General features: G+C 38.2%; 1 protein-coding gene across 2 annotated transcripts; it reads left to right on the forward strand.

The window, feature by feature from the left end:
* Positions 1 to 19,606: 19,606 nt before the first annotated feature.
* Positions 19,607 to 107,780, forward strand: LOC125813515 (uncharacterized). Of its 2 annotated transcripts, XM_049493005.1 has the most exons (27): positions 19,607 to 19,705; positions 19,846 to 20,079; positions 21,745 to 21,804; positions 21,887 to 21,979; positions 22,610 to 22,838; positions 23,865 to 23,971; positions 28,022 to 28,084; positions 32,030 to 32,130; positions 40,632 to 40,726; positions 46,199 to 46,219; positions 46,294 to 46,389; positions 46,497 to 46,617; positions 46,719 to 46,898; positions 47,016 to 47,212; positions 67,562 to 67,833; positions 68,848 to 68,949; positions 79,024 to 79,200; positions 79,311 to 79,499; positions 84,991 to 85,232; positions 85,313 to 85,459; positions 88,366 to 88,579; positions 88,985 to 89,113; positions 89,193 to 89,324; positions 104,150 to 104,221; positions 104,297 to 104,476; positions 104,702 to 104,761; positions 107,107 to 107,780. In XM_049493005.1, exons 1-27 carry the CDS (start codon positions 19,700 to 19,702, stop codon positions 107,179 to 107,181), a joined length of 3,594 nt encoding a protein of 1,197 aa, XP_049348962.1. In that variant the 5' UTR covers positions 19,607 to 19,699; the 3' UTR covers positions 107,182 to 107,780. The 2 variants fall into 2 exon arrangements, with proteins under 2 accessions (XP_049348962.1, XP_049348963.1); XM_049493006.1 differs by lacking the exon at positions 19,607 to 19,705 and having other exon boundaries at positions 19,840 to 20,079.
* The last annotated feature ends 36,399 nt before the right edge of the window (positions 107,781 to 144,179 follow it).

Here is a 144,179-nt window from a genome sequence, read left to right on the forward strand (position 1 = left end):
GATCATTTGTCGATGATTTAGTTTGCTTATAGTAATAGTGTCATTCAAGCATTGGTATGGCTCCATTTGAGGCTCTTTATGATAGGAGGTGCAGATCTCCTATAGGTTGATTTGAAGTTGGTGAAGTTGGCTTAATAAGTCCTGAGTTGGTACATGAGGCTATGGAGAAAGATCAACTTATTAGAGAAAAGTTGAAAAAAACTCAAAGTCAAAAAAAGTCTTATGCCGATGTTAGAAAGAGAGACCTTGAGTTTCATGTAGATGATTGGGTCTATTTGAAAATTTCACCCATAAAAGGTGTGATGAGGTTTGGAAAGAAAGGGAAGCTTAGTCCCCTCTATGTGGGCCCATATCATATTTTGATGTGTTTTGGTAAAGTTTCTTATGAACTTAATTTGCCTAATGACTTGGCATCAGTGCTTCTCGTTTTCCATGTCTCCTTGTTAAAAAAATGTGTTGGAGATCCGACATCCATAGTTTCCTTAGGAGGCTTGGGAGTTAAGGAGAATCTTTCTTACAAAGAGGTTCCGGTTGAGATTTTGCACCGGCAAGTTCAGAAGTTGAGCAATAAAGAAGTTGTTTCTGTGAAAGTTCTTTAGAGGAATCAATTGGTTTAGGGTGCTACTTGGGAGGCAGAGGGAGATATAAAGTTCTGTTATCCTCATCCCATTCCCTTCGATCTCATTCTAGCTTAAGGTAGTTAGTTCCTCATTGTCCATCCTTATGTCTTAGTCATTCTCATATTTTCTCATGCATATGCGCTCATGAAAACATGAATTTTTTGAGAAAAAGAGTTTACTTGATTGATTTCTCCATGTTTACATACATTTTGAGTATGAGTTGCATATAGTCCTTATGAAATGATGTTTTGAATATGCTTTAGCTTAGAGTTGATTTTTCCTCCTCGGATATGTGCATTTATGTGGTTGCATTCATATTGAGTTGTTAGATCTAGTTCCTACCCTCCTTATGATGCCTTGAGTCTCATTCGAGGACGAATATTTCCAAGGGGAAGATATTGTAAAACCTCGGATTTGAAAGGAAGGAAAAGTGCAAAACTTTCTTAGCCGGTGTATGTGTCTACGGTCCCAACCAACGGGTCGTATGTGCTCTTACGAGCCAAGTTTAGAACCGTAAGTGAACGGGTGAATAAATTTTGATGGTCAAGCTTCAGTACCCTTTTTACGGCTCACCAAGATGGTTTGTCATTCTATGTACTAGTCGTAGGTAGGTCTTGTAGGTGAGCCCAGACTTAGTAAAATTTTGTGGGTCAAAGTTAGGACCTACAGTTGGTATGTACGGTCCGTAAGTGGACCGATGGATCGTACATGGGTTTCATCTTTTGAAGGTCCAAATTCAAGTCCCTGAACCCCACCTACGGTCGACTATGATGGTCCGTAGTCGAACCTACGAACCATAAATTTGATTCGTCTGTGAGGGCTCGACAGTTATTTTTAAGGGCTTTTTGGTCTTTTTTCTAATTGATTAGTCTCTAAACTATGTTATTTTAATCCTAATCCTAGACCCTATATAAGTCTTTTAAGTTTAAAATCTAACTAATTTAAATAATTCTTCAAACTTCCCCAAATCCCTCCAAATTATTCCCCAATAATTCTCTCACTAAAGCTTGAAGAAGAAAAAGGCAAGGGTTTCAAAATCAAGTCTCCAAATTCACCATTAATTGTGAGCTTTTGGCATCAAGGTATAATAGTATTCACCTATGGAGTCCTTTCCTCCGTAGGGTTCCTAAATTCCCCAATTTTACAAGTTAGAATCTCCAATTGAAATTAGGGTTTTGTTCAATCTCATGGTTCCTTCCAATTATGATCTAATTGATTGTTTTATGTCTAACATACATGAATTGAGATAATTACATGTTTTTAAGTTGAATTAGACTTTAACCCATGCATAATCCATGATTTCTAGACTTTGATCATATGATGAAGTTTTTTATTTATGAAGATATGTCTGTTTCTTTATGAAGATGAAGTAAATGATTTAAGGTTGCTTGAGAGTAAAGCATCAATGTTGTTATTGTTGTTAAAGGATTTTCTCACATAAAGGATTCATAAGGTTTAAAGGCTTTCTCACGTATGTTGAATCAAGATTAAGGAGCTATTCTAATGAACTCTATCTTGGATTGGCTACTTGATGTGCCCTTCTATGGAGGATAACACAAGCGGTGATTACCCATGTCTCATAATGATAAAGATAAGTTAAGATTAATGACTATTCCGTGGAATTTATGCTTCACACCGAGTGGACAAATGGTGATTACCCATACCCCATAACTATGTGCCACCATAGGTTTGTGTAGATAGACATTAGCTAGTGTATCCACCTAAGTTAGAATTATATGGTTCTTACCTTAGCAGGTAAGGGCATCTCTTTTCGGTGTGGATAGACATTAAATTCCATGTTATAGCTCACATGGTTTATATGTCAGTTAAAGGTAAATCTCCCACAATAATGAACTAAGGTTACTTTCTAAAAAGTATCTCGAACATGTTTTAAAGATGTTTAGCTTGCATTGACCATGATTATGACTTATGTTTTCAAACATGTTATTTTATGATTTAGCTTGGTCATTGCATGTCATACAAAGTCTTTTTTGCATGATTTCATAACTTTGATACCATACTTGGTACATTCCATATACTAACGCATATTTTTGCCTGAATTGTTTCACTAATGTAGAGTCCAACACTCCTACTTCTCATACTCATGGCTAATGATCTCATATAGACATTGAAGATTGGTGAGTCCTCATGTTCTGAGGACCGAGACTCATTTTATTGCTTTCATGTCTTTTCTTTTCAGATGGTGTATGTGATGTATGAGTTACGTCTCAATCACTCCTTTGATGTAATAGATGGCTTTGAGACTTATGTTAGACTTCCGCTATTTTTGTCAACTTTTTGATATAAAATTATATTTTTAAACTCTTTTGGTTTTCTATTATATTGTATGATGTATGCTAAGTGGCTTGTGTAAGGCCTCTCAGGATCTTATACGTCATGCCAGGTCTAGGGTGTATTTGGGGTCTTGACAGTATACTTAATTTAAATAGCATGAATATTAGCAATTTGATTTTAAAAATAGAGGTTTCCGAATTTTGACAAAGTTAATAATTGAGATCAAATTCAATATTTCTAAGATTTAGTAGTTTTTACACATACTTATATTACTCTAATATGTTTGAACAATATTGATATTAACTTATGACATTAAGAACACAAGTAGCATATATCAATTCTATTAATTACTTCCATCACATGATAACAATATATGATTTAATCTAGCATGCTAACACCATACTAAGGACTAATTATTATCACAAGATAAGTAGACTCGACATAAATAAAGTAATTAACACATAAGTTCCCTCCTCCCATAAAAAATCCCCAAATTATTGCAATATATATAGAGGACAGATAGAACTTACGAATTCTTACAAAATCCAAATAATACGAAAAGAGATACAAAAATACAAGACTAAATAAGACTAGGATCTATCTGATAACTCCCATGGCAGATTATCCATGTCTTGAACCTATGTACAAAATCCTATTAAACAAAAGGAGACAGTGTAACATGATGTATAATACTAAGAATAAATAACAATATTTATTTTATATATAGGTAGAATAGGTACACATGCAGATTAATTCATGCATTAAACATTCAAAACTTGAACAAATAATGAGAAACAATGAACATAACATCACAGAGAGGGAGAAAGAGAGCTAACTCGAACGTTTTCTTTCAACTTTAAAGATTATATTAAATTAAATAACACATTAATGCAAGACAGAAAATAACTTAAGAAGGAACACTAACCAATTAAGCAGAAACTTTGATCAGCAAAATAACTTGATCCAATATCCAAACAGCAAATAAAACTGAGAAAAATTTCGAAAATAGTTTGAAAAAATTCTTCTTTTCTTTTGAGAGTAGAGAGTACTTTTATGTTTTTTGAAGTGTAGAGAATATTTTTCTTGCTTGTTAAGGTGTATCCGTAATAATGAGTTAAGAACCTTATTTATATAGAGAGAAAAAGTGCACAACCGAAAAGGGAATAGAATTAATTTAAGAGCAAAGTCTGAGATTATTTCTGTAAACAGAGAAGAGCCAAATCACTAAAATTCTTTTTACCTTAACTGAATAAAGTTTTACCAAAATAAACATGTAAGAATATGCCTAGATTAAAGTAAAAGTAATCAATTAAGGGTAACAATAAATCTCTATCTCTCTCTCTCTATATATATATATAAAGGAGGAACATAGACAAGGTGATATGACACCTCTCTATGGCCTCCATTCATATTTATCTTTTTTCTCCTTTTTTTTGACCACTTTTCTTCATTTAATTATTTCTTTTATGTCTCACAAAGTCTTTATATTCAAGTACTCAACTTTTCACCTCCCACTATAATATATCTTCTTTATTAGATATAATGTCCATATATTCATAACTCTCACAATTATTAACTTTTCATATTCATAACCTTTAAATATTAAATATATCTTATGATATTCCTCCATTATTTTCTATATAAATTCATATTATTTGTTTCAGGATATTTTATCTAAAGTTATCCTTTATTTTCACCATTGTATTATATTCATGCTTTTATTTGACTTGAAAAAAGAAGAAGAAGAAGAAGAAGAAGAAGAAGAAGAAGAAGAAGAAGGAGGCTCTTGAATAGTGATAGGCTTGTGAATGGATATTGACAAGAGTTTAGATAATTATGTATTGATTTTTTTTCTTCTATCTTTTTGATGATATGTGTATTGTACTATTTCTTTTTTTCTCTCTTTTTGTTCTTATATATCTCTATGATGCCTCTTGAATTTAATTTTTACACGAAGAAAGCTTTTGAATGATGATAGATTTGTGAAGTATTAAATATCAACAAGAATGATGCCTCTCTACCTTTGTTTGACTTGAAAAAGAATAAGAAAGCTTTGAATATTGATAGGCTTGTGAAGTGGTATGACAATATCTTAGACAATTATGCGTTGATTTTGTTTTTCCTTCTACTTTTAATTTTAATGACTAAAGTCGCAATAATATGTGTATTGTATTATTATTTTTCTTTCTTTAATTCTCTCTTTTTTATGTATTTTATGATGCCTCTTAAGTATATTTTGTATACGAACTTAAAATTTAATTTGAAGCACGAGTAATTGAATTTTAGAAGTATGAGAGTTATTTGTTGTATAATTTCTATTTATATAATTTGGTCTCTTATTTTCCTCATAAAAATGTCAATAAAAAAGTAAAAAAATAAAAGATATAATAATATTATACCAAACAACACGAAATAACCTTTTAATATATATATATATATATATTAAAAGGTTATTTCGTGTTGTTTGGTATAACATTATTATATCTTTTATTTTATTACTTTTTTATTGACATAAATTATAATTACTAATATAGATATATGCACACCGTTTAAATAAGCACAAAAGGCTGAAAGGCTTATGCTACTCTTATTTTCTTGGAAATAAATATTAACTTTTGTTCTTCAATTGACAAATTTTCCAACATGTTGTTGTAAAAAATCTATAAAAAGGTATATGATTCTTTTCATATTTAATTTTTTATAGCTGTTTTTTATATCGAAATACTGGTATTATAATATTTTTATTTCTTTATCCTTACTATAATATTTTTATTATATATAATTATGAAATTGCAACTTTAACTAAAACATATTTATGAGTCTTAATATGAGGAAGAGATTAGTTTTTATTGAGCAATAAACCTCAATACTTAGCATTTAAATCAATAACGAGTTTCTTTCATTTCTTCAATTGTTAAAAGAAATTATTAGGAAACTTCAATTTAATGAAGTTGAATCACTACTACTTTGTAGTTTGTATACAATTCTTTTACCTTCTTTGTTTTTATATGTCACGATCCAAAAATGAATGTGATGACACTCGTCTTATCCCACCAAGAGTCCAAGACAAGTCATCCTAAAATCCAACTAATACGATAAATGCGGAAGTAAAATGAGAATACAAGTTTATACTATAAAATAGTGCGAAAATTTATAATCAACTTAAATATACCCCAAAACCTGGTTGTCACGTGTACAAGCCACTAAAGTATTACCGTTGATTCAAAATAAAAACACAAGTCTCAAATGACATTGTTTCTAGAATAAAACAAGATCATAAATAGGAGTTAGAAGGTTCGCTGAAATGACAAACAACTACCTCACAAATCTTCAGGAAGCCTCGGAAAAGAAGAGCATAGAAAGTATCACGAAAATCCGGGCTCATAATCTACAAAAATGTAGAAGCAATGGGTGAGTACCAAACCACACGGTACTCAGCAAATAAACTTCTAAACACAAGCTAAGATAATAGAAAACGGGTACTCCTTACACCCCATCTGAACCTCCACAACTACAACTTGCATAAAAATCAGTCCAACCTAACAGTTCACAGTTTACATAGCACACAATTCAACAACAACACTCTAACAATTACATATCCTCAACAACAAACTCAATATTCATAAATCACAACTTCCACAGAAGGGCACTCACAAGATCAACAACACACAAGATCAACAACACACAAGATCAAGTTCATCAATAATAAAGATGTGCAATGCAATAAAATGAAATGTACAGTATAGTGATACATGTATGACCTAACGATACACACCCGATGTCTCTCAGTTCGGGACCCATGGGGGATATATCTGTCCATGCATATGTCACTGCGTGCGACACTGTCACGACCCGAGCCTACAACCCGAACGTAACACGGCGTACAAGACTTCGAAGAGCCTCATACAAGTCTCATAGCATTCATAACATAAGACATAAGAAAATGGTGTGGCATTAAAACATTTTACAATCGAAGTCTTTTCATAAAACCAAAGGAAGTCTAGACATTGTCTCAATAAAACCATCTAATACCGTCGAATATCAGTAAGGGACACAACCCTTTTTAACATAGTCTCATAAGAAAAAGTAGGAGAAACTAGAAATGAACAACTTCCGTCCTCAAACCATGAGAACTCACCAAAAGCGTGGAGAGAATCAATCAAAGCTTTACTCAAAGGGAGAAGTACACCTTAATGACCGGAACCTACACTTATAGAAAATGTAGAAAATATGGGTTAGCACAAAAAGTACTAAGTATGGTAGTTATGCACAAAAATCCTTAAAGCATGTTCAAAAGGGACATTTAGTTGAAACCATTTATTTATCCAGTTTAAAAGTCATCATGCACATTTGTGAAGAACATAAGTCAAACCATCTCATAAGCATATGATACAAGCATAATTATCATGTAAGCCATTATAACACATTAGAACCATCATATTAAGTAACTCTAAGTTATACTTGTGCAATGTAAGAATGGCATCCCATAATATCATTCATACTAAGTACCACTTTGAGGCCACCATAGACATACTTACCATTCTTCATTCTCATCTTTAGTCAATACTCATAAATAAGGTTCCTTCACATTTAATAAGTCATGACAAGGAAAGTAACTCATAATAACATTCCAAGTTAAGCATTCACCTTTACATTAAGCCTTTAAGTCAACATTCTCATTAGCATCATTATGAGCACATTCATTTCATTAGACATTATGACATTAGAGAAATACTCCATAGCCCTCTCAAAGCCTACTCGTGCAATGCATGAATGGCATCACATACCACCACCCACACTTCATAGAACTTCTTGAGTAACCATAGCACATAACTCACATGATGGGAATAAGCCCTAATCGACATAGACCATGTGAGCTTACCATGGAATCCGGTGTCATGTCCCACACCAAAAAGAGTTGGTCTACTTGCCTAAGGTAGAACCGGTAACATTTTAGCTTAGGTGGATCCATTAGCTATAACCTACGAGGGCACATAGTTATGGGATAAGGAAGGTGTTCATAGAAACCCGGCCTAACATGGGGAGAGCTTCCACCTTACAATATCCACTCGGTGCTAAGCTTTAAATTCTCATAGAGTAGTTCATTCTCTTTTAACATTATTACACATGACAGGAATGCCATCGGCCTATAGACCCAAGGTACATTATTACATATATGAAAGGAATGTCATTGGCCTATCTATTCATGGTACATTACTACACACTTGAAAGGAATGCCATTGGCCTATCGATTCATGGTGCATTATTAGGATAACTCATTGAATCCTTATGAAAGGAATGTCATTGGCCTATCGATTCAAGATTCATCATTGCAATAGTTCATTGACTCATTATGAAAGGAATGTCATTGGCCTATCGATTCAAGACAAAGTCTTAGAATACTTCATTAGTCATTTATGAAAAGAATGTCATTGGCCTATCGATTCAAGACAAAGACTTAGAATACTTCATTAGTCATTTAAGGAATGTCATTGGCCTATCGATTCATGGTTCATTATTAAATACATGAAAGGGCTACCACTATTAGGTCTACCGATTCAATGTTCATTAAGTCAAGATACTTTAGTTACACAAGAAGAGGATGCCCTAGGCCTACTAATTCAAGGTATATCATTACATTCGAGAAACCTTTCACAACATGTAATCATCATTCACAAGTGTATAATTGAGAATAATCTTTCAACAATATCATAATTGCATTATAGTCATAGTCACATTACTTTCATTGAAATCACAAAGCATGTACATAGGCATCATGATTATACAACAATCTTAACAATTTGCCCTTCAAGGATCATGAATCATAATTCACCAACACACCTAGAATTACTACAATTTAGGCATGAATAATGACATAATTCAATTAATCTAAACAAAACCCATTTACATGGCCTTTCAATCAACACAACAAGATCATCATAGTCATAATTAATTCATGTATAATAATCTGTAAGGATATAGGAGAGAATGACCTTTCAATCAATACCACAATTACACCATAGTTATGCAATCTTCATTCTAAACATAAACCTTGAAGGACATGCATAATTCTCATATTCATGTACAATTCTCATAATTTACCCATCAAGAATCATGAATCACAGTCAACCCAACATCTAGAATTTCTACAATAGATATGGGTAATAACACAATTAAATAAATTCCAATTAATTCATACAAGACCCATTTACATGCTTCTAAAATCAATTAACCCACATTATAATCAAAATTTAGCAATAGAGGGGATTCATGGGTTCTTGGGAGAATTTCACCAAAATTCAACCATAAATCATCAATTCAATCATAACCCAACATAATTAAACCATTGAAATCATTTTTAAAGAGAACCCATGAATTTCGAACAAAACCCTTGAAATTGGGAAAAATTGGAAGTTTAGAAATCAAGTTTTGAAGGGGCTCTTTGGGTGGAATCTACCCAAAGATGAAAACTAACATACCTTGATGATGAATCCTTGAAGAATTTGATGAAAAACCCTTGATTTCTTGCAGCCCAAGCTTCAATTTTACTCTTCTTCTTCTTGGGTTTTTAGAGAGAGAAATATTATGAGGAAGATGAACTTTTAATTTTGTTTTGGGTCTTTGTGAAAATGATTTTTATTGGGTGTTTAATGACTAAAAATACCTTATATATTTATTAAAAACTAATATAAAATATACTCATTTTATTTGGACTTAAAAATAATAAAATTACAAAATTGCCCCTTGCCCACGTGGACTTGCCAAAAAAAAACTAAGGCAAAGTCCAAGGGAGCTTCTAAGGGCCTTGGAGTGGTCTACCAGCCATGGACCCTCCCTTGGGCTTGTGCCTTGAGCTTTTTAAGGCTAAGGCATGTCCACGAGGGTCTACACGGGCAGTGGACCCTCACTTGAAGACACCTACTGCCCATGCGCCTAAGGCAGCCCCCACGTGAGGCGCTCCACGTGCAGCGGGGTCCTCCAATTTCCTTGGACCCTTGCGTGGACTAACCTCTTGCCAACGGACTTGTATGGGCAGTGGAGGATTTTCACGGGCCTTAAAGCCTCACGTGAACTTCCCTCCTTGCATATATGACTAAGGCATTGGTTCAAGGAGGCTTCTAAGGTTAGTGAAGGCTTTCACCTTCCTTGAAGCCTCTCTTGAACAATGTCTTTTCCCCACACAGCTAAGGCAAAGTTCAAGAGTGCTTTTAAGGGTAGTGAAGCCTTTCGCCTTCCTTGAACCCTCTCTTGAACTTATACTTGGTCAAATTTTTGGACTATTTTATAACTCCAAATTATGCATAAAATTTTAAGACTCAAACGTTAGGCTCTAGTTTCACCTATTAATTTTTCGGGTGTTACAAACACGACCCTCGATATATAGTATCTGTCGTGGGGAGAACACGTCCCTCGATATATAGTATCTGTCGTGGCGTGCAACACATCTCTCGAAATATAGTATCTATCGCGGCACACGACACGTCCTTCGAAATGGTACATCCTCTTTAATTCCTTACTCTTCCTCACATAACACTTATCACAGCAATGTCTCAAAATCAATGCAAATGACATGCTCACACAAATAATGAGGAGATGACTATTTTCATAACAATGCACATTTCACAACAACACATTCGTGATACAACATCAACAATTAATCAATAAGTCTTTCAAACCATTCTCAACACATCATACACCAATAATTAATCACATTGTCTTTCATTACCCATTATTCATCATTAGAATTATTCAAAATGGCCAAGTCAACCCATCACCAAGTCTCATTACTCCCCAACACATACCACAAGTAAATACATGATTCTCTACACTTAACAAGGGTTTAGAAATCCACTTGTCTCAAATAATGGAACGATCACTTCGGGACTTGAGTCTTCCCCTTTCATTGGGCTTCCAAATCAATACAATCTATTCAAATAAATAGTCACAATAAGGATTTTAAAACTAACAACATCTATACTACTATATATCTAGCTTAGACCCAAAAACTCACTCAAATTTATAATCAATTTCCTTATCGTGCTAACATGTCAACTCTCATATTTTTCAAATTTCAAGTCTAGGACCTAGTCTCAGTATCTCCAAATAACATAATTTTAATGATCCTTAGAAATCAAAATACGCTCACTATTTAATTACGTATCTCAATATATCAAAACTTGAATTATAATGTGATAAGTAAATGAAAATAATTAAAGTCGAAACTAACTGCTCAGCACACCAGTGGCGCACTACAAAACTACATGCTGAAACAACCTATTTTCAATGTTTCAATCCATATTCCTTGTCCCACTACTAATAATCCTAATCATGGTCCAATGATTAGGAGTAATCATTATCCAATGATTGGACCATGAATACTTATACACATATTTACCACCCCAAGTTCAGAACGTCAAACCTATATACCAGTTTTCAATTTTTTTATTTTTTCGCTATTTAATTTCGATTTCTTCTCTTTTACCACCAACATAGTAGTAGTAATAATAATAATAATATAACCAATACAAATATACACTATACCAGATTTAAGTGTGATTAGATGATTTACCTGATGAAGAAGGACGCCTTTTGTTATCGCCACACCGTAGTCTTCTTTTTCGAAATTTACTTTTGTTCCTCACTAATTTATGATTTAAAAATATTTTTAAAAAATTATTTAAATTCAGGTTTTATACAATATCCAAGTGGTATAGCGTATTAAATAAATTATGGACTTAGCCCATTAGTCACGAACTAAAATTAATTACTTAAAATCACCCGTCAACTAAAATAATTAAATTAATTAATAAATACCCGTTAATTAAATAAATATAGTTATTGAATAGTTAAAAATTTTCAAACCAACTTCACCGAATGATCAGAAATAACTCGGGGCACACTAACGCGAGAGGTAAAACGGTAATTTTATAAAAATTTCCAAATTGACCTTCCGGGTCATTACATTATCCACCACTAAAAATCATGTTCGTCCTCAAACATAAGGAAGTTATAGAAACAATAATCGGCGTTACCAGAAGCCTGAAGTATGATCTTTCCGAGCGGTGTTCATCTCTGCAAGTGAGCTCTTCCGTAAAACCATTTTATCAAGATCAACTATTAAGAAATCAACTTTCTAATCAAAATTTGACAGATCTACTAATCAGGAGGGATTATCAAGCCACAGACTAACTCATGAACCCAATCTAAACTGAAATCCACTGGACATTAACATAACCATCATGACGAATCTTTTCTCACATAACCAAGATAATATTTTGAATCGATACCCGCTACAACTAGAAGCGAACTTGAACCAACCACCACACACTTATAATGCATAAACCATCATAGATCTTATCAAGATTTTCTTTTCAAAACACAATCTTTTCACGATTAAAGTTATAAAAATCTGATCTTTAGACATCGGGTACTCATCAAAGTAGAATTAAACTTATCTAACTCAAAGATGAAAATGATCAAGTAAACACCAATAAGCGATACATTTCAAAATACAAAACCTATAACAACACTCTTAGACAATTGTAAATCTTCATATATAGTAGTGGTAACACCCCGACTTTTTAAAACGTTTAAATTAACTCGTATCTTCGTGGAAAGACAAGGAGGGTGGGTAATAAATTAAGAATGATGTGGTATGTCATATTTTAAATTTTCAAGGGTTGTATCTCAAGTTTTGAAGTTAGGTAAGTGGCAAAATAAAAGTTGGTGAAAGTTATCGTAAGTTCCTTTTTAAAGATTTCTCTAAAATTTGGGTCAAATGTCTTGAAAGTTTTCTCCAAATATATGAAGAGTTAGAAGGCCTATTACCCATTAAATAGAAGGCCTACGAGTGTAGACGCACAAAACTCCATATCCAACCGACATCGTAGTAAAACATTATGAGGGTTTTACTACGAACTGTCAGGGCAGAATCCGGCTCGGGTAAAAAATGTGGTATGTTGGCTTACTCAACGTTTTAAGTCATGAAAACATTTATTTTCACTTCCAAACCAAAAAGAAAGCTTAAGAGAGGGTTCCTATGGAGTTCTTGCATGATGAAGGTTAGTTTTTGACGATTTCTACCATTAAAGGTTGCCCCCGTGCCTAGAAACGTGATCTCTACACGTGGCAATCACTTTTCCCTTCTATTAGCTGCGTTTGGAGCTGGTTTTTGAAGATATAAATTTGTAGTTATTGTTGTTACTTCAAGGTTTAAACTTGGTTAACTAAGGTAATCATCTCGTAAATCTTTTATGCTTGTTTTTATGAATTTCTACGGACATTTCGATAAGTTGGGGCAATATGACAAATCTGCCAATTTAAGACTAATTATAAACTGTTTATAGGTGCATACCAGTTGTGTATATATAGTGTTTGTGAAGCTTAGGACATAAGGAACAACTTTCGTGAAGGAACTACGGTCTTTTGAGCGTTCATTGAAAAAGTATGTTAAGGCTATTCCCTTCGTTAAACATGTTTCCTTAGAGCTTGGAAGTGATATAATAGGGTAGTTAATGTTGGTGATCTTGTAGATGTAATTATGAGTGGTTGGTTGATTGAGTGGTTATAAACCCTCATTTTAGGGACTCATAATCTGTTAAGAATACCCTAACTTAGGAACGACTTGGATATTATTCATATATATTGTTTATTGCTAAATAGCTCGCCTTTAGCCTATTCAATTGTTTGTTGTCGCCCTTGGGGATATTGTGGTAATCTGTGTTTGGCAAATTCATTTGAAAAAATACTTTTGATAAGCAATTTGTGTTTGGCTATTTTTAAAAAAAAAATGCTTTTGAGAGTCAAATTACGAAAAAGGGCAAGTATCAATGAGATTTTAAGATTATTTAAACTATGAAAAGGAATTTTTTTTATGTATTACCTTTTTAGGGGAGTTGAATTTCTTTAATTATTATTTTTTAAAATCTAGCAAAAGTATTGTTGAAAAATATTGAGAAGAATCTTTTTGTTTTTTGTTACCTAACTTTTTGGATTCAATCTTTAGCTGTTATTTTTTTTTTGTCATAATCCTCTAAAGTTAATATATATATATATAATTAATTAAAATAAAACAATACGTAAATTAAGAAAAAAAATTTTAATTTTTGGGAGGACTGAAATCTTTAATTGTTACTTTTTTCTCTTTTTTAATCCTAAAAAGTATTATTATTACCTATTTCTAATAATACGTTAAATAATAAATAAAATATAAATAATAATATATAAACATAAATAAAATAAAAAGTTTATCATATAAAAATAAAAAATAAAATTCTTGAAGGAAACTTAATAAATCTTATGAAATATGTTAATTAATTAATAAGAGATATATTGGTAAATATGTAAATATGTAAATATGTAAGGGATATTTTAATCTTTAAAAAAATAATTTTCTACTTCTGCTTTTTTTAAGAAGCATAAATTTTTAGCTTATTCCTAACAACAGAAAAATTGATTCTGCATCTATTTAAAAGCACTCTTGAGGGTTTGCCAAACACAAGATATTTTTTTAAAAAAATGCACTTTTGGCCTCCCAACAATAATGCCTAACATGCTCTAATAATTAACTCAATAAAAAGTCAAAAAGTCCACTTGTCACGACCTAATTTCTCAGGTCATGATGGCACCTACCCCACCTCACCAGTAGGTAAGCCTAGCCCTTATCCCAGAGCCATAAGCAATGGACTACCAAGCGAAAGACAACAACATGAAGTAAGAGCTTAGAACAAAGCAGATAAATGATAATCAACAAAAACAATGTAGAAATCATCCCAAGACCTAACATTAGTCAATAGTTGAGAATCTAATCCAAAATAGGAGTACAAGACTTTCATAAATACAAGACAAGTATAGGCTATATCTGAATACAATATGAGGACTAAGCCTAGCCAAAACAGACGGAAACTAGTAGCTCCAAACATCAGAACCTCACCCTAATCTCCAAAATTCCAAGTTGCTCCGCACGACTCCAAATCAACAACAATAACTCAACTGTAATCTATAGGGAACAGAAGTGTAGTATGAGTACCAAAATCAGTATATAGTAGACAACAAACAACTGAGCTCAAAAGTAACACAAGCATAAATAACAAGTAATGAGGAAAGCATCGCACAAGTAACTAAACAATAGAAACTAACATAGATAAGGAAAAATGAATAGAAACAGGAAACAATGGGTAAGAATCTGAGTCAAGAACGTACCTGGAACGCAAGCCAACAACCTAATCAGAAGCAACTAAGATACCAAGTCAACTACCCAGGATCAAGAGGACCCGCAACCACAATTCTACAGTCCAAGACTATCAGCTAACAGTAAAACAATAACAGAGAACATAATATAACAAAACAATAACCTAACCAAAACCCATAAGTCCAGAAGTTACAAAAACAAACATAACCCAAATGGACCCCATAAATCGGAGGGTAAAATCAGCAAACAAGTATACTGGTGATAGACAAGGCATATGAATGCAGGGTGAGCAGAACCATCAGTAACCATCCAAACCTTTAACCAGAGGTAACAATCTCAAACTGTAAGTATCAGCCTCGAATCGAAAGTAACAACCTCGAACCGTGAGCATCAGCCTCAAACCAGAAGTAAGAGCCTCGCCATGAGTAACCACTAATGGGGCTGCCTATCAAGCCAATAAACTTCCCAGGGCGCCAACAACACTAAAAGCATGCAAGAAAGGGTGTCGACGCGCCGACTAGTCAAGTAAAAACTGAGCACATCCCAAATGCCTCTAATATCCCAAGTAGAAAAAGGAGCATGTCCCTAATGCCTCGTAATCTAAAAAATTAGTAAGTCAGGTGACCCAGGTGGTACGAATCCCTTTAAAACAATTTAGAATAAAATAGAGTAAAATAGTATCTCATCATGAATGATAAATATGTCAATGCATGGTCGGGATCATACCACAAAATCTGTGAGAATAAGAAAACAATGCAATATATTCCATCACCAACATTCAAGCAAGACACTCAAAATCAAATAATTATACAGCCAACCGAACCACGCTACCAAAGTGGAGAGTACTAACCTGGGATCCAACTGGTCCTTGCATACAACCTCGGGCCCAACAATATAACCAAGATCAATAAGAGTATAACATGTCTACCGCTAAATGACAAGCGAAGAAACCAAAGAAGCGGTCTCAAATCAATAAAAACTGAAACCAACCCACGGTTACGACGAGCCACCAAGGTCACAAGTACCAACACCAAGAGAACAACCTAATACAAGCCTTATAAGGAGCAAATAATAACTATGAGAGCGGTAAAATACAATCTAAAGCATTTAAGATCCAACCCACTCTAAGGCAACAAAGTACCATGGGTAAACAAGATCATCTACACCACAAGTGAAGCTGCAGGCCTAAACTAAGGATCCCAATACCCACAATGAACCCAAGGCTCATATGCAATCAAGAAAAGATGGAATAATAAGGGGAAATGTAAATACCCAGTAATAACAATCCAAAAATACATGAAATCTATATTAGGCATTATCTAAGAAACTAAATCAAGAAAGTAGATCGAAGTCTACCTCAAAGTCGACGAGTATTCCAAATCCACCACACATGAGCTATCCCCTCCCGAAACGCCTCTAAACACTGCCAAACTATCAAATTATCAATCATGATGTCATTATAGACGTTTAGGCACTAAATTCACAATAATCGGAAATGGACCCAAAAATCAGGTCAAAACGGAAATATGTGACCCATGCCAGGAATCCTAAAATTGTCTGTTTAAAGGTCCTAATCGACTAACCGAACTTGTGTCCCGAAACAAGGCTTAATTCCATGCCTGAATAAATAGCCCAAACCACAATATGCAATAAAACACAAATTGAAAAAACCAAAAAGGAGTTACCAACCCTTTTAGGGTGGAATATACCTTGAATGGAGAGCCCTCGACACCTCCCAAAAACTCCAATGCATAGCCACAATAAACACGGACCTCCATAAATTTGACTCTCCTCAATCAGAGCTCTCGAGCTCAAGAAATCACATTTTAAAGAATGAGGGCTAAAGCTGAATTTTGGGGATTTTAATACCCAAAACTAGTCGCTAAAAGTCAATTCTGGTCGCTAAAGGCCTAAATTCTGGTTGCTAAAAGCCTGCACTAGATATCAGTATTTCAGGTGGTTTGCTCAAACTCTGAATTCTCTAACCGGGTGTCCAAGATTCGTTTGGAACCCCATGAGTGCAAACAAAATATTCTACCCCATCGAATTCAACATTCTAGACTTAACGAAACCATTGAAACTTCCATCCGAGGTCGTTTCGATGAAAAGTGGGTCCCACACCCAAGTTTTGTCTTAATCTTAAAACCACAAGAAGGCTCAAAATGAGATCGGATGCCTAGGAAACCACATGAAAGGTCGTTCTAGACAAAACTCGATATTCTAGAGCTAACCGCGTTGGCATAGTTCTCATCTGAGCACGTTTACCAAGAATATTGACCAAAGCCAACCCTTGGCTTAATTTTCAAAGTTAAAACGCCTAATGACACAAACTCAAACCAAAAGTCTCGGAGCCCAAACCAACCTTTCCCTTACCCTAAAATGGCCCTTCCAGCGCTGATGAAACCGTCAAAATTGCATTCTGAGGCCGACTTCCTACAATTTTTACTGAAGGCAACTGTTAAGTTTCAAAGGCCCCAAAATACAGAAACTTGCACATAATCTAAATGAATGACCTAGCAACCAAACTGTCTATCCCAGCAAGTGATAAATGACTTAGGTCACTATAGAAAAGCTCTAAACGCTAAAAAGATTGGAAAACAAAGAAAATGACTTGGAGGGTCATTACAATATCCGCTACTAAAAGGACTTTGGTTCGCGAAAGTAGAAAGATAGACACAACCTAAAGGCACAAAAGACGAGGATACTGAGTCTAATTCTCCGCTAGACCCTTAGACACCCCTTTAGATCGAAAAACGTCATCACATAACTTGAGCTAAGCAGAAAATCCTCAAATTCAATTGAAAACTCTAAAACTCCTCCAAATCCATTTTGGGCTCCAACTCTAACCCAACTGAAAGCACCTGATTCATCTTAGTAGACCAGCATCACACCAAAACCACATAATAGAGCAATCATAGGACCATGGCAGGTGCAACCCAACTCCCAAATAAAAATAACTAACCTTATGGTCCACATCTAACACTTTCTAATCATTAAGAGCTTTCTATTGGTCCTTAGTCGTCCTAAACATCACCTGCACCTCCCGAATCCCCTCTACAAACCCACACAACTCAACCCTCGGAAGGAAAATAAGCTCCATAAGAACATCGAGAAAACAACCGTCAAAACAAGGAACTCCGCCCAAAATCCACCTTTGGCTCTCAAAGACCAACAAATCCAGCTGAAACACAACTTTCTGAAGCCAACTACGCTGATTCAAAGGATACCCATCCTGCGAACGGAATTTTTGCACTGAGCCTAGCTCTAAGGACCTACTCCAATTAAATGAACTTTTGAAATATCGACACCACTAGTCCACAAGCTACTCTGCCATAAAGGATCTCAACCGACCATCCTAATCTAAGGAAAACCAGGCCATTAGGCGGCATATCAACTGGATAGTAGTGGCCCAAGGATACCAACTCATGTCGCGAACCACACAAGCTACAAAGCATGATAAAAGTCAATCACACATCCTGAACTATAACCAACTCATAGATCGCACGAATTACTTTGACCCCGTCTTGAAGATGAACCTTCAAAGAAAATTTCCATTTTCCAACAAAGCTTAGGCCTGAAGCCACCGACGAATACTGCATTTCTAACTCTAAATCATACACTGCCTTGAGAGTTATCAACACAACATCAAATAACCAACAACAAGGAACAACCAGGGATCACACCACTAGATTTTGGCTAGCCATAACCAAACTCTCGAACCCAAGAAGTTGACAAATCCAAAAAGATCGAACGAGCAAAAACACAACTCTGCAATCGAGGAAAGACTAAGGAAAAGGGAGAAAGCAACCAAAAAGGACTACCACAATATTGCCTTGAAACGTTAGTCTGCTTGCAAGCCTGTGGACGAGCACCACAATTAACTCTTTCATAAAATGTACACAACTTTTTCTATAAAGCTCAGATTGACGAACGGTATGATGCTATGAAAATTAAGATGGAAGAACTTCAATTGTGTATATAATTTACCACTACATACTTTATAATTCCAGACTGGTGTTTGTTTGAAGTTTACCCTAGTATGCACTTGTACAAAAACTTAATTGGAAGAAGCTTTTATCTTAACTTTATGCTAGACTTTCCTTGTGAACTTATTTTACATCAATTACACTTTCCACACTGAAATTTGACCTTTACATTTAACACAATAATGTTCATTAGTTTTAGATCTAATTTCATATGTGAAACGATTCAAATTATAGTCCAAAAATTTGAAGTGTTATACTATCTCCCCCCTAAAAATCATTCGTGCTTGAATAACAATAATAAACCAAAAAAGAAAAAGAAAATAGAATTTGACTTTTGGGATTTATCAATTAAAAATGGATTTTTGCAATACTCTAGATGAAAACAAAGCTTTACCTTTTTTCTAATTATTATTAATCTTTTTAAAAAAATAAAATAAAGCATCTAAGAGGGATTTGGGTGTATTTTCCAATTAAAGAGCTTGGCGAGTGACCTTCTCCAAAGAACAAGAAAGAATTTAGAGAGTTTTCTCTTCTTCATCAAATCAACGTGCATCTTCATAGTTTTTAGTGTCTGCGTCTGCTTCATTCACTTCAATCAAAACCCAGTCATGGCAGTACTGATCTCACTCTTCGATTTCACATTTCATCTTCTCCAATCCAAAGCTGATCACAAATTTTTTCATGTATGATATATATGTGCTCTTTCCAACTCTAAATTTTGCTTCTCTTTTTTCTCGTTTTGTAAATGATGCAGGATTCGTCGGGGACGACACTAATGGATCTGATAACATCAGACCCATCATCCACCTCAACTTCATCACAGTCGACGACTGCTCCACCGCCGATAATGCCTCAACAGACGCCGCCGCCGCCTTCCGCATCCACAGATCGGAAGAAGAAGGGAACATTGATGCAGATCCAAAGTGATACTATTTCTGCTGCTAAGGCTGTTCGTGCCAACATTATGCCTCAGAAGCAAAAGAAAAAGGTAAATTTTTACATATTGTTTTATGGCTCTAAATGCTATACTATTATTTCGAATCACAAAATTGTCTGTCTCTGACACTGGCTAATTTGAAATCAAGCTATGAACTTTTGTTGTCAATTTTTTACATCTTTTACTGTTGCACTTTCAGTTCAATTGGTATCCCATTACCAATCTTTAAATTCCTTTATATACATTTCTAACACAAGCCAGATGTTTGAGAAAGTGTTTGTGAGAAGGCAAAGACTTATTTGCATTATTGAGCTGGAAAATCTCGATTTGACTTCCAATGTCTAGTTAGTTGTTATTACGTGGAAAATCATATTAGATTAGTTAACTTGAACGTGGTATCAATTGAGATCAGTTAGATTCATTATACTTCTTCGGTACCCAACTTGATCAGTTGTGTCTAAACCTTAGTTCAAGATGGTCGGCCTATGCTTGATTGGTTTGTGAATTAAGATAAGTAGTTTTTATTAGTCTGTACATTGGGTTCATTGGTATGTGTTTTTTATTTCCTACTCAGCAATTCCCACAATCTTCATAGTCACAAGCTCACAGAGAGACAGCTTAGCTCCAATTATTGAAAATATTTGGCCCTTACCGTCAATTTACTCTTGTCCATTACCAAAGAGGCCTACAGCATTTGTCAATGTGTTAGTCTGTGAATTCATTGCAACATTAACAATGTTAACTCCTGCCCACGGTTTGTGTAAAAGGGCATTTAACAGTAACAAGTTAAAGAAGAGGATAAGCATGGATTTATCACCCAACGTAATGCATACATAAGCCACCAGATAGCTTATCAAAATGGTAACGGTATCTGCAATGCCCCTTTCAGTCCATTCTTCTTCAGCATAAATTCCTGATGAAAGGGAAAGAACCACTGTGTCGGCTTGCACCAGTGGAAACGGTTCCCAAGCGAGACCTGTCTTGGTCACAGTAGATTCATGTCCTTCTCCATCAAAGTTGATATTCACATTATAGGCTAGAATATAGGAAATAACCTCGGAAAATTGGATGCCAAGAAATCCATCAAGAGTACTACCAGGAGAAAAAGAGCTCCGGAAGCACTTGAAATATAATACAAAGAGCTTCAGAAGCACTTGAAATATAATATAAACAACAATCCCTAACATGCTCAGACTCTTCGAGGCTAGAGTTATCTACCTCGAAGGACTGATGAACAGTTTTAGAAGCTCGCCTTCCACAAATGTTTCCGGTGCACTTACTCTCACCAATTTATAACCTTGATCTTTTTGATCTATAGTATAACTCTTCAGCATTATCAAATTGAGTGCAGTTATAACCTGCTTGCAACTGCACATTTGTTCAAGAGGATAATATAAATGAATATTTCTACTTTCTAGCATACTTCATCCTCGTTCATAATTTTTCTTGTATACCTCCATTGCGCACAATGCACAATCTTATTGCGGCTATACTCATGTAATAGTTCTACCCCTTCGTTGGTGTTATAGAAGGAAAAATGTCCCTTCCAGCTTTTGGGAATTTATATTATAGGACTAGACCTAGCTAACCTAAATGGTGTATATTTTTAAGGTAATGGGACATATTGTCTTTGACCAAAAGTTGTTTGAATATCTCTGATCTTTTGTGTGCCTTTCTAGTGTACCTGATTCAATTTGCTTGGCTTTTTTTGTACAGCCAGTTTCTTATGCACAACTTGCAAGGAGCATCCACGAGCTAGCAGCCACATCTGATCAAGTACATTAGCTTTCTCACTTTGTACTTTCCTCTGGAAAATTCTTTCTTTAATTTTTCTCTTTTTGTTTGTGATTAATTGCAGAAAAGTTCTCAGAGGCAATTGGTTCATCATGTTTTCCCCAAACTGGCAGTATACAATTCTGTTGATCCTTCTCTAGCACCGTCTCTTCTTATGGTATTGCTTATGACCTTTTTAATCCCATTTCTGCAATTCATTTGCTATTTCTTACCAGATAAAGAAAAACTAGAAAGAACTTTTGAGTTTGCAAAACTAGAGAATAATACCAGAAGAGGGCATACATGGAGTATTTCTGACTTTTATTTACATGAAATGGTTGAATAGTCGAGCTGTGATAAGTATTTAGAGCTTGAATGCTTAATGTGTCTTGAAAACTTTGACTATCTGATGTAAATGTGCATTTTGACTACTTATTTGTCTTGTTTCGTCTTTAGCATTGCCTTTGATTCAAGAAGGTATGCATAAATTTAACCCTAAAATTTGTCTGTCGTCTGTTCTTCAAAAAACAATTTGTCTGTGGTGAAGGATTTGGTAGTTGTAGGAGTTTACCACTCTGAAAATGTTCTTTTCCTTTTATTTGGAGAAGATTGTAGATTATTCTACTTTAAGAAAGAAGTGATTTATTTTTAAAAATATCTTAGAGCTTCCTTAAGCAGACTCTGGATCAGTATTCATATCTTAGAGCTTCCTTATGTTATTCTTATGCTGGACAGAATGTGTTTTTATATATCTGTTAAGCTTAATGAAAAATTTACCCACTCTTCTCTTTCTTTCATTACATCACAGCTTGATCAACAGTGCGAGGATCGAACTGTTCTACGTTATGTCTATTATTACTTGGCCCGAATTCTCTCAGATAGTGGTTCGCAAGGTGTAAGCTCAGGTGGTGGGATTCCTACGCCAAACTGGGATGCTTTAGCTGATATTGATGCAGTTGGAGGGGTGACAAGAGCTGATGTGGTACCTAGAATAGTAGATCGGTTAACATCAGAGGCCTTAAATGAAGATGTTGAGTGTAAAGTCTACTACTATTATTCACTTATTCTGAGTTGCAATTTCTATGTTTTATAGTTGTTCTTTCTAAAACAATCATCATATCACTATTTCTTAATTTTTTTTCATGAAGTAATACAATTTAATGAATGAAGGGTGCTAAACCATCTGTAAACAGTAGTATACCAAAAAGTAGAATAACTTATAAAATGATATGGTGTTCTACAGAAGTCACCCAATATTATCTACAAATAAGAATTACGTGGTGTACAAAAAGGCGTTAAGGGATAAGATTCTGCTCATCAATTGTGCAAATCATTCTCTGCTCCTTCTAAAGCTCTCATATTTCTCTCCCTTCAAACAGTTCACATAAGTGCTAGAGGAGCCACATCCTCTCTCTTCTAACAATCTTCCCCATCCAATCCAAAGGTGGAGTTGATAACCACCCTATTTCTTGATGTTTGACCTACTGATTTTTAGGGCCACATAAATAGGATGCAACAACCTGAGATGTAAGAAGCAACATTTTTTCTCGATGTTTGACCTACTGATTCTTTTAGTTTGTTGCATTGCTTGAATGCAACCTTTTGAATCCTCCTCAAAATTATTTAAAGGTGAAGAGTGAATTCTTGTAAACCGAATATGCTCCCTCCAGAAATATAGTTGCTGTGCTGTCAACTTAATTGTCAAAATTTTTGCCGTGCACTTCCATTTGTACATGCCATTATTTGCTTTGAGTCTTGCTGCTACTAAAGCAGATCTATAAGTTATGAACCAACTCATTCTCTAAGATCTGTTGGGTTGACAGGAATTTCTCACACTTGGTGTCAACTTCTATATATCATTCTTAGGGCCATTACAAGCAGAGCTTTAGTAATTAGATAAATTTTTTTCATATGGTTGTCTTTTCTCACACATGAAGTTAACTTCTATATATCATTCTTAGGGACATTACAAGCAGAACTTTATTAATTAGATAAATTGTTTCATATGGTTGTCTTTTTGTTTAACTGGATGAAGTTGGTGATGCTCCTTTGTCCTTTTGAAGTTCATGCACGACGTCTTCAAGCACTAAAGGCTCTTACATACGCACCTTCTAGCAGCCCTGAGATATCACAGAAGTTGTATGAAATCATGTTTGGCATTCTAGATAAGGTTTGTCCACAAATCTATCTTATTGTCTGCTCCTTTATACATTTTCATTGAACACCCCCCCCCCCCCCCCCCCCCCCGGACAAACATCATTTTACATTTGGATTGAAAGAACCCCTTCCTTTGTATATCTAGCTTCTCCTTTTTGATGAATACTGATTGCTTCTCTTAAACAACCTATTTCATATGATTTCACATTTTCATCTTTTTCCTGATAAGCCAGTCCAATTTATTGTTCCCTGTTGTCTCTTTCCTTCTCGTAAAGGAGTAGGGGGGATGGTTCACTGTTCTGTGCTGGAAGTAATTGAGATGTTTTACATATTTAAATTAAACACATCAAAATCAGATTATACGATATTCAGCTGTATTTTTGTTATTTACCTGAAGGGATAAAGGCATGCTGCGAAATGCAATTTGAAGTAACAATTTAGTTTCTGCAGGAGGCAAAGGACAGAGTTTGTCCGAAGAAAATTATTGAAAATATTCACTCACTCTAAAGAGATGTTAATCATTACACAATAGTTTTTGAGTCATCAAATAGAGATGATTTCGTATAAACGACTGATTACTGTTAACTCACAGATCATTACTTCCTCTGTCTCATTTTATATGATGACATTAAACGGGACACATAGTTTAAAATGGTAATTTAACTTGTATATATGCAACATAATAAAATATTAATGTAATGGCTGAAAATAGGTCTAATAGAGATAACATCACATCAATGTTCAAAATTTGAAGAGTTCCAAAATGGGATAGGTGTCGTATAAATTGGGACGAATAGTAGTTGAACTTCTATTACGTTTTGAAGTTCAAATGCTAATTCTTATGGTAGTATTTGGGGAACTGGTGAATTGGATTTGCTAAAGGTAGGTCTTACCCATTTTTCGGTCCTAGTTTGCCAATACAATCCAGACTCTTCATAGTGAAGCTACACCAATTTTTAGCGTAAATTTCCTGCTTTCATCTACGTACACCTTTGTTTTTAGACTCAGATGCTCATGAGAATCTGGGGTTTTCCCTCTTTCGGCAAATTCTGTTGACCATAAATATTTGAATATCCTTCCCCTCAATATTCTTATCTTCTCTAGTGATGGTAATAATTTGACCTCCTGTGTCAACCAAGCACTTTGGAACTCATTACACTTTTTAATAATTCAAAGTTCCAAATGCTTTTTTTGCCCAATCATTCCTAATTTTCTATGTTTTTGACTCTATGAATATGATTTGCTTGTTGGTGAAGTATAACTGAATGCTTTTGGTCAATTCAAAAAAGAGTTAAAGAGATGTTCATTATGATTTACTTTTGGTCAAAGTGAATTAGAGTCCTAATGGAGAGATACTAACAACTAAGAGGCCTTGGAAGTACATGTTACCTTCTCTAAAAAAAAACCATTGTCAACTACTTGTTACCTTATAAAAAAAACCATTGTCATTTACTTAGGCCCAGTCAGTAGTATATTGTATTTGTATCAAGGATGAGGAGGCAAGGTGTTAGTGAAGGACGCTGCCATTAAGCAAAGATGGCAAACATACTTCCACAAACTCTTAAACGAAGTAGGGGACCGAGACATTGTGTTGGGTGATTTGGCGCACTCCGAAAGACATCAGGTATCGTAGGTGTTTTAAGGTCGAGGAGGTCAAACGTGCTATTAGTAGGTTGAACAGTGGAAGAGCAACTGGACCTGATGAGATTCCGGTGGATTTTTGGAAGAACTTAAACAAGGAAGGTATGAAGTGGTTGACTGGGTTGTTTAATGTTATTCTTAGAAAAGAAATGCCAGACGAAGGGAGATGGGAGTACAATGGCTCCACTGTACAAAAACAAGGGTGATATCCAAAATTGTAACAACTACAAGGGTATCAAATTGCTAAGCCACACTATGAAGGTTTGAGAGAGAGTAGTGGAGATGAGGGTGAGGAGAGGGGTGTTCATTTCTGAGAATCAATTTGGACTTATGCTGGGACGATCGACCACTGAAGCCATCCATCTTGTGCGGAGATTGGTGGAGAAATATGGAGAAAGAAAGAGGGGTCTACATATGATGTTCATAGACCTTGAAAATTGACAAAGTCCTGAGGAATGTCCTCTGGAGGTGCTTGGAGGCTAGAGGTGTCCCGATGGCTTATATTAAGGCGATAATTATAAAGAACACGTATGAAGGAGCCAAGACTCCTGTAGAATGGTGTGAGGAGACTTAAAGCACTTTCCAGTTGAGATGGGGCAGCACCATGGATCAATTCTTAGCGCTTTCTTATTTACCTTGGTGATGGATGAGTGGACGCGGTCTATTTAGGAGGAGGTTCCATGGTGTATGTTATTTGCGGACGACATAGTACTGATTGATGAGACTCGGGACAGAGTTAATGCTAGATTGGAGGTTCGGAGACAAACTCTGGAGTCCAAAGGGTTAAAGTTGAGCAGGACCAAAACTAAATATTTGGAGTGTAAATTCAGTGTGATGGTGGATGAAGTGGACGTGTAAGTAAGGTTTGCCACTCAACATATCCTTAAGAGGGAAAATTTTCAAGTATCTTGGGTCTATAATCCAGGGTAGTGGAGACACTGACAATGATGTCACACATCGCATTAGAGCGACATGGATGAAATGGAGGCTTGCGTTTGGTGTCTTGTGTGATAAGATGGTATCACCTAAACTTGGTAAGTTCTATAGAGTGGTGGTTAGACCTTCATTGTTGTATGGAGTGGAGTTGGCCAGTTAAGAACTCACATGTTGAGAAGATGCATGTTGCATAGATGAGGATGTTGAGAGGGATGTGTGGACATACTAGGAGAGATAAAATTAGGGATGCAATTATGCGAAAGAAAGTGGGAGTGATCTCTTTGGTGGACAAGATGAGGTAAGCCAGATTGAGATGGTCTAGGCATGTGAAGATGAGGTGTGCTGCTGCCCTAATGAGGAGGTGGGAGAGGTGGGTGGTAGGGGGTACGCGGAGGGGTAGAGGTAGGCCGAAAAAGTATTGGGGAGAGGTGATTAGACAGGACATGGTGCAACTTTGGATTACCGAGGACATGACTCTAGATAGTGGAAGTTGCGTATTAGGGTAAAATACTAGTACGGGTATAGTGTTGTCTTGCCTTGCGAAAGTTCCTTGTAGTTATTGCCATATGTTGTTTATTGTGTTTCGATTATCACACTATTTGCTCATGTTTCTGTTCTTTCTTGTACACTTTACTCTGCTTTCCTTATTAATTGCCATGTTTCTTCATCTTTATCTTCTTCTTGTACTTGAGTTTGATGCACTTGAGCCGAGGGTCTATCAGAAATAGCCTCTCTACCTCTTCAAGGTAGTGGTAAGGTCTACGTACTCTCTACCATCCCCAGACCCCACCTCATGGGATTTCGCTGGGTATGTTGTTTTTGTATCACTTCCAAATAAAAATACTCTTTTTCTCAACTCTTTACCTTTCACAAAAAAACAAAAACAATTGTTTTTGCCAGATAGAGTGCATTTTATTTCGTGGTTGCGACTTATTAAGAATATTTCTATTTTCTATTATGAGTACAAATAGTACCTCTGTACCACAAGTATAAGTAATAGGTACATTTCCTGAAGAGGTCTTTCAAATATTTGAAACTATGTTAGTTAATTATGCTAGAGAGTTCATGAGTACAATTTCTTTTTGCCTCAAATAAATTCTACTCCATCCGTCTCATTCTATGTGACACTCTTTCCTCTTTAGTCAGTCCCAAAAAGAATTGACACCTTTCTATATTTAGTAACAATTTAACTTTAACTTCCCATTTTACCCTTAATGAGATGATTTATATCCACAAAAATATCTATGGCTTATTTTAGACCACAAGTTTCAAAAGTCTTTATTTCATTCTTAAACTCCATGCCCAATCAAACACCATCACATAAATTGGGACGGAGGGAGTATTTATTAGATGAACAACTGTAAATGTTTCTCTTAAGTAGCTTTCTTTTTGGATGATGTTCTTTAATAACTTTCTTTACTTAATCATTGAAAAAAAATCAGCTTACTGAACTGCAAGTTGTTTGTTTATGTCTTGCAATTGTTAGGTTGCTGATACACCACAAAAACGCAAGAAGGGCATCCTTGGGACCAAAGGAGGTGATAAGGAGGTACTTTTGTCAAATCACAGATATCTTTGTCTGCAAGTTATTGTATTCTTTCATCGGGTATTGATTTACTATATTACAAACCGCGTGATGAAGGGGAATTTTCTAACACACAGAAACATAAGGTTAGCTTGAGGACGTGTGTGCTTCCTCTCTTAAGATATTTCTATTGTAACCAGCTGTGCAATCTTTGTTTGATATAGTATTTTCACATAATATCCAGTAAGAGTTGGTAATTTGTCTTTCATGGTCTTTTCATTAGACTTGGAATTCTAAAGTATTGATAATTGAAAAATACATCTTTACTTAGCCATATGCTAGGATATGATAGTTCCGAAGTATCTAGACCAATGGATGTATCTGTAGGAGGCGGTAAAGAAATAACAATTCTATATTTCTTACAGATCACAAAAATAAAATGAAATTCTACATTGCTTTGCCTAAAAGATTAGGATCTATATATATATATATATATATGAGAGAGAGAGGGGTCAAAAACACATCTAAACTATCTTTTTTTTTTGAGTTTCATACCTAAACTATTGAAAGTGTGAGTTTCATAATAAAACTATCACTTATTAGTTTGAGAAACTGATATGCTCATATTACACCTCCCTAAAGAAGCATAAGCGATCGTTATCAAGTAAAGAATCCAACTTGTAGGTTGGGGTCGATCCCACGAGGAAAAATGGTTTAAACTTTACTTTAACCAACACTTGTATTCAATTAGTCAAATTACTTCCAGAAACAGGTAATTAAAAGGGGGGGATTTTGTAAAACAAATTGTAAGAATTCAGTAAACAAAAGTTAATTATGGTTGTTGTCAAGATAAGAGAATTAACTAGGGTATATGTGTTCCCCACAAGCTCATAACGCAGTAATCCTAGTAATAACAATCCTTTCCTAGTATATCACATGCAAAGTGGTAAGTTATGTATCTCTAAATCCTTGGTCCGACATCTAGAGAATTTCACCTCGCACCTTGGTCACGTAATCTATGTTGATGATTCTTTTCTTGTTAATTACCTCCTTGGTCCGGCAAGTAGTAACAAGGCGAGTTCTAACGTTGGCCACCGTTAAAAAGACTTCTAAACGAAAGAATTATCAATGCATGCAAAATACTAGTCAAGAATTGCTTACTTACTATTCATACTTTGTTAATCGCTCATGGTTCCCACAACCCTAGTTGTGGATTTAGTTACCCATATTAGCAAGAACACAATTCATAGTTTTAGATGAAGAAATCATGAACTTACGTAAAGGGAATAATAAACCCAGAAATTCTACTTGAATTGCAAAGCCAAAATCTTCAAAACGAACTTAGGAAATCAATAATTGCTAGGTTTGCAAATTAATCTCCAAAGTCACAAAGTAAAACTAGAATAATAATGTCTCACCCCCAAAAACGAGGTTTACATGCCCTATTTATAGAAAACAAATCCTAAGTTAAAAGGGAAACAAATTAAGGAAAGTTTGTTCAGGCACGCGTCTTCATTCCACGAGACTGACTCACGGACCGTCAATGGATCCACGGTCCTTGAGTCCCTTCCGTCAGCCAGGACTTAGAAAATATTTCGGCTTCCAAAAATCAGCTTCTCGAAAGCAAACAACGGAACTGCAGTACGGACCATATATCGATCTACGGTCCGTCAATCCCCCTCCGTAGCTCCACACTTGGAATCTTTAAAAATCAGGTATTGGAACCCTCGCAGTATCAATCTACGGATCAACAGTATGGCCCGTAGATCAATCTACGGACCGTCAATGGCCACCGTGGTTCCACACTTGGTCAGATTTCCCTGATTTGCCTTCCACGCCGTGCCTGCTGATCTACGGTCATCACCTACGGACCGTCAATGGGTAGGTCCGTAGATCACCTTCGTGAATACCCTTTTTCTGCATTTCTTTCAGCTGTCTCTATACTTCCGCACCTGAACATCTTTCCTGCAAAATATGATAAAAACACATAAATACCAATACAAAAATGCCCTAGACACACACAACTTGTAAGTGAAATGTATTAGAAATACCGTAAACTCACGTTATATCAGAAACACACCTCTCTTTTATTACACTCTCATCATGGTGTGTATAATACACTCTTTTATTTAAAAAAATTGGCACATCACACTCCACATGGACAAAACATTCCACCTTGACAAAAATTAAATAAATTATTAGTTAAAGTTAAAGATTAAAGTATTACTATCCCCCACCTCCCCACCCCAAAAAAAAATTAAAAATTATAAAATTAAATGTAAATATTTTTCTTACCCCACTCCACCATTTCCTCTCACCGTACTCTTCCCCACCCCTATTTTTTAGTTTTTTTTAAAAAAATAATTCTTACTTCATCCCCCCCCCCCCCCCCCCCACCCCCAGCCCTTCAAATAATAATTTAGATATTATTTTAATTATTTTAAAAACATAAATTCCACCCCACCCCACATAACCCTTTGCTTCCAATTTTTTTCCTGTTTTGTATTAGATATATATATTTTTTAGAAAAGTATTTTTTTACTTGCCGCAAGACTTTTTTTAAAATTTTTTTATTTCTGTTATATTCCGTACGTAAGTAGAAAATTTTTTCCTAAAAATATATATACACATCTAACACAAAACGAGAAAAATAAACTAGGAGTCGAGGGTTAGATGGGGTGGGGTAGATTTTTTTTTTTTTGTAAAGTAAAATCAAAAATGTTTTTATGAAGGAGTGGGGGAGGGGGTGAGGTCTGAATTTTAAAAAAATATTTCATGAATGAATTTTAAGGAATAAAAGAACGGGGGGATTATGGGGGGGGGGAGGAGATGATAGAGTGGGGTGAGAATTTTTTTTTAAGCATTTGTTTTTTTAATTTTCAATTTTTTTGGGATAGTAATAATTTTTTCTTTAGTTTTTAACTAATATTAATAGTTTATTTAATTTTTGTCAAGGTGAAATATTATCCATGTGAATTGCCATGTGGCAAGAATTTTGCAAATAAAAGAGAGTGTATTACACACACCATTGAGTGTGTTTATCAAACTAATAAGTGATAGTTAAGGTATGGAACTTACACTCTCAATAGTTAAGGTATGAAATAAAAAAAAAAGGGAATAGTTTATGTGTATTTTTGACACTTATCTCTCTCTCTATATATGTATAGCTTCAACTAATTGCAATTTCTCAAAAAATTTAGAATGTACTTCACAATGGTTCACCAAACACTTCATCCACAAGATCATATGCTCTGTGTTTACTTTTAATATCGTAGCTACTGCCATCTAAGTTGCTCGGACTCTTCACTTTAGGTACCGCACCCGTGTCGACACGACATGGCCGTGGGTGTGGGATTCGTGTCTGATTTGGTCAACCGATTTTGGATACTTTGACCAAAATCGATGGGGAAACTCTGGACAATGTTCATGATTTTTGTAATCTATACACAAGTTAAGGCGAAATTGAAGAAAATGGAATACCTTTTATATAAAAATTTATGTGTCACTCATTTTCCTTTAATCTCCTTCCTGAATTCTCCTCAAGTTCTCCACATAATATCTCATAATTTAGATTTTATAACTCTATTTTTAGATATTTTAATTATTTTTAGGCAAATCCCCGCGCCTGTATCCATACATGGATCCATATCCCCGAATCTTAAGAATTAGATCATGAAGGATCCGACCTCTAGATCCGCACCCGTATCAGACACTCGCAAACGAGTCCGAGCCACTTAGACTGCTATTACAGTTGTTCAATGTGTTTGTTATGTAAAGCTTTTAGGACAAACGTGAGGTCAATGTTGTGTTTGAAGAATGTATGCAATTATTCTCTTTTTATTGGTAGTACGGGTGTGTAAGGGCTGTTGGACAAATAGATATCGTATGGTGGTGTACCTCAAGTTTTCTCCATTATCATGGTTCTGCTTGGTAGATGTGAACTTACGTTTTCTCTCCTTCATGTTTCAGTCTACGATTCGGAGTAATTTGCAATATGCTGCATTGAGTGCGTTGAGAAGACTTCCCTTGGATCCAGGGAATCCATCTTTCCTTCATCGTGCTGTGCAAGGGTTTGTTTGCTTCCTACTGTTGATGTCTTTTGTAATCAATTGATAAAAAAAAATGAGTTTTCTCATTTTACTGTTTATTGTGGTATACCCTATTTCAGTAGTGGTCCATTGTGATAATTAGATCCTTCTTTCCCCTTCCTGTTGGCATCTTCCTTGGGGGAATCCTAGTAGCTGTTGGTGAGGGTTCGATTCCCCACCTTGTAATCCCCTCCCCCATGTTAAAAAATAAATAAAAAAGACACATCTCCACTAATATCCATTGAAGCAAACATTTCATCGTCTTCTTTGTCCACGTACCTTTTCTGCATAAGTAATCAATGCTAGTGTGACTATTTTACCATTTTGAGTGCAACTCCAGCCATGTTCTTTTGGCATTCATGGAGGATATTTTAAAGTGATCGCAATAAGCATTGCTATCATGTGTCTTCCAGGGCTTTCTCTAGTAGTAAGAGCGCTATTAATGATTGTGGGTTAGGTGCACATTACGGGTTTGAACTCTGCCGCAAACGAAAACCTAGTATTAATTGGAGAAGGGTAGAGGGGTGGGTCTATTATCCACCGAGTTTCAAACCGTGTGCCACTTGCCCTCGGGGAGTTCTCAATCATAGTTTTTTTTTGCTATCAGGCGTTTAGGCTGCACATTTAAAGCTAAGGAGAAGAATAGGAAGTGGAACTGCACATCAAATGTGTAATATCAATACAGTAATCAATAAAGGAAAATTCATAATCATATGCGTAGTGGGAAGTATTCAGTTTGAGTCGTCCAATTGTCTAGTGGAAAAAAGGCTTGCTACTGTTGAAGTTTGCGCCAGCCATTTAGGTTGCTGATTCCAATGGCTATTTGCTTGAATCTTACTTGTGAAAAAAGCTACTTGTCAGAATCTTCCTTTTGTTGCGATATTGGGAAATGAGTGCAGGTGCTTGTTACATCCCTAAAGTCCCCTGTCAGTGAAAAGGAATATGAATGACTTTATAAGCTTGGGCAAGTGGTTTTAGGCCCAAGGAAAATATTGTAAGTCCCGAATTCTTTTTTTTGAAAATGGTAACGTTGTATTATATCATAAAAGTACATGGGCTGTACTCAAACCTTATATACAAATGCACTCTAGACACTCCTACTCTATTTCTATATTGAGTCTAAAACATCAACTATAGAGGCAGTGTCATTTGAGTATAATTGATTACACCAAAAACATAACAACAAAATGCAGTTTAGTTTAACATCCTGCACACTATTTTCTATGCCTTCAAAACATCTGGAATTCCTTTCTTTCCAGATTGCCCACCATATTGAAGTAGGGATAATTCTCCATCTAGTTCTGTCTTTTGCAAGGGCACCTGCCTCCTCCCAGCTGTACAAGGTCTCAGTAACTCTCCTAGGCATGGTCCAGGATATGCCTTTAAGGCTCATGAAAATCCTCCAAAGCTGCTGAGTGTATTTGCAGTGTAGAAATAGATGGTTTACAGTTTCTAAGGTTTCCCCACATAGGAAACACCTAGAGCATAAGGTTATCCCCCTTTTCATTACATTATCCTGAGTCAGGGCAGCTTCCTTAGCTAGCAGCCAAATAAAGCATGAGACTTTGTGTGGGATTCTACACTTCCATATTTGTTTCCAAGGCCAGATGGGACTCTCCTGGCTTGATTGATCCATCAGCCTATAAGCTGAATGCACTTTGAACTCTCCTCTATTGTTGCCTTTCCACCAAAGCATATCCTCATATGCCTGAAGTCCAGTAAAGTGTCCAACCATGTTGAGGAATTCTGCCAACGCCATCACTTCCCAGTCATTTGGTTCTCTCCTGAAGATGAAATTCCACCCTTGTGGTGTCCATAGTTCTGCAATAGTTCTTTGTTGGAACATTGCCAGATTGTAAATATCAGGGAAAAGAGTTTCCATGCCATTCATCCTTCCAGAATTTGATCTTGTTCCCATTCCCCACTTTCATCTTGAATTTGGGTTTAACTTCCTCCCATAAGGCTCTTATGGATCTCCATAAACTGGTCCCATAAGGTGTGGTCACAATCTTAGTCATCCAACTATCTTCATTCTCATATTTGGCACCTATCACTCTTCTCCAAAGTGTTTGGTTTTCATGTGAGTATTTCCACAACCACTTCATTAAGAGTGCTTTGCCATGTAGCTCCATATTCTTTATTCCCGAGACCACCATTCTTCTTTCCAGTTGTCACTGAATTCCATTTAACTAGATGAAAGCCTCTATTCTCTTTGTTTCCTTGCCACAAGAACTTCCTTCTTATGCTGTCTAGTCTTTTAGTGATCCCTGGTGGGATGGGAAATAGAGACGGCATGTAAGTTGGGAGAGCATCCAGGACTGAGTTAATGAGGGTCAGTCTTTCCCCTCTTGACAAGTACTGAGTTTTCCATCTGGCCAACTTCTTCTCACACTTCTCTATCACACCATTCCAAATTTCTAAGGACTTGGATTTTGCTCCCAATGGCATACCCAAATATGTTGTAGGTAGAGTACCTACTTCACCCCTTAGGATTGAAGCTAACAAGTCTATGTTGTTGACCTCATTGATAGTATACATAGAACTTTTTATCTAGTTAATGTGCAACCCGGATACCCCTTCAAACAGCACCAGGATCACCCTTAAGTATTTCAGTTGGTCTTCCTCAGCTCCACAAAAAATCAGTGTATCATCTGCATACTGAAGATGTGTCACTTCCAAGCTTTCTGTATTTTCTCTAGCAACATCAAAACCTTTTACCCATCCTCTCATATTTGCTGTCTTGAGCATATTATTCAGCCCCTCCATAGTAATTAAGAACAAGAAAGGGGACAATGGATCACCCTGCCCGAGTCCTCTTTGAATTTGAAAAAACCCTGCAGGGGACCCATTAATCAGAACAAAGAAGCTAACTGTAGAACTGCAGAAGCTAATCCAGTTCAACCATTTTTGTCCAAATCCCATCATCTCTAAAATCTTCAGAAGGTACTTCCAATTCACATGATCATATGCTTTTTCTGTGTCCAGCTTGCATAGAATGCCAGGTTTCTTCTGCTTAATCCTGGAATCTACAGCTTCATTAGCAATCAACATTGCATCCATAATTTGTCTCCCTTTTATAAAAGCCATTTGCTGTGAGTCTACCAGTCTATCTATCACAACTTTCAACCTTTCTGTGAGAACTTTGGAGAGTATTTTGTAAAATCTCCCTATGAGGCTAATTGGTCAGTAATCCCTTAACTCATTGGCTCCTTTTTTCTTTGGAATGAGTGCAATGAAAGTAGCGTTGAAACTCTTCTCGAAGACTTCTTGCTCATAAAAGATTTGAAATGTGTCCATGATGTCTTTCTTTAGTACATCCCTACACTTGATGAAGAAACCCATTGTGTACCCATCTGGACCAGGAGCCTTATCGGCTGCACATAGCTTTAGGCAATTTAGAACTTCATTCTCCTCAAATCTGCCTTGCAGGGACATTTTCTCCTCTTCAGTGAACATTGGACATTCAGCATTATTATAAGGTCTCCATTGATGTGTTTCTCTATATAGGTTCTTATAATATGCTATTATCTCCCCTTCAATTCTGCTTTTCTCTTGAGTAACCTCTCCTTGTATCATGAGTTGATCTATATTGTTATATCTCCTGTGAGCATTTGCCATTTTGTGGAAAACCATAGTACTCTTGATTTCTGTCTCCATGAAACTTCATCTTTCTTGACTAGCTCTTCACACTCAAGTAAGACTGCAACCTTTTTTGTTGTTTCCTCCACAGTGAGAGTTCTTTTTACCCTTTCTGTATCTAATTCTGCTAACTGCTCTAACAATCTCCTTCTTTGACTGCCCAGATTTCCACCCTCCTCTTGTTTCCATTCCTTTAGCTTAAGTTTCAGTGCTTTAAGTTTGCATGCCAAAACATAATCAGGTCTTCCTGTGTAGCTGAAGGAGCTCCACCACTCTCTAACTCTATCCACAAATCCTTCTGACTGCAGCCACCAATTTTCAAACTTGAAGTAGCTTTTATTCCTCTCCCAGCAGCCAGTAATCAAAGGTATTGGTATATGATCTGAGCCCAGCCTTTGAAGAGGAATCTGTTTCAAATTGTTGAAGGTGTCATCCCATTCTTTAGAAATCACGATTCTATCAATTCTGGAGGCTGCTTCCTGTTGGCCTCCTTTAAACCATGTGTATGCAGCATCTTCTAATTGCATGTCAACTAATTCCATGTCCTCTTTGAAATCAGAAAACTCTCTCATTCCCTTAGTTCTTCTGTTGCAGTTCTTCTTCTCAGATATGTACCTAGATACATTGAAGTCCCCGCACATTGCCCAGGGTCCCTCCATCAGCCCCCTTACTGAGCTCAGTTCTTCCCGTACAACTCTCCTTTCCTTGTAACAGTTTGGAGCATACACTCCAGATATATGGCAGCTAAAATTCTGGGTTTGTGATTCAAATTTACAAGTAATGGTGTAGGAACCAATTTCCAAGACCTCCCCCATCCATGCCCTCGCATCCCACATCAGTAAGATACCTCCTCTTGTTCCACTTGCTTCTAGACAGGCATATCTAATCCACCTGCCTTCCCAAATCTGCTTTACCATCTCTGAGATATCCCCTTCAATTTTTGTTTCTTGGAGACAAATTATATCTGCTCTCCATCCAGACAACAAATTATGTACGACCCTTCTCTTCTCCCTATCATTTAATCCCCTAACATTCCATGATATTAGCTTAAACTTCATCATGTGTTGAAGATTGTGTTCCTCCCCTTATTCCTACTCCCAGAACTTTTAAATTTTACATCAAAGGCTACAAGACTTTTAAGCTCTTGTGCACCCTTGATCTTGAGTTTCTTGACTTCTGTATCCTGCTCCATTCTCCTGACTTGTCTGCAACTGTCCATTTGTAGCAGTAACTCTGTTGCCTCCTCTTCATGCCCTTGGAAATCGATCCCAAAGATTTTCCCCAGTTTTATCAAGTTCTGTTGTACCCATGTTGAATTCGCTTTATCTACATCTTGAACCCTTTGTTGTTGTTGCACCATAATTGGTACAGGTTCCTTCACCTCCCAATTAACTATCTCTGTGTTTGAGCTCTGTATTGCTAGCCCAATCTCCCCTGACTTTGTAATTTTTCCATCATCTCCCCTATCTATGGAGTTAGGTTCTTCCTCTCCCGGTATCATCAAATCTCCTCTGATTTCTTCCTCCAGCAGCTCTGTCACGACTTTTGTGTTCATGTTCTGCTTTGCTTCGCCTGAATTGGACACATGCAAGGCTGTTATGTCACCAACCAATATATGGTCCTTCTGGGTTTCTGTGCAGCCGAGCTTTGTCCCTTGTAAATCATTAAAGATGACATGTGCTGCAAAATCAGGGCCATTGGGCCATTTAGAATTGTTATTCTTCTTGGGCTTTCCTAATGGGCCCAGTTCAGCCCTCTCATTTAAAAAACTCACATGCCTCTCACGTGCTCCTTTCCCAATTGTCTTTCCAGCTGTCGAAGTACAGCCCACGTGCTTCGACGTACTAAAATCCCTAAAAGGATGGGATTTTGGTACTATGTCGCATATGTTTACGCCATCAGACCTCGGGATAAAACTATTCCTTCGGCAAAGGACCTCATCTTCCTCGGTGACTATGCCTCCACTTTCCGACCTTATTTTGAATCTGGGTTTGCTTTCTGCCCAAATTGGAAAAAAATATGTAATTCCATCACAAGCGACAGAGACCTCTCTCGGTAGGTTTCTCCCGTTGTTTTTCACCAGAATCCTTGCCCACTTCAGGTGGTTTTTTAGCTCAGTTTCTTCTTCTGTCTCAATCCAACCTCCACACAGATCCCCAATTTCTTGGAAGACCTTCCTAGACCACAAATGCAATGGAATCCCCACTACTCTAATCCAAGTTTCACGCACAGTTGAGGGGCTAGGAGTGCACCCTGTTGTTGGCCTCCACCAATCTAGATGAAATATGCTACTCTTCCACCTCCATTGGCCTTGGATGATCAATTCCGCCATGTATCTGTTGGGGAATTCGAAAAGGAACATTTCGCTGTTCAATTCATATATGTTGACTCCAAAGACCTTTTTCCAGTTTGTTGAGGACCAGCTCCTGATATCCACCAGCGTTGGTTTCTCCTTCTTGCCTGCAATGCAATATCCTATAAGGCATCTCTTGAGGAGATCTTCCTCCTGAATATTCACTGGCTTAGTAATCAGAATGCTTCCTTTCTTGGTGTTTATCTCGGCCCTTCTTAAATTGCTGCTCCCCTATTTACTCTGTTGGACAGCCTCAGCATAAGAGTATTCATCCTCCGTCACCTTTGAGAAAGAATGTTCCTTCTCTCTTTGCTGACATTTAATGAATCTCTCAATCTTTAATGCAATATCCACCCAGCCTGCATTTAATGCAAGTTCCGGTATGATTAAGCCCGACCTTCCACCACTATTTAAGGTTATCAAGCTCATAAATTTCCCATATTCAGTTTGCTTCTTAGTACAAAAAAGCTCTGCCTCTCTTTCTGCTAGTTTCCATCTTCTCGTCTCCTTTTTGTGCTCCTTTGAAGCCTCTTTCAGGCAGAAACATATCCATTCCATAGCTTTCTTGCTCATAACTGATCTCGTCATCATCTTTCTGCTTCTTTCAAGCCATTCATACCATTCATACTTGCTCGAGTTCCATCTAGTGATGTCGAATGACTTAAACCCAGCATTAAAATAAATTCTATTCTCTTCCATCCTAGGCTAAAGTGTGTAGAAATTATCACAGTGGGTGATAATTGTTGGCTTAGAAAGAAAAGGCTAAGATTCCGGTGGTTGCTGGCGGAAAAATGGTCTTCTACTGCCCTAGAAAGTAGGACAGAGAAAGTGCATTGGTATTCGTGCCTGGGAGTAAATACTTAGCTTGTAATTTGCAGGGATTAGAACATTTAAGTCCCGAATTCTGAAACTTATTGAGAGTATCGTATTGGGTCTTGTAGAACCAGGGCGTTAAAAATGATATGAAAATGTGCTAGGAGTGTTTGAATTAACTGATGCAAAGGGTCCCCTATAAATACGCTGCATCACTTTGCTGCATATTAATAACAGACCTTTATCAATCAAAAGAGTAGGTGTTGCAAGGGGCCAAATGCTGCATTCAAAGGTAGGCAGTGGGACAACAACAACAACAACATACCGAGTAAAATTCCATCAAGTGGGGTCTGGGAAGGGTAGAATGACCTTACCGCTACCTCATGGAGGTAGAGAGGTTGTTTCTGAAAGACGCTCGGCTCAACTGCATCAAACCTAAGCAGAAGAAGAAGCAATGAATAAAGCATAACAAAATAAGATAAGCATTGTAAGGTCTACAAGAGAGAAACAATAATAACAACAAATAGTGTGTAACCGAAAACACAATAATAAACAACATATGGCACGACTAGTACTATGATGGGAACTAACAAGCCTAGGCCTTCGCAAGGCAAGGCAACACTCTATCCCTACTAACCTTCTACCCTTATACGTGACCTCCACTCTTTTCTATCTAGAGTCACGTCCTCAGTAATATGAAGTTGCGCCATGTCCTGTTTAATCACCTCTCCCTAGTACTTTTTTGGTCTACCTCTACCTCTGCGTGCACTCCCAACAACCAACCTCTCACATCTCCTCACTGGGGCATCAACTCACCTTCTCTTTACATGCCCAAACCATTTGAGTCTCGCTTCCTTCATCTTGTCCGCCACAGAGCTCACTCCCACCTTCTCCCGGATTACTTCATTCTTAATCTTGTCTCTCCTAGTATGCCACACATTCATCTCAACATCCTCATCTTCGCAACATGCATCTCTGAACATGTGAGTTCTTGGCTGGACAACAGTCCACCCTATACAACAAGGACGGTCTAACCACCACTCTGCAGAACTTACCTTTAAATTTAGGTGATATCTTCTTATCACACAAGACTATAGAGGCAACCCTCCATTTCATCCATGCTGCCCCAATGAGCCACCTATAATTCCAGCATCACTTGGTGTGTATATACTCTCAACAAGGGTGTCGCTTCTTGAGGAAGAGTGGTTATTACATTACATTTCAACCTTTGACATTTCTGACAAAAGGTATAGCGAAAGGATCTGTATGTTCGGTGCTAACCAACTTGGGGAGATCTCATATGTTTGCTACCCAAGTGGCTTAATACATCCTGGAGGTGTCTGCTGCCAAGTGGTTTGGGGTCCAAGAGGTGAAAATCAAGCTTCTGGATCTCAAGTTTACCAGGAGCCTTCTCTTAGGCATACCAGGCCTGGGTTGTTAAATATGCCTTTACCTTTCAGAAACTTAGCACGAGTTGCAAAGCCATTACCTGATCCCTGTTATTTACTTCGAAGAAATTCAAGAAAAATCATACTATTCTGCTCTGCAACAGCTTCTAAAATTTTACTTGTCCACAGTAACTTGGTCTTCCATTTTTAGTATAAATATATTTATGATTATGTAAATTTTTTTACATCGTCGAACAGCAAAACGTAAGACATTTTTTATGTTGATACAGAATCTCGTTTGCTGATCCAGTTGCTGTGAGGCATTCTTTAGAAATTCTCTCCGATTTAGCGACAAGTGATCCGTATGCAGTTGCAATGGCATTAGGTAATTTCCTGAACAAGGTGTTTTAGCTTTTGACAATCCTTTCTTTTGCTTTAATAGTATGAAGAACTTTAATTTCTGAACTCCAAATTCTATTATTGGTAACTTACAATACTGTGCACTGCTATGCTGATTCTCATTTTATTTTAATGAACATGGACAACATATTTTACCTACATTGGAGCTCCAGGAGCATGTATGCAGAAGCACTTGCTGTCCTCCCTAAAGAAAAAGTTACTAAAAAAGAGTGGTATAAAAGAGTGTAATACCACAAAAGTTCACCAAAAGGTTCGAATTAAAAATGTGGAGGATAGAGATGACTGGCAAAGGGTAAAACCTGTCAAATGAGAAAAGGTCTAAGCTAAAGTACCATAGATGCCTTGAGGACATATTCTTTATTTACTTGTTCCCAAAAGACTAAAATGGATGTCATTTTCATGTCCTGTTTCTGTTCTTATCCTTTTTTTTTGATGAAGTAAGTAGATTCATTTCAAGGCATCAAGAAGATGCAAGCTTTACAAGGATAGATCAGTTAAGCACACACAAAAAAAGGATTTGTAGCCTCTTTCTAAGCTATAAAGCTAACAAAATCCAAGAAGAGTTCTAAATTATTTACAGGGGTTAGTTTGGACCAACTAAAAAGGCTAACTAGACATCTGCCTCGCAAAAGATTTCTAGAAGTTGAAATTCCATCAAAACATCTTTTGTTCCTCTCTGTCCATAAACACCAAAAGATAACACCAGGGATCATCATCGACATACTCTTGATGGCTTTCTCAACATCCCGTGAACTCCAACTTTCAAGAGCATCCCTAACAGAGAAAGGCATGACCCAGGAAAGACCAAAAAAGCAACAAAACATATTCCAGAGGTCTGAGGCAGCTGGGCAGTGCAGTAGCAAGTGGTTGACATTTTCTGTGTGCTTGTGGCAGAAATAGCATCGGTTAGCAAGCTGGAGTTTCCTTTTGGAAAGATTATCCTGTGTGAGGCATGAGTTATGCAGTGCAGTCCAACAGAAACAAATCACTTCTGTTCTTATCCTCACTTTATGTAATTAATTTGTTTGTGATATTTAATTCTCCATGAGGCTTAGTGAGTCCAATCATTGAGGTTTTATTCTTTGCTTCAAGAATCATCAGAAGAGAGAGACAGAAATAAATAAACAAGCAAACTAAAGTGCCTACAAAGGTAAAGTGCTTCACCTGACTGGCTCTCAAAGGGGCCTTTCTCACCCAAGACGACTTAATCAAGAGGAATAAATTTTCTTTTCTTTTAAATTGTTAAGTTGTATTGATTAGCATTAAGGGTATGCTGGCCACCTCCAAAAGAGATCAATTGCAAGCTTCCTATCAAATCTACAATCTAGTCTACATCTTCAATACAAAGTTGTTTACACCAAAAAATGTGAAGATACAATACAATTCCATTTTACTTTATGTATGGAATTGGAAAGCATCTCTTATTTCTTTCCTTCCATATTGACCACCATATATATGATATGATGGTATTAATCTCCACCATCCCTTTTGACTTTTATTTCCTCCCCTCCTAATCCAGCAACTCAAAAGATCTGATGTGTGCTCTGGCATTATCTAGCTAGTGCTTGTAATGTTGAGGAAAATGTTCTGGTGAACTTGCAATGTAAGACTTCTTGAGTAAGGCAAGCTCTCTTAATCTTTAACGTAGTAAACCATTTCACTTTGGTGGGCAAGACACTCTTCCAGAAGTACCTTCAAGGATATTGTGTTCCCCCAATCATCTCATGTAGACCACTCTTATATTCACTTTTGACTGAGAAAGCCCCATCCTTGCTGAGTTTCCACAAGACCCTGTCTGTATAATCAAGAGCAATATTATACTAGTTAACAGATGCTACATGTGTCAGCAAAGCTCAGAAGTGTCAGCTATCTCTTCCTTCACTGCCCAATTGTAAAACTGTAGAAGATCTATTTTTGGTCTGAAATGGGTTATGCCAGAGAAAATAATGCAAGCCTATGAAAGTTATTATTCCCCTAGTATTCATAAAACCTTCAAGAAAATCGGGAAAATGGCTCCAGCAGTAATTTCTTGGTGTCTGAATAGATAAAAACCAAAGATAGTTTGATGGCATCTCAAATCCAACCTACTTCGTCAAGGCTGCTTGTTTAGTTAGAGCCTGTTTGGATTGGCTGATTTTAGGTTCTTTCTAGCCAAAATAAATTGTAAGAACTTTTGTGGTGTTTGGGTAAAATAAAAAGTGCTTTTAAGCCCAAAATAACAAAAATAAGCCAAAAACCATAAGTTAGAATTCCTAACTTATGCCTTGTGGACTATAATTTTTGTTTTGAAATAGGTAACTTTGTATTATATCACAAAACAGTACATGGGTTGTACTGAAACCATTATATACAAATGTCTCCTTTCCACTTGTTTCAGTCTATATTGACTCTAAAACATCAATTACTGATACAGTGTCATTGGAGTATACTTGATTGCACCAAAAACATAACAATAAAATGTAGTTTAACTTGACTTTCTGGACATCATTCTCTATGCTCTCAAAACACCTAGAATTCCTTTCTTTCCAAATAGTCCACCATATACTAGCAGGGATAATTCTCCATCTGTTTCTGTCCTTTGCATTCACCCCTGCTGCCTCCCAACTCTTCAAAGCCTCTGAGACCTTCCTGGGCATGGTCCAGGAGATGCCTTTGAGATTCAAAAAAATCCTCCATAGTTGTTGGGTATACTTGCAGTGTAGGAACAGATGGTTCACTGTCTCTAATGCCTCCCCACAGAGAAAGCAACTAGAGCATTAGGTTATCCCTCTTTTCTTCAAGTTATCTTGAGTCAGAGCAGCTTCTTTGGCCAATAACCATATGAAGCATGAGATTTTATGAGGTATTTTGCTTCTCCATAGTTGCTTCCATGGCCAACTGTATGTTTGTCAGTTTGTCTGATCCATCAACTTGTAGGCTGAGTTAACTTTGAATTCCCCTCTGCTATTTCCCTTCCACCACATAACATCTTCCCCTGTTTGTAGCCCATTAAAAGCTTCCACAGTGTTGAGAAATTCTGCCACTCTTGCTATTTCCCAGTCATTGAATTGTCTTCTGAAATTGAAGCTCCACCCCTGATTTGTCCATAACTCTGCTATAGTATTGTGTTGTCCCAAAACTATATTGTATATGTCAGGGAAAAGAACTTCCAGGTTTCCCTTTTCATGCCACTCATCTTTCCAAAATCTTGTCTTGCTTCCATCTACAACTTTGATCCTTGCATTACTCTTAACTTCATCCCACATGTCTCTTATTGATCTCCACAAACTCACTCCATAAGGTGTAGTCACTTCTTTGGTCATCCACATATCTTCGCCTTCATATTTTGCACTTATTACCCTTTTCCTTAGCATCTGATTTTCATTGGCAAACTTCCACAACCATTTCATACTCTGTACCTTCAAGTTCTTTATCCCCATATCCCCTACCTTCTTGTCAGTTATAACTACCTTCCACTTCACCAAATTGAAGCCTTTCCTCTCCTTGTTGCTATGCCATAGGAATCTTCTCCTGATACTGTCCAATCTCTTGATGACTCTTGCTGGTGTTGGGAACAAGGTCATCATGTAAGTTGGCAAGGAATCTAAGACTGAATTGATGAGAGTCAGTCTACCTCAGAAGGACAGATACTGAGTTTTCCATCTAGCCAATTTCTTTTCACACTTCTCCAGCACACCATTCCATATATCAACAGAGTTGGAGTTTCCGCCTAGAGGCATAACCAAGTAAGTTGTTGGCAGAGTACCAATTTCCCCACTAAGGATTACCGCTAGGCAGTTCATATTTGTGACTTCATTGACTGGATACACTAAGCTCTTCCTCCAGTTGATATGTAATCCAGACATCCCTCCAAACTCTCACCACCCTCTCTTGCAACATCAAAGCCTTTCAATGAGGCTCTGTTGTTTGCTGTTTTGATCATACTATTCAGCCCCTCCATAGTGATTAAAACAAAAATGGTGACAAAGGATCACCTTGCCTGAGACCTCTCTGAGTATTGAAAAATCCTGTAGGAGCTCCGTTCATAAGCACGGAAAACTTAACAGTTGAGATACAATACTTTATCCATCTCAACCAATTTTGTCCGAAGCCCATTCTTTCCAGTATCTTCAGTAAATACCTCCAGTTGACATGATTATAGGGGTCGTTTGGGTGGGAACAAGTTATACTGGGATTTTTTTTTTTTTTTTTTTTTTTTTTAAAATAAGTTATTTCACCATGTATATGGTATAACTTATCCCAACACTCTAGCAAAAATGGTGGGATAAATAATCCAATGACTACCTAATACCTCCAACCAAACGTGGGATTAGATAATCCTACATTTTATCCTGGGACTATTATACCTCATACCTCACACCACACAACTCCTAAGTTATAAGCCCATCCAATCAGGCCCTTCATCATTTCGCTGGAATTATCTCACCCCTGGTAATAGTACATATCTTTTTGTGGATTTTATTAGCTCCCTGATAGTAGCATAGACTCACCAACAGTACTTTTGTCAAAAAAAGAAGAAGATAGTAGCATAGACTCACTTGTATTGGAGCAATTTAATCCTTCCTGTTTTGTAAGTTATGCATCTTTTTGATGCTTTTTAATGAAATCCCTTTTACATGAAGAGAAAAAGATACAAGCAACTATGATTATAGCCAGTTGTTAGACATGTTGGAGGGAGCACTTTGAATTCATTGTGGTTTAAAGATATAGTGCTGTATCTTGAACAAATACGTAAAAGACAATGAGATCAGGGGAAGTGGTATTAAATAAATCTCCCAGTTGTGTTAAGTAAATAGGATGTTTGGAAGGTATGAGGGTTTCATATTTTTGGTTTTTCTCCATTGATAAGTTCGAATTCTGTCAAGGTCCTCACATTCCCTAAACATGAAAAAGAAATATATTTCTTAATAAATTTCTGAAGTGTTCCTTCATGAATGGGAGGAGAAACTTGAAAATCCTTGCTTCATCAGTTGAAAGGAAGAGAAGGAACTCATTGAATAGAATGAATGATGTGTCGTGCAAACAGACCACCGTTCAATTAGTAAGAAGTGAAATAAGATGAGGAAAGGGCCTACAAGTTGCAACGTTCTGGGCTTCTGGGATATCTTCGAACTTTCATGAGTTAATATTGATTAGTATGTGGACTCTTTAAGGATGACTGCTTTTTCTGTCTGTATTGATATTCCTTTTTGATTAATACCTCTGTATTTGTTTACTTGTGTGTTCTCACTTGACAAGTAGCATTGCTTTAATGTTTTGTTGTTGTGGTGTCTTATGCTAAGACCCATGTAAAAGGGCATCCTTATGGTAATTTTCATGAAATAAATCGAGTTTCTTGGTGGATGTCCTTATTGGTAAAAGGGGAATTTCTTGGCGTATGTATCTGATTAATGATTTGAGTTGGTTTTTTGACTATAGCTTTTTTGTCTTTTTGTAGGGAGGCTTGTGCAGCCCGGTGGTAAGTTAATTTATTATCTCTGATTTCATAGTCATTTATTATCCATTAATACTATCAGAATTTGTTTGAATCAGGGGCTCTACAAGATGTACTCCATATGCATGATGTTCTTGCTAGAGTTGCACTTGCCAGGTTGTGCCACAGTATATCCCGAGCTCGGTCATTAGATGGTATGTCTGTTTGAAATGTATTCTGAGCAAGCATGTTCCTTTTCTGTTTGGAGACTGGGAGTAGATAGTAAGACTGATTGCTGGCGAACTCCGTATTGTGTGTGCAGAAAGGCCAGACATTAAGACTCAGTTCAATTCGGTGCTGTATCAGCTACTACTTGATCCTAATGAAAGAGTTTGTTTTGAGGCTATCCTTTGTGTGCTGGGTAAAGTTGATAATGCTGAGAGGTAGCTATATCTTTGAAACTTCTCTTACCATAATGTCAGAGATAACTGCCTAATTTGTAAGATTAAGCACGTAATTTTCTGTGGAGTTATGGACTCTGCAGGTCTGAGGAACGAGCTGCTGGATGGTACAGACTGACCAGAGAAATTCTCAAGCTTCCAGAAGCACCTTCAGCTAAAGACTCAAATTTTGAATCAAAGGATGGAGCTCCTTCAAAGTCCTCCAAAGACAAGTCTTCAAAGACAAGGCGTCCTCAACCTTTGATCAAACTTGTGATGAGGAGGTCTTCAAGCTTGTCTTTTTGCTCTCCTGACCCCCCAAACCAAACCAAACCAAAACCTTTTACGCTCCAACTATTTTGTGATGAATTGTTCAGCTAACACCCCCATCACTTTGACAGGTTAGAGAGTTCTTTCCGCAGTTTCTCTCGGCCTGTACTTCATTCAGCCGCACGGGTGGTGCAAGAAATGGGCAAAAGTCGTGCAGCAGCTTTTGCTTTGGGCTTACAAGATATTGATGAAGGAGCTTATGTTAAAACAGTTCCAGAAAATAATGACTCATATGATCAGGATCATAATGAAACCTCTCACCCTGAAGGTACTGAAAATGAATTAGCTTTTTAACCATAACTCATAGTCTCTCTCTCTCTCTCTTTAATGTTCATGGAAGGTTCAATTTATGATACTAAATGTTTGTAAAAGACATACCCAATGAAAGATTAAAAATTACTTGTATGTAGTGCAAATGATCTTTGTCAAGGTCTTAAACTATAGTAGACATAATCATATCACTTATGGGTTGATATATAAATTTGCATTTCGGGTCAAATGGAGAGAAAATAAGTGTGAGATCTAGAGACTTTCCGGTTTATCAGAACACCTAAAATATGTATGTAGGAATCGTCATAAATGTGAGGAGTGAGGACCGTGGGATTTAAATGAATTCCCCATAACCAGGGTGCACAACAAGGATTTGTCTTGAGCCTATACTTATTTACTCTAGTCTTAGTTGCACAAACTCTTCATTTTTGATGCCGCACCCGTGTCGGATTCTCCAAGAATACACTACTTTTGGTGAATTCGACACGCACCCCTTGACATTTTTGAAGAGTCCAAGCAACATAAACTCTAGTTATATATGAGTTAACAAAATTATACAAGATAGAATTCCATGGTGCATGTTATTTGCAAACGATATTTTGTTAATTGATGAAATTAGCAATGGAGTCGACTAAGAGCTTGAACTATGCAGAGCACTCTAGATGGTAAGCGTTTAGGATAAGTTGAACTATGCAAAATCATTCTAGAGAGTAAGAGTTTAAGATAAGGTAATAGATGGATGGGGGGAATCTGGATGGAGGCATTAGGTAGAAAAGGGGGTATAGTTATTATGTGGGATAAAAGATCTTGGAAGGGGGAGATGGTGGAGAGTGGAAATCAGATGATCACTTGCAAGTTGAGTGGCATTAATGTAGATTTCACTTGGTTTCTTACAGCAGTATATGCTTCATGTGATAGAAATGAAAGGAATGAGTTATGGGAAGAATTAGGTGCAATGAAGAGCTTTTGTGAAGGACCTTGGGTGGTTTGTGGCGATTTCAACACTACCAGATTTCCTTCAGAAAAAACAAATTGTACCAGACTTTCAGGTTCAATGACAGACTTCTCTAGCTGTATCAATGAACTAGAGCTAGTAGACCCCCCTTTATTTGGGGGATCTTACACTTGGAGAGGAGGGTCAAATCATAGAAATGCATCAAGGATTGACAGATTCATGTATTCATTTCCTTGGGACGAATTGTTTAATCAAATCAGACAGAGTTCCTTGCCTAGTCTGGGTTCTGACCATAATCCAATTTTTTTGTCATGTGGGGATGAGGTCTTCAAGAGATCATATTTCAAGTTTGAAAAATGGTGGCTGAATGTGGAGGGGTTCAAATCCAAAGTACAAGACTGGTGGAATTCTTTTAATGTGACAGGAAGAGCAGACTTTAAGTTAGCAACAAAATTGAGTCTTTTGAAAGTAAAACTCAAAGAACGGAGCAAGGAGAATAAAGGTAACTGGAGGGATAGACAGGATCAACTTCTGGAGCAAATTGGAAGTTTGGAAATCATACAAGAGGCCAGACCTCTTACTGATGATGAGTTAATGATGAAAGCACAATGGGCCATGGAGTATGAAGAAACGGCTAGAAATGAAGAAATCCATTGGAGACAGAGATCCAGAATTCAGTGGATCAAAGAGGGTGACAAGAACACAAAGTATTTCCACAGAATGGCCACTGCGCCTAAGGGAATCAACACTAAAGATTCTTTGATGATCGATGGGGTAATGTCCTCTGATTCTATGGAGATTAAGAGGTCCATTGAGGATTTCTATCAAAATCTTTACAAAGAACCTGAAAGTTGGCACCCAGATTTGAATATTTTTGATGTTCAAATTATTACTATGGAGGAGCAACAATGGCTTACAAGAAGGTTTGAAGAGGAAGAGGTGTTAGAAGGGATCAAAATGTGTGCAACAGACAAGGCACCTGGTCCGGATGGTTACACAATGATTTTTTTCAAACTTTCTGGGAAACTATAAAGGAGGACTTAATGTTAACCTTCCACAATTTCCACTCATCAGAAATTTGAAAAAAGTTTTAATGCTACATTTGTAGCTTTGATTCCAAAGAAGGTGGGGGCAAATGATCTGAGAGATTTTAGACCAATTAGTTTGATCACAGGGGTGTACAAAATCATAGCCAAGGTTCAAGCAGAAAGATTAAAGAGGGTGATAAGCAAGCTTGTGAACAAACACCAGATGGCCTTCATTAAAGGCAGACAGATAATGGATGCCGCTTTAATTGCTAGTGAGTGTATTGACACTAGAATTAGAGGAGATGTACCGGGGGTTATGTGCAAGTTGGATATTGAGAAAGCCTATGACCATTTAAATTGGAAGTTCCTGATCAACACTCTTAAGACAAATGGGGTTTGGAAATAGATGGCTCGGTTGGATAGACTTTTGTATTAAAACCACCAGGTTCTCCATCCTTGTTAATGGAGAACCCGTAGGTTTTTTTCCAGCAGAAAGAGGACTTAGACAGGGGGACCCTCTATCTCCATTCCTTTTTATTATAGCTATGGAGGGATTTGACAGTTTAATGAGAAAAGCATTGCAAAATAATTGGATCAGAGGCTTCAATATAAGAAACAGGGAAAATGAGAGTGTGGAGTTGACACATTTATTGTATGCTGATGATACAATAGTGTTTTGTGAAGCAAACCAGGAACAATTATGCTATTTAAGAGTGATTCTGGTAGTTTTTGAGGCTTGTTCTGGACTCAAGGTTAACTGGAGAAAAAGCAATATCCTTCCTGTAAAAGAAGTTCAACAGATTCAAACACTAGCAAACATCTTGAGGTGCAAGGCAAGGTAGAGAAGCTACCAACAGTTTATCTAGGCATGCCATTAGGGGTAAACCATAAAGCCATTACTATTTGGGATGGAATTATTGAGAAGACTGAGAGGAAGTTGGCACTTTGGAAGTCTCAATACCTTTCATTGGGAGGCAGAGTCACTTTAATAAACTCTGTGCTAGATTCCTTAGCAACTTATGTGATGTCCCTTTTCCCTATACCTGGTGAGGTGGTCAAAATTCTAGATGCTTTGAGAAGGAATTTCCTCTGGCAAGGAAATAAAATTGAGAGCAGTTTCAATTTAGTAAAATGGGCAGAAGTTCAACAAGGGAGGAATTATGGGGGTCAGGGAGTAAGGAAGCTCATGTTACATAACAAAAGTCTGCTAAGCAAGTGGCTATGGAGGTACAACCAAGAGGAGCATGCACTATGGAAAGAGGTTATACAACACAAATTCGGCCAAGAAGGGGAATGGTGTTCAGATGAAGTAACAACCACTTATGGAGTGGGAGTTTGGAGGACTATCAGAAGCTTTTGGCCGACTCTAGAAGTTAATACAAAAGTTAAAGTTGGGAGGGGGGGATAAGGTTTTATTCTGGAAAGAAAACTGGATTGGTCAAGGATCTCTTCAAAGTTTGTTTCCTGGACTTTATTCTATCAGTATGCATCCGGATAGCAAAATCAGTGAGATGTGGTCTCAACAAGGGTGGAATTTGGTATTTAGAAGGTTGTTAAATGACTGGGAGATAGAAGGGGTAATTGAACTACTGAATATGATTGAAGGCTTTCCAGGCACTAATTTGGAAACAGACAGTCTATTATGGAGACAACACCCAGATGGAAGATTCTCTGTCAACAGATTGTACAAATGGGGTCTATCAGTAACTGGAGGAAGGAAAACAGGGCCATGGAGTGCTGTTTGGAAGAGTGGCTCCCACTAAAGTGTAGTGTTTTGTCTGGCTGGTAGCTAGGAGAGCCTGTTTGACGCATGAAGCATTACAGAAAAGGGGCATCAACATAGCCTCTAGATGCTTACTATGCAAAGAGGCACTGGAAACCAACAAACACTTATTTTTGCATTGCAAAGTAACAACACAAGTATGGGCTTTATTCTTCAATTTAGCTAGCCTAAACTGGTGTCTGCCAGAACACACAACAGATTTATTGAGTTGTTGGATCAGAAGGGGGGGCAGCAAGAGTCAAAAGAAGTGGTGGAGGACAGTACCTGCTTGTATTTGGTGGAATATTTGGAAGGAAAGGAATTAGAGGATTTTCGAAGGAAAAGAATGCTCAATACAAAAGATTAAATGGAAAGTAATTACTTCCTTAGGTTTTTGGTGTAAAGAACAAAATATAGAAGAAGAAATCCAATTAGTTGATTTCGTAGGTTCTTTGTAAGTATTTCTATTTCTTTTTTCTTCTTTTTTTCTCTCTCTTTGTTAATACTTTTTGGAGGTGGCCAGCATAGCCCTTAATGCTGAGGAATACAAGTTACCTGTTTCAAAAAAAAGAAGTAAAAGTAAGACATTACATACACGACTAGTTTAACTACAATCAAAGAATGAATTTGAGGCGATTACACCGATTTGCGGTGATTGGTCAAGTACCAACAATATAGATATCTAGGTTCAATGTTTCAATAGAATGACATGATATGTGAATATTTAACACACTTAACTAAAACAATATGAGAAAAATGGAGGAGTATTACATGAGTATTATGCAATAGTAGCATAATTATCAAAGTAATGGGATTTTGAGATTTAGGAGTAATTTCCAAGATTGGGAGGTGACCGAGCTTCAATGGTTGCTAGATTTACTCCAAAAGCAAGGTGAGTATATTGATAGATTTGATGCTTGTTGGGAGTTGGGAACAACAATTCATTCTTAGTTAAGTCTTGTGAGAAGCTTCTGGTCAGTGTTTTGGGAAGCGAGAAGCGGAAAAAAGCAACGAGGGCTCGCTTCACAGAAGCGAGAAGCGAGAAGCGAAGCGCGCGCTTTTTTTAAGTAAAGCGATATTTAGTATAAAAATAAAAAAATATTAAATAACTGAATAGAGGTAATATATTCTTAGATTAAAAGTAAATAGATAGTCAATAATACTCATAAGTCATAACATATAAAGCAAAAAATCAAAAACATAATTAAATCACAAAAGAATCAAACTCCTATTCTTCAACAAGATCCTCAAACTCTTCAAGTGCCATAACCAAGGGTTCTACTTGGTCATCATCTTCTTCATCATCAGAAGGCTCATCAACAAGGTTTCGACTTGAACTGAAACCTCTAGCTCCTCTTTCATTGCCCCTTAAAGTACTCCCCCTAAAACTATAAATATTCTCCTCAACACCACTTGCCATAGAAACATCACCATAAGTGAGACTTTCTCCTTCATACACTTCTTCATCTTGGTGATCTTGGGGTGCTCCGATTAACCATTCATTTGCCTCATCAATACTATCCAACAAAATTGGATCAATGGTATTACGAGCATTGTAACGACTCGCCAATGTTCTATTATATTTGATGAACACTAGATCATTGAGGCGTGTCAACTCAAGCCTATTTCTCTTTTTACTATGAATCTGCACATAGTAGAAAGGAATTAATAGGAGGACTTAGGATGATTAAGATACCTATTAATTTAGTAATAATGTAATGTAGTTTCTCACATGTTCATACACGCTCCAATTTCTCTCACAACCGGATGCGCTACAAGTTAAAGTTTGCACTCTAATAGCAAACTGTTGCAAGTTTGGGACATTATGACCATATTGCATCCACCATTCAACTGTAGAAGAGTTATTTTAAAAGATGTGTAATAACTTAAAAGTTGAAGCTTTAAACACAATTAAAAGATGAAATTCTCACCTGGTGACCTTAAGGTTCTAGCTCTAATGGCTGATTCAATTCCAAGTAGGCCATCCGCTTTCATGTACACACCAAGCTCCTCCCCTATTTTGTCTTGCAAATTTTTATCTGGGATCATCCTCTCAACACATTTATGATATCCCTGCCACACATCTTCAGTTAAAGTCTTCATGTCATTATTTTTATAATAGAGCCCTGGGTTCAAAATGTGTCCCACTGCATGCAAAGGTTGATGAAGTTGATCTGTCCACCTTGCATCAATGATTTCAAAACACTCTTATATTTCCTTGTATCATAATTGAATGCCTTTTCAATACTTTCTTTGGCCCTGTCCATGGCTTCATAAATGTAACCCATTGGTGGTTTTTTCTCCCCATCCACCATACGAAGTACATGAATTAAAGGACCACCAACTCTAAGTGCTTGAACAACGTCATTCCAAAAAAATGGACTAATGATGTGTCTTGCAACTTCTTTACCAAGAGTTTCCTTTGAATAGATACTCTCATTCCATTTAGTTGACATAAACAAAGTTCTCAAATTTTTCTTTTGCTTATAAAAACTATACAAAGTCAAAAAAGCTGTTGCGAATCTTGTCTTGGCGGGTTTTACCAAATTTCTTTGCTTTGTGTATCTCCTCATCATATTCAACAACAATGCCCTTTGATTGATATAAGCATGTACCTTAACTGCCTTACCAAAAACTGTTTAAAAAAATGGTAGTTAAAATGTAAAGAAACTAACATAAAGTTTAAAAAAGAAAATTAAATATCAAGACTCAAGTTCACCTGTAGAATACGGGGCTTCTTTGAAAATGTCACCAAACATCAAGTTGATACAGTGAGCAGCACAAGGAGTCCAGAAAATATGTGGGAACACTCCCTTCAACATGTTACCCGCTTTTTTGTTCTCACTTGCATTATCAGTCACAACTTGTACCACATTTTCCTTGCCTATCTTCATGATAGTCTTCTCAAACAAGTTAAACATCTTATTAGAATTGGTAGAAGAGTCACTAGCATCATAAGATTCAAGAAACACACTCCCTCTTGGAGAATTCACCAAAACATTAATGACCATTTTTCCATTCCTTGCTGTCCATTTATCCATCATAATGGAACAACCATATGTTTTCCATTGAACCTTATGTTCTTCTACTATCTTGTTTGTCTTTTCCACCTCCTTTTTTAGAAAAGGAACTCTTACCTCATGATAGGTGGGGGGCTTCATTCCAGGGCCATATTGGCCAACTGCCTCAATGAATTCACCAAAACTCTCTGTGTAATTAACACAATTGAAAGGAAGCCCTGCATCATACATCCACCTAGCAAAAGCAGATACAGCACGATCCCTCAAAATCTTTCTAGAAGATTCTAAGTCAATAGGTCCACCTTTTCTCTTTTCGTTTGGTTTTTGCGAGAAATAGAGATTCATAGGACCCTTGATAGTGCTATTGATGGAAGACCCACTCCCACTACTTGAAGGCATCCTTTGATGCTTTGAGGGAGGCCCCATTGGCATATTCACTTCAGCTTCATCATCATCCATTTCATTATTATCAACAAGATTAACCATGGATGCTTCATGGTTCATTTGAATTTTAAACTCATTTTTCTTCAACAAATATTCTTTGATATCTTCCTTCACTTTATCCGGGGCGTTCGGGCATACTTTTACATCTCTATAGCCACCGATAAGATGCTTTTTGTGACGAAATATTCCGCCATTGTATGTCACATCACAAAAGCTACATTTAACTTTTGTGTTACTACCCATAGGAGTTCCATACGCCCAAGCCGGATCCCTTTTTTGTGACATTTTGAATAAGAAAATACAACTTCACTAGTTACTACAAGCAAAAAAGAAGTGTCACTTAGTAACAAAACAACAAATTTACTAAGTAAGAAAAATAAAGACTATTAAGATTTAAGAGCAGCAACCAGAGCAGTCACACTGTATTGAAATTAAAAAAAAAATAGAGCAGCAAGCACACACTGATCACAGTCACTATATAGAAATAAAAAAGAAAACAGAGCAGCAAAAGAATTGGAAAAAACAGAGCAGTAATATTAATTGAAAAAAAGCAGGTCAGTAATAGAGATTGAAAAACAGAGCAGCAAACAGAAATTGGAAAACAAAAATGCAGCAATAAAAATATAGATAACACCCAACAGCAACCAAAAAAAAAAACCAGTAGCAGCAGCCTCGAAGAGAAGAAGAGAAGGAGGAGAAGAAGAAGAAGAAGAAGAAGAAGAAGAGAACTTACATCAGTGGCAACCTGGCAGCAACCAAAAATAGAAAAAAAATCGCAGATCAGTTGCAAAGAAGAAGAGAAGAAGAAGAAACTTACAGCAGCAGAGAAGAAGAAGAGAACTTACGCAGCAGAGAAGAAGAAGGAGAAGAGCAGTCGCAGCAGAGAAGAAGAAGGAGAAGAGCAGTCCAAAAAAGAATTTGAAGTCACGAAAGAGTATATTAAGTCGCATAAGGATTTCAGCAATAAAAAAAAAAAAAAACTTACAATTTTAAAAAAAGAAACCCTAAACTATTACCTTGTCAAAAAAAAAAAAAAAAAAAGCCTAATTAGCGCTTTTTCAAATTAAGCGCGCTTTTTTTACGCTTTTGCTTTTCTGCGCTTCTTGCTTCTATAGTAGAAGCAAGCGCCTTTTCAATGTCGCCTCGCTTCACGAAATAAAAGCGCAAGGGCCTCGCCTCGCCTCGCTTCACGAAATAAAAGCGCAAGGGCCTCGCCTCGCCTCGCTTCTCGCTTTAAGCACGCTTTTCTGCGCTTTTTACAACACTGCTTCTGGTTAGGGCACATAGTTTTTTACACGCCTCAGTTTGAATTCCTAAGGTGTCGAGAAAGTTATGCATCTTCGTGTGGCTAGCTACTACAACAACAACATACCTAGTGAAATGGAGGGTAGAATGTACGGATATCTTACCACTACCTTGTGGAGGTAGATAGACTGTTTTCGAAAGACCCTCGACTCAAGTAAAGAAGAAGACGATAAAGAAAATATAGTAAGTAACATGGTAATGGTCCAAAGTCTATCAGAAGGGAGCAAAGATAACAACGAAATACTGTGATAATCAATAAACAACATACTAGAACAGACTATTGAAAACATGAATACAACGTGCAATATATCAAAAACAAGAAATACAATAAAACAACTAATACAATGGCAAACACCAACCACCCTAAGCAAGACAACCCTACACTACCTACTAACCTGCTATCCTAATACGTGGCCTCCACACCTTCCTCGGTAACCTGAAGCTGCGTCATATCCTGTTTTATCACATCTACCCAATAATTCTTCATCTTACCTCTGCCTCTCTTCGGTACCCTTTATAACTAACCTCTCGCACCTCTTCACTCTATGCATCTCCTCTTCACATGTCCAAACCTTCTCAGTCGCGCTTCCCTCATCTTATCCACCACAGAGGGCACTCCCACCTAAGTTGCTCGGACTCGGGTGCGGGTGTCCTATAAGTGTGTGGATCTAGAGGTCAGATCCTTAATGATCTAATTTTTAAGATTCGGGGATATGGATCCATGTATGGATACGGTAATCCCTAAATATAATAAAATTATCTAAAAATAGAGTTATTAAACCTAAATTATGAGATATTATGTGGAGAATTTGAGGCGAATCCTAGAAAGAGATTAAAGGAAAATGAGTGAGATAGCTAATGAATATAACATGTTACCAATTTAAAAGAAAAAAGGAAAATGAGTGAGATAGTATTCCATTTTCTTCAATTTCACCTTAGCTTTTGTATTGACTATATAATCATTTAAATTGTCCATACTTTTCCCATTGATTTTGGTCAGAGTACCCAAAATCGGTTGATTATATCCCACACCCACACCCACACCCATACGCATACCCATGTCTTGTCGACATGGGTGCGACACCAAAAGTGTTGAGTCCGAGCAACTTAGACTCCCACTATATCCTGAATATCCTCATTTCTAATCTTATTGCTCTTAATATGGCCACACATCCAACTTAACATCCTCTTCTTCACAACATCCATCTTTTGGACATGGGAGTTTTTGAGCGCCCAACACTGTGCTCCATACAACAATGTCAGTCTAACCACCACTCTATAGAACTTACCTTTGAGTTTTGGTGGTACCTTTTTAGGAAATGCTGCATGAGCTGGTGTTCTCTTTGTAAAGAGGCGGGTAAGGATGTGGACATACTCTGATACATTGCAAATTAGCCTCGAGGTTCAAGCAATGCTACATGTGAGTGAATGTTGGGCATCTAAGGCCAATAAATATAGTAAAAATGTGAATATTAAGCTGATTATCGGGTCATACAAGATTCTTTTGAGAGTGCTAACTGTATATTCAAGAGCACACAAAACTATGATGGCATCTAGATTTTCAAAAGATCTAGTGAGTCCTAATGAACTTAATTATAGTTGAGAAATATTGAAAGAGAATATTGTTGAATTGTGTGTCTACATTATTACATTGTGGACTTATTTATAGATACTACATTAGACTCCTTTAATTCCTATTCTTATTCTAAATAAGATTGTACATACTATTGCTATTCCTACTAGGATTCTAACACTCTCCCTCAGGATGGTGCATTCAAGTCATATATACCTAGCTTTCTATAGATGTAATTAATACGAGGACCGGCGAGGGACTTGGTGAAGATATTTGCAAGTTGATCACATGACTTCACAAATTTGTAATAATATATCCTGAGAGTATCTTTTCCTTGACAAAGTGACAATCAATCTCAATGTGCTTAGTCCTCTCATGAAATACTGGATTTGATGTGATATGAAGGGCCACTTTATTATCACACGCAAGAGGGCCACTTGATTATCACACGCAAGTTCTATTTGATCGATTTCTCCAAATTTTAGTTCTCCCAGCAACTGTTTGATCCAAACCATCTCACAAGTTGCTATATCCATTGCTCAATATTCTTCTTCTGCACTATCGAGCAACCACTTTATTTCTTACTTTTCCAGGACACTAAATTGCCTCCTACTAAAACACAATATTCAGATGTAGAACGTCTATCAGAGGGTGATCCTGCCCAATCAACGTCTGTATATCCAATGATATGCTCATTGCCTTGATCCTCGAAGAGTAGTCCTTTACCTGGAGCTGGCTTTCTATATTGCAGAATGCGGACAACTGCATCGCAATGACTATCACATGGGGAAGTCATAAACTGACTTATATGTCTAGTCTAGTCAGTGTGAGATAATTTAACTTTCTAACCAACCGCATTTACCTTTCAGAATAATTGTGTGGCTCCCTTTGTCCTGACAAGAGTTTAGCATTTAGATCCAGGTTTCTTCTGCTTAATCCTGGAATCTACAGCTTCATTAGCAATCAACATTGCATCCATAATTTGTCTCCCTTTTATAAAAGCCATTTGCCGTGAGTCTACCAGTCTATCTATCACAGCTTTCAACCTTTCTGTGAGAACTTTGGAGAGTATTTTGTAAAATCTCCCTATGAGGCTAATTGGTCAGTAATCCCTTAACTCATTGGCTCCTTTTTTTCTTTGGAATGAGTGCAATGAAAGTAGCGTTGAAACTCTTCTCGAAGACTTCTTGCTCATAAAAGATTTGAAATGTGTCCATGATGTCTTTCTTTAGTACATCCCTACACTTGATGAAGAAACCCATTGTGTACCCATCTGGACCAGGAGCCTTATCGGCTGCACATAGCTTTAGGCAATTTAGAACTTCATTCTCCTCAAATCTGCCTTGCAGGGACATTTTCTCCTCTTCAGTGAACATTGGACATTCAGCATTATTATAAGGTCTCCATTGATGTGTTTCTCTATATAGGTTCTTATAATATGCTATTATCTCCCCTTCAATTCTGCTTTTCTCTTGAGTAACCTCTCCTTGTATCATGAGTTGATCTATATTGTTATATCTCCTGTGAGCATTTGCCATTTTGTGGAAAACCATAGTACTCTTGATTTCTGTCTCCATGAAACTTCATCTTTCTTGACTAGCTCTTCACACTCAAGTAAGACTGCAACCTTTTTTGTTGTTTCCTCCACAGTGAGAGTTCTTTTTACCCTTTCTGTATCTAATTCTGCTAACTGCTCTAACAATCTCCTTCTTTGACTGCCCAGATTTCCACCCTCCTCTTGTTTCCATTCCTTTAGCTTAAGTTTCAGTGCTTTAAGTTTGCATGCCAAAACATAATCAGGTCTTCCTGTGTAGCTGAAGGAGCTCCACCACTCTCTAACTCTATCCACAAATCCTTCTGACTGCAGCCACCAATTTTCAAACTTGAAGTAGCTTTTATTCCTCTCCCAGCAGCCAGTAATCAAAGGTATTGGTATATGATCTGAGCCCAGCCTTTGAAGAGGAATCTGTTTCAAATTGTTGAAGGTGTCATCCCATTCTTTAGAAATCACGATTCTATCAATTCTGGAGGCTGCTTCCTGTTGGCCTCCTTTAAACCATGTGTATGCAGCATCTTCTAATTGCATGTCAACTAATTCCATGTCCTCTTTGAAATCAGAAAACTCTCTCATTCCCTTAGTTCTTCTGTTGCAGTTCTTCTTCTCAGATATGTACCTAGATACATTGAAGTCCCCGCACATTGCCCAGGGTCCCTCCATCAGCCCCCTTACTGAGCTCAGTTCTTCCCGTACAACTCTCCTTTCCTTGTAACAGTTTGGAGCATACACTCCAGATATATGGCAGCTAAAATTCTGGGTTTGTGATTCAAATTTACAAGTAATGGTGTAGGAACCAATTTCCAAGACCTCCCCCATCCATGCCCTCGCATCCCACATCAGTAAGATACCTCCTCTTGTTCCACTTGCTTCTAGACAGGCATATCTAATCCACCTGCCTTCCCAAATCTGCTTTACCATCTCTGAGATATCCCCTTCAATTTTTGTTTCTTGGAGACAAATTATATCTGCTCTCCATCCAGACAACAAATTATGTACGACCCTTCTCTTCTCCCTATCATTTAATCCCCTAACATTCCATGATATTAGCTTAAACTTCATCATGTGTTGAAGATTGTGTTCCTCCCCTTATTCCTACTCCCAGAACTTTTAAATTTTACATCAAAGGCTACAAGACTTTTAAGCTCTTGTGCACCCTTGATCTTGAGTTTCTTGACTTCTGTATCCTGCTCCATTCTCCTGACTTGTCTGCAACTGTCCATTTGTAGCAGTAACTCTGTTGCCTCCTCTTCATGCCCTTGGAAATCGATCCCAAAGATTTTCCCCAGTTTTATCAAGTTCTGTTGTACCCATGTTGAATTCGCTTTATCTACATCTTGAACCCTTTGTTGTTGTTGCACCATAATTGGTACAGGTTCCTTCACCTCCCAATTAACTATCTCTGTGTTTGAGCTCTGTATTGCTAGCCCAATCTCCCCTGACTTTGTAATTTTTCCATCATCTCCCCTATCTATGGAGTTAGGTTCTTCCTCTCCCGGTATCATCAAATCTCCTCTGATTTCTTCCTCCAGCAGCTCTGTCACGACTTTTGTGTTCATGTTCTGCTTTGCTTCGCCTGAATTGGACACATGCAAGGCTGTTATGTCACCAACCAATATATGGTCCTTCTGGGTTTCTGTGCAGCCGAGCTTTGTCCCTTGTAAATCATTAAAGATGACATGTGCTGCAAAATCAGGGCCATTGGGCCATTTAGAATTGTTATTCTTCTTGGGCTTTCCTAATGGGCCCAGTTCAGCCCTCTCATTTAAAAAACTCACATGCCTCTCACGTGCTCCTTTCCCAATTGTCTTTCCAGCTGTCGAAGTACAGCCCACGTGCTTCGACGTACTAAAATCCCTAAAAGGATGGGATTTTGGTACTATGTCGCATATGTTTACGCCATCAGACCTCGGGATAAAACTATTCCTTCGGCAAAGGACCTCATCTTCCTCGGTGACTATGCCTCCACTTTCCGACCTTATTTTGAATCTGGGTTTGCTTTCTGCCCAAATTGGAAAAAAATATGTAATTCCATCACAAGCGACAGAGACCTCTCTCGGTAGGTTTCTCCCGTTGTTTTTCACCAGAATCCTTGCCCACTTCAGGTGGTTTTTTAGCTCAGTTTCTTCTTCTGTCTCAATCCAACCTCCACACAGATCCCCAATTTCTTGGAAGACCTTCCTAGACCACAAATGCAATGGAATCCCCACTACTCTAATCCAAGTTTCACGCACAGTTGAGGGGCTAGGAGTGCACCCTGTTGTTGGCCTCCACCAATCTAGATGAAATATGCTACTCTTCCACCTCCATTGGCCTTGGATGATCAATTCCGCCATGTATCTGTTGGGGAATTCGAAAAGGAACATTTCGCTGTTCAATTCATATATGTTGACTCCAAAGACCTTTTTCCAGTTTGTTGAGGACCAGCTCCTGATATCCACCAGCGTTGGTTTCTCCTTCTTGCCTGCAATGCAATATCCTATAAGGCATCTCTTGAGGAGATCTTCCTCCTGAATATTCACTGGCTTAGTAATCAGAATGCTTCCTTTCTTGGTGTTTATCTCGGCCCTTCTTAAATTGCTGCTCCCCTATTTACTCTGTTGGACAGCCTCAGCATAAGAGTATTCATCCTCCGTCACCTTTGAGAAAGAATGTTCCTTCTCTCTTTGCTGACATTTAATGAATCTCTCAATCTTTAATGCAATATCCACCCAGCCTGCATTTAATGCAAGTTCCGGTATGATTAAGCCCGACCTTCCACCACTATTTAAGGTTATCAAGCTCATAAATTTCCCATATTCAGTTTGCTTCTTAGTACAAAAAAGCTCTGCCTCTCTTTCTGCTAGTTTCCATCTTCTCGTCTCCTTTTTGTGCTCCTTTGAAGCCTCTTTCAGGCAGAAACATATCCATTCCATAGCTTTCTTGCTCATAACTGATCTCGTCATCATCTTTCTGCTTCTTTCAAGCCATTCATACCATTCATACTTGCTCGAGTTCCATCTAGTGATGTCGAATGACTTAAACCCAGCATTAAAATAAATTCTATTCTCTTCCATCCTAGGCTAAAGTGTGTAGAAATTATCACAGTGGGTGATAATTGTTGGCTTAGAAAGAAAAGGCTAAGATTCCGGTGGTTGCTGGCGGAAAAATGGTCTTCTACTGCCCTAGAAAGTAGGACAGAGAAAGTGCATTGGTATTCGTGCCTGGGAGTAAATACTTAGCTTGTAATTTGCAGGGATTAGAACATTTAAGTCCCGAATTCTGAAACTTATTGAGAGTATCGTATTGGGTCTTGTAGAACCAGGGCGTTAAAAATGATATGAAAATGTGCTAGGAGTGTTTGAATTAACTGATGCAAAGGGTCCCCTATAAATACGCTGCATCACTTTGCTGCATATTAATAACAGACCTTTATCAATCAAAAGAGTAGGTGTTGCAAGGGGCCAAATGCTGCATTCAAAGGTAGGCAGTGGGACAACAACAACAACAACATACCGAGTAAAATTCCATCAAGTGGGGTCTGGGAAGGGTAGAATGACCTTACCGCTACCTCATGGAGGTAGAGAGGTTGTTTCTGAAAGACGCTCGGCTCAACTGCATCAAACCTAAGCAGAAGAAGAAGCAATGAATAAAGCATAACAAAATAAGATAAGCATTGTAAGGTCTACAAGAGAGAAACAATAATAACAACAAATAGTGTGTAACCGAAAACACAATAATAAACAACATATGGCACGACTAGTACTATGATGGGAACTAACAAGCCTAGGCCTTCGCAAGGCAAGGCAACACTCTATCCCTACTAACCTTCTACCCTTATACGTGACCTCCACTCTTTTCTATCTAGAGTCACGTCCTCAGTAATATGAAGTTGCGCCATGTCCTGTTTAATCACCTCTCCCTAGTACTTTTTTGGTCTACCTCTACCTCTGCGTGCACTCCCAACAACCAACCTCTCACATCTCCTCACTGGGGCATCAACTCACCTTCTCTTTACATGCCCAAACCATTTGAGTCTCGCTTCCTTCATCTTGTCCGCCACAGAGCTCACTCCCACCTTCTCCCGGATTACTTCATTCTTAATCTTGTCTCTCCTAGTATGCCACACATTCATCTCAACATCCTCATCTTCGCAACATGCATCTCTGAACATGTGAGTTCTTGGCTGGACAACAGTCCACCCTATACAACAAGGACGGTCTAACCACCACTCTGCAGAACTTACCTTTAAATTTAGGTGATATCTTCTTATCACACAAGACTATAGAGGCAACCCTCCATTTCATCCATGCTGCCCCAATGAGCCACCTATAATTCCAGCATCACTTGGTGTGTATATACTCTCAACAAGGGTGTCGCTTCTTGAGGAAGAGTGGTTATTACATTACATTTCAACCTTTGACATTTCTGACAAAAGGTATAGCGAAAGGATCTGTATGTTCGGTGCTAACCAACTTGGGGAGATCTCATATGTTTGCTACCCAAGTGGCTTAATACATCCTGGAGGTGTCTGCTGCCAAGTGGTTTGGGGTCCAAGAGGTGAAAATCAAGCTTCTGGATCTCAAGTTTACCAGGAGCCTTCTCTTAGGCATACCAGGCCTGGGTTGTTAAATATGCCTTTACCTTTCAGAAACTTAGCACGAGTTGCAAAGCCATTACCTGATCCCTGTTATTTACTTCGAAGAAATTCAAGAAAAATCATACTATTCTGCTCTGCAACAGCTTCTAAAATTTTACTTGTCCACAGTAACTTGGTCTTCCATTTTTAGTATAAATATATTTATGATTATGTAAATTTTTTTACATCGTCGAACAGCAAACTCTTCCACCTCCATTGGCCTGTTGTTGGCCTCCACTAATCTAGATGAAATATGCTACTCTTCCACCTCCATTGGCCTTGGATGATCAATTCCGCCATGTATCTGTTGGGGAATTCGAAAAGGAACATTTCGCTGTTCAATTCATATATGTTGACTCCAAAGACCTTTTTCCAGTTTGTTGAGGTCCAGCTCCTTATTATCCGCCAGCGTTGGTTTCTCCTTTTTGCCTGCAGTGCAATATCCTATAAGGCATCTCTTGAGGAGATCTTCCTCCTGAATATTCACTTTCTTAGTAATCAGAATGCTTCCTTTCTTGGTGTTTTTCTCGGCTCTTCTTAAATTACTGCTCCCCCATTTACTCTGTTGGACAACCTCAGCATAAGAGTATTCATCCTCCGTCACCTTTGAGAAAGAATGTTCCTTCTCTCTTTGCTGACATTTAATGAATCTCTCAATCTTTAATGCAATATCCACCCAGCCTGCATTTAATGCAAGTTCCGGTATGATTAAGCCCGACCTTCCACCACTATTTAAGGTTATCAAGCTCATAAATTTCCCATAATCATTTTGCTTCTTAGTATAAAAAAGCTTTGTCTCTCTTTCTGCTAGTTTCCATCTTCTCGTCTCCTTTTTGTGCTCCTTTGCAGCCTCTCTCAGGCAGAAACATATCCATTCCATAGCTTTCTTGCTCATAACTGACCTCGTCATCATCTTTCTGCTTCTTTCAACCCATTTATACCATTTAGACTTGCTGGAGTTCCATCTAGTGATGTCGAATGACTTAAACCCAGCATTAAAATAAATTCTATTCTCTTCCATCCTAGGCTAAAGTGTGTAGCAATTATCACAGTGGGTGATAACTGTTGGCTTAGAAAGAAAAGGCTAGGATTCCGGTGGTTGCTGCCGGAAAAATGGTCTTCTACTCCCTAGATAGTAGGACAGAGAAAGTGCATTGGTATTCGTGCTTGGGAGTAAAAAAATTGAAAATTTGAGTAATGGATGCATTGGATAAACAAGACAAACTAGGCACCATCTTTTGTAGCTTGAACAAATAAGGATGTTCGAAATGTTTGTGAATTATTTGTGGAGAATCTGTAGTTGGACATGCTATTGAGGAGTTAGGAGAGGTAAGGTAGTAAAGACCTTGTGATTCATATCCTACACCAATTGTTTGTCCCGTACTACGGTCATGCATGACAATGGGTCCTCAAGAAATAGTATGCCACAATTTAGGGCACGAGTCAAATGACTGACAGATGCAAGATTAAAAGGAAAACTAGGGAAATAAAGAACAGAGTTTAAAGTGATAGAGGATAGGGAATTAGCTTGTCCAACTCCTTTTGCTTTGGTTTGGTTACCATTGGCTAAAGTGACAGCTGGAAGAGACTGTGAGTAAACAATATTTGACAAAAGTGAGTTATCACCAGGAATATGATCGGAGGCGCCAGAGTCCACAATGCATGATTCAAAAGTAGGAGACGGTGCAATTGAGGCTACTGGTAGAGGTATCTCCTTACTTGCTTGATATTGAAGATACTCATTATATTCCTCTTCAGATAAATAAACCCATTTATTACCTATGGCGTTAGATTGAACAACATGCACATTTTTTGGGTGGTTGACCATTCAAAGAATAACATGATTCATGAGTTTGTCCAAGCCTATCACAATAAGTATACTTAGGTCGAGAATAACATACGTCACGAGTGTGTCCAAGCCTCTTACAATAACTACACCTAAGTCGAGATCTTCCAAAGCGACCTCCCCCTTGTCGATTCTTCATGGACAGTGATGTTTGATTGTCTGTTCTCCTCATTAAGGGTTCCGACTTAATCATAGGACTGAATTGAGATCAGAAATGAACGTAAGCAAATTTTGTATTGAACTGCTAAAAAATGATTGAAAGGGGTCTTAACAGATTTTGCCGGAAAACTGACAAGGGTCGTAGGATTGACGACTGAAAAGTGGTCAAAATCTGAGAAGAATTTTTTTTTTATTAGGGTAGGGTTGGAATGATGACATGACCCTACTGGAAAAGAGAAGCACAACACTGACAGAAATAGACTGACGCAAATCAGCCCTGACAGTCACAGGAAATTGATGCACGATGACCAGTCTGATTGAGTTTCTCACCAATGGTCTGATATCATATGAGAAATACTGAAAAAACAATATTATTGAATTGTGTGTTTACATTATTATATTGAGGCCCCTATTTTAGAGATACTACATTAGACTCCTTATGCAATTAGGATTCCTATTCCTATTCTAAATAGGATTGTATATACTATTCCTATTCCTACTAGGATTCTAACAACAATGATTCTAAAATCTCTAGTATTGATTTAGACTCCACTACAATATATTCTTTATGCCAGAAATGTAAAAACAAAATGCAATCAAGCTTTGAAATGAAGGGGACTAAACAGGAACAAGAGGGATCCACTGAAGAAGATCCTTATCCTTCTCCTTCCCTTTTATCAAAAGAAGGGTGAGATCTGGACAAAATCTATGGATGCAATTCTGATTGCAACTTCATGATAGAAAAAATAAAAATAAAGACCGCTTCTGGTTTGAAAAACCTCTTTTGAGTCTTTTCGATTATAATCAATGGATTCTCTACATAAAGAATAATCGATTTGAACAAGCTGTAAGAACTGAAATGTCACAGTGTTTGTTTGACACATGCAATAGTGATGGAAAACAAAGAACATCTTTTACATACCTGCCAACTTTATCAACTTTTTTGGAAAATGATAAAAAGAAGGATACCCTAATTGTCACTCCAAAATATGATCCCTAATGATTAATCCTCAAAAAAAATATATGATCCCTAATGAACTTCAGTGGGTTTCTATAACAAAGAAAAGATCTTCTATAGAGAGTTAAAATTTCCCTCAAAACACATTGCATTCCTTTCTCTCCAAACTGTCCACCAGATTGCAGCTTGTTCGGGTCTTACAAGATTTGACGACATTATGAATGATCAAATCCGATAGGTGAAAATAGCACATCAAAAATGAGAGTTGACAGCCTGATATGGTTCGGTCATGTGGTAGACCTCCAAATACACATGCATGTTTGTGTGGCACCATGATGATTGAATGCACTAAATGGGATAAAGTGGACTTAAATTCAAATGGAGGAAAAGTTGTGTTAGAAGACTTACAATATCTTAGAATCTGATAAAGTGTGTGACCATCTCATTTAAAAGCTTGAGCTGAGAGAGCACACTTTGATGTCTTTGCCACACTCTCTCACGTGCTGGCCAGATTCTTTCACTGGCAAGACACGTGGAAATTCTTTTTGATAATAGGTGGCGGCGAATCTAGGACCTTTGCCAGCTCTGGCACGATGTTGAAATGTGATCGTCCCATCAAAAAGCTTAAGCTATCATAGAGATCACACTGTTATTTATTTAGGTATCTTCAACAGAATCCACACAATATTAGCCAAGTGTGCATTTGTTTATGAAGATGCTTGGTTTTGGTTGCATTTTCAACTCCTTTAAGTGTGCATTGGTCCTTTAATATTGGTCATTGTCCTTTTCCTTGATCTTTACTATCTTCCATTGACAAGTTCAATTATCTTTTTTATACCTTCATTAATTATTTCTGTTTTCCGCTGTATTATTTTACTTATAGATTTTGCTTTTCTGGAGGTGATTTTCTTTGTGGATGACCTGCTGCTGTTAATTTTATTAGTCCTGTAAAGACTAGCTTTTACTTGTTGGCTTTATTTAGTCGGAATTGTCAGTATTCTCTTGTATTACGGTTGGTGTCTAGCCTCAATTCTTCTATGACCTTCGTGTTCTCTTTGTTGGATCCAGAATTGTCACCTCACTGATTCTTCCAAATTTTTGATTTTCTTGTCCTTTTTGGTTAGGTATACGTCGAGTTTCCTCATTATCTAATACCAATGCTGCCAAGGACACAATTGCAAGTTTATTGGCCTCCTTAATGGAGGTGGTGCGGACAACTGTTGCATGTGAATGTGTTTATGTTCGCGCAATGGTAATAAAAGCACTAATATGGATGCAAAGCCCTCATGAGTCCTTTGATGAATTAGAATCCATCATCGCATCAGAACTTACAGATCCAGCTTGGCCAGCACCATTAGTGAATGATATATTGCTAACACTTCATGCTCGTTTCAAGGTACGTAAGGCCGGGGAAAAGCATATTCTTTGGATTGTTGTCTAGTTTTCTGGTAAACAGGTTAGGTGACCATTCTCTATATATCATGTCTTTAAGTTGTGTTAGTCTGTAGTTCACTATGGAGCCTTGTATGTTCTAGTTTCTTCTTGTGGTATTAGATATGTCAACATTCTTAAAAGTTTCTGGTTGTACCACCCCTTTCTTTTCCATCATAATGTTATTCTTTTTCACCAGCATGAGAAAAGATAAAGAGTAAAGACATCTTGATGTAAGAACTAGAATGATGCTTAAGCGAATATTTGTTCTACACTGGAGTTTCGTATATTGAGGTGTTCATTGTTCTTTTATGGAAGCGTGAGATCATTTTCTCGTATAATGTGTTCCTATGCTATTGTGGATGGTAGAGAGGTGCTGTTTTTTCCAGCCATTTGTTGAGAGGGGTTTAAGTTATTCGAGTTCTACTGTAGTTAAGTAGGCCTTAATGTAAGTTATTTTAGCGTGAGGTTTTCTTATGCTTACCTTATCAAGATACATTTCTTTTGATCATAAACTCGGTATATATAAAATCGTCTTGGCATCTATGTCCATGCTACCAATAAAAGAAATGAAGGTATGGGTCAATGAAAGTTTAAGCTCATACCCTTCGGGGTGGCCCAGTGGTTTGGGATTGGGACTTCCATGTTGGAGGTCTCAAGTTCGAAACCCCTTGCTAGCGAAAGAAAGGGGTTTGCCTTCTGGGTCGAGCTCGTCGCACCGGGCTTGCCTAGTGCGGGTTACCTCTCCTATGTGGTTTGCGAGCTATTGCATAGGAGCGGGGGTTTTACCCTGTGCGCACACCAAAGGGTAGCAGCTGCGGGTTTCCCTTGTCATAAAAAAAAAATGAAAGTTTAAGCACATGCATTTTCCATGCTATAGTTAATAGACGTGTAAATATTCCGTATTTTTGGTATCTTTGTTAATTATCAGTCCCCAGAGCTCACATATCCTACTTTCTTTTTGCTGTGTGATTGTTAGGCTACTCCTGATATGGCAGTAACTCTTCTAGAGATCGCCAGAATTTTTGCCACCAAAGTTCCCGGAAAGATAGATGCAGATGTGCTACAACTACTATGGAAAGTAAGCTCACTGTCATAACAAAATGTAGAGTTGATTTGTTTTCTTAATTAACACCTTTGTTCTTTTTTCCCCAAAGTCTCATTTATTTTTGGCGATTGTTTTGTTGGTCATGGATATGCTTATAGTTTCTTTGTAGTTATTGCTTCCAATTAGATTATACTGCTAAGCATTAAATAGTATATAACTGATGGGTCAAAGTTGTATGTAGCAGATTGCTGTTACCCTAATTACCACATTGACTGAACAAGTATTGATAACATATGAATTCTAATATGAGTACGTTTATATGTGGTGCATCTACTTTCTTGTACAAAAATGATGTGTTAATTATATTTTCTATCACAACCTAAGTCCCGTATAGTGTCAATGATCTTGGTGACCTTAAATGGGACCTTCTCTGACACATTGAATTGACACATTTTTGAAAATTCTGCATCTATAAATACTTCTACTCGTGGTTTGATGAGTATTTTATCTGGTTGCACTTGTACCATCACATGCTAGGTTAAGTAGCGAGTGAGGGTGGATTTTTGTTTTTGGTTCCTCTAATATTTCCTTTTTTTAAACAATTAAACGCTCATATGTAGAATAGTGAAATTGCCAAAGGTCTAATTATCTGATATGCACACACTTTTGTACATCTTAGAATTTTTTCTAGGGAATGGGTATTGTCTCCTTATATGGTCATTGGTGGTCCCCCACCATACGATCTAGCTTTCGGGGCTAAGTTAGGTACAAGGTTCGTTTTGTTAGCATGGTATAAAATTCAGATCTGTCCCTATTCTTGGTTTGCTCAATGTCAGGTCCTCCTGTTGTGTTATCCATGGTCCAGATGTTTTAATCCCGGGTGTGTGAAGGGGTGTTGGAATTCCTACGATCAGTGTTTAAAAGAAAAATTCCCTAAAAGCGACAAGTTCCATGGGGAGTGAAGTGAAAAGCAAGAAATGAAGTGTGTTTCTTTGAAGTGAAGTGCGCAATTTATGTAGAAATTAAAAATACCAGCCACATTTTAAATCAGTACTATAATACTCTTATTTTTTTTTGGTGAACTGGTAAGTTTGTATTCTTCAGCATTAGGATATGCTGGCCACCTTTAAAATTCATCACAAAAACTACAAATTTCCTATCATCTACAATTTGATCTACATCGTGATATATAGTTGTTTACACCAAAAAAAAGTAAAGATGTTAAATAATTTCATTTACATTGTGAATGGAATTGAATCTATCTTCGAAACATCTTATTCCTTTCTCTCCACACAGACCACTGTTAGAATAAGAATAAGAATTACAGTCCTATTTAGAATAGGAATTACAATAGGAATAGGAATCCTATTTAGAAAAGGAGTTTAATATAGTGTCTATAAATAAGGTCTCAATGTAATAATATAGATACACAATTTCAATAATATTTTTCTCCTTTATTTTTCACATGGTATCAGAGCAATGGTGAGAAACCTTTACAGAAATTTCGGGCGACTGTCGAAGTTTAATTTTGTCATCATCAGAGGTGTGAATTTTCCGGCAGATCTGACCGCGCGCCGGCGCGTGAGGTCAATTCCGACAACTTTTCGGCAGTTTCTCTTTTCCCAGTAGGATCGACTCTCCTTTTTGAGGATACCCGTTCAATTATTTCCTGATTCCGACCATTTTTTGGCAATCAGATCTGATTTTTTCAAGATTCCGGCTATTCCAGCCACTTTTCAGGCAATTTCAGGCTGTTTCCGGCCATTTTTTCAGCATATTTTTCTTCCAGTAGGGTCACCTCGTAATTCTGACCCTACACATAATTTGTTTTATTTTCTCTTTGATTCCTGTCCAATTTCGGTGGCAGATCTTTTTTTTTTTTGGGCCTGATTTTACTATATGTCTTTCGGGATTTGATATTCTGGCCCCAAAAGTGGAAATTGAAGCCCTATGATCACTTTAGAATCATTAATGGGAATCTCAAACTATTTAGCTTGGGCTTTCTCGGTTGAGTTGTGGTGCAAGGGTCAAGGTGTCCAAGACCATTTAACTACCAAGGCTTGTGTGGTAGATGAAAAGGCAAAGGCTAGTGAGGAACATGCAAAAGTTAAAGAACAATGGGAGAAGGTTGATGCTCAACTATGTAGTCTCCTATGGCGATCTATTGATTCCAAGTTGATGCCCTTGTTTCGCCCATTCCAGACATGCTATTCAGTTTGGGAAAAGGCTCATGCTTTATACAGTAATGACATATCTCGATAATATGCTGTGATATATTGCATGACCAACTTAAAGAAACAATAATCCGATATGTCTACATACTTGGGACAAGTAAAGGCAGTCATGGAGGAATTTGAGATGTTGATGCCAGTCACTACGAACGTAGAAAAACAAGAGCACAGACATACGTTGTTTCTAGTTCTTACTCTTGCTGGACTTCTTCTTGACCATGATTTAGTACGTGATCAAATTTTAGCTAGTCCTCCCAGTCAAAAAGTCGTTTCATCATCCACCATTGACTCCTCTGTTCTCAGATCTCTAACCATAGACAAGCGAAGATATCAACCTATGGAGAATCGAAGAGGAGGTGGTTTTGGTAGATCTCGATCCAAGTGTAGTAATTGTCATAAGCTTGGACACACTTGTGACATGTCATATTTTGCATGGTCCACCACCTAGTTCTGATCCTACTGCTATAAAGAGATATAATGAGTCTCTTAGGAATCACGCAAGTAAGCAAACATCTGCACAAAACGCATCTGTTGCTCAGCTTGATCGACCACCCAATACTGCCCATATTGCTCAAGCAGATGAGTTCCTTCAGTATCGAGCAAGTAAGCAAACGTCTCCACCAGTAGCCTCGGTTACTCTGCCTAATGTTCATGTTGCGGGTAATACTTTTGTTTGTGTTTCACAGTCTAATACTCTTGGCTCATGGGTCATGGACTCTGGCGCTTCAAATCATATTTTTGGTAACAAATCACTTTTGTCTGATATTGTTTATTCACGATCTCTTCGAGCTATTACTTTAGCCAATGGGATCCAAACTAAACCAAAAGGGGTTGGAAAAGCCAAACCCCTCTCTTCTGTCACTTTAAGGCCTTTACTATCTTACCTCTTCAAATTCCTTCACAACATGCTCCGTTACAGATCATCCAGCCCTAATTCACAAATATTTGGGACATCCAAGTCTATCTAAGCTGCAAAAGATGGTGCCTAGTTGGTCTAGTTTATCCACATTAGATTGTGAGTCGTGTCAACTTGGGAAACACATCCGTGCTACCTTTTCCCGTAATATTGAGGGTCGTTCAGAGTCTCTTTTTCATTAGAATATTTGGGTAACTAGTAGAGTCAGTTCACCCTTAGGTTTTCCTTATTTCATTAGTTTCATTGATGATTATTCAAGATGTACTTGGATTTTCTTAATGAAAGATCGTTCTGAGTTATTTTCTATATTCAAAAGTTTCTTTGCGGAAATACAAAATCAGTTTGGTGTTTGTATTCGTACTTTTGGTAGTGATAATGCCTCAAAATACTAATCCTCCAATTTTTAGGAATTTATGACTCTCCAAATTATTCACCAAACATCTTGTCCTCACACTCCTCATCAGAATGGTGTAGCAGAAAGGAAGAATAGGCATCTCATTGAGACTGCTCGCACTCTCCTCACTGAATCCTATGTTCCGTTGCGTTTTTGGGGTGATGCAGTCCTTGCATCTTGTTATTTGATTAATAGAATGCCCTCATCTTTTATTCAGAATCAGGTTCCACATTCCATACTATTTCCTCACTTGCCTCTTTACTCTATCCCCCCTCGTGTCTTTGGGATCACATGCTTTGTTCATAACTTATCCCCGGGTAAAGATAAATTATCTCCTCGTGCTCTCAAATGTGTCTTTCTTGGTTACTCTCGAGTTCAAAAAGAGTGTCGTTGCTAATCATCTAATCTTCGTTGATACATAATGTTTGCCGATGTCACATTCTTTGAATCTCAACCTTACTATACATTTTCTAATGTCTCTGAGGTCTTACTTGTATCGACTTTTGAGGAATCTATAGTTACTTCTACAACTCTAGTTGAAGTGCCACCACTCCTGACTTATCATCGTCGTCCGCGCCCAACACTAGTCCCAGATGATTCATATCATGCGTTGGATCCTGCTCCTACTGCGGACTTGCCTCCTTCTAGCCAACCGATTGCACTTCAAAAGGTATACGATCCACTAGAAATGCTAACTCACATTATACTTTCTTGAGTTATCATCATTTCTCATCACCCTATTATGCCTTTGTATCATCTTTGCCCTCTATTTCCATCCCTAAGACTATAGGTGAATCACTTTCTCATTTTGGATGGAGGCAGGCTATGCTTGATGAGATGTCTGCTTTACATACAAGTGGTACTTGGGAACTTGTCTCCCTTCGTGCAAGAAAATTTACTGTTGGTTGTCGGTGTGTTTATGCAGTCAAAATTGGTCCAGACGGTCAGGTTGATTGGTTTAAGGCTCGCCTTGTTGCCAAAGGGTATACTTAGATATTTGAGCTCGATTATAGTGATACGTTCGCCCCTGTGGCTAAAATAGCATCTGTCCGTCGTTTTCATTCTATGGCTGCTGTTCGTCATTGGCCTCTTCATCAGTTAGACATTAAAAATGCTTTTCTACATGGTGATCTTGCGGAAGAAGTCTATATGGAGAACCCACCTGGTTGTTTTGCTTAGGGGAGTCTAGTAGCCTTGTATGTCGATTGCATAAGTCATTCTATGGTCTGAAACAGTCTCCTCGAGCTTGGTTCAAAAAGTTTAGCACAGTAATGCAGCAGTTTGGTATGACTCGTGGTGGAGCTGATCACTCTGTGTTTTATCGATATTTTGCACCAAATCGGTGTATTTATTTGGTTGTTTACGTTGTTGATATTGTTATCACTGGCAATGACCAAGATGGTATTACTAATTTGAAGCAACATCTCTTTAAGCATTTCCAGACTAAAGACCTTGGCAAACCTAAAGTATTTTCTAGGTATTGAGGTTGCTCTGTCTAAATCAAGTATTGTTATTTCTCAACGCAAGTATGGCTTAGACATTCTTGAAGAAACAAGAATGATGGGATGTAAACCCATCGACACCCCTATGGATCCGAATGTTAAACTCCTTTTGGGACAGGGGAGCCACTCAGTAATCCTGAAAGGTATAGGCGGCTGGTTGGAAAGTTGAATTATCTCACAGTGACTAGACCTGACATCTGTTTTTCTGGGAGTGTTGTAAGTTAGTTTATGACTTCCCCTTGTGATAGTCATTGGGATGCAGTTGTTCGTATTTTGTGATATATAAAATCAACTCTTGGTAAAGGACTACTCTTTGAGGATCAAGGCCATGAGCATATCACTGGATATGGATATACAGATGCTGATTGGGCAGAATCACCCTCTGATAGACGTTCGACATCTGGATACTGTGTTTTAGTAGGAGGTAATTTGGTGTTGTGGAAGAGTAAAACACAAAGCATGGTTGCTTGATCTAGTGCAAAATCAGAATATCGAGCAATGACTGCAGCAACTTGTGAGCTAGTTTGGATCAAACAATTGTTGAGAGAGCTAAAATTTGGCGAAGTCGGTCAGATGGAACTAGTGTGTGATAATCAAGCAGCCCTTCATATTGCATCAAATCTCGTGTTTCATGAAAGGACTAAGCACATTGAAATTGACTGTCACATTGTTAGAGAAAAGATACTCTTAGGAGATATCGTTACGAAATTTGTGAAGTCAAATGATCAGCTTGCATATATCTTAACCAAGTCCTCATCGGTCCTTGTATTAATTACATCTGTAACAAGCTGGGTACATATGATTTGTATGTACTAGCTTGAGGGGGAGTGTTAGAATAGGAATAAGAATTACAATCCTATTTAGAATAGGAATAGGAATTACAATAGGAATAGGAATCCTATTTAGAGAAGGAGTTTAATATAGTGTCTATAAATAAGATCTCAATGTAATAATGTAGATACACAATTTCAATAATATTTTTCTCCTTTATTTCTCACAACCACCATATACATGATGGTATCAACTTCCACCATCTTTTTTGAGTCTTGCTTCCTCCTCTTCTGCTCCAACAAATTAATAGATCATATGAAATGACTCGAAGTGGCTCTAGAGATTTGCATCTAGTGAGTTGGCACTTTGGAAAGTAATCCAGTTGAAGTTGAAATGTTAGATCATTGGACCACCAAATGGTCATTGATACTTATGAAATCAATCCTTGGAGGTCTATTAGAACCTGTGGCCAAAGCTTAGAGAGAATTGCAGCCTAAGAACAGAAGATGGTAGGAAGGTTCTTTTCTGGGAAGATAATTGGTTAGAACAAGCTCCCCTAAGGGATGCCTTCAATGATATTTACATCCTAAACCAACAGCAAAAGGCCATTGTGGCTGAAGTTTGGTCAAATCAGGGATGAAATTTGAGCTTTAGAAGACCTTTTAATGACTGGGAAATTTTGAGGTTAGCTGAGTTCTACAGCAAATTGGAGCAATTCAAAGGAATTTCAACTTACCAAGATAGATTGGAGCGGCAGGGCCACAATCAAGGTAGATTCAGTGTGAAAGGGGCCTACAAAAGTTAACCCTTATGATAATCAGATTGATGACTGGCCTTGGAAGCTTATATGGAAAGTCAGAATTCCTCTTAAAGTTTCCTGTTTCACTTGGCTTTTGGCTAAACAAGCTGTGTTAAATCAAGAAAATCTCATGAAAAGGGGGATCCATCTAAGCCCTAGGTGTTTCTTTTGGGAAGAAAAGGCCAAGACAGTAACCCACCTATTTTTGCACTACAGGATTACCTTTCAACTATGGGAATTTTCCTAAGTATGAAGGGTCTGAGCTGGGTGATGCCAAGGAAAATAGATCAGACCTTGAAGATCTGGAGCAGTTATGCTAACATTTCAGACCATTAGGGTAGGTGGAAAATTATACTAGCTTGCATCTGGTGGGCTGCTTGGACAGAAAGAAACCTCAGGTGCCACCAGAACAAGAGCAACAACATCCAAAAGATGAAGATGAAGTGTTTAGTTTTGTTTCATTTTTAGTGTAAACAAGAGTATATGGAAGATCTAGAATCAATTATGGATGTCTTGAGATCTTTGTAAATTTTTGTTAAAAGGGTTGAAGATCTTCTGGATACTCCACCTCAATTGTAATTAGGAAACCTGTAACTTCTTGTAGCAGGTTTCTGATTTTTTGGAAATAGTATACAAGTTGATACCTTCTCAAAAAAAAAAAAAACTGAATAGATCAGCTGTTTGCTCTGGCATGGCCCAACTTTGACTGGTGATGTCGAGAAGAAGTTCCCAGTGCTGTATTGTGAACTTGCAATGTAGGAATAGGTGACTGTTTGTTTCCCCTGTTAGATTACATAGAAAACATCTTGGTACCAGTGTTCTTCCTTTCTTCTGAAGGACTTCTTGGGTTAGGCAGATTTTTCTGATTACTAACCAAGTGAAACTTGCACTTCTGTAGGAGTTAAACTTCTTCAAATATTCTTCCATTGATATTGAGCACTTCCAGATTCCCCATGTGTCTCTCTCTTATAGGCATTGTTAACTGTGAACTTGCCCTCCTTGTTGTGTTTCCAGATAACCCTGTCTTTGCATTTGTGTCAAGGCTAGTACCCCCCAATTTTTCAGCAATGATGCCACTCTCTCTATTTCCCAATCATTCAAAAGTCTTCTAAAGAATAAGTTCCATCCTTGTGTAGACCAACAATCACCTACCTTGGCATCAGGATTGGTGCAAATGGAGAAGTCTTGAAATGATTCACTCAAAGGGGTCTGATCAATCCAACCTTCTCTTCAAAATTTGAAACTGTTGTTGCTTCCCACTTTGAGAATCAGATTTTCTTCCATAATGCTCTGATTGTTCTCCATACTGTCCAACCATATGGTGTTGTAACTTTCTCTGTGCACCTAGGATTCAACTCACCATATTTTGTTGTTATCACCTCCTTCCAGAGTGCCTTATCCTCACTGATATCCACAGCCATTTCATTAAGAAACCTCTGTTTTGAACTTTTAGATTTTTGATACCCGGGCCTCCTCTTGTTCAGCATTACAATATTCCACTTCACCATATAGTAACCTTGCCTTCTTTCCCTCCTTGCCATAGAAAGCTCCTTCTAATCCTGTCCAGTTTCTCGACAACTTTTGAAGGAATTGGGAATAAGGACATAACATAAGTGGGGAGGCAGTTCAGACTTTAGTACAGAGTTAATCTGAATCACTCTACCTCCCAATGAGAGGCATTATGCTTTCCACCTTGCTGGCTTCGTTTCTGTCTTTTCCAGAATCCCATCCCAAATCTCCAGTGCTTTGTGTTTGCTCCCTAAAGGCATGCCCAAATAAGTTGTTGGCAACCCTTCAATTTTACACCCCCAAATGTTTGCCAAACCTTGAATTTGGGGTACATCTTTTACAGGAATCATGCTACTCTTCCCCCAATTAACCTTTAGGCCTGACACTGCTTCAAAGAGGTTCAAAATCAATCTGATAAACTTCAGCTGTTCAGCTTTTGGTTCACACATGATGATGGTGTCATTTGCATATAATAAGTGGATGATTTCTTCTCCCCTTCCCGACTCAATTTACAAGGACTGAAAAACTAACTGTGTTGATGCATACTTCTACCCATTTCAGCCAGGTGTTGCCAAATCCCATTTGTCTCAGAGTGTTCAACATATAGGACCAATTTACATGGTCTTGGATGTCCAACTTGCATAATCCACCTGCATGTCCACCTTTCAATCTTGGGTCTATGCATTCACTAGCTATTAATGCAACATCCATGATCTGCCCCCCTATAATGAAAGCCATCTGATTCTTGTTGACCAGTTTTCTTACCACCTTTTTCAATCTCTCTGCCAATAACTTGGCTATGATTTTGTATACTCCTCCTATCAAACTGATTACTCTATAGTCCTTTTAACTCTAACGCTCCAATTTTTTGGGGATCAAAGCAATGATTGCAATAAAAATAGTTTATTTCAGCATCCAATATAATAATGCTAATATTAATCCAATCCAATGCATAGTAATTGCTAATATTAATCCAAATCATCAAAGTGAAATTTAAAGAACCTACCACTTCTTGTTTTGATCATTTAGGCTTCATTGTTGAAGAATACGCTTATCTGAAGCGCATACTTTACCTATGAAGTGATAACAATCACTTCTCATCACTAAAGTGATGGTTTTAATGGCACTACCGGCATTGGTTGAGAAAATGTATTTTTATCACTTATCTCCTTGTGTGATGTTGGGCAATCCTCATCTCATGAGCTAGCTTTTGAGGATGAGTTATGCTTAAGGTCCATTTTTGTTAACATGGTATTCAACCTAAACTTTTGTATGCCCATTTCACAAACCCTCTTTTCTCTACCTGCTGTATTGCCCTGGTTTTCTTTCGCTCAACTTAACCCATACAGCAACTCTAGGTCCTTCTCATATCTCATCAGTTGAACGAGTCACTAACTTTGTTCCAGGATTACTAGTTGCTACTCCACTCATTGTGCCTACTTATTCTCTCTCTCTGCTCCAGGCCCTCTTCAGCCTAATTCGCCTACTCTCTCCTTCTCCAAGTGCACCCTCCCTCAATCTGTTTAGCACGATATCTCGCTACATCAGGTCCACTCATCAATCTCCTAAAAAAGGACCAAATGTGCAAAAAAAAGGTTTTTAATCTGTAGATCAGCGTGTCCATGTGTGACTAGAAAGTAGAACCTGACCTTAGGTTTTCCATATTTGTGATCATCAATGTTAGGTTTCTCGTTTTGTGATCATCAATGGTATTGGTATTCTTATGTGATTGTACTCCTGGGGATGCTATTTTCATCAGCCAGTGCAGTATAATTTGCAGAATTTTTCTTCCACTGAGTTGAATGGAGCTTTGACATTGTTTGCTAATGCACATCCTCTTTTCTCTCGCATGCTACATTTAACTTGTTCTTGTTAAAAATCATACTTTTCCCAATGTTGCCCATGTCATTTTTTCAAGTTTTGCAATTTGTGCTGGTTCATGTAGCAAACCTTCATGCTAATCTATTTTGTAATGTCATTGCTAGACCTGTCTAGTTGGAGCTGGTCCAGATGGAAAACACACTGCACTGGAAGCAGTTACTATAGTTCTGGATTTGCCTCCTCCGCAACCTGGCTCAATGTCTGGACTTACCTCAGTTGACAGTGTATCTGCTTCTGACCCAAAGTCTGCTCTGGCATTGCAGAGAATGGTCCAAGCAGCAGTAAGAATTTCACCTACGAATTAATTTGTTGATAGTTGAGTTACCAGAATCTAGCAACTATCTGTCATGACTGCATTTATTTTTCTGAATGGGTTATGACATACTTGAAGGTTTGGTTCCTTGGGGAAAATGCAAATTATGCTGCCTCTGAGTATGCTTGGGAGTCAGCAACCCCTCCGGGTACAGCATTGATGATGTTAGATGCAGATAAGATGGTTGCTGCTGCCAGTTCTCGTAATCCTACTCTGGCTGGTGCTCTGACTCGGCTCCAACGGTGTGCTTTCAATGGAAGCTGGGAGGTAGAAGTTTTAAGCCCTCAAACAGTTCTTCTTGCTTGGCAAGCTTTGATATATTCCATACATGATTTATGCTTTTGGTTATTGGTTACGAGTGCTTATTAGTTGTGAATATGAAGAGTATGAGAACTATATTTCTTCCTTCTTCCCAAATTTTTTATTGAGGCTGTCTTGATCAATTCTTTGTCTAACATTGATTATTTTGTTTTTAAAAATATTGAACTGTGACTGTGGGGGTGTGGAGCTGAGAATTGCACACGATTCCCGTCCCAACCCTGAACCCTATTCTTCTCTTTCTCAAAAAAATAATATTGAACTGTGGATTTGAAGAATACAAGGAAAGTGATCACAAACAAAAAGAAATAATTGAACTAATCGTGATAAAAAACATATTTTTCGAGTTTCTAGATTATAACCAAGTTAAATAAAATGGAACAGTGTGTTTACGTGTTGTGACTGCCCTCACAATATTCTCTTGATAATGGTAACATGTTATATCTGTCAGCGTCCAAAGCAGGGCTTGTATCTAATATTTACAAATACAAGCCCCTGTAATTCTTACAAGGAGTCAAAAAGGTTTGGCAGTGATTCTGCATCATTTGTAAATTGTTCTTTACACCAAAAATGGAAAGGAGAAATGTGTGTACTCTTGATTTTTTGGGTTGGGCTGCTCTTGCCTTCAAAACAACTGGTTTTCCTCCAAATTGTCCACCATAGGCAAAGCTAGAGCAATCTTCCACCATTCCTTGTGACATGTTCTTCTCCTTGTACTGTTCCAGATGCATATCAGGCCAAAAGTGTCCGTAGGCATCACCCAACTAGTTTCAGCTTAATGCTACAAAAAGTTGCCAGAGTTGGCTAGTAATAACAGTGTAGAAATAAATGGTCATTGTTTTCAGCTTTCTGCTGGTATGAAAAGCATCTAGGACTGAGCTGAAAGCCTCTTCTCTGAAGAATTTCCTGTGTGGCAAGCTTTTCTTATAAGCCATGAAAGACAGACAACTTCGGATGGCACTTTGATCTTCCAAATCTGTTTCCAGCACAAGGAGGTGCTGGACTTCCCTGTAGATGATAGATAGTAGTATGCTGCTCTGACTGAATTCTGAGTTGCTTCTTCCTTTCCATTTAATCCCGTAAAGCCTTCTAGCATGATGGGGAATTCAGTGACTTTAGTAACATCCTAGTCATTAAGAAGCCTTCAGGAAGATACTTTCAACCCTAGGAGCTCCAAGATTCTTCTGTAGTAGGATAAGTTGAGACAAATAAACCAGGGAACAGGTCTCCATGACCAAGCCAGTCATCATTCCATCTCCTCCCAATTCCCATCTTGAAACCTGTGTTTACTACAAATTCCTCCCAAAGATTCCTAACGGATTTTCAATTGCCAACTCCATATGATGTTCTGACTGGTTTGGTGCTCCAGTGTCCCAATTGCCTCATCCCTGCAGCTGATGATCCGTCTCCATAAAGCTTACTTCTCATTGTTGTATCTCCAAAGTCATTTCATTAAGTGGCCCTCCCAATATTAAGAACTATTTTATTTATGATCAGTGTTTTGGACGGTGAAAGGCGACAAGGGTCTGCCTTGCCACAAGGCGAGGCGAGCGGCGAGCGCCTTTTTGAAGTGCGCTGCCAGTTAATACCAAAAAATTAAAATATTAAATTGCATAGATAAATAATTAAAATCTCAATAGCAATAACATATTAGCAAATATTTCAATTCAAAAACTGAAAATAGATAGTACATACTAAAAGTCTAGAACTTGAAGAGAAAAAAACAAAACAAAAGTCAAAACAGAGAAAAAAAAACAGAGGCAGAAGTAACTTTAAAGTCTGAAGAAGAAGGAAAAAGAATTATGAAGAAGAAAAGAAGAAAAACATATCGGTTGGACTTTGGAGTCACTGAAAAAGTTTGGCTTGTCGCCAGAGAAGTCTAGTTGAGTCGACTGGTTGGAGTCGTAGTTGCAGTCTAAGTGCAACCGTGCAAAATTTGGAAAGAAAATCCTAAATTACCTTTTAACTTTTAAAACCCTTGTGAGACGATACGAGTTTGAGAGAGAACTCAGTTTGATTATTCCCACAGGCTATTGGGGTTTAAATACCTAAGTATACATGTCCTAAAAGGAAAGGAAATCAATACCTAATAAGTACAAATCAAGCTTGAGAAAATCTAGGAGGAAATCAAGCTACCTACTATATTTACACATTCTATTGAATACTTCTAGGGTTCTAACATTTCCCCTCAAGCTGGTGCATACAAATTATATGCACCAAGCTTGTTACATGTATAACTTGTTTTGGGACCTACTAGGGACTTGGTGATTATGTCTGCAAACTGATCTCTTGACGACACGAACCTTGTGACTATGTCTCATGAAAGTACCTTTTCTCTAACAAAATGACAAACAATCTCTATGTATTTGGTCCTCTCGTGAAATACTGTATTCGATGCAAGTGAAGTGCAACTTGATTGTTACACACTAGTTCCATTCCTTTAGTATCTCCAAATTTCAACTCCTTTAGTAGTTTCTTGATCCATATGAGTTCACATGTTGCCACTGCCGTTGCCTGGTATTTTGCTTCTGCACTAGATCTAGCAACCACATTTTGTTTCTTACTTTTCCAAGATACCAAATTTTCCCCAACTAGAAAACAATATCCAAAAGTAGATTGTTTGGAGACGGTGACCCTGCCCAATCTGCATCTGAATATCCAACAATTTTCTCATATCCTTGGTCCTCGTAAAGAAGTCCTTTTCCTGGAGCAGATTTTATGTATTGAAGAATGCGAATAACTGCATTCCAACGACTATCACAAGGAGAATTCAAGAACTAACTTACGACACTAACTGGGAAGGTAATATCAGGTCCAGTCACTGTGAGATAATTCAACTTTCCTACCTGCCTTCTATATCTGCCTGGATCTCTAAGAGGCTCCCCCGGACCTGGTAGGAGCTTAACATTTGAATCCATTGGAGAATCAATAGGCCTATAATCTGTCATCCCTGTCTCTTCAAGAATATCAAGTGCATACTTCCTTTGTGAAATGACAATTCCTATTTTGGATTGAGCAACCTCAATGCCCAAGAAGTACCTCAATCCTATGTCTAAAAGTGCTAGAAAAGGTGATGTTTTAATTTGGTAATTCCCTCATCATCATTGCCTGTGATAACTATGTCATCAACATACACTACCAAATACATGCACAAACCTGAAGAAGAGTGACAATAGAACACAGACTGATCAACTTCACTTTGTACCATGCCAAACTTCCCAAACCATGCTTGGGGAGACTGCTTTAGGTTATAAAATGCTCGTCGTAGTTTGCACACCATGTTACTAGACTCCCCTTGAGCAACAAAACCAGGTGGTTGCTCCATATATACCTCATCTTCAAATCTCCATGAAGAAAGACATTTTTAATATCCAACTGGTAGAAAGGCTAATGACGAACCACAACCATGGATAAAAAGAGACAGACTGAACATTGAAGAAATCTTGGCCATAGGAGAGAAAGTATCACCATAGTCTAAACCAAAAATCTGTGTATAACCCTTGGCCACTAGTCGAGCTTTTTAGGCAATCAATCTGTCCATCGGGGCCAACCTTCACTGTATATACCCACTGACAACTAATTGTAGATTTATCAAGCTCCCAAGTACCACTAGAGTGTAAGGTAGACATCTCTTCAATTATAACTTGTTTCCAGCCTGGATGAGAAAGAGCTTTACATGTAGTCTTAGGAATAGACACAAATGATAGTGATGATACAAAGGCAGAATGGGCCGGTGACAAATGATGATAGCTTAAACAAGTATAGATAGGATGAGGGTTTCGAGTAGAGCGATTACCTTTTCGGGTGGCGATGGAAGGACTCTGTGTAGACAAGTCCTCAGCAGGCTGGCGGATGGCGTGAATCATCTGGGCACGGACAACGATGATAGGTTCACAGTGGTAGAGGTGCAGAGGAGGAGGATGGAGTCATAGGAGATAGGATAAATTATGGCGAGATCCCCAAAGGATGGAACTGGTAGAACCTCGGAAATGAGGAAATGTCTAATTTTTCGGTAGATGAGGATGTAAAGTAGGTCTGAACTTCAAAAAAAGTAACAGCAGCTGACATAAAGTATCGCTGGAGGTTAGGTGAGAAGCATCGGTATCCCTTATGTACCCTTGAATAACCAAGAAAGACACATGTAAGAGTACGAGGAGTAAATTTGTCTTTTCCTTGAGTGAGTATGTGGAAAAAGCATGTGCTCCCAAAGACATGTGCTGGAAGAGAAAATAAGGTTGACTTGGGAAACAAAACAGAGTGCAGAACCTGATTATGAATAGCAGAGGGAGGCATATGATTAATCAAATAACAAGAGGTGAGCACTGCGTCCCCCCAAAATCGCAATGGAACATTTGCTTGTATGAGAAGAGCGCGTGCAGTCTCAACAACATGCCTATTTTTCTCTATGCAATCCCATTTTGTCGTGCAGTGTATGGACAGGATGTCTGATGAAGAATTCCATGGGAAGACATAAATTGGCTAAATTGAGATGATAAATATTCACGTGGATTATCACTAAGGCTTCAGTTGTGGATGACCTGTTTGCTCTGATACCATGTGAGAAGACGAGTTTAAGAGATAACTCAACTTGATTATTCCTACAAGCTATTGGGGTTTAAATAGCTAAGTATGCATGTCTTAAAAAGGAAAGGAAATCAATACCTAATCAATGCAAATTAATATCAAATCAAGCTAGAGTAAATCTAGGAGGAAATCAAGCTACCTACTATATTTACACATTTGCTATAGAATATTCTTAGGATTCTAGCAATCCTAAATTGGTTGCCTTTTAAAAAAGAAAAGAAAATACAAAAGGCGACGCCTTTCTCGCCTCTCGCCTTTGTCTCCATTGTTGCCATGGCGTCGCCTTTTGAAGATCGCCTCACCACAAAGCTAAAAGGTGATGAAGGGTTGCCTCGCCTCTCGCCGTTGGCGACGAGGCGATCACCTTTCACAACACTAGTTATGATATTATAAATTGTGAGTTGCTCGAGTGTCTGTCTCTTTGTCAAAGATGAAAATTATCTGCCTTTGTATTTTACACCATAGGCAGTGTTCAAGAGCAAATCCATCCTAAAATTGTGTCCAATCAACTTCTCTGTTTAATTTAGAAACTGGGAATTGCTTTGTTTATAATCTTATTTATGGTGAGTACTTTGAGTTTCCTTTCCTGTTGCTGAAGATGAAAAGTTAAGCTGCCTTTGTGTTTTACACTTTTGTTGGTGTTCTGGAGCAAATCCATCCTAAAATTGTGTCAAGTCTTTGCCTCCCCTGAAAAAGTGTATACAAATATATGAGTATAGTTTAGTTAGTTCTAGTTATCAATCCAACTATAAATGCTTCATATTATTCTCAATATACAACATTGAGCGTATTATATTAAAAAAATGTAATTATTGAGTGTTCCGTGGTTTCACTTCTTTCTACTGTCAAATTTCAGGTTCGTATAATTGCTTCCCAGGCTCTTACAACTATTGCAATTCGATCTGGTGAGCCGTATAGGTTACAGATCTATGAATTTTTACATGCCTTAGTCCAGGGTGGTGTACAGTCTCAGTTCTCAGATATGCATATTAGCAATGGAGAGGACCAGGGTGCCAGTGGCACTGGCCTTGGATCTTTAATCAGTCCTATGTTGAAGGTCCTTGATGAAATGTATTCTGCGCAGGATGAATTGATAAAGTAAGTACACTATTCTGGCTCATTTCAACACTATTGGACCATTTGTGGTCCTCATTAACACATTGTGCTTGAATATGTAGAGATATGCGCAATCATGATAATGCAAAAAAAGAATGGACGGATGAGGAACTAAAGAAATTATATGAAACTCATGAGAGGCTCTTGGATCTCGTTTGTCTGTTCTGTTATGTTCCAAGATTAAAGTATCTTCCTTTAGGGCCAACAAGGTATGCTATTCTTAAATTTCCCTCAGCATTGTACTTTGTGTATTCAATGAATTTTCTTTAGTTTTATGCAAAAGCGAGAGAGTGCCAACATCAATTCACTTGTTAGGAGTGTATTAGGCAGTGTTATCAAAGGCAATAAGCGGAAAGAACTCTAAGGTCTGTTAGGGCTTTAAGCGCAAGATGCAATGCAAGCGTGGGCTTTAATGAAGAAAAGCACAATTGAAGAAAAAAAGAATACAAATATGTATGTTTAGCGTAAGAGCCCGTTTGGATTGACTTATTTTAGGTGTTTTTAAGCTAAAATAGCCTTTAAGCAGTTTTGAAGTTATTGGGTAAAGTTAAAAAGTGCTTATAAGCACTTATTTTAAAGCCAAAATAACAAAAATAAGCCAAAAGCCAATCCAAACAGGCCCTAAGACTAATGATTATAAGCATGAATATTAAATATATGGTCAAACAAATTGAAACTTTCTTTGTGATAAAGTGAAATATCAATTTGTTACGTGCCGCATCTTTGGGATTACCACTCAGTGGCAAGGGAAATATGTCTTAGGTCCTTGATGACGACACTACAACGCTCTCTAGGCGAGGTGAAACACCCAACATGTTTGGTGCCTCGCTTCAGGGCTTAAGCACGCCTTTGACAACACTGGCTTTAGGAGGTGGAGACGTAGGTTGAATCATCTTATTTGTCATAGGATGGAATGTTAATTCCATATACGGATGTAAAAATGAAATAAAATTTTAAATTGGTAAAAATTATAAAATTGTGAGGATATATGAAAATAGTGTTGAAAGCAAATGTAAGAATGTAAAGAATTAATTGCAATATCTGGGCATAATAAAGTGTTTATGCGAATTAAATTAAGCTAGCGTTTGACCATGGGTTCCCAAATATTTTTGGGAAATTAGATCTGGGTGAAGTTTGGATTTGGAAGTTTCAAAATGTGTTTCGCCATAGATTTTGGAAACATATTTCACTTTTTTAAAAAACTAGAAACATGACTTGTACCCATAAGTTCTATAAACTATCAAAAGTACTGATAAGTTTTAAAAACTATCAAAAACTATAAGTTTGGCACAAAATTATCATTTTTTATAATAAATTAGATAATACATTATCCTAAAATCATAACACGATTGACTCAACTGATATTTTTTCCCTTTTTACGCTAAAAGTTGAAGGCTAAGACCTATTTTAATTTAAAAAATTACTAATAACACAATTACTAGCTGCTACAATTCATCAAATTACAATTATTTATGAAGATCCATCAGTGAAATAAATAAATAATTACAACGGTAGTAACTAACTATTCTTAATATAAGCTTTCCACATTCTATGAACAATCTCTTCATGGAAAGCATGCATTTCCAGATCACATAACTGAAAAGGGTAGATTAGTTGGGGAACCATAAAGAGATGTCTTTTTTTTTTTTTTTTTTTTTTTGTAAAATATATTAGTTTGGGCTAAGTTTTAATATTTAAAAAGGAATCAATAGCTATGTTTTGGCCAAAAAACAAGTTTTTAGTAGATTCTGGGATTTGATTTTCAAAATTTACAATAAAACTAGACAAATTCTATGGCCAAACAGATTTTGCCAAAAAAGTTCCCCAAAAAGTGCTTCCAAAATCTATGGCCAAACGGGTCCTAAGTAATGAATTCTAAATTCTAGACCCACACATATGTAGGTTGACAGGCAAATACCTACAATATTTAAACTCAAGAAAATGTGTTTACAAAATGAACCATTCAGGTCGTGAAGTATGCACAGATTGGATGACCACCTATTGAAGTGTGCGATTATTTTCCTCAAGGTACCTTTGTGGCCTCTAGAGCCAGCTTCACATCTGGGGATTCCCAATTTTACTTTGTTAAAAAGTATTTCATTACGGGAGAAGATAATGTAAAGAAATATATCTTTATTAGACAACTTTGGAGCAACCTTAGTTAGTGTGCACAAGATGGGTGGCCCTCTATCGTAGTGTGGGACTCTTTTCCTCATGGTAGCCTGTAGCCTCAAAGCCTGCTTTGCATCCATGGCTTCCCAATTTTACCTTGTTAAAATGTACTTCGTTGTGGTGGAAGATAACGTAAAAGAAATATATCCTTATTAGAAACTTAGCTGCCTTATGTTCTCTGACGACCACTTCGGAGACTTTAGCACTCTTGTGAAAAATAAAGCTTCTCTTAGAACTTGCAAATGTTTGGGGATGCCACTCCACAATGGTAAGACATGATTCCTTAAAACCACTTGATAGTTCATAGTCATTCACTTGATGGGAAATGGTACATCATATCAATTGACTCTTGGCTGAAGCAGTTGGCGAAGGTACATGGAAAATGAAGTCTTAGTTATAAAAAATGAAATATTTATTTATAATCCCCAATTGGTGTTAAACCCCGCTTTTCTTGCATTTCACCCAATTATTTTCCATTTTTGGTGTTGCATTGTCTTTGTCAAGATCGTCAACATTGTTGTTTTTCATCTTGTTAAGAAGTCCCACATCGGAAAAGGGATGGGCAGTTGGTCTCCTTATATTGACTTGGACAATCCTCACCCTATAAGCTGCTTTTAAGGTTGAGTTAGGTCCATGATCCATCTTTACCTGGTATTAGAGGTAGGTCCATCTCTGTTTGGACTCCCGGTCCATGCTCTAGTTCGGCCTGGGTGTGAAGGCGGGTGTAAGAGTGGGTAAAAGTCCCACATTGATTGGGGAATGGACTGGTGGTCTGCTTATATGGACTTGGGCAATCCTCCCTCATGAGCTAACTTTTGGGGGTTGAGTTAGGCCCATATGTCATATTTTCACACATTTTTTACGTGCTAATATGATGGTTATTGTGCTTAGACTCTTCAAAGTTTTTTACAATGTACTGAATAAAATTCTACATATCAAACAGCGCAAAGCTAATCGATGTCTATCGCACTCGGCATAATATAAGTGCGTCAACTGGACTCAGCAATCCGGCTGTAGCAACGGGTATCTCTGACCTTATGTATGAATCTACTAACACAAAAGCTGCTGAAGCTGAATCAATTGATGATGACCTTGTGAACTTCTGGGCTGCAAATCTTGGTGATGATAGCTTGAACAATGCACCTGCAATTAACAGGGTAAGTATTTGAGTGATGTATCGAACCTATAAACTGGTCCCTTCACCTTTCTGTTCTGGCTGTCAAATTTTACAGCTTAATGAATCAAACTAAAGAAACATGCTCACAACTTTTCAGTTCTCTTTGTCATATGTAGCTTAGATACTTATATAAGGTTTCATTGGACATGGAGCTGACACGACAAGTTGATAGCCAATATGTTATTTACTGTCTAGTTTCATTTAGAAATCTGTTCTCTAGATGTGTCTCAAGTATGCTTTGAATTGTATTGAATTTGTTTGGCGTAGAACTATCTTTCCATTTATCTCAAAAACATATTTATGTAACCTTATATACAGTTAAACAGATCAGAGCCCCTACGGTAGGAATCTTTTCATGCTTGTTAAAAAGTTCTTTCTTCCCTAGGTTAATGAGTTTCTTGCTGGTGCTGGTACTGATGCTCCTGATGTTGAGGAGGAGAATATTATTTCTAGACCTTCCATGAGTTATGATGATATGTGGGCAAAGACTCTCTTAGAATCTTCGGAAATGGAGGTAATATTCTTGAGTATATGCTGCTTTCGTTTACTCCAACATCGTACGAATGATAGATTTATACAATTGGTGACTGCAGGAAGATGATGGACGGTCGTCAGGGTCTTCCTCCCCAGACTCAGTAGGGTCAGTCGAGACGTCTATTTCGTCCCACTTTGGTGGAATGAACTATCCGTCGTTATTCAGTTCTAAACCATCTACACAATCCAAGGTAGGTAGTTTGCATTTTAAGTCTGCTTTAAATTTAATGCGTTGAGAATGTTTATGGCATGTTTGATGGAACTCCTTATCTATACATGCTAATGTGGACAACTATTTCAGTTGATCTCTTTTATTCATTCACATTTTAAGTTATCCCATTTGAAGAAAACATTGGCCTAAAAATTTTGATGTTTGATGAAGAACCATATGGTTTAATAAGATATTTGACCTAATAATATATAATACTATACAACTATACTGATGACCGAGTGTCATCAAAAGCAAAAAATGCAAAAAAGCTCCAAGTCTGTTGGGGGGGGGTCTAGGCGCAAATAAAGCGTGAACTTTAATGAAAAAAGGCGTAAAGGTAGAAAAGAATACAAGTATATATGTTAAGTCCAAGACTAATAATTGATAAATAATTACGATAAATGGAAATATCATTTTCTTTAATGTAGTCTCTTCAGAAGAGGATCATTGGCAAGGAAAAGTATGTCTTAAAACCTTGATGACGACACTGAAGTGTACAATAAGCAAGGCAAAACGCTCAACACGTTCTGAGCCTCACTTCAGGGCTTAAGCACGCCTTTGGTAACAAGCAATGGACACCTTCATCATTATGCATAAACCAAAACCTCATTGATAAAGTGTATTTGTTCAGGGCTATGTTTTCCTCGCTGATTTGCTAAAGAAGGAAGGAAAGAAGAGATGTTAGGAATGAATTGCTTTATTATTCCCTCAAGCATGTTTGGATTTAAATAACTTTACAAGTAATCCTAAAAAGGAAAGAGAAATAATCCTTAAAGAACGAACATAATTCCTACTTTCAGTTACATAGTTGTAAGGACTCTTAAACCTTTCCCATATATACAAGGAATGGGTTCTTGCCATATTATTTATTTCCTAATTCTTAACAATTCCCATTAGTTGGAGTGTACATATTGTATACTCCTAACTTGTCACATAGGATTGAATGGTCAAAGGAGTAGGAGAATGATTAAGAGTTGCATCAACAATTGGAAGGCAAAGGTTTACTGCTTCCAAGAAACTAAAGTTGAAGGAGATATCAATGGTTTATTTAGAGATCTTTGGGCCAACATATGGGTCAATCACATCCAACTTGAAGCCAGCGGTACCAGGGGAGGAATTTTTCTAATGTGGGACAAAAGAATCTGGAATGGAGAGTATAACAGTCTAGGTTCCACTCCATCACATGTAAATTCACAGGCAAAACATAGGATCTCACTTGGCACTTAGGGCATCTCCAACCCTACACTCTATTTTACTCACCAAATATAGAGTTCTCTATTTTTCCAAACAACCAACTCCAACCCGATTCTCTATTTTACTCTCTAAAAAATAATCTTCTTCTCTCCTCAATATTATATTATTATTTCTATTTCATTTTTGTTTTCTTATTTCATAATATAAATTTTTTATTTCTTTTTCTAAATAACCATCCTATATAATTTTCATGTAATATAAAATTTTTATTTTTTTATTTTTTTATTTTTTTTTATTTAATGTTAAATTATATTTTATTCTAAGTTTCTAAAGAACAACTTCGAATAATTGAAAAAAGAAATCAACAAGCACAACCGCAATCACAACCACAACTTCTCTAAATCATGCCCTAATTCCTTTTACGAATATTGTTAAATCTAGAAACGATCTACTGGATTACTAAATTATTGTTGTGCTTTTTAAAATTATTATGTTATGTATTGTATTGTATCATTGTCTTATAATTAAATTATTATGTTATGTATTGTATTTTTAAATTAAAATTTTTTATCTCATCATATTTAAATTTTGTGCAATCTTCATAGTGAAAATTAATATTAACATCAAATTGTATCACAAAGTGACGAAAATTAAAAAAAATATTTAAAAAATTATTAATACGAGATGAAAGTAGTATATATAAAATAAAATATTTTGAAAAATGTTATATTACATTTAAAAAGAATTGCGAATATTAAAGATTTAATTAATAGCCTTATATGACAAATAACATGTTAATTACAAAATAATAGAAATAATAATATAATATTCAAAAAGTAAAATAGGGAGTATGAATAGTAGATCTCCAAATTTGGAGAACTACTATTCAACTCTCTATAATTGGAGAGTAAAGGGTAAAATAGAGAGTGCTTGGAGAGGACATTCTCTATTTTACTCTCCAAATATAGAGAACGGAGAGTAAAATAGAGTAGGGTTGGAGATGGTCTTAACATGTGTATATGCACCAAATGATAGATAGACTAGAGAGAAAGTCTGGGAGGAAGTTGGAGCTGCTAGAGGTCTATTCTCAAGTCCTTGGGTATTATGTGGAGATTTCAACACAGTTCGATTCCCATCAGAAAAGGAGAATAACAAGAGAATTAACAAATCAATGACTGATTTCTCTGATTTCATTCAAGACATGAACTGCAGCAATTGGGAACCATCCAAATCATACTTCAAATTTGAAAATTGGTGGTTGCAAACTGAAGGGTTCAAAGAAAGAGTCAAGGAATGGCGGGACTCGTTAAACTCTGTCGGCAGACCTGACTACATTTTGTCTTACAAACTGAAATCCTTGAAAGCCAAACCTAGAGACTGGAGTAAAACGTTACAAGGAAACTTGGAGATGCTGAAGTTTGACACACTCAATCAATTATTAGAACTTGAAAAGATCCAAGATCTCAGGATTTCAACAGAGGAGGAAATAAGAAACAAAATCGCCTTAACTATGGACTTTGAGGAGATTGCAAAGGAGGAGATGGCCTGGAGATAGGGATCAAGAGCATTATGGTTGAAACATGGTGACAACAACACCAAGTTCTTTCGTAAAACAGCTAATGCACGCAGAAGATGCAACAATATTGACTTGCTAGAAATTGATGGTGAGTCCATAAGGAATCGTGTTGGTATAAAAAAGGAGATCATCTCTTTTTATCAGAACCTTTATGCAGAGACAAAAGACAGGAGATCCCATAATAACATGAGAGTTTGTCCCACCATCCCCACAAAAGATAATCTGATGCTACAAAGTCCATTTGAAGAGCAAGAGATATGGCCAAGTGTCCAAGCGTGTGGTGAGGATAAAGCACATGGCCCAGATGGTTTCACAATGGACTTTTTCAAACATGTTGGGAAGTAGTGAACACTGAGGTCATTGCTACTAGTCAAAGCTTCCATGAAAGAGACATATTTGAAAGAAGTTTCAATGCTACATATGTTGCGTTGATTCCCAAGAATGTGGGAGCTAAAGAATTGAAAGATTTCTGGTCTATTATTCTTATTATAGGCAGCATCTACAAGATAATCTCAAAGTTGTTGACAGAGAGACTCAAAAAAGTGATGCACAAGCTAGTGGATGATCAACAAATGACCTTAATAAAAGGGAGACAAATCATGGATGCTATTCTTATAGCCAATGAATGTGTTGACTCAAGAATCAAAAACAAAGAACCTGGTATCCTTTGCAAACTAGATATACAAAAGGCTTTTGACCACTTGAACTGGAATTTCCTACTAAGGACTATGATGAAGATGGGTTTGGGAGAAAAATGGGTCAACTGGATCTGCTGTTGCATCAGCATCATCAAGTTCTCAATCCTAGTCAATGGCTCACCCGCTGGATTCTTCTCTTCTCAGAGAGGACTAATGCAAGAAGACCCATTGTCCCTTTTTTTGTTCATCATTTCCATGGAGAGTTTATATTGTGAGAAATATAGGAAAAGAATATTATTGAATTGTTGTTGTGTCTACATTATTACATTGAGACCCTATTTATAGACCTTAGAATACAATCCTTTACCAAGTAGGATACTATTTAGTATTCCTATTTCTATTCTAATAGGATTGTATAAACCTATTCCTATTCCAATAGAATTGTATAAACCTATTCCTATTCTAACACTCCCCCTCAAGCTAGTGCATACAATTCATGTACCTAGCTTGTTACAAATGTAATTAACACGAGGACCGATGAGGGGCTTCATGAGATATCTGCAAGTTGATTAGTCGACTTCACAAAATTGACAGTCAATCTCAATGTGCTTGTCTTCTCATTAAATACTAGATTTGATGCATAATGTCAGTAAACACAGAGATAAAATTCCAGTGTTGAACTTCCCAAACCAAGCCTGCAAAGACTGCTTCAGACCATAGAGTGACTCACATAATCGACATACAAGGCTACTAAACTCCCCCTGAGCAACGAGAAATGGAATAAATATATTACTTGTTCTAATGCTCCCAGGCACGATGTCCGAGGTTTTCATCTGAGGTCCCTTCTGGGCCCTGGATTCCCATTCCGGTGGACTTCTTCCATCAGAATTATCTCTTCTATCTATCAACCTCTCTTCTTCTATTCATCTTCTTCTCATCATGGGTAGCGATATTATCTATTTTGCGGTAGGTTTTAAATCTTATGACATTACAAGGAAGATCTCAAGGGCTGAGATTTGGTATGAATGGGTGGAAAGAGGCCGAAACATGATGACTAGGGCGAGTTTCAGCCAGAAAACGATGGAGTGGATAGTTCACCTTTTGAAGGAAGCATCGAAAACGAAAGGAAACTCGGTGAAGAGATGGAAAAATCACGACCATTATTCTGAGATTTTCTGCGCAAGAAATTTTAACAGATTTGGTCGCTATTTTAGTATCATTAATTTGCAAGGAAAGAAGAAAAAAATTATTATTATTCCAGAATGGTCATTTAATTCAGGGTGGTTGGATATTGCTACTAAGATAACCAACTTCATTAATATCAAAACCACAAGGACAGTCAAGCTTTTACATCGTACGACAGAGGAAGGGCTCCTTTATGCAGAGGCTGTCAAGAATAATAAATGGTCAACCAGAGAGATGAATGATGCTGGGGTAAACAGGAAAGGAAATTCCTTATTTATTTCAGAAGATGCTAGGAAAACACAAAATGAACTTCTGGATAGGAGCGTGGTAGGCAGCCTACCAGAGGAGATCTCGAATGTCCATCTTGCTGAGATCCGTCGTTGGGCAAATAGTTCCTGGAAACAACACCATGGTATTTACATATATGAGATGGGACGCAACCAATTTCTCTTTGAGTTCCCAACCAAGACAACAGCAGACCATGTGTTGAAGGGAGAATGGTTCTGGAAATCTCACAAATTCCATCTGGACTGGTGGACGCCATGCTCAAACTCCATCGAGGAAAGCCTGAAGGAAGTTTGGATCAGATTGGTAGGCCTTCCACTCCAGTTTTGGTCCCAAAAGATCCTTCGGGAGATCGGAAATCTGTGCGGTGGATGGATACAAACAGAAGAGGAAACAGAGCTCCGAAACCACCTAAAATGGGCTAGAATAAAGGTAAGAGGGGATGAAGAATCAGTCCCAAAGACGGTGGAACTGATACACGATGGATATATCTTCAAGGTCCAAATTTGGATTGAAGCTCCGGCGAGGTTGGTGAATAGTGGACAAAGGGGGAAGAAGGGTATTACCCAGCAGTCTATGAAGAAACCCTACTTTATAGAGGGTAGGGGGGGTTTTGAGTGCACCGAGGTGATGGGGCATGTGGGCACTTCAAAGTCGCAGGAAAATTTGAATTTTACAGATGGGCAAAAGTACCAGAGGTCACGTGAAAGGGATGAGGGTCTTGATACACGTGTGATAGCACATGCAGGCAATTTAAATGAGAAGAAGGAATTTTTGGGCTGGGGAAATTTGGGCCATGATCCAGTGGCCCAAATCGATTTTAAAGAAGGGGAGGGGAAAAATGCAAAAGGCCCAGCAGACCCTTTTATAGATGAAATAATAGCAAATCAGTGGAAAGAAGTGCAGGCCTCTCAACATATCAGAGGAGAAAATATTTTTGACACTTCATCAGGAGACTTACAAAGCGAGGGAGAAGAGCTGGATCAAGAGCTCCAAGATGCAACTCAGAGGGATGATGACGCTATGTCAATCATTCAGATGGACTGTAGATTAGAGATCGACACTTATGCAGAACAAGGAAACAAAGAACTTGGAGCTGTGAATGTTGAGGAAGCCACTCCATTGAATTACACCGAGCTACCAGAGAACTTCGAACCAACATCGGACTCTACAATTCCTTTATGGGTCCGACAGAACATCATTAATCTGGGAAAAGAATTTGGGATTCACTTTAATGGGTGTGAGGAAATTGCGGAGGAACTGTTCATGAAGATAGATGGGAAAAGGCAAAGAACCGGTGAAGAAGCAAAGGCTCTAATGTTGATGACACCAAAATCAAAAGTCTCAAAGGAACTAAAAAACCTGGAAGTGGGAACAAATTTTTTTAGCTATGGCACAAGAAGTAGGGGGCGATGCAACATCGTGCAGTCTCATGAAGATTAACATAGTTTCATGGAATGTGAAGGGACTAAATGATGCCAGGAAAAGGCTGGTGATCAAAAGTCTCATACACAATTGGAAGGCAGATGTATTTTGTTTTCAGGAAACTAAATTGCAAGGGGATATAAACAACTTAGTGAGAGATTTATGGCCAACAGATGGGTAAAACATGCTCAATTAGAGGCAAGCGGAACTAGAGGGGGAGTCATTCTAATGTGGGACAGCAGAGTTTGGGAGGGGGAAGTATGTGAAACAGGTGCATATTGTATTACGTGCAAATTCACCGGCAAATCTCTGGACTTCAGCTGGCACATGTCTGGAGTTTATGCCCCTAATAACAGAGAAGAGAGAGAGGAAGTCTGGTGGGAATTGTGCTCGGTGAGAGGTCTTTTTTCAGGACCTTGGGTGGTTGGGGGGGACTTCAATACAGTCAGATTCCCTTCAGAGAAACGAAATTGTACCAGATTTAATAAGGCCATGACAGACTTCACAGATTTTATCGAAGATGCAGAGCTACTTGACATCCAGCTAGCGGGAGATGTTTTTACATGGAAGAAAGGAGAAGGCCATGATCCTGCAGCCAGGCTGGATAGATTCCTGATCTCTGAGGAATGGGAGAACACTTTTAAGAACATCAAACAATCGACATTACAAAGGGTCATTTCAGATCATTGCCCTCTGATATTGGAATGTGGTAATTGGGAGAGACCAAACTCCTATTTCAAGTTTGAGAATTGGTGGCTTCAAACAGAAAATTTTAAGGAAATGGTGAAGACTTGGTGGGATTCCAGTAATTTTAGGGGAAAACCTGACTTTATCCTGGCAAGTAAATTAAAATACTTGAAGGACAAACTCAAAGAGTGGAGCAGAACAAGACAGGGAAACTTGGGACTACAGAAACAGAGCATTCTCAATCAACTGGCTGACCTAGAGAGGATACAAGACCAAAGACAACTCACAGATGATGAATCCTATTTAAGAGCAGTTCTCATCGTTGAATTTGAAGATAATGCAAAGAGAGAGGAAGTAGCTTGGAGACAAAGATCCAGAGCTTTGTGGTTAAAAGAGGGGGACAGGAACACTAAGTTCTTTCATAGAACTGCAAACAGCCACAGGAGATACAACAACATAGATAAGATTTCTGTTAATGGAGTGTGCACGCAAGAACCAGCAATAATCAAAGAAGAAATCTTAAACTTTTATCAGAATCTTTACACTGAGACAGAGAGGTGGAGACCTCAGTTCAGTGCTAGAAATGGCAAGACGATTAGTGAAGGGGACAATATCATGCTGCAGAGTCAGTTTACAGAGGATGAAATAAAGGATTGTGTCATGGCATGTGCTGGGGACAAAGCTCCAGGCCCTGATGGGTACACTATGGCTTTCTTCATTACATGTTGGGAGGTAGTTAAAAAAGAGGTAGTTGCAGCTGTCCAAAATTTCCATGATCATGGTATTTTTGAAAGAAGTTTTAATGCTACCTTCATAGCATTGATTCCAAAAAAGATAGGGGCAAAGGAGTTGACGGATTTTAGACCTATTAGTCTAATAGGGAGCATATATAAGATCATTTCAAAAGTTTTAACCGAAAGACTTAAGAAAGTGGTCCATAATCTGGTGGATGCCCAACAAATGGCCTTCATAAAAGGTAGGCAGATCATGGATGCAATTTTGATTGCAAATGAATGTGTGGAGGAGAGAAAGAACAGTAAGGTGCCAGGCATTTTATGCAAATTGGATATTGAAAAAGCCTACGACCACTTGCATTGGGGCTTCCTCTGGAAGTCTCTGGAAAACATGGGCTTTGGAGGAAAATGGCTAAAATGGATTAAGTTTTGCACTACAACTGTGAAGTTCTCTATTTTGATAAATGGTGCCCCCTCTGGTTTTTTCTCATCAGAGAGAAGATTGAGACAAGGAGATCCTTTATCTCCTTTCCTCTTTATCCTGGCGATGGAGGGCCTAAATGACATGCTCAGAACAGCCCAAACAAGAGGATGGATAAGAGGATTCAATGCTAATATGAATAACAGACAAGGTCTGGCCATCTCCCACTTACAGTATGCTGATGACACATTGATATTTTGTGATGCAGACAGCTCTCAACTAAAGTACTTGAGAGTAATTCTGATCCTTTTTGAAGCCATCTCAGGCCTACACATCAATTGGAGAAAGAGCTTCATCTTTCCTGTCAATGAGGTGCCTAGGATAAACATGCTTGCAAATATTCTAGGGGGGAAGATAGGGGATCTTCCCACAACATACCTTGGCATGCCTTTGGGTGACAAGAGCAGGTCAAAAGGTATCTGGAACAACATTCTAGAAAAGTGTGAGAAGAAGCTGGTGAACTGGAAGAGTCAATATTTGTCCTTGGGAGGAAGAGTCACACTCATCAACAGTGTGCTAGATGCTCTACCCACGTATATGATGTCTGTTTTCCATATGCCTGCAAATGTGATTGATAGAATGGATGCAATTAGGAGAAATTTTTTGTGCCAAGGAAATTGTGATCCTAATAATCATAAATTCCATCTAGTGAAGTGGGACCAAGTCATTCTCAGCAAAAAGGAAGGAGGTTTGGGGATAAGGAATCTGAAAATCCAGAATCAAAGCTTACTTATGAAGTGGTTATGGAGATTTGCCTCACAAGAACAAGCTCTCTGGAAGGAAACAATAAAGGCTAGGTTTGGTATGGAGAATTTGTGGATCACCAACCTGTCCACACAACCCTATGGAGCTGGAGTATGGAGATCCATTAGAAATTTATGGATCAAATTTTTTAACAAATGCAAAATCAAGGTAGGGAATGGTGGAAGGACTTTGTTCTGGGAAGACAAATGGGTGGATCAGGTGACTCTGAGAAATAGGTTCCCTATTTTGTTCAACATGAGCCTTCAAAAAGAGGCTACAATCAGAGAAATGAGAGATAATCAAGGGTGGGATCTAAGGTTTAGAAGACATCTAAATGATTGGGAGGTCAATAAAATAGTTGAGCTACTCAACATTCTAGGGCAGTACAAAGATCTAAACACAGATGAGGACAATCTATCTTGGAATCCAGATGAGCAAGGCAGATTTTCAGTTGGCTCGGCTTATAGAAGCTCACAAAGACCAGGTACTCATATAGGTGGATGGCCTTGGAAGATGATTTGGAAAGTCAAGATACCACTCAAGATAGCATGCTTCACTTGGCTGTTAGCCAATCAGGCTGCACTCACTCAACACAACCTCATGAAAAGAGGCATGCAAATCTGTTCCAGGTGTTGGTTTTGCGAATGTGAGGTCGAGACAATAAATCATCTCTTTCTACATTGTAGAGAGGTTGCGAAGTTGTGGCAGATTTTCATCAACTTAAGGGGCATCAGTTGGACTATGCCAAGGAACATCAAAGAAGCTCTAGCTTGCTGGAACAGAGATGGGAATCAGTCAGGACACAGGGAGAGATGGAAGATTGTCCCTGCCTGCATTTGGTGGTCTATATGGATGGAGAGGAACCAGAGATGTTTTAAAAACAAGAGCTGCTCTATGCAGAATTTGAAGTTGAATTGCATGGCTCTTTTCTTTTTTTGGTGTAAACATGAATATCCTCAAGATGCAGAGGATATTACTAGTATTTTAGAGTTCTTATGACCTCCATAGGAGTTCTTTTCTTTTAGCAACTTTTGGATGTAAGTATTACTAGAATACTCCTTATGTATTCTTTGTTTATAATACAAGTTACCTTTCTCAAAAAAAAAAAAAACTCCCCCTGAGCAACAAAGTGCTCAAAACCTAGTATAAAGTATATGGATCATGTTGGAATCAATAGATGAGTCGATATTAAACAAGTCACCGAAAAACTGGCTGGAACATGCTCATATGCCGGAGTATTAGATTTGATGGCTAAAAGTGGTCACAATCTAAGAAATAAAATTATATAGGTAGGGTCGGAATGATGTCACGACCCAACTATAAAATAGAAATTATATAGGATAGTTCGAATTGATGGAATGACCCCATTGAAAAAGAGAAATAATATGGGTAGGGTCGGAATGATGGCACGACCCTAATGAAAAAGAGAAATTATATAGGTAGGATTGGAATGATGTCACAACCCTACGCAAATCAGATTTGAGGAGTCACCGGAAAGACGAATGGGAATACGCAAATCAAATCTGAGGAGTTACTGAAAAGACACACGGTGCTATGCAACTCAGATATGAGAAAGTAGTTCGGAAAAAAACCGACGGTACTACGCAAATTAAATATGAAAAGTAGTCTGGAGAGATGCACGGTGCTACGCAAATAAGATATGCAAAAAAAAGGTAGTCACCAGAAGAATGACATGGTGCTACACAAATTAAATATGAAAAAGTAGTCACCGGAATGATGGGACGGTGCTACACAAATTAAATATGAAAAAGTAGTCACCGGAATGATGGCACGGTGCTACACAAATTAGATATAAGAAAGTAGTCACCGGAATGATGGCACGGTGCTACACAAATTAGATATGAGAAAATAGTCACCAGAAAGATACATGGTGACCCAACTTTTGCTAACATAATCATTGGCCGGACAGGCGGCATATATAAGTAATTGCCGCCCGCCGACAGTGGAAGCTCTTGATTGTTTACCAAGATCGTAGAGGCTCTGATACCATGTGAGAAATATAGGAAAAGAATATTATTGAATTGTTGTTGTGTCTACATTATTACATTGAGACCCTATTTATAGACCCTAGAATACAATCCTTTACCAAGTAGGATACTATTTAGTATTCCTATTCCTATTCTAATAGGATTGTATAAACCTATTCCTATTCCAATAGAATTGTATAAACCTATTCCTATTCTAACATATATGATATGATGAAAACTGCCCAATCAAATAGCTGGATAACAGGTTTTAGAGTAGATTCAAGGGTCGTCAATAACCTTGAAATAACTCATTTACAATACGCCGATGATACTTTAGTTTTTTGTGGAGCTGACAGAGGACAAATAAGATTTTTGAGGGTGATTTTCATTCTTTTTGAGGCTATATATGGGCTAACTGGAACAAGAGTTCCCTATATCCCGTTAATGAGGTCCCTGACATTCACAACTTGGCTAATATTCTGGGAGGAAGAGGAAGAACTGGTGTTCTGCCAACCATTTACCTTGGAATGTCCCTTGCTGCCAAAAGCAATTCCAAAGATATCTGGAATGGAGTCATACAGAAGTGTGAGGAAAAGTTGACTAAGTGGAAGAGTCAATACTTATCCTTGGGTGGTAGATTAATCTTGATTAACAGTGTGTTGGATGCATTACCAACTTATATGATGTCCATTTTTCGTGTTCCAACAAACATGGTGGATAGAATAGATGCTCTTAGAAGAAACTTCTTCTGGCAAGGCAACTTTGATACCAGGAAGATACATTTGGTCAAATGGAAGTCAGTGATCACCAGCAAACAGTGTGGTGGTATGGGAATCAAGAACCTGATAACTTCGAACCATAGTCTTTTGATGAAATGGCTATGTAGGTTTGCCTCAAATGAACAATCTCTTTGGAAAAAGGTAATTAGTCAAAAGTATGAAATGGATGGGGAATGGACAATCAAGTGAGTCACTACACCTTATGGAGTTTGTCTATGGAGGTCTATCAGAAATTTGGGGGCAAAATTCATGAGTAAGTGCAGTCATCAAGTGGGTAATGGTTTGAAAACATCGTTTTGGTCAGACAACTGGTTAGGTCAACATCCACTAAAGCAACTTTTCCCGATTATCTTCAGCCTGAATAACAACAAGATGCCATGGTAGGAGAAGTCTGGGATGCTCATGGTTGGAATCTAAGCTTCAGAAGACACCTTGATGATTGGGAGATAGATAACTTGGCAGAATTCTACAGCACTCTCAATCTATTCAAAGGCCCCTCTCTGAGGAAGACAATCTTACATGGCAAGTGGATAAACAAGGGAGATTTTCAGTCAAGTCAGCTTACAGAGAATTCAACCATTCTAACAACCAGATTAATTGTTGGCCATGGAAACTAATTTGGAAAGTCAAAATTCTCACAAAGTGGCTTGTTTCGATTGTCTCGTGGCCAGGAAAGCAGTCCTATCTCATGAAGGACTCAAGAAATGGGGCTTCCACTTATGCTCTAAATGTTATATGTGCGGAGAAGAATCAGAGACAATCAACTATCTTTTTTTATACTGCAAGTTAACTGGACAACTTTGGAGGATTTTCCTTAATTTAAAAGGGATCATGTGGGTGATGCCAAGAGATACACTTGAAGTGTTGGAGTTCTGGAACAAATGTAGCACTCAAGCAGAACAGAAAGAAAGATGGAAGATTATCCCTGCTTGCATTTGGTGTACAGTTTGGAAAGAGAGAAATCAAAGGTGTTTTGAAGACGATCATAGCTCTATCCAGAAACTGAAGATGAAGTGCCTAGCCCTTTTCTATTTTTGGTGTAAACATGAATATATGGAAGACAGAATCTTTTATTGATGTTTAGGATCTCTGTAAGTAGGTTATAGTTTAGTACATCTTCCTATATTTCCTTGCAAGTGTGGATAGTTGAAGATTTTATGCAGCAAATAGTTATACAAAACATGTTATCTTCTCAAAAAAAAAGAAATAAAAGACGAACAATCAGAAATGTCACAAAATCTCCTGCTATTAGGTGGTGCCCTTTGTGTCAAGGATCATGCACTAGGGTGTATGTGCAACTCGTTTAGAACATGAGCTGGCACAAAAGCAAGAAAACAAATATATTCAGTTTTGGAGTCACAAAGGGATTTTGTAAGAATATGATCATCTGAGTTGACGATACCTGTCATAATGCATCACGATTCAATCATTTGTCGAGCAAAATGACAATCTACTTCTTTAAGCATTGTTCTTTCATAAAACCTTGATTCAAAACAATGTGTATTGCAACTTGCTTGTCATCCGCAAAATTCCCCCCTCCCCCACATACAAAAGATAAAGTTGTTACCACTTGGCTTATCTTCTATTAAGCTTGACATGCCAAATAGTAAAATCTTCCTAAGAAAATGAGAGCCTACTGGCTTATAATTTGGTGAAGTTTGATGTCTGTCAACATTCTACTGTAATATATTTCCTTTTCTTTTCAACTGCTTTTATGTGGTCATCTCTTGGGAAATATGGATAGAATGTTGTGTGAACCAGTAATCATGACTAGTGTACAAATTGTTTGTGTATAAATGTAGTTAAAATGTTCTACATAGAAACACAGAAGTTGCTTGTGGTCGTCAGCCTTCTTTTGGATCACCGTAGTATGTTAACTTGCTGAGACTACACAACTATGGTCTCTCACTCATGATTTGAAATGAGGAGGGCTGGGTATGGATGTGATGCCTCTTGATTCACTTTCTGTTTTTGTTTGTAAATTCATCTTCAAGTGAAAGAAAGGTTACATTAATTAGAAGGGAAGAGTGAATAGGATTGCTAAATACTAGTTGAAGAGCAATAATCTTAAAAAGCCATGGCAAGAGAATGTTCTCTCTGGAGCACTCACAAACTCAGAAGTACTCCAGCACCTGGAGTTGAACACCTGTAGACCATGAAACACTTGGAGCCACATGTTACTGCCGAGTGTAATTCAGCTGTAACAAGGAGACTTAAAAAATAGCACCTGAAAAAGATTATGCAACATCACATGAAGTTGACTAACCTAATAGGTCTTAAGAATGAAGACCAGATGATGATGCTCAATTTGCACTGTTCACGGTATTTGAGGACCCATTCTCTGGTGACAATAAACTATTCAAGATCTGAAAAATTGAATTTTTGCTCTTAGTTTACCACAAGACAGCGTCTGGAATCCAACCAACCCTGATGGTATACATCGCAAGGCATGCTATTTTAGTACTTAAGACTTGACTTTGCTTTATCTAAGGGGGACAGATCTACTTCTCCCAGCCATTTATTCATTCTAAAAGAGTAATATTGGGTGAAGATAACAGATTATTTTGTGTTTCATCACGTAATGGGGTCCATAGGAAATGCAATTAAATGATATTACTGAATTCTGATGTTTTTTCTCTTATAACTAAACGGACAGTTCTGTAAGGATCAGTGAACCTGATTAACACATTCGAGTATACATGATTAGTGAACTGCTTTCTTACACTTTGTGCATGTTATGAAATGAGGGAATCATACTATAGTAGTGGTGAAAAGTTTGGATCATAACAAAGTCCTATTTATTTGATTAGATAAATTTGCTTATATCCGACTGTAGTCCCAAGTAATACATACACTAGGAACAGAGTCTACTATGAAGTTGGGATTGACTTTTTAACTTATTTTTGGTAAACTGGGTACAAGTCATATTTTCTCCTTATACATTAAAAAGATAAAAAGAAAAAAAATTCTCTGATACTCCAAAATTGCATTGCTTCTAGTTTTGAGCAGCGACTCCGTCGTATTTCATTTTGGGTTCCTTTCATTTCTGCATGCGTTAGTTTGTAAAGGGTCATTGTTGCCTATGATAGGGGAAATCTAGTGGGAGCCGATATAATAATAATTCCTACAGTGGCTCCTCATATGATGGCCTGGGCTCCCCGGTAAGTCCTCCTTGTCAATCAATTTCATGTCTTCTGTCATGTGAGACGCAACTCTTTTATTAAAGGAATTTGCAGATAAGAGAAGAGCCTCCTCCATATTCATCACCTATTAGAGAAAGATATGAGTCATTTGAGAATCCCTTGGCTGGGTCTGATTCTCACAGTTTTGGATCCCATGAAGAGGAACGAGTTTCTTCTAGCAACCCACAGTCTGGTACAGCACTTTATGACTTCACAGCTGGTGGAGATGATGAGGTAGATGTTCTCCCCTGATAGACTGGTTAATAATCTAATTATCCTTTCTGGTGGTATATGTAGCGAGCATGAAGACACCACATGTTGCTTTTCTTGCTACCTATAAAATTGTACCCATTAACATGTATTCTGATGTTGAACTATGTCCAAATTCTACTTCTCTGCATCTTGGTTTGTTTGGTTCACTGGAGATGCAAATTAAGTTTCGGATTTTCTGATTTGCAGCTAAATCTGACAGCAGGGGAAGAGTTGGAAATTGAGTATGAAGTAGATGGCTGGTTCTACGTAAGTAATTCCTATTGGATATTGTAGAGTCACTCTTCTTTGCAAATCATGCATCTAATGTGATTAAGCTTACTTGTGTCATCATAGTATTCATCGCATATGCACATAATTCACTTTCTTTATGAGGAAGATACATTGGACCAGATCTCTTCATTGCATTGATCTAGATCCTCCTTTTCCAAATGGCAATCATACTCCATTCTTGCTAGCTAAAAGTATCTTTTGCGAAGTATCTGTAATTCCAGTTTAGGAAGATTAAGGGCTGCTTAGTACTTCTGTCACATTTTACTTCGTGTGATAATCCTCATGTAAGAAAGTTTAAATTTCTTAAGTAAGAATATTAACTGCTCCGATATGGATGCTGTTGCGGGTATCGATATAGGTGTGGATCTGGAGGTCGTATTCGTAATCACTTTAATTTTGGGATCTGGGAGTATGGAGCTGAGTGCGGATATGGGTGTTAGAATACGGCAAATAAATATATAAGAATAATATGTGACAGTTATTTAAGATTGTTGAACAGCAACTTATTTGTATATTACCAAGGTGATTTAAATCCATTTTTGTTAATTAAAGTTAAATGAAAAAATGTCTATTGCGTAGTATAAATTGCTATGCGTATAGTATTTTGATAGTAACATAATATATAATATACTTTGAACAGAGAGAAGTATATATCTTGTTAGAAATTTGGTTAGAATCTATCATTATCTATTTATGCTTCTTGAGCTTTTTTATAGTAGCTAGAATATTTGTGCATCTTTAATAACTAGAGAGCACAAAGTATTTGTGGTAAAAATTACTCCCTCCATTTAAAAAAGAATGACCTCCTTTCCTTTTTAGTCTGTTTAAAAAAGAATGACCTCTTTCCTTTTTTGGTAACATTTTAATTCCAGCTTTCCACGTGGCATGTTTAAGACCACAAGATCAAAAGGACAATTTTGTACATTTGACATAACTTTAATTTATGACCACAAGATTCAAAAGTCTTCTTTATTGTCTTAAACTCCGTGCCAAGTCAAACCAGGCCACACTTTTTGAGACGGAGGGAGTAATTTTTATGTGAGTTCACCTAAGATTTTATAATACTAAAGTGTCCTCGTACTTTATGTGAGTATTTATGTATCATAAACCAAGAATCAAACCAAATACCCAATCAACCTATACTTCTTGACCGTAGCTTTAGTCAACGCACTCCGGTTAGGTTGACCAAGGTGGGGATCCCACACCCACACCCTAATCGCATTGGATAGACATGGATGTGGCGTAGATTTTTGAAGGATCCGATTCAACAGTCACATTTATCGAATGTTTTTTTCCAATCTCTCATACGCTTTTGTTTTTAGTGTTGTATGTTAAATCCAAAGATATATGAACATACAGAAGTATATTATTGTTTGATATGAGTGTATATGCATATTTAACTTAGTTACTGCATTAATCTTCTTATGATCAGTCGAGTTATATTATTGTGTTTCATATATTAATTATATCGCCCTTTGGTCGGAATGCTCTAAATAGATATGTTTAACTATGACTCTCCCAGAGCTTATGCTTGTATATTACATATCTAAAGGTAAAGGAAATGGTTTAGGTTATGGTGAGTTTGTTAAAAAGTATCAGATCTACAGATTTAAATTACAAGGTTCCATGTCCTCTGCATTCATCCCTCTATTTTCAATCAAAAGATAATAGTATAGGTGGATGGTCTGAGTCCCAATTAAGAATCCTTCTTCTCTCTCCTGCTATTTGCTACTCTCTCCATTTCATTTTGTTTGGCACCCTCTCCTTTTTTGTCTATCCCTAAAAGATTGGCACTTTTCTTTATTTATAGCTAGTTCAATTTCACATGTCCAACTTGCCGTTCACAGGACTGTTGTAGGCACCACTGGGTGTGAAACAAATTGTTTGATATGGGTGTATATGCATATTTAACTCATGTGTCAAAAGTCTTCCTCTCTTTCTTCCTTTCGAGTCGAACAATGCCAAATAAAGGTTGGAAGGAGGGAGTGACAAGTTTTTCGAAAAAATTATGGAGAATTCACTGATTTACTGATACTTCTGAACCACAGTTGACAGTTCTTTCTTAAGCGTTTCACTGGGTAAGTTCAAAGAGACTATCTGACAGCTTGTATGTGACATATACATGTGCTAGGGAAGATCCCTTGATAAGATTATCTGATACTCAAAATCATATTCTTGCTGGGTTAATTGCAAAGTTGACTGTACTCTTTCGCTACAATTCCCTTTATTTTGTCCTCTTTGCCTTCTAGGGAAGAAGGAACCATGTAGAAAGTGGTCTCTGATAATTATTTGGTGACATTGATGGTGCTAACTTGTTTCAGGTCAAGAAAAAACGCCCTGGAAGAGATGGGAAAATGGCCGGCCTTGTCCCTGTACTCTATGTCAGTCAATCTTGAAAGCACAGCATTTATTACCAGTTAGTAAAATCTTGGTTTGCACAAATTGTTGAAGCAACTACGGCATGTAGAGTTTTCTTATCAATGCACTGCTCAATGGGTTCCGCTGTAATCATCTGAGTTAAAGGGACATGACTTGGGGAATATGCTCATGTATTTATCCGAGAAGCTTCTGTTTCTCTGACGTTGTTGTAGCTGATGATCCAATGGATATGACTTTATACTTGGTCAGCATGTCATTTGTAGATAAGGTCTACAGCTTCTAAGTGTGTACCATAATCCATACGTGATGTATTTGCTGTTTGTGCTCAGGAACCATCTCACATCTAGCAAGAACAATTTTTTGATAGTAGTATTCTTTTAGGGGGGTGTAAGTATCATGAAAACTTTCCCGTTTGGCTTCTTGTTATAAAAAGTGGAAGCATGGTTTGTCTCATGTGTTCATTCTTGCCAATGGTCCTGGTTATTTAATTCTGTCTCATCTCAATGCAAAAAGTTTGAACGTAATGATTAGGAATTCTTGGTTTTTTGGGACATGCAAATGCTGTGATGTGTTTTTGATCCTCTTAATAGACAAACACAAATTTTGATTCCCTTGAGATGTATGTATCCTATTTTATATATTCAGTTGTGGACACAACTTTGTTATGCATTCAGACTTGTCAAATGAGTTGCAACATTTTAAACTTGTCTTTTTATACGGTTGTAAGCAGCTGAATAAACTATATTCTCTCTTTCATACAATGAAGATACATAAAAAGAATTGGAAGACACAAAACTTAGATGTAGCTCCCTTCTTTTTTGTCAAATCAAAATACCTAACAAGCATAAGCATTAGCTCTCCCGTTCGGCATCCCCTCCTTGCAGTTAAGGTAACGTTTATGTATGTGTACGTGACACCATATAAACAAGCAAAACTTACTGAACTGAAGGAATGATTCTTATGAACTCCATCTTCTAAGTATTGTATATAAAAATTCCTGCCTATTTTGAACCCTATTTTTCTAAGAACCACAGTGAGCTATTTGAATAATTTGATCAGTTTTTTATGGCTTGATTAGCAACATTTTGTTGATTTTTCTCTCTATATATATGTTCATAGTTCTTTTGGTTATCCCATATATCTAAGTTATTATTAAACCGCTCCATAGTTAATGGTTCATAACAAATATCTAAGATATATTGTAGATTGCAAGTTTTAATATTTTTTAATTACTTTCTTAAATTTCAACTTATTATCATATTACTCTATATATAACTATATTATAGAAGCGAATGTTGAGGAGCTTAGGGTCAGCCGGTCAATTGACCGGTTTGCCCTTCTCCTCAACTTCTTCTATTTATATTTTGTATTTTATCTGTTTTAATTTATTTATATTTTTATATTTTTTTTATATATTATGTATTTATAAAAATAGTGCTAAAAATTAACTTAAATTATTATAAATTTGATTACCTCCCGAAATTTCACATGTACTGCATAATTAGGATGGAGAGAGTACCATATATTATTTGAAAATCACATTAAAAGTTCTATAAATCACAATAATTAACAACTTAAAATACTTAAAAATCATAACTATATTATAGAATCGAATGTTGAAGAGCTTAGGGTCAGTCGGTCAATTGATCGATTTGCCCTTCTCCTCAACTTCTTCTATTTATATTTCGTAGCGAATGTTGAGGAGCTTAGGGTCAGCCGGTCAATTGACCGATTTGCCCTTCTCCTCAACTTCTTTTATTTATATTTCGTATTTTATATGTTTTAATTTATTTTTATTTTTATATTTTCCTTTTTATATATTATGTATTTATAAAAATAGTGCTAAAAATTAACTTAAATTATTATAAATTTGATTACCTCCCGAAATTTCACATGTACTGCATAATTAGGACGGAGAGAGTACCATATATTATTTGAAAATCACATTAAGAGTTCTATAAATCACAATAATTAACAACTTAAAATACTTAAAAATAATAACTATATTATAGAATCGAATGTTGCGGAGCTTAGGGTCAATCGGTCAATTGACCGATTTGCCCTTCTCCTAAACTTCTTCTATTTATATTTCGTATTTTATTTGTTTTAACTATATTATAGAAGCGAATGTTGAGGAGCTTAGGGTCAGCCGATCAATTGACCGGTTTGCCCTTCTCCTCAACTTCTTCTATTTATATTTCATATTTTATCTGTTTTTATTTATTTTTATTTTTATATTTTCTTTTTTATATATTATGTATTTATAAAAATAGTGCTAAAAATTAACTTAAATTATTATAAATTTGATTACCTCCCGAAATTTCACATGTACTGCATAATTAGGACGGAGAGAGTACCATATATTTAAAAATCACATTAAGAGTTCTATAAATCACAATAATTAACAACTTAAAATACTTTAAAATCATAACTATATTATAGAATCGAATGTTAAGGAGCTTAGGGTCAGTCGGTCAATTGACCGATTTGCCCTTCTCCTCAACTTCTTCTATTTATATTTCGTATTTTATTTTTTTTAATTTATTTTTATTTGCGAATATTGAGGACATTAGGGTCAGCCGGTCAATTGACCGGTTTGCCTTTCTCCTCAACCTCTTCTATTTATATTTTGTATTTTTCCGTTTTAATTTATTTTTATTTTAATATTTTCTTTTTTTTATATATTATGTATTTATAAAAATAGTGTTGCTATTAGTTAGTGTACATCAAAACTGAAATTGTAAAAAGAAAAGACCTGACCCATGTGACCCACCGAAAGCTTCATTCAAAGATATCCTTCTGAACAGGGAAAGAGATCTGAATGAATCATACCTCCAAAGTGAGGACACAAACATGTCCGAAGAAGAACATGAGATGTGGAAAATTATCCTATCGGAGGAAGACAAGCAGAGGATCTACAGTCCATGGAAGTATGTTGTCATAGTTAAGCTATTTGGGAAAAAATCTCACCTAGGTACCTCAAAAACAAACTGACAGATCTTTGGAAACCAACGGAGTCCCTCACGCTGATAGATCTTGGCTGGGACTTTCACATTGCAAAGTTCAATTGACAAGAAAATATGAGCAAAGCACTACATGAGGGCCCATGGTTCGTCATAGGAAACTTTCTATCAGTCAGGAGATGGGAACCAAATTTCACCCCAAAGGAATCAATGGAATACCATACAGTTCTGGGCAAGACTACCACAGGTACCAACATAATTCTATGATAAAATTATCTTAGAAACAATTGGGAAAAAATTGGGTAAGCTTCTGAAAATCGACTCCTGCACTTCGGAAACTTTATGAGGTCGCTATGCAAGAATCTGCGTCCAGGTCCCGCTAGGTCAGCCGCTACAAAATGAAATCATGATAGGAACGCACACCCAATAAGTGGTATATGAAGGGGAAGGGATTTTGTGCACACACTATGGTAAAATTGGACATGTACTTACAACTGCCCCACCCAAAGTAACCTACCACCAAATAACACCACCACCTCAACTGAAGAATCTGGAACTCGAGAGGAAGCATGGAACATAGTCTCCTTCCCAAAAAGGAAGAAGAAACCCATCCACCCCCTCCACCCACCCATGGAGCGGAAGCAGGGAAAGGTTCGCAAATACCTGCCCCGGCCCAGGTAAACATCACGTTGACATCTCTAGGTAAGTCCCCTAACCTAAATAGCTTTAGCATCTAATTTCACATATCAGGACACTACTTCCAGTTCAAGTGCCAACGATCGTGAGTAGTAATATAACCCAACTAGTGAGTTGGGGTCAAGTCCCAAGGGAGCGGTTTGTACTCATGAATCAATAGTAAAGCATAAACATGCTCAAATCAATCATAGCTGAAAATATTTACGAAGAAAAACATGATAAATTAAAGGTTGACACAAGTGTGAAATATCAAAAGGGGGGGGGGGGTTTGTAGTCAACTAGCAACTAAAAATAGCAAATAATATGAAAATACGAGTATGGAGACGGGATTCTTGGGATGTGATAGGATTATGGGCTAACGTAAACAACCAGGTAATTGCAATTAATAGTAAACCGATGCAAATTAGTGAATAAGCTAGACTTTAGTGGGGGTAAACTTTCTCTCGAACAGTTTACCCCGAATCAAATTGGTTTCTCTCGAACACCAATAAGCCGCAATGAAGCACAACCTTTGCTTTAGTCCATTCACTCTCTCGAGCTGAATGTGTGGAAAAGGGTTTAGGGTTCACTCTCTCGAGCTGAACCCATGACAACCCATTACCCACTGACCATCGATTCAATAATTTTGGTTTTAAAACCTCTCTCTTGAGCAAGCTAAAAATACGAAGATAGGATTGTATTTGCAACTACAACCCATTAATTTCAACCACAACTACCGAACGAAATCACTTTTAAACAACAAATAAACTATCAATTAGCAATACCCAACAGTTAATCCAACCCATAATCACATAATCATACCCCAAGAATTGGGGTTTTAGCTAGACATAGTAAAAAGATAGAAATCGATACCGAAATGTGTTTCCATCAACTGGGTACGATTAATATTGTCTTTACAAACGTCTAAGGTGAAGAATCTTCAATACCGACTTCCAATTTCTTAGAAATGGAAATCTTCAAATCTAAGGAAAAATGTCTTTCAAACTCAGTTCTAAGTTCTAAACTTCAAAAGCTACTGAATGTTAAATTAGATACTAAGCTAAAAATTTAAACAAGCATTTATAGTTGTCAAAAAGTGTGTTGCGAAGGTTCAGTCGACACAGTTAGTCAGGATCGCCAATCCACTCGGCGATTGATGTTTGCGTAATCAAGACACAATTTCCAATGCAAGTGTCTACGATCGTACAATAGTAAAGTAACCCAACCAAGGATTAGGGCCGAGTCCCAAGGGAGTGATTTTGAGAATTAATGGAAAAATAAAATTTAGTCCTAACTAGTCATAGCTAAACACATTATCGAATAAGAATATGTTAAATCTAAGGGGTGGCACAAGAGTGTCAATTATCAATGGGGGTTTGTGACAAGTAAGCAAACATATAAAAAATAAGGAGAGATACGAATATGGAGACGAGATTCTTGGGATGTGATAGGAATACGGGCTAGACTAGACTATTGGGTACATGATTTTGATTGTAAATCCGTTGAGTATTTGTGACTAGGCTAGACTATAGTGGGGGTAAATTCTCTCTCGAGAAACTTACCCCGAATCAAATGGGTTCCTCTCGGACACCCACTTGTTGCATGAAGAACAACCTCCACATTAGCCCACTCACTCTCTCGAGCTGAGTGTGTGGGAGAAGGACTAGGGTTCACTCTCTCGAGCTGAACCTCATGTCGACCCACTCCCACCGGCCATCAATTTAGTAGTCTTAGTTTTACGACCACTCTCTCGAGCAAGCTGAAAACACAAAGGTGAAATCATATTTGCAACTACAATTTCATTAAGTTCCACCACAACCACTAAATGAAATCACATCTAAACAATAAATAAACCATCAACAAGCAAGACCCAACATATAATCTAACCCATATTCACAAAATCACACCCCAAGAATTGGGGTTTTAGCTACACATGTAAAAGAGATATAAATTTATACCAATATGAGTTTGCATTCAAATGGGTATGGAGATTTAAGTCTCAAAACAAGCAAAGAGTGAAGAATCCACAAGACCCAAGTCCAAATTCTTGGAGTTGAGACCCTTTGAATCTTCAAGTTCTTCAAAACCCTCTCCAAACTTAGCACTCAAAATTCTATGTTAAAAATTCTATATTAAAAATCTCCTATTAAGCTACAACTCTCAATGAGTATTTATAGTTTTCAAAAATCTGTGCTACAGCGGATCATTCGACGTCGTTAGTCAAAATTGCTGATCAACTCGGCAATCCGCCCTTTGGTAGGTTTCATCGTTGTCTTGCTCTATCCTTCAGCATCGTCGTGTTTTGGATCATTGGGCGACATAGTACTGCTTCACAGAACTGCTTGACGACATGCCGACTGCTCTTTTTCACCGCCGATTTGATCCTTTCTTTTAGGGCTAAACACACTGGAACAATAGGCGAGGTGAGATCATTTGGCGAAATGCCAAATGGCGTCGGCGATCCACAGATCTTCATTTCTTCGTTCTTTCAGCTACTTTTGTTCCTTTTTGCTAAGTAGTGTCCATGCTTTCCCTCAAACTCCAAATACCTGAAACTTAAGGGTTTTCATCAGATATTGAGATAAAATATGCATTTGAGGACACTAATTCTATAAAAATAGCGATCCCCCCTTTGGTCATTTGTATCACCTTTTTGCTTTTGCCCTCAGCATCCTTGAGGTCCTGTAACTTTGGGCGATAAGGCACTACATTGCGAAACTGTTCAGCGATTCACCTACTGCTCCTTTCTATGGCCGACTTGATTTTCTCCTTTAGGGCTTGCACACTGGAACATTAGGCGAGACCAAGGCATTCGGCGACTCACCCAATGGTTTAGGCAATCCTCAAGACTTCTTTTCTTCGTTCTTTCAGCTGCCTTGTTCCTTTTTGCTCAATAGTGTCCATGCTTTGTCCCTAAGTCCAAATACCTTAAATTCAAGGGTTTACATCAGTTATTGAGACAAAATATGCATTCGAGGACACTAAATCTATTAAAATAAAGTCCTAAATGAGTCCAAATCGTGGACTCATCAACACTCCCAACTTAAGCTTTTACTTGTCCTTAAGTAAAACTCAAGTTCAGCAGTTCAAAAAAGATGTCTCAAACAGTGCTACACAAGACTCAATCATGAATGCACACAAGAAAACTCAACTTACTCATGCAAGGATCAATTGTGCACTCAAAGACTCAAGTTGTGACTCACCATTATCAAAGAATCTCAAGCTTACATTACTTGCTTTAAATGCAAGTTCAAGCTCAACAAAAGTGATCAAATGCCCTCACACAAAGAATGATTCCATATTCACACACAATGGTTCATAATATAAAGCTCTAGAATCAAATGTAACGCTCACACTCACAAAGATGAATGCAATGTATGATTTCACCCATAGGTTTGCCCGTATTTTCCAACCAACATTTGTTTCAGCTCACTCAAGATCAAAAAGGTCTTTTCAAGGCTTGTAACGGGGCTGAGTCCAAAAGTATGGTCATTTAGGCTCAATGGCTATAGTCCTCATGAGATGTGGTGTGAACAACACTTCCTTTCCTTTTCTTCATCATTTTTCATTCGTGCTCACAAGTCATCCCATTATTCACTTTCCATGGATTGTTGGAAACCCCATTTCTTTTTGTATTTCACAACTTTATTTCACAACTTTTTCATTCTTTTTCTTTTTCATTCTTTTCTTCTTTTTCTCTCTTTTTTTTTATATGGAGGGGTTCCATTTTTCTCAAAACATGGGTAAAAGGGGACTTTCTTACACTCATTGATTTACCTTCTCTTTTCACCACACCCCCAACTTAGGCTTTTGGCCTAAGTTTCCTATTCAAACAAACCACAAATCATGAGGATTATGGGTATTAGATAAAAAAAGGTTATGTTTTCATCAAGTTTCTTCCAAGAAAAGGGTAAGGTTCAAGGGGTGTTCAAAAGGAGTTCACACACTCACAAGGTAGGCCACAAAAAGAGGTATAATGTCAAATTGTTTCCACTCTTTAAAGTTGCTGAAGATCATATCAAGAGAATGCATCACTTAGTCAGCCAGACCAACGGGGCAAATTCTAGGTGTTATCACACATGGTTCACGGTAAGCTCATCACATAAGGCATTGACACCAAAGTCAAACAAGATTCCACACTTCCGCTAGTGTACAATGTTCATCACAAGAGACTCAATTCGATACTTGGCAAGTCACAACGAGATGCAAATAGTTCACATATTGGCTATGCAACTTCTTTTGGACTCATCGTAGCCGTACATTCATTTTTGTTTGATTATAAGAACTATTCAAGTCATCGGTATTGATCAAAACCGATACTCAAATTTGCAAAAGAACAACCACATTCAACACAAACAAGAGGTGGCAAATTTTTTTCGGAAGGGTCAAAAATCATATGCAATTATAAACATGGAGCTACAAGCTCAAACATTCCACAAAAAAGCAGTGTAAAACACAAATTCATCTCAAAACCCAAATAGATAAACAAAACATCAATATTCACAACAAGTCACACAAAAGATGGGCCTCACCCCACCACAAATAAAGGCATTTGTCCTCAAATGCAAACAAAATTATCAAAAATTCAAAATAAAAGTAAGACAGAGAGGGAGGTAAAAAGGGGATCCTATCTACGTAGTTGCTCCATCTGTTTGGGCATCAGTGCCCGGTGCATCAGTCTGGACTTGGGCATTAGTGCTCGGAGTCACCTCAGAAGAAACAGCAGTACTAGACCCACTAGGAGTTGCCATAGAAGTCTCGGTCAGTGATGTCTGGATCACCGACTGCATGATCGTTTCCTCAAGATCCGGAAAGTCTCTATATATGCTCTCTTCGTGTATCTCTATCTGCTCCTCGTCGGTCTCAACATCCGACTCATCAACTGCTGCCTTATCCCTGTGTCCATCTCTGGTGGTAGCTGGAGGAATCTCTAATGTTTCAAGAACGTCCAAATCATCTGAAGCCTCCAATAATGAAGTGAAGTCGGTAGACTTCAGATAGTCTACGTCCTTCCTCAAGTCTGCTACCTTGGCTTTCAAAGCCATAACCTCGGAGGTCTCCCCCTACCTTCTCTCACAAGTTGTGACCCTCTTGGTGAGTGTGTCAATAGAAGTCTGAAGGGGGATCAAGGCAGCTAAAATGGCAGCCTCAATCATCAAGGGGACATCTCTCTCAAGTCTGGTAGACCTCACGTTAGCTGAATGGGCCAGATGCCCCATCTTCAGGATCATCGCCTGAGTAATCTTGATCTGCTGGAAGGAAGAGGATGTGCTTGGAGCATGTGAAGAAGAGGTAGGGGCATAAGTACCTGAAGGCCTGGAGGCAGGAGTAGGCAAAAGTGCCTCTGCAGATATCGAGTCAACATCCACCTCTGGGGATGTGTCCACCGGAGCTGCCCTCCTTCTGTCAGCCTTCTCTCTAGTATATTTGGCCTCAATGTGCCGGATGTCAGTGGAGGAAGATGGGGTAACCTCAAAATCTCTAGCATTATCCCGGGGTACCCAACACATCGGCATAACTCAGTGATAAGGACCGGGAATGGCAAGAAGGTCTGCCTCTGCTTGGTCCTCATCGCTATCTCCTGCTTAATAAGACGTCCTAGGTCGATGATCCTCTAGGATATGATAGCTCCAAGGCATGCTGCTTTAGGATGGCGCAAAATAGACTAATTCTGGGATGGCATTATGGTGCTACTAATGAAGCCAAACCAAAAATGAGCAGCAATGCTCGAGTCCCTCTTCTGTATGGGAACTCCTACCTCTATCCACCTCGGGATGGTATCAAAAATCAAAGGTGCCAGTCACCCCTTCAAGTCATATAAGGACTGAGCAACATGTAATCCATCATAAGGGTGCGTAGAATACAGAGCTTTACCAAGTACAATGTTAATATACTCAGTGCTGCACCCAATTCCCTTACCCCTGACAATGACTGACTTCACCGATCTGAACTCGCTGGCCTTCTTCTAACTTTTCGGCACCAACTCCCCATAGGCTGTATAGAACTCTCGGACCCATGAAGGAATGAAAGGGCCTCGAGGTTTGGTCAAACCTATGGTAGCTGAGGGTGTCCCGCATATTGGAGTACTTGCCCTCCAGACCCTCTGTAGATAACAACTTCTCTTTGAGGATGGTTCGCAAACCATCACCTTTCAATCTGTTGAGAAGCCTCGGCAGAGGGACAACTGTTGGCACAGGAGCCACAAGAGGTGCTTATGTTGGCACTGACTTTGCTGGTGTGGGAACTGGAGGGGATCTGGTTGAAGTAGGGTGAGATCTAGCCCTGATCTCGTTCTGTCGGGACTGCAGAGGTTGCTCATCCTCAGGCTCAGATAAATCAGCCCGGGAGCCAGTGGTCATCCTGTTAGAAATGGGCCTCTTTCCCTTGCCTTTATCACCCGGTGGAGGCTCATGCCTTCCTTTCTTTGAAGGATTTGAACCTCCTTCATTTATCATGATACCCTGCGTTCTTTTCTGGGGTGGCATGTCTATATTTGTTCTTACCATATCTTAGTTGCCGAATAATAAAGACTGAAAATCTAGGCGGCAATGTAATCCACTCCAAACACAACTCCGATGACTAAATTATTCTTAAAAATTCAAATATATAGAAGATACTTAGCAGGTGTGAGTTTGGCAAGTTTGAAAGTGAGGGAAAGTGAAGAATTTGAAAGTTTAAACCTTTGGCGTTTTAACAAACCGTCAAGTTCTCGCCCATTTGGCGATGTTAGTCGTGCTCTCCGACCCACTCGGTATCACGCCGAGTGATCACTTACCTCACCATGTTTTACAGGACCTCCAATTAAACTGGGGGTCCCAACGGCGGACTAGATCGCGATCACCGATCAGGTCGGCGATTCGCCAATAATTTCCTGGGCTCGCTGAGTTTTACAGACTCCACTTTAAAGTTGTCTTGAGTCCAACGGCGGTCTAGGTCAGGGTCGCCGACCTATTCAGCGATTCGCTGACTGGACCTTTGGCTCTCCAATCTGCACTTTTCAAACACTTTCCACACTTTAACCTGCACGATCAATATACCATTATTTCTAAAAAAACAAAGCGATAAATTCTTGGGTTGCCTCCCAAGAAGCGCCTTATTTAACGTCGTGGCACGAAGTAAGTCAACACTTAAACCTCATTTTTTGGGGTTGATCCTAGTGTCACTAGGTAACCCCACTTGTTCATTTGGGTGAAGATGAGGTAATACATGACCCATGAGGGTTTCAATTTGCTGGATAGATCTGGAGTGAGAACCAATTATCTGATTTAGCACTTCAACATTTTCCCTCATCTCCTCTAGCACTCTATCTTGCTCATTGAGTTTTTGGAGAATGATTAATAGCGTATCCTCGACACATCTACTCTCATTTTCCTTAGACTTTCTTCGCTCATGAGGAGGTATGAATCTATCGTTTCTTTTGCATTAGACCTCAACCTCTAATATTTTCTTGGTCAAATTGTCCAACAAAGTTAATAGTGGGACCAGAGAGTGGTCCTCTTCCATTTATTGATTAGTCTCAGTCATTTGGTCACTGTTGTTCTCAACTATGCTTCAAGTCTCTGCTCACAACAGCAATACACAAGCCAAAACTAAAAATTAAGTAAGTAGAACTATAACTAACAAGAACAAAATTTAACTTAACTAAAAATTCTCAAGTAACACCACTCCTCGGCAGCGGCGCCGTTTTAGATTTCACGTATCAGGACAGTACTTCCAGTTCAAGTGCTAACGATCGTGAGTAGTAATATAACCCAACTAGTGAGTTGGGGTCAATCCCAAGGGAGCGGTTTGTACTCATGAATCAATAGTAAATCATAAACATGCTCAAATCAATCATAGCTAAAAATATTTACGAAGAAAAACATGATAAATTAAAGGTTGACACAAGTGTGAAATATCAAAGGGGGGGGGGGGGTTGTAGTCAACTAGCAACTAAAAATAGAAAATAATATGAAAATACGAGTATGGAGACGGGATTCTTGGGATGTGATAGGATTATGGGCTAAGGTAAACAACCAGGTAATTGCAATTAATAGTAAACCGATGCAAATTAGTGAATAAGCTAGACTTTAGTGGGGGTAAACTTTCTCTTGAACAGTTCACCCTGAATCAAATTGGTTTCTCTCGAACACCAATAAGCCGCAATGAAGCACAACCTTTGCTTTAGTCCATTCACTCTTTCGAGCTGAATGTGTGGAAAAGGGTTTAGGGTTCACTCTCTCGAGCTGAGCCCATGACAACCCAATACCCACTGACCATCGATTCAGCAATTTTGGTTTTAAAACCTCTCTCTCGAGCAAGCCAAAAACACGAATTTATGATTGTATTTGCAACTACAACCCAGTAATTTCAACCTCAACTACCGAACGAAATCAATTTTAAATAACAAATAAACTATCAATTAGCAATACCCAACAGTTAATTCAACCCATAATCACATAATCACACCCCAAGAATTGAGGTTTTAGCTAGACATAGTAAAAAGATAGAAATCGATACCGAAATGTGTTTCCATCTGCTGGGTACGATTAATATTGTCTTTATAAACGTCTAAGGTGAAGAATCTTCAATACCCACTTTAAATTTCTCAGAAATGGAAATTTTCAAAGCGAAGGAAAAATGTCTCTCAAATTAGTTTTAAGTTCTAAACTTCAAAAACTACTGAATGTTCAATTAGATACTAAGATAAAAATTTAAACAAGTATTTATAGTTGTCAAAAATTGTGTTGCGAAGGTTCAGTCGGTGCAGTCAATTGAGGTCGCCGATCCACTCGGCGTTCCACCCTTTGGTCATTTGTATCGCATTTTTGCTTTTTCCTTCAGCATTCTTGAGGTCCTGTAACTTTGGGCGATAAGGCACTGCCTCGTGGAACTGTTCGGTGAGTCGCTGACTGCACCTTTTTATCGCCAACTTGATTTTCTACTTCAGGGCTTGGTACACTGGAAAATTTGGCGAGACCAAGGTATTCAGCAACTCGCCCAATGGTTTAGGCGATCCTCATGCCTTCTTTTCTTCGTTCTTTTAGCTGCCTTGTTCCTTTTTGCTCAATAGTGTCCATGGTTTCTCCCTAAGTCCAAATACCTTAAAATTCACGGGTTTACGTCTGTTATTGAGACAAAATATGCATTCGAGGACACTAAATCTATTAAAATAAAGCCCTCAATGAGTCCAAAATGTGGACTCATCAGCATCCTGCAATGCCAGCCCAATGAGGACAACAACTCTGGTAAGTTTAAACTCCTTACATTAAACACCCAAAAAGAAAAGGGTAAAGTTGTAATTAACTGCATCCTCAAATTCCAAATTAATCCCCTTAACGAAAAACCCGTTAATATTCCTCCCCAACTACCCTCTTTAATGGTGACAAGTCCAAAGGAACTGAATAGATCTCTTCTAACACTTCCACCAGGAGCACAGAAGCCGCAAAAATAATATCCACCTCAACGCGGAAAAACGAATAAATGAGAATGGCCCCACTGGGGGTCATCTTTGTTGCACCCCTCCGGAGGATACTCTCATGGAATGTGCCACCAACAACACCAAGCCAACCACCTGCAACCCCTATCTCTTAGCGGGCAATCATCACACTACTTCTGTTGAAGTGATGGCTGGTGTCAACTCAATCAAATCCTTCATCCCATTCACCGCTATGTTAGATAGAGAAGACCTTCTCACTAACACTTTCAACCAAAATAATCACCCCTGCATTTCCAAAAATGGAAACTCCAACACCTCTCCCTTCAGCTTGATATCCAAACCAACGGCGCCCGACCATACTCCGACATCGTGGCTAGAAATGACTATGCAGGGGAAGTCCATATCCTTCTCTTTCACCATTGGGGACAAACTACTCACACTGATTGTCTAGGACCCCTCTTACCTAACACATCTAGTCAAGGAGAGACTGTATCATGCGATAGAAAACGTGGGAAACATGGTATGTACGCAATCTCTTCTCCAAACTCAACTCTTGGAACTCCAGGGACCACTACCCCTGAGCTCCATGAACCTCTTTATGTCTCAAACACTCCAAAGCCTACCCTTCTTCCCAACAACCCCTCCAACAATGGAGACCATGAATCTCCAATTCGTGCCCTGGTCGCCACCAAAACAATAGACGATGAATGGAGAGAATGAGAAGAAAAGAAAGGAGAGGGAAGAAGAGCTGCGGGCTAAGGAGGAGCAACAAAGAAATTGAACTCCTCCTAGCCTCCTTTGGAGAGTAAAAAACTCGGGTCGTTGTATTGGAAAATCTAATTATGAGAGAATACAAAGAGCTGTCAAGCGAATGCACGATATCGTATTGCCCTAGAAGGGTAACCAATCTCTCGCTGAACTTAAGGAGCGAGAAGAAAAACACCCTACCGACATTTGCAATGAAAGTGCAACAAGAACTGAAAGGACTTCCTCAGGTGTTGAAGGGGCAGATCCCAGTGAACAGCCCACCTTCAAAGGAAAACCTGATGAACTTCATAATCTGGAATGTTAGAGGCGCAAGTAGCTCCAACATCAGTGTGAAGCTATGGTCAAATTACACAAGCCAACAATGTTGGTCCTGCTTGAAACAAGAATGGGAGAGCATAAGCGACTAACAAAAGTTTTAAAGTTCGACTCTTAGATCCAATCTGCAGCAACTGGGTTATCGGGTGGCATCGTCATCATGTGGAAAAAAGACCTCCTGAAGCTGAGTGACATCTCTATGACCTCTCAAAGCATTCATGTCATGGTCCAGGTATTTGAACCTTGGTTTCTTTCTGCTATCTATGTTAGTAATGACCCTGCTACTAGGACTAACCTCTGGACTGAGTTAACTAATATCTCTAGGAGCATGAAGGGTGACTGGGTTATTGGGGGTGATTTTAGTGAGATCCTCAAAGCAAGTGAAAAGCTGGGAGGCAGGGGCATTAATGTGTCTAGGGTAAATGCTTTCCAAAAGTGCTTAGATCATTGCAACATGGTAGACTTAGGTTATAAAGGTTGCAAGTACACCTGGACCAATACGAGGTATAAAGATATGACTAACCTTATCCTAGAAAGGCTAGAAAAATGTTCGGCCAATACCTCCTAGATCATGGGATTCCCCATGTGTCCGTCACCCATATCCCTAGAACTAAGTCTGACCACTGCCCCCTCCAGGTTAGGTTAGATAATTCTCTTAACTCTGGCTTTGACAATCCCTTTAGGCTGGAGCCCATGTGGTGTGGGCACCCCACATTTCAGAATTTGGTTAAAAGCTGTTTTGACTCACCCCTTGACCTCTCCAACTCCATTAACTCCTTCCAAAAAGAGGTTGTGGAATGTAACAAAAATACTTTTGGTAATATCTTTCAGAAAATTAGGAAAATACTAGCTAGGCTAATGGAATCCAAAAGTCTGCAGCCTATCCTTACAACCATTTCCTCTGGAACCTAGAAGCTGAGCTCTTAAAGGAGTATGGAGTAATCCTCAAAGTGGAAGAGGATTTCTGGAAAAAAAAGTCCTGAATTGATTAGCTAAGCCAGGGAGATGCTAATACCAAGTTCTTCTACGCAACCACCATTACAGAAGGAGAAAGAACAGGATCACCAACTTGAAAGATGAGCAAGGGAACTCTCTCACTGACTATTATTTCCTATCTCTTCTTTGCTGATGATCTTACCCTTTGTGCTAGGGCCAATGCCCAGAACTGTAACACTATCCTCCAGACTCTAAACAGTTTTTGCTTAAAGTCTGGCAAAACATCAATCAAAATAAATCCAAAGTAGTCTTTTCTACCAACTGCACCAGCCAAAACTTCTCCCCGTGCTCTACCTTGCTTAACATTCAATCTAGGAACTCCTTTCGCAAATACCCAGGCTTTCCAATCTTCCACAAAAAGCCTATCCACAATGACTTCTAGTTCATCATTGACTCTATGAACTCCAAACTTGCAGGATGGAAAACTAACTTTATGAACATGACTGGTAAAACTATTCTTGCAAAATCTTCCTTAAGCAACATTCCCTCTCACATAATGCAGTACATTCAGATTCCTGCCAAGACCAACAAGATCATAAACAAGATCCAAAGGAAGTTTATCTGGGGAACTAGTGCAAAAAAGAAGAAAATGCAGCTAGTGAACTGGAACACCATCACCCTCCCTAAGTCTGATGAGGGTTTAGGTTTGCATAAGCGTGGAATTAGAAATAAAGCTCTGCATGCTAGCGTGGCCTGGAGACTAATAAAAAATCCCAACACTCTGTGGGGTCAGATCTTAACAGCAAATACTCCCAACATGCAACTGACTGGAGGAAAACCCCCATCTCCTAAACTTGGAAATGCATCACTGAAGGTGATGAGTCCGAAAATTCAGGGTAATATTTTAATAGAAATTGTGTCCTAAAATGCTTATTTTATCTTAATATCTGATGAAAATCCATGAGTTTCAGGTATTTGAAGTTTTGAGGAGAGGATGGACACTACGTTGCAAAAACGAACGAAAAGGCTGAAAAAATGAATAAATGAAGGCCTGAGGATCGCCGAGTCCACTTGGCGAGTCGCCAAAGGGTCTTACTTCGCCTTTTGTTCCAGTGTGCTGAGCCCTAAAGAAAAGGATCAAGTCGGCGAAAAGAGGGAACAGTCGGCGCATCGCCGAGCTGTTCCGCGAAGCAGTACCATGCCACCCAATAACCCAGAGCACGACGATGCTGAAGGCTGGTACAATACGACAATGAATTATAGCAAAGGGAGAATCGCCGACTTGATCGGTGATTCTGACTAATGACGCCGAATGATTCGCTGCAGCACAAATCTGTGATAACTATAAATACTAGTTAGAGTTTTAGTTTTAGTGTGGAACAATTATTATTATTTTCACTTAGACAATAGTACTTTTTTGATATTGTTGCTCTAAGTTTGAGAGGGTTTTGAAGACTTGAAGAAGAAAAGGGTTTCATCTCCAAGGATTTGGACTTGGTCTCTTGGATTCTTTATTTTTGGCCTGTAACAAGACATAAATCTTCATACCCATTTGAATGCAAGCTCATTTATGTATATGGGTTAAGATAATTGTTGGGCCATGCTTGCTGATAGTTTAATCGTAGTTTAATTGTGATTTCGTTTAGTGGTTGTGGATGAATTTGTAGTTGTACATACAAGTTTATTTATGTGTTTTCGGATTGCTCGAGAGAGAGGTCGTAGAACTAAGACCACTAGATTGATGGCCAGTGTGAGTGGGTCGACATGAGGTTCAGCTCGAGAGAATGAACCCAAGTCCCATGTCCACACACTCATCTCGAGAGAGTGAGTGGGTTAAGGCATAGGCTGATCTTCATGTGACAAGTGGGTGTCCGAGAGGAACACATTTGAAACGGCGTAAGTTGCTCGAGATAGAGCTTATCCCCCTTAAAGCTTAGCCTAGTCATAATTACTATATGAATCTTCTATCGAAAGCATGTACCCAATAATCTAGCTTAACCCGTATTCCAGTCACATCCCAAGGATCCCCTCTCACTACTTAGAAACCCTTGTTTATTTTGTTGTTTTTACTTATTAGTGACAAAACGCCTCATTGTTAATTGACACTTTTGTGTCCTTCTTTAATTTACAATGTTTTTACTCGTTAATGTTTTTAGCTATGACTAGTTAGAACGAGTTTTTATTTTTCTATAAATTCTCAAAACCACACTCTTGGGACGATCCCAACCCTTGGTTGGGTTACTAAACTATTGTACGATCGTAGACACTTGCATCGAAAGTTGTGTCTTGATTACTCAAACATTAAAATGGTGTTGCTGGCGGGGAGTGGCGTTATTTGAGAATTGTTAGATTAGTAGAATTTTGGTTCTTCTTAGTTGTAGTCTACTTACTTAACTCTTGGTTTTGTCTAGCTTGTTTGTGTGTTGAGATAGGATAATGAGTATACATGATGGAGATGGTGAACCAATGGAGCATCTCCCAGTAGAAGTGATGAGGTTCAGGGATCGCATCCTGACCTTCTAGTATCTAGAAGGAGAACTTTTTCATGAGTCGTGGCTGAGGTTTAAAACACTATTGACACGATGCCCAACTCATGAGATTCTCGATCTAGTTCTACTGGAATGCTTCTATAAGAGTCTAAATCCCGGCAACAGAGGATTAATCGATTGACTTATCCCAGTTGGTCTTGAGAGATACTCCTATGAGACCGCAGCCAAATTCCTTGACCTTTTGGATAAAACCAACAAAGATACGGAGAAGGACCAACAATTGATCATTTTGTTGGGTCAGATGGATAACTTGACCCAAAAGGTCGAGGAACTGGAGTTGATGTCCAAAGATAAGAGCAAATGCATACTACCTACAGAACAGGGAAGATATATGGACATTGAAAATACACGTATCAAGGATATGTTATTAACCATTCTCCAAAAGCTAAATGAGCAAGATAGAGTGTTAGAGGAGATTAGAGAAAATATAGAAGTGCTAAATCAAATGAGCGGTTCTCACTCTAGATCTATCCAACTAATTGAAACTCTCTTAGGTCATGTGATGCCTCATCTCCATAAGGCATGAAGCAGGGGGTTTCTAAATGATGTTTTGGCTAACCCCAAAAGTGAAGTTTAGGTGTTACCCTGCGTCGTGCCACGATGTTAACTAAGGCGCTGTTTGGAAGGCAACCCAAAACCCTTAACTGCTTTAATTATGTTATTTTTGAAATATAAATGTTTTGATTTTGTAGGATTGGGCATGAAAATTTGTGAAAAGTACATGATGAATTACACAAGTTCAATTGCGGAATCGCCGACTAGATCGGCGACCCCGACAAATACTGCTGTTTGGATCCTTACTTTGACTGAGGGTCTCGTAAAACTCAGCGATATATAAAAAATCGGTGGATCGCCAAGTAGCGGATCAAATTCAACTAATGTCATCGAATGGGTGAGATCTGGATGGTTTTTATAAAGCCACGTGTTTTGACTTTCAACCTTTTTCATATTCTCTCATTCTCGATTTTTGCAAAATCACACCTACTTAGCATTTTCAAAATTTTTGCACCTCGTAAGTATTCTAGCTGCTTTAGTAGTGCTTGGATCTGTACTAATCTGCTGCCTAGCATCACAGTCTTTACTTAATCTGCTTGAAAGGTTAGTTCTCCAAACCCTGCATTTAATTGTGATATTTATACTCTCATTGCAAGTAATTTTATCCTATGTCGTGTGTTGTGCCTTTCTGATAAATTTAGACTATTCGGCGTGCTGAGGTAAGCTCACCAAATCACTTGGCGGTTTGCCAAATGACCCCATCTCGCCTTTGATTTCGTGCTACTTGTGATAAGTGCTCTGTAATTTTTGGCCAGAAATCTTTGATCGCCAAAACCATTCGGCGACTTGCCTAAAGTCTCCTTGGTCGCCCTTTGTCTACACCCCTGAACCTTTTTGCACTGTATCCTTCGGCGGATAAAATCCTGCTTGCCAAAGCAACTTGGCAACTTGCCGATCTATTCGGTGAGTTTTTCTGCAATTATGCCCTTCTGAATTTGATTTAGTTGTTTAAACTTCTTATGGATTCTTTGAAGAGATGGCTAAATCTAAAGTTGCAGGAAGAAGAAGGCCACCCCAAAGTAAAATAAAAGGGATTACAATCAATGAGGATACAGATGCATTCAGAAACAAGGTTGCTAAACTTTCCACAACTGGTGAAAAAGGCAAGAGCAAACACAAGACCCTTGAATTATCATTAGATGCAAGCACTTACTGTAATGGCTTTTTATAGAAATGACCCCAACCAATCTGAAAGCAAAGGTATGGATTCTGATGAGGATGGTTTATTAATATCACAGAGGGCTGAGCGGCGAACTAAGAAGCTGAATGATCCATCCAGGACTAGGACTCCCCAGCCTACCACTACTACACATCTAAGTCCAGAGCAAGTAATGGATTAGCACCTCCAGTACAAGGTCCTCCGCCTCAATCAACGAATCGAGTAAAGGCTGAAGGGCTGAGGACAATTCTGGAGGAAAAGCGTCTGTCCATAGATGGGGTTATAGACAAGCACCCAGAGATAATGGAGTGTCTGAGATACCACAAGTTCCAAATCTTCACCAAACCTTGTGGCCCTTATATTCCAAACTGGGTAAGAGAGTTCTACAGTGCATACAATGCACTAATACCCCAATAAAAGCAGCTAGCAACAACCTTCAAAGAAGTTGACTATGTGGTTGTCAGAGGCAGGAGGGTGAAGTGTGATAGTGAGGAAATCAACACAATCTTGGGCATGTCCACGAATATTGGGGATCACTGCCAGTACTTGATCTGAACAAAGAAGCTGGATGAGATGAAAAAGTGGTTAGCCCCACTAATTTCAGATGAGACTCCAAAGTGGTCGGCGGAAGGAGTTCCGATTGAAAAGAAAGAACTAAACATGGCTGTAAGGTTTTGGTTCGGTTTTATCAGTAGCACAATTATGCCGTCCCAAAATGAGTCGATCCTTCACCTTACCAAGGCAGCTTTCCTAGGTTGCGTCATGGAGGAGACTCAGATAAACTTGGGTATAATCATTGGTTTAGAGATACTCATGCGTGCAAGACAGAACCGAACCTCACTTCCATTCCCAGTCTTGATCATAGAACTATGCAAATGAGCCCGAGTGCCTCGAGATGCCAAGAAGGATGTCGAAGTGATTCCCATAGCCTTTACAGATATCCGGAGGATCGAAGCCAAGTACCTTAAGGATCAAGCACAAAAAAAAAGTAGCATCGGTGGAGTTAGTAAACACAAAATCATCGCCTGCAGAGGCACCTCTACCTACTCCAGCCCCTGGGCCTTCAGGTATATCCATTACCACTGTTACTATCGTTGATACTCTAGGTTCTTTTGTTGCTGCACGATCACCAAGACCCACTATTGTTGCTGCTGTTTCCCGGCCTCCACTCACCCATTCTTCCCTACTCCGAATGGATCAACTGCCCCTTTCTGCTGATCGTTGGGCTACTAGTCTAGAGGCCTCTGTCCCAGGCATCCAAATTTCCCTAACTGATGATGTGACACCTCTGAGCACTACCATTGATGCCTTAGCGGCCAGGATAGCGACGTGTGAACACAACCAAGGGTCCACAGAGGAGGTGACGACTTTAAAAGCTGCCAATTCTGAACTGCGAAAAGATGTAGACCACCTGAAGTCCACGATGTGTCCATGGTCTTTGAACAATGGAGATTCCAAACATGCCTGAGATGCCTCGGACAACCACTGGATATAGGGATAGAGCGAAGCAGATAGCCGACCCTGAGTCAGAAGCAAAGACTAATGAAAAGATGCATGAAGAGACTGAGGAAGCTGCAGATGAAGACCTGACCAAGACAAAAACAATCATGATAGATGCTGCTGTGCAGGCTTCCTTAGCACCTGTTGCTGGATCCAATGGAGCTGGTCCTTCTGGAGGTCACTCTAGGCACTGAAGCCCAGACAGATAGATCGATTGATTAGCCAGGATTCCCTCTTTACATCCCTCTCTGTCTTTTGTTATTTTAAAAGTCTGGATATACTGTTATTTGCATTTGCGGACAAATTTCTTTTATTTGTGGTGGGGTGAGGCCCACCTTTTGTGTTCTATTTGTGACTCATATTTTTGCTTATGTATTTGGGCTTTGAGCTATTATTGTGATAAATATTGCTTTCTGTGGATGTTTGAGCTTACGACTCTTTTTATTTTAAAATTACAAAATGATTTTGACCCTTTCGATTTCTTTTGAATTTTTCGCACATTTTTGCCACTCCTCATGTGTTGAATGTGGCTGTTCTTTTGAAAAAAATGAGTCTCGGTTCCAATCAATACCGATGACTTGAATGGTGCTCTCAATCGAATGAACATGAATTCGTGACTACCATGAGGCCAAATGAAGTTGCATAGACAATATATGAACGCTTTGCATCTCGTTATGACTAGCCTAGTATCAAATTGAGTCTCTTGTGATGATCATTGCACACTAGCGAAAGTGTGGAGTCTTGTTTAACTTATAGTGTCAATGCCTAGTGTGATGAGCTTACCTGTGAACTATGCATAATAGATCTTAGAATTTTTCCCGTTGGTCCGGTCAACTAAGTGATGCTATCTCTTGACATAATCTTAGACAACTTTGAAGAGTGTGAGCCAATTTGACATATACCGCTTTTGTGGCCTACCTTGTGAGTGTGTGAACCTCTCTTGAACACCCCTTGAACCTTAACCTTCTTTGGAAGAAACTTGATGAAAACTAGACCTTTCTTAATCCATCACCCATAATCTTTATGAAGTTGTGGTTAGTTTGAATAGCCAACTTAGGCCAAAATCCTAAGTTGGGGTGTGGTGAAAAGAAAAGGGAAAGTCAAGAAGTGCAAGAAAAGTCCCTCCTACCCATGGTTTTGAGGATAATGGAACCTCTCCGTATAAGAAAAATAAAAAGAATGAAAAAGAAAAGTTGTGGAATAAAGTTGAACAATGAAAGGGGGTTTCCAAACAATTGATGGAAAGTAAATAATAGGATGACTTATAAGCACTAAAGAAAATGATGAAGGAGAAAGGAAAGGAAGTGTTGTGAGCACCACATTTCATGAAGATGAAAGTCACTAGGCCTAAATGACCAAACCTTTGCGCTCAGCCCCATTACAAGCCTTGAAAAGACCTTTTTGATCTTGAGTGAGCTGAAACAAATGTTGATTGGAAAATACGGGCAAACCTATGGGTGAAATTATGCATTATGTTTTTCTTTGTGAGTGTGAGCGTTGCATATGATTCCAAAGCTTTAAACTGTGAAGCCATTGTGTAAATATGGATTCATTCTTTGTGTGAGGGGATTTGAACACAATAGTTGAGCTTGAACTTGCCTTTGAAGCGAGTATTGTGAGCATGAGATTCGTTAATATTGGTAAGTCACAACTTGAATTTTTGAGTGCACATTTGATCTTTGCATAAGTAAATTGAGTCTTGTTGTGTGCATTCATGATTGAGTCTTGTGTAGCACTGTTTGAGACACCCTTTTTGAATGGCTAAACTTGAGTTTGCTTGAGGACAAGCAAGAGTTTAAGTTGGGGGTGTTGATAAGTCCACAAATTGGACTCATTCAGGGCTATATTTTAATAGAAATTATGTCCTAAAATGCTTATTTTATCTCAATATCTGATGAAAACCCTTAAGTTTCAGGAATTTCAAGTTTTAATGAGAGCATGGATACTACGTAGCAAAAACAAATGAAAAGGCTGAAAAGAACGAAGAAATGAAGGCCTGAGGATCGCCGAGTCCACTTGGTGAGTCGCTGAAGGGTCTTACTTCGCCTTTTGTTCCAGTGTGCTGAGCCTTGAAGAAAACTATCAAGTCGGCGGAAAAAGGGAGCAGTCGGCGCATCGCCGAGCTGCTCAGTGAAGAAGTACCATGCTGCCCAATAACCTAGAGCACGACGATGCTGAAGGCTGGTACAAGACGGCGATGAATTACAACCAAAGGCTGAATCACCGATTTGATCGGTGATTTTGACTAATGACGCTGAACGATCCGCTGTAGCACAAATCTGTGATAACTATAAATACTTGTTAGAGTTTTAGTTTTAGTTTGGAACAATTATTATAATTTTCACTTATAGAATAGTACTTTTTTGATATTTTTGCTCTAAGTTTGTGAGGGTTTTGAAGACTTGAAGAAGAAGATGAGGGTTTCATCTCTAAGGATTTGGACTTGGGTCTCTTGGATTTTTCATTCTTGGCCTGTAACAAGACTTAAATATTCATACCCATTTGAATGCAAGCTCATTTATGTATAAATTTCTATCTCTTGATGTGTGGCTAAAATCCCCAATTCTTGGGGTGTGATTTAGAGAATATGGGTTAAGATAATTGTTGGGTCATGCCTGCTGATAGTTTAATCGTAGTTTAATTGTGATTTTGTTTCGTGGTTGTGGATGAATTTAATGAATTTGTAGTTGCAAATACAAGTTTATTTATGTGTTTTTGGCTTTCTTAAGAGAGAGGTCGTAAAACTAAGACCGCTAGATTGATGGCCAGTGTGAGTGGGTCGACATGAGGTTCAACTTGCGAGTTAACCCTACTCCTATGTCCCACACTCAGCTCGAGAGAGTGAGTGGGTTAAGGCGTAGGCTGGTCTTCATGCGGCAAGTGGGTGTCTGAGAAAAAGGCATTTGAATCGGGGTAAGTTTCTCGAGAGAGAGTTTATCCCCCTTAAAGCTTAGCCTAGTCACAATTACTCTATGAATCTTCTATCGAAATCATGTACCCAATAATCTAGCTTAACCCGTATTACTGTCACATCCCAAGGATCCCCTCTCATTACTTAGAAACCTTTGTTTATTTTGCTGGTTTTACTTACTAGTGACAAAACCCCCTATTGTTAATTGAAACTTTTGTGTCCCCCTTTAATTTACAATGTTTTTACTCGTTAATATCTTTAGCTACGACTAGTTAGAACAAACTTTTATTTTTCTATAAATTCTCAAAACCACTCTCTTGGGAAGATTCCAACCCTTGGTTGGGTTACTAAACTATTGTACGATCGTCGACACTTGCATCAGAAGTTGTGTCTTGATTACGCAAACATCAGAAGGCTGGAAAGACACCACTGAAGGTTTGAGATGGGTTGTCAACAATGAAAACAAAACAAACTTATTCAATCATAGATGGATCCATCAACAAGAATCAATTAGGAACATTGTCTATGGCCCCTAGATAAGGGAGAGGACAATCTGCTTGTAAGTAACATTGATGTAAATGACCATTTGAACCTGAACAACATATCCTTTGACCTCCCAGAGGATTTGTATGCAAGCATCGAAGCAATCCACCTGAACTCAGGCACAACTATGGAAGAGAGGACAGTTTGGGGCCTATCCAACAATGGGGAGTTCACCATTAGCAGTGCGTATAAACTTATCCAATCAAAAGCCCCCCAAATCTTTGGGGAAGTGAGGACAAAGGAATTCAAATGGATTTGGAGTATGAGCTGCCCAAATAAAGTCAAGACCCTCATTTGGTTCATTCACCATAGAAAGCTTCGCAGCTCCCAGCATCTAAGTAGAATTGGTCTAAATGTCCAACCAGCATGCCAAATTTGTGATCACACAATTGAAGATATCGACCATATCTTCTTCAAATGTGACAAAACAATGCAATTTTGGGACACTGTCATGGCTAACAACACCTCTAGCCACAAGCTTGATAGGACCTTGATCTCAATAGATAATTGGCATAGGTTGCACAACAACCTAAAAACCTTGACTACAAAACCTTGTCTCTTCGGGGGGTTGTTTTCCCCCGGTGCCTATGGGCCATTTGGTTACAAAGAAACCAAAACTTCTTCAATAAAAGAAAAGACAACATCTTCTTCAGTAATATGATCAACCCAGCCACATAATTCCAGCTCCTCATAAAAGGTGACCACACCTCCAAGTGAGAAGATCACACCATTCATGTGATACGTCCAAACTTACAATTTGAATAAGAAGTGTAAACGGCTAATCTCAATTTACAGAACTCAACTAAAGTTGAGGTCGATCCCACAGAGAATTTCTTTACAGATAAGGTTTCACTGTCACATTTATTCGAATGTTGTTATTATATCCAAAATAAATAACAACGGAAAGTAAATTGGGTTTGGTTGAAATGTTATAAGTACCAAAACTTGCAGTTAAAATCCAGATTAATGATTATCAGACTATTTCGTTGTGAGGTTGATCCAGTTAATTAAGAAAGACCAGGATTGTGTTCACCATAACACTAGTTCTAGTGTTCTTCTGTAATTGAGCGTCATACAAATCAATGTTTACAGAATCATTGCGAGTTAAATTCATCTGATACTTCTCAACCTAATCATATGATTATCACATATGTTTTCTCGACCCTAGAGTGTTACTAACATTGACCCTCACTTACAATGATGTGGTGTTAAAGTTCTTTCCTCTCGAACTCAAGCTCTAACTCCAATTTGTTAATTTAGTTAAGCTTTTTCCTAATTGGTATTTTTCTCTTGAACAAATACCAAATACAGGCTCATCTAATGCTTGCACTCACTAGATTATAACGATATTGAAAGCTAAAAACTACATATTGTAAACACAGACTGCCCTTTACTCATTTTACGAAATCGTAACTAGAACATCGTCATGGATCCCACAACCCCAGTCGTGGATTTAGCCACTCATACTTTCACGTAAACAATCAGTAATGAAGAATGAAAACATGTTAAGAAAGACTTACAAAAATAATTAGCAAATCAACAATCACTTCGATAATTTGATAATATGAATCCGAACTTCAAAATGATAATAATAATCTAAATCCAAAATCAAAAGCTAAGAGTAATGTTGTATTTCTTCGTCTTAAAATGTAAGATAAAATGATAATATTAAAAAATGACCTAAAGTAATTCAAAATGGAATGTTTAAAATGAGTCCTAATCGAACTAGGACTGAAATGTCGGGTGGCTCTACGGCCACTTCTACGGCTCGTAGAGGGCTTCACGGGTCGTGAATCCCTCTGTGATCTTCCCTTAAACTTTCCCAAAGATTGGGTATTCACTGCCTTGACACTGGAAAATGAACCACGAGAGCTACCACGGTCCGTAGAAAGGACCACGACCCGTGAAGTCACCCGTGATCTTCACTTGAGTTTCAACCTTCTTCCAACTCTTCTTGGCCTTTACACTGGTTCTGCTTCATGACAAGCACCACGGACCGTAGTGAGGACCACGGCTCGTGAACTCGTCTGTGGTCTTCACTTGGTTCCAATCCCTCTTCAACTATTCTTGGCCTACACACTGGTTCAACTTCACGGCAGGCACCACAGACCGTAGTTAGGACCACTGCCCGTGAAGTGGTCCGTGGTCTTCACCTGATGTTTACAAAACTTTTTTCTTCGTTTCTCTCGTTTTCCACTTTTCATATGTTTCACCTGTACAACACAACCAAACGCATTATATCCATATAAATGCACTCGAGTCTAGTATAAATTCTTAGTTTTCAAGCATTAAATTTGCCAAGATTTTGCGGCACATCAACACCCTAAACTTAGAACCATTACTTGTCCTCAAGTGATGAGAAATCAGTACAATCAACCCTCAAATCATTTACAAACCTTTGACACTACACAACAAATTTCAAACACAATTTGTATCCCAAAGCCCTGAATCTAACATGTATGGATCACTATATGACATCTCAGTACTCACAGTCAATCATGATTATGCCTGCGAATTATCAACTCACATAATCTACTTTCAAATGCAACCACTGTGTTCTCACACCAAAGAAGTCCCTCGCTCATAATAGTTGGGACTGAGTACTACACTCATGCTCTCAAAGAACTTCTAACACTAACAACAAACTACCATAGGCTTGCCCTCTCTTTCTACGCTCTATCTTTGAAACACCCGAACTAGGATCACTGTAGGACTTTATTGGATTGTAACATAGGCTCGGGGATAGGGAATGGATATTTGGTTTTGTGTGTGACTAGTCCCTTGGTTTTCCAAAGTTTCGTTTTTACATAACTCTTTTCTGAGTGATTCCCTCTTTTTCTTTATTTCAGCACGACCCAATAGCTATTATTTCCTTTTTTTCTCTGTTCTTTTCTCCTTTTTTATATGCAATTTTGATATGCACTTAGCTTACTGGTTGAACCTTCTTTTTCCTTTTTTTTCTTTCAGATTGCAATCACCCTCAAATTAGGCTTTTGGCCTGAGTTGTGATATCGTACCTTCGGAGAACCAAGGATATGGTATGTGTTGGGTAAGAACAAAGATTGATTTAAGGCTCAAATTGGGTTCAAGTGATAAGCTTTTCATCTGGTTCTTTTATTTATGGCTTTTTTACTGGTTTAACAAAAATGGCCTACTGATCATTTCCTATCCAATTATTCTCAGATTCAAGCAAGACTACTTGGGCAAGTTCTAGTTTTTTCTCCTAGTGTTAGACTTCAATCAAAACTTACACACACACACGACACAAGACTGCATTTTTCAGTTTCTTGGTTCACCAATTAATTGGTCAGACTGGCCATGTTCAACATATCAGTATCTAAGATGTCATCTAGAGATCCTAACTGTCAAACTCAGATTCAGGTCCTCATTATTAACAGACTAGCTGTTGCACAACTCAACACACAAAACACCCAAAAATAGTAACACACAAAGACAACCTCCATTTTTTTAAATAGCTATGGAAGGATTCTCACCACCCTTTCCCCAAATAAAAAGGACTTTGCCCTCAAAGTCAAGATAGCAAGTAAAACAGGGCTGTGATGAGGGGTCATACCTTTGGCGCTCTAGGAGCAGTGTTTGAATCAGCATTGGCACCCTTCTCAATGGGTGCACTCTCAGAACTCGGTACCTGATCAGGTTGGTCTTCACTTGTTGGGGCAGGTGATCCACTACCGGAAGCTCCAACTAAGGCTGCATCTCGTTCTTGTTGTTCAAGGGCTTTTTTTTTCGAGCTTCCCTCTTTGATGTTCTACGAGTTCTCTTTTCTTGCCTTCTTGCCCCTTTGGCTGGGTCAGTAGGGGTCTCCTCATCAAGTTCTCCAGCTTTGTGTTTTCTCTTGCCGGACTTACTCGTGGGGAGTTCTCCCAAAAGATCATCAATTTATTGAGTGGAGGGTGCCTGATTTAGCATTTGTATTAAAGATTCTGGTAATATCGGAGTGGGTACCTATTCTGGATTTTCAGCCAGTTTAGCAATATGAGTTCTTATCTCGGCCAGTTGTGATTTAAACTCTTCAGTATCTACTAACCCGACAGCCTGGAATCGATCTTGGACAAGGTTCTTCAAACCATCCAATCTATCTTTTAAGAATGCCAGTTTTTTCCGTACCTTATCTTTGATCTCTTTTTTCGTTGCTAACACCTTCGTCTCTATCAGTTGAGGCATCCAGAGTACAATCTCGTCTACCAATGTCCTGGTCTGGCGTTGGTCTATAACCAATTTCTCAAGAAAGAGCATAGGAATACTAAAAAAAGTACCTGGAGCCTGAGAGGCAGAAACTGGTGGTGGTGGTGCCTCTGCGGAAGGCTGGGATTACTCTCCCTACTATGGGCCTCTGTCTGCCTAAGGAATATCAAGTGGGGCATGTGGAATAACATCTAAAGTACTATAACGACCCGAGAGCACCCCTTAGTCGTTATCGGCGTATTCGACCTCGAAGAGGTCTTATACAAGCCCTTAGCATTCATCATAACATGTATCATAGAATAAAATCACGGAAAATTTAAAACTTTTACTTTGGAAGTTGAACTACACTTCTTATATGAAAAATATAATCTAACTTCGTCACAATGCACCATCTAGACATAGAAGTATCGAAAATGGGACTTAGCCCTTACATCAATAAGAAGTATTGAAAATAGGAAGTACAACAATGTCTTTCAACATAAGCAAAGAAATAAACATAGAAGCTAGATCATAGGGTCTTGTCCTCGGACTTGAGGACTCACCAACTTGGGGAAGCAACTCCAAGTGTCTTGAGAAGTAAGCTTGAATCCTCAACGTCCCGAACCTAAATGTTTGGGAAAAGGGAGAAAATATGGGTTAGTACAACACACGTACTAAGTATGGCTACTATGCATAAAAACCATTGAAACATGCATAAAAGGACATTTTATTCAAAACATGCTTTCTGCCAAGTAAATCCAATGTGCAAACAAATTAAGTATCATAGTCCAAACCAACGTAACATCATCCCAACATGTAGACAACCCAAGCAATACTAGTGCAATGCAAAGAATAGAACCCCATAACCCTATTCAGAGCCAAGTATCACATTAAGCAACATACTTCATGCATACATTCATAAGATCATATTTCATCATAACTTACCACATTCATAATGATTATACATAACATAGCTTCAACATACATAAGTCATAATAATCATAATCATAAGAGAACACTACCACAACCATCTCTTAGGATCCCACAATTTCAATGTGCAAGAGAAGTCCCATACCCTCCCTTACACTATGTAGAGACCCTTAAGAAAGCCCTAGTAAGAGTTCACACCTTTCATACCTTCATTTACATTTACATTAGGGAAATATTGCAATAACTAACATAGACCATGAGAGCTACATGGAATCCGGTGTTCTACTCCCACACCGAAAAGAGAGGGTTAACACTTGCCTAAGGTGTAACCATTCGTACATAGCTATCTAGGTGGATCCACTAAGCTATAGTCCTAGTGAGCACGTAGTTAAAGGTCAAGGAGATTGCTTCTACAAACCCTAACTTACTAAACGTGTGGGTTTCCATCTCATGAGACAACACATACCGTAGGTAATCCATACTTGCTAAACGTGAGGAAACCCATGTGGGGAGCCGGACTTACTTCTAAGCATCTGATTCCCTTTTGTAATCATCTTTAGTCATCACATAAGTTCACATTAGCCTTTACTAGACCCTTATGTAGACATCTTACCATAATATCTCATATGTGTTCATAAGTGAGTAACAATCCTTTCACTTTAGAGACACTTAGCAAGTGAGTAAACCTTTCACTTTGAATTACACTACAATCATGAGTACTACCTTTCAATCATATAGCAATCATACCATAATATACATACATACTTCATAGCTAATTCAAGTGTAGAGGGTTAAGGATGAGGAAACTAGGTCATCAACACCACAATAACACATTAGGTATAGCATCATTACAATCTAAGTAATTCACCTTTTATACTTGAGTTCAAAGAAGAACCAACTTTCATACCTTCTTGCCCTTCGTGGGACATCCATACTTCAATTTCCAAGCAATTCCTAACCAATACATAATACAAGGTAATTCATGAAGTAATAACATAATCAACATCAATATAAACAATTGACATATTCCATTCATAGCCTTCAAGGCTTCATTCAAAGACTCAACCCTAATTTCATAGAAATTATACATAACCTAGGGTAGAATCATCATACAAACATGAATTACATAACATCACATTCAATTCATAGCCTTCAATCAATATCCAACACAAACTAGGGTTAGAATCATCATATAAATAGAATTACATAACATCACATTCAATTCATAGCCTTCAATCAATATCCAACACAACCTAGGGTTAGAATTAGGAAAAGAAGGGGAATCATGGGTCTCATGGGGAATTGTTCAAGAAACCACCAATACAACATAAATTCATCTATAATTGTTCATATAACATCAATCAAAGTCAGTTTATAACATCAATTTCACTTTAGGAAGAAGACCCACGTTTTTGGATTGAAACCGAGAAATTGGAGATTTTGAAATTCATCTTGAAGGGCCTCTTGGGGAAAGGAATCCCAAGAGTGATATGCAACCATACCTTATAGATGAATTAACCACAAAAATGTGAGTTGAAACCTTGGAGAGTTGGTCTTCTTCTTAAAGTTCCAATCTTCTTCAATGGAGTTCTTGAGAAGAAAGAGAGAGTAGAGAGAAGGAGGAACTTTAGGTTTAGATCTTTGGGGTTTTGTGTTTGAGTGATAAAAGTGAGGTAAATTGACTTAAAAATCATTATATACATGTCCCCTAAAGTAACCTAAATACCCCTCACTTAAATAAACTCTTTAATGAAGTAAAAATAGATTTCTGAATTTTTGCATTTTCGTCGCGGAACAAGTCCACGACGTGGAGCTGTTCTCTGAAGATATTTGGAATTAAATTTCGAGACAGTAGAGTCCGCGACACGACTGCATCGCGAACTGGAGTTTTTCTCCTTGGGGGAGCAAGTGCGGGACGCGCAGCTTTTCCCTCCTCGGGGTCCCTTAGGGTGGCCCCGGGCATTGTATTCGAACGTTTTGACCCTAGGAATATATATTTACCTATTTTAAACCTTTTCACCAGATTATACCATCATGCAACACTCCCAAAGCTGCCCAAATCCTAAGGACACACTAGAACATATTCTTTTCTAGTTTCCGGACGTCGTGGTTGTTTCTTGACGTTTAGACTTTTACTCTTCCAAACCAAGTCAATTACATTAGTTTAGATTTATAAACATCATTTTAACTATTTTTAAGTCATTATTCATAAGGTGAGGCTCTAACTTAAGTCATAGAATTTCTGGGGTGTTACAATATCCCCCCTTAGGAACATTCGTCCCCGAATGTCACTTGGACTTCTTTCTAGGGAGACAATGACTCAAACTAGCAGTACAACAACCAGTCACATCAATAACATTATATCATCATATCATATAGAAATTTAATCCCCAACATCACTATTCTAAAAACTCTTTACTTCACATAAGTATAGGAGGAACTACCTTCTCCATATTCAATGAGCATAAACATATATATTAAGCAATCAACAAGACATTTCTTTAACAAGACAACATCAAGCATGCTTATTACAACTCTCATGAAGACAACATCACACAACATGTATGGGTGCAATATCAACCATCAAAAATATGCACATACAAGGAATCATGTCATAATCATCAACACACATGATTTTTAATTTATACCAAATTAAGAGAGACTACTAACCTCAACTATGTCTAGGAGTAGGAGGAAAAATATGAGGGTAGCGGGACTTCATATCGGCCTCGGCCTCCCATGTTGCACCCTCAACTAGGTGGTTTCTCCATAGGACTTTTACAGAGGCAACCTCTTTATTCCTCAATTTCTTAACTTGACGATCTAGGATTTCGATCGGAACCTCCTCATAAGAAAGGTTCTCATTCACCCCTAAACCTTCTAGAGGAAGAATGGACACCGGGCCACCTATACACTTCCTTAACATAGAAATATGGAACACCGGGTGAACCGAGGCCAATTCGATGGGTAATTTCAACTCATAATCGACCTTTCTGGCACGCTTCAAGATCTCATAAGGCCCAACATATCGGGGGCTAAGTTTCCCCTTCTTACCAAACCTCATCACCCCTTTCATGGGTGAGATTTTTAAGTAGACGCAATCACCTACTTCAAATTCAAGATCTCTCTTTCTATTATCGGCATAAGACTTTTGCCGACTATGAGCTGTTTTCAACCTATCCCTTATAAGTTGAACTTTTTCCGTCGCCTCATAGACTACCTCGGGACCAAGAAGAGCAAATTCACCTACTTTAAACCATCCAACCGGAGATCGACACCTTCTACCATAAAGTGCTTCAAAGGGTGCCATAGCAATACTCGAGTGGTAGCTATTGTTGTAGGAAAATTATATTAAAGGTAGGTGGTTATCCCAATTACCTTTGAAGTCAATGAGACACACTCTCAACATGTCCTCTAGGGTTTGGATGGGAAAGACCTCAAAAAATGGGAAGTAAATTGGGCACCTCTATTTCGAATAATCGACAACGGGGCCCCATGCAATTTCACAATCTCCTTAATGTACAACTTAGCATAATGTTCCACCGAATAAGAAACCTTGACGGGAAGGAAATGGGTTGATTTAGTCAATCTATCCACAATGACCCAAATGGAATCATGTTGCCTACGGGTTTGAGGCAAACCTACCACAAAGTCCATATTGATCTCTCCCACTTCCAAGTGGGGGTATTAATATCTTGAGTTAGACCTCCCGGTCCTTGGTGCTCGTCTTTGACTTGTTGGCAATTTGTAGCCACAAAATCTGCTATGTCTCCTTTCATTCCGTTCCACCAATAAATCTCACGTAAGTCGCGATACATTTTGGTGGCTCCCGGCTGGATGGAGTATCGGGACCCATGGGCCTCCTCTAAGATTGTCTCTCTTAGGCCATCCACATCTAGCACACATCATCTTCCTTGGTGCCTAAGCACCCCATCTTTTCCTTGAGAGAAAGTTTCTATTGCTTTGTTGAGAACCGACTCTTTTAGTTCCATCAAAATAGGGTCAAGATGTTGCTTAGACTTCACGTCAACAACAACCGATGACTCAGAATTATGACGGACCATGACACCTCCTTTTGGGGAATCTTCAAGTCGGACACCCAATCTGGCTAGCCTATGTACATCACGGGCTAACTCCCTTTTTTCTTCTTTCACATATGACACACTACCCATAGATATACGACTCAAAGCATCCGCAACCACATTTGCTTTTCCGGGGTGGTAAAGGACACTCATATCATAATATTTTAAGAGTTCCAACCACCTCCTTTGTCGGAGATTCAATTCTTCTTGGCTAAAAACATATTGAAGACTCTTGTGGTCGGTAAACACATCCATATGTACCCCATAGAGATAGTGTCTCCAAATCTTTAAAGCAAAGACTACGGCCGCTAGCTCAAGGTCATGTGTTGGATAATTCTTCTCATGCACCTTGAGTTGTCTCGAGGCATAAGATATAACCTTACCATGTTGCATGAGGACACAACCCAAACCCACTGGGGAAGCGTCACAATATACTACAAACCCTTCGGTGCCCTCCGGTAAGGTCAAAATCAGAGCGGAGGTGAGCTTATCTTACAACAATTGGAAGCTCTTTTCACAAGATTCCGACCATTCGAACTTGGACTTCTTTTGAGTTAAGGCCGTTAATGGAGATGCAATAGATGAAAATCCCTCAACAAACCTCTGGTAGTAACCGGCCAAACCCAAAAAGCTTCGAATGTCGGAAGGATTCAAAGGTCTAGGCCAACTTTTGACCGCATCGGTTTTCTTTGGATCAACTTCTATACCCTCACTAGAAACAATGTGACCAAGGAAAGCAACCGATCTTAGCCAAAACTCGCACTTGCTAAACTTAGCATAGAGTTGGTGATCCTTGAGGGCTTGCAATACTATCCTCAAATGATTCATGTGATCACCCTCACTTTTAGAGTATATCAATATGTCATCAATAAAGACAATAACAAATGAGTCTAGAAAATTGCTAAACACATGATTCATAAGGTACATGAAGCCGCCGGGGCATTTGTAAGACCAAAGGACATCACTAAGAACTCAAAATGACCATATCTTGTTCGAAAGGCTGTTTTCGGAACATCAACACCTCTCACCCTAAGTTGGTGATAACCGGACCTCAAATCAATTTTTGAAAAGTAACTCGTTCCTTGAAGTTGATCAAATAAGTCATCAATCCTAGGGAGTCGATACTTCTTCTTAATGGTCACCTTATTTAACTGTCGGTAATCAATACACATACGAAGAGATCCATCATTCTTCTTCACAAATAACACCGGTGCACCCCAAGGAGATATACTAGGTTGGATGAAACCCTTATCCAACAAATCTTTGAGTTGAGCTTTTAATTCCTTCAACTCCGTCGGGGCCATCCGGTAAAGAGGGATTGAAATGGGTTGTGTATCCGGCAATAAATCTATGCCGAAATCTATTTCCCGTTCGGGAGGAATCCCAGGTAATTCATCGAGAAAGACTTTCAGAAAATCCTTCACTACAGGGACCGACTCCAAATGAGGAATCTCGAACTCAAGATCCTTGACCCTCACAATATGATAGAGACAACCCTTAGAAATCAACTTACAAGATTTTAGACATGAAATGATCCTTCCCCTAGGAACGGAATTTCCTCCCTTCCATTCTAAAATGGGTTAATTAGGAAATTGAAACTTAACAATTCGGGTCTTACAATCTATGGACGCAAAACAAGCATGAAGCCAATCCATCCCCAATATAGCATCAAAGTCTAACATCTCAAGTTCCACCAAATCAACTAAAGTGACTCTATTGGGCAAAGATATGGGACAACCCCTATAGACTCTTTTAGCAACTATGGAATCACTTACTGGGGTAGAAACCGAAAAGGGTTTATCTAAGATATCGGGAAGCATATCAAACTTTATAGACACTAAAGGGGTTACAAAAGACAAATTGGCACCGGGATCCAATAATGCATAAACATTAATTGAAAATACTTGTAGCATACCGGTCACAACATTTGGAGAGCTCTCTTGATCACCTCGGGATTGGAGAGCATAGAAGCGATTCTTCTTAGGAGCATCGGGATTTGGGCCACTTGCTTGTGCTTGAGCATTTTCCCTTCCTTGAGCCTTTAGCATAGGGCAGTCCCTCCTCATGTGGCCGCTCTTACCACAACCATAGCAATTACTCGTGCCAACTAGGCACTTGCCTTCATGTTTTCGACCACACTTTGCACAAATAGGCTTCTCAACATAAAGACCACCACCTCTTGCTTCTTGAGGCTTGGGGGTAGACACTTTAACTTTGTTGACCCTTGGAGTGTTAGGAGGACCTTGGTTGGAAAACCTCATTTTGAACTTTGGCTTATCTTGGATTTCAAACGTAACCTTAGAAGAATTTCCATCATCGACCCTTGACCTCTTCGATTTTCTACCAACTCGCTTAAGCTTTTGCCCCTCAATTTGCTCGGCATGAACCATAAGGTGAGAAATGTCCATGCTTGGGATTAGTAGAGCCGACCTACATTCATTCACCACAAGATCGGACACACTCATAACAAATTTGTTCATTGTAGCTCTAGAGTCCGACACCAAAGTAGGAGCATGCTTGGACAATTGAGTGAACTTGAGGCCATACTCCTTCACACTCATACCCCCTTGACGGAGGTTGATGAATTCTTGCATTTTCCTCTCCCTTAGTTCCAAGGGAAAAAACCTATCAAGAAAAGCCATCTTGAATGTAGCCCAACTTATCAGACCCTCTCTAATAGGTCTCCCCTCCTTCCATTGTTCATACCACAATTGTGCCACATCTTTGAGTTGATAGGCGGCTAACTCCGTCTTTTCTTGAGAAGACACACCCATAGCCTCTAGAACCTCAAACACTTCATCAATGAACCCTTGTGGATCTTCTTCCACTTTGGAGCCAAAGAAAGTAGGGGGATTCATCCTTGTGAAATCCCTTATCCTAGAAGCGGTAGTGCTAGCATTGGGGTTCACTTACACCCTAGCATCCCTTGCAACTTGAGTGGCCAACACTTGAGTCAAATTATGAATAGCCGACCTCATCTCAATATTAGACATAGCCCCTACTTCAATAGGAACTTGAGGGTTTTGAGGAGCTTGAGGGGGAACCGCCTCATTCACATTCTCTTCACCGCCCTCCTTGCGTTGTTCCTTCATGTATTCATTGCCTATAAGCACAAGAGAAGGATTAGAAGAAAAGGACTACATAGAGTTGTCACGACCCGAGAGCACCCCTAGTCGTAACCGGCGTACTCGACCTCGAAGAGGTCTAATACAAGCCTCTTAGCATTCATTCATCGCATAGACACTAAAACCATAAGAAATTAAAAACATTCTTTACCAAGAAAACATTTCATTAAAAAAAATATAGCAAGCGGAAGACTTTCTAGACATTATACTTGATGTCTCAAAACCATCTAATACTTTAGAGTACAAAATTCGGGACTAATCCCATACACAACTTAAACAATACTAAAAAGACATAAAAGAACATATTGGGTATTGTCCTCGAATCTATGAGAACTCACCAAGTCTTCATCTTCAACACTTAGAAACCTATCAAAATAGCCATGACATGTCATCATCTCCAA

This window comes from Solanum verrucosum, unplaced genomic scaffold (genome assembly GCF_900185275.1).
Source record: "Solanum verrucosum unplaced genomic scaffold, falcon-dt-bn FXZP01000134.1, whole genome shotgun sequence".
NCBI lineage: Eukaryota > Viridiplantae > Streptophyta > Magnoliopsida > Solanales > Solanaceae > Solanum > Solanum verrucosum.

Coding starts and splice junctions, on each gene's coding strand:
- LOC125813515 (XM_049493005.1), top strand. Junction 46,899..47,015: donor ATCAAACTTGTGATGAGGAG/GTCTTCAAGCTT, acceptor TCACTTTGACAG/GTTAGAGAGTTCTTTCCGCA. Junction 47,213..67,561: donor TGAAACCTCTCACCCTGAAG/GTACTGAAAATG, acceptor CTTTTTGGTTAG/GTATACGTCGAGTTTCCTCA.